This window comes from Tribolium castaneum, chromosome 2, assembly GCF_031307605.1.
Source record: "Tribolium castaneum strain GA2 chromosome 2, icTriCast1.1, whole genome shotgun sequence".
Taxonomy (NCBI): Eukaryota; Metazoa; Arthropoda; class Insecta; order Coleoptera; family Tenebrionidae; genus Tribolium; species Tribolium castaneum.
This window is the reverse complement of record NC_087395.1, coordinates 19,880,469-19,998,678: the sequence shown is the minus strand read 5'-3', so window position 1 is coordinate 19,998,678 and position 118,210 is coordinate 19,880,469. Positions and strand designations below refer to the sequence as shown.

General features: G+C 33.0%; 14 protein-coding genes and 3 long non-coding RNA genes across 24 annotated transcripts; 6 read left to right on the top strand and 11 right to left on the bottom strand.

Annotated features, from left to right (window-relative positions):
- Positions 1-11,078: 11,078 nt before the first annotated feature.
- Positions 11,079-11,384, top strand: LOC135265313 (uncharacterized protein). The gene is made up of 2 exons (XM_064354675.1): positions 11,079-11,263; positions 11,311-11,384. Exons 1-2 carry the CDS (start codon positions 11,096-11,098, stop codon positions 11,347-11,349), a joined length of 207 nt encoding a protein of 68 aa, XP_064210745.1. The 5' UTR covers positions 11,079-11,095; the 3' UTR covers positions 11,350-11,384.
- LOC660383 (uncharacterized protein) lies at positions 11,346-11,831 on the top strand. The gene is made up of 2 exons (XM_966619.4): positions 11,346-11,523; positions 11,573-11,831. The coding sequence occupies exons 1-2, from the start codon at positions 11,346-11,348 to the stop codon at positions 11,791-11,793; spliced, it is 399 nt and encodes a 132-aa protein (XP_971712.2). The 3' UTR covers positions 11,794-11,831.
- Positions 11,832-11,901: 70 nt separating this feature from the next.
- Positions 11,902-15,351, bottom strand: LOC660316 (sedoheptulokinase). Of its 3 annotated transcripts, none has more exons than XM_008199685.3 (5): positions 15,110-15,351; positions 14,621-14,853; positions 13,061-13,314; positions 12,469-13,013; positions 11,902-12,416 (listed from the first exon to the last, which is right to left on the bottom strand). In XM_008199685.3, coding segments are annotated over exons 1-5 (1,425 nt in total). In that variant the 5' UTR covers positions 15,111-15,351; the 3' UTR covers positions 11,902-12,024. The 3 variants fall into 3 exon arrangements, with proteins under 3 accessions (XP_008197907.1, XP_971652.2, XP_008197908.1); XM_966559.5 differs by having other exon boundaries at positions 15,114-15,351; XM_008199686.3 differs by lacking the exons at positions 14,621-14,853; positions 15,110-15,351 and adding an exon at positions 14,434-14,575.
- A 1,748-nt stretch (positions 15,352-17,099) lies between these two features.
- On the top strand, positions 17,100-18,339 carry Ref1 (RNA and export factor binding protein 1). Its single transcript, XM_966505.4, has 3 exons — positions 17,100-17,394; positions 17,500-17,923; positions 17,999-18,339. The coding sequence occupies exons 1-3, from the start codon at positions 17,212-17,214 to the stop codon at positions 18,094-18,096; spliced, it is 705 nt and encodes a 234-aa protein (XP_971598.1). The 5' UTR covers positions 17,100-17,211; the 3' UTR covers positions 18,097-18,339.
- Positions 18,340-19,513: 1,174 nt separating this feature from the next.
- Arl6IP1 (ADP-ribosylation factor-like 6 interacting protein 1) lies at positions 19,514-22,506 on the bottom strand. Of its 2 annotated transcripts, XM_015983743.2 has the most exons (6): positions 22,470-22,506; positions 20,507-20,600; positions 20,358-20,456; positions 20,194-20,308; positions 19,889-20,145; positions 19,514-19,842 (listed from the first exon to the last, which is right to left on the bottom strand). In XM_015983743.2, the coding sequence occupies exons 2-6, from the start codon at positions 20,516-20,518 to the stop codon at positions 19,624-19,626; spliced, it is 702 nt and encodes a 233-aa protein (XP_015839229.1). In that variant the 5' UTR covers positions 20,519-20,600; positions 22,470-22,506; the 3' UTR covers positions 19,514-19,623. The 2 variants fall into 2 exon arrangements, with proteins under 2 accessions (XP_015839229.1, XP_971543.1); XM_966450.4 differs by lacking the exon at positions 20,358-20,456.
- Positions 20,614-21,680, top strand: LOC107399016 (uncharacterized). The gene is made up of 2 exons (XR_001575703.2): positions 20,614-21,032; positions 21,082-21,680. It is a non-coding gene; the product is annotated as an uncharacterized LOC107399016 (long non-coding RNA).
- Positions 22,507-23,979: 1,473 nt separating the features above from the next.
- Positions 23,980-25,447, top strand: LOC660133 (uncharacterized protein). Its single transcript, XM_966393.4, has 5 exons — positions 23,980-24,273; positions 24,333-24,486; positions 24,536-24,723; positions 24,772-24,900; positions 24,950-25,447. The coding sequence occupies exons 2-5, from the start codon at positions 24,333-24,335 to the stop codon at positions 25,079-25,081; spliced, it is 603 nt and encodes a 200-aa protein (XP_971486.1). The 5' UTR covers positions 23,980-24,273; the 3' UTR covers positions 25,082-25,447.
- Positions 25,448-29,182: 3,735 nt separating this feature from the next.
- Positions 29,183-31,079, bottom strand: LOC660068 (cytochrome P450-like protein). 2 transcript variants are annotated; one of them, XM_064354674.1, is made up of 5 exons: positions 30,705-31,079; positions 30,393-30,660; positions 30,206-30,304; positions 29,958-30,097; positions 29,183-29,907 (listed from the first exon to the last, which is right to left on the bottom strand). In XM_064354674.1, exons 1-5 carry the CDS (start codon positions 31,077-31,079, stop codon positions 29,317-29,319), a joined length of 1,473 nt encoding a protein of 490 aa, XP_064210744.1. In that variant the 3' UTR covers positions 29,183-29,316. The 2 variants fall into 2 exon arrangements, with proteins under 2 accessions (XP_064210744.1, XP_971423.2); XM_966330.4 differs by having other exon boundaries at positions 29,958-30,304.
- A 2-nt stretch (positions 31,080-31,081) lies between these two features.
- On the bottom strand, positions 31,082-32,887 carry CYP4Q4 (cytochrome P450 monooxygenase CYP4Q4). Its single transcript, NM_001039440.1, is given in 4 exon segments — positions 31,082-31,304; positions 31,358-32,122; positions 32,299-32,685; positions 32,731-32,887. Coding segments are annotated over 4 exon segments (1,476 nt in total). The 3' UTR covers positions 31,082-31,137.
- Positions 32,888-33,058: 171 nt separating this feature from the next.
- CYP4Q7 (cytochrome P450 monooxigenase CYP4Q7) lies at positions 33,059-34,839 on the bottom strand. The gene is given in 6 exon segments (NM_001039441.1): positions 33,059-33,581; positions 33,633-34,072; positions 34,128-34,313; positions 34,365-34,455; positions 34,502-34,611; positions 34,662-34,839. Coding segments are annotated over 6 exon segments (1,518 nt in total). The 3' UTR covers positions 33,059-33,068.
- Positions 34,840-37,900: 3,061 nt separating this feature from the next.
- Cyp4q1 (cytochrome P450 monooxigenase CYP4Q1) lies at positions 37,901-39,725 on the bottom strand. The gene is made up of 4 exons (NM_001114389.1): positions 39,445-39,725; positions 39,291-39,400; positions 38,961-39,237; positions 37,901-38,904 (listed from the first exon to the last, which is right to left on the bottom strand). Exons 1-4 carry the CDS (start codon positions 39,611-39,613, stop codon positions 37,949-37,951), a joined length of 1,512 nt encoding a protein of 503 aa, NP_001107861.1. The 5' UTR covers positions 39,614-39,725; the 3' UTR covers positions 37,901-37,948.
- A 647-nt stretch (positions 39,726-40,372) lies between these two features.
- On the bottom strand, positions 40,373-42,119 carry Cyp4q2 (cytochrome P450 monooxigenase CYP4Q2). Its single transcript, NM_001114374.1, has 4 exons — positions 41,951-42,119; positions 41,796-41,905; positions 41,474-41,750; positions 40,373-41,427 (listed from the first exon to the last, which is right to left on the bottom strand). The coding sequence occupies exons 1-4, from the start codon at positions 42,117-42,119 to the stop codon at positions 40,469-40,471; spliced, it is 1,515 nt and encodes a 504-aa protein (NP_001107846.1). The 3' UTR covers positions 40,373-40,468.
- A 125-nt stretch (positions 42,120-42,244) lies between these two features.
- Cyp4q3 (cytochrome P450 monooxigenase CYP4Q3) lies at positions 42,245-43,962 on the bottom strand. The gene is made up of 5 exons (NM_001114375.1): positions 43,794-43,962; positions 43,628-43,737; positions 43,306-43,579; positions 42,812-43,254; positions 42,245-42,760 (listed from the first exon to the last, which is right to left on the bottom strand). Exons 1-5 carry the CDS (start codon positions 43,960-43,962, stop codon positions 42,245-42,247), a joined length of 1,512 nt encoding a protein of 503 aa, NP_001107847.1.
- A 1,729-nt stretch (positions 43,963-45,691) lies between these two features.
- Cyp4q9 (cytochrome P450 monooxigenase CYP4Q9) lies at positions 45,692-47,467 on the bottom strand. Its single transcript, NM_001114378.1, has 5 exons — positions 47,245-47,467; positions 47,088-47,197; positions 46,769-47,042; positions 46,283-46,722; positions 45,692-46,231 (listed from the first exon to the last, which is right to left on the bottom strand). The coding sequence occupies exons 1-5, from the start codon at positions 47,399-47,401 to the stop codon at positions 45,791-45,793; spliced, it is 1,422 nt and encodes a 473-aa protein (NP_001107850.1). The 5' UTR covers positions 47,402-47,467; the 3' UTR covers positions 45,692-45,790.
- A 279-nt stretch (positions 47,468-47,746) lies between these two features.
- Positions 47,747-71,106, bottom strand: LOC135265355 (cytochrome P450 4c3-like). The gene is made up of 4 exons (XM_064354783.1): positions 70,966-71,106; positions 66,515-66,638; positions 48,797-48,829; positions 47,747-48,748 (listed from the first exon to the last, which is right to left on the bottom strand). The coding sequence occupies exons 1-4, from the start codon at positions 71,104-71,106 to the stop codon at positions 47,808-47,810; spliced, it is 1,239 nt and encodes a 412-aa protein (XP_064210853.1). The 3' UTR covers positions 47,747-47,807.
- On the bottom strand, positions 49,619-52,186 carry LOC135265314 (uncharacterized). Of its 3 annotated transcripts, none has more exons than XR_010332922.1 (5): positions 52,172-52,186; positions 50,528-52,031; positions 50,402-50,460; positions 49,850-50,348; positions 49,619-49,797 (listed from the first exon to the last, which is right to left on the bottom strand). It is a non-coding gene; the product is annotated as an uncharacterized LOC135265314 (long non-coding RNA). The 3 variants fall into 3 exon arrangements; XR_010332923.1 differs by having other exon boundaries at positions 50,402-50,672; positions 50,739-52,031; XR_010332921.1 differs by having other exon boundaries at positions 50,402-52,031.
- LOC135265317 (uncharacterized) lies at positions 60,581-65,717 on the top strand. 2 transcript variants are annotated; one of them, XR_010332928.1, is made up of 5 exons: positions 60,581-60,595; positions 60,652-61,387; positions 61,443-61,601; positions 61,658-62,137; positions 62,190-63,086. It is a non-coding gene; the product is annotated as an uncharacterized LOC135265317 (long non-coding RNA). The 2 variants fall into 2 exon arrangements; XR_010332929.1 differs by lacking the exon at positions 60,581-60,595 and adding an exon at positions 65,539-65,717 and having other exon boundaries at positions 61,246-61,387; positions 62,190-62,405.
- Positions 71,107-118,210: the final 47,104 nt, after the last annotated feature.

Genomic DNA, 118,210 nt, shown 5'->3' with positions numbered 1-118,210 from the left:
CATTAAATTTTGAGCAAGCCACTTTCATTCATTGAAATTAAAGGCAAAATTTCGTGGCAATAAATTATTTGAGTGGTTTATTTTATTTATAGTTACTGTATTTTAAATGTGTCACTCAAAATATCACTTTTCAATACCGCATTTAAAGATTTTAATTGCAATTAAGTTTTATGAAATTATTGGTTTGTGAAATAAATAAATACGACACAGCAATAAAATACACCTACCTTCATATCGCTTCCACGTTGGCTACCGTTTGTACCATTAAAAAAAATAATAAAAATGAAACCAAAAAAAAAATAATAATAAAAATGAAACCAAAAAAAAAATGTTTATTTGCATTAAATTTTGAGCAAGCCACTTTCATTCATTGAAATTAAAGGCAAAATTTCGTGGCAATAAATTATTTGAGTGGTTTATTTTATTTATAGTTACTGTATTTAAAATGTGTCACTCAAAATATCACTTTTCAATTACGCATTTATAGATTTTAATTGCAATTAAGTTTTATGAAATTATTGGTTTGTGAAATAAATAAATACGACACAGCAATAAAATACACCTTACCTTCATATCGCTTCCACGTTGGCTACCGTTTGTAGCATTAAAAAAAATTAAAAACAACACCAATAAAAAATCTTTATTTGCATGAAAATTACAACAAGCGACATAATTTTACGGCTGTAAAAAACAATCAACAATGTAATATTTAAGGATTGCTCTAATTGGTCAAATTAGTCAATAACTAATTTGTCCGGCAAGAACCACGTGGAGGTTTAGAGCATTCTTGCCAGGAAAAATGGATATAAGGATGAGGTAAACAATGATTATTTCAAATGAAGGGAATAAAGGAATTATTGGTTTGTGAAATGAAAAAATTGTACACAAAAATCAAAGCTTTTTCACTTGGCGTTAAATAAATGCTCTTACCTTTATACTGCATCTGCTACCATTTGTAGCAAAACCTAAAAAATAAATTAAAAACACAACCAACAAAAAATTAATTTGTAGGAAAGTTACAACAAGCGACTTTAATAAATATTATACAGAATAAAGAATACACAATACGATATAATATATGGCACACAAGCTATTAAATCAACACATCACAAGATAAAACGCAAAAAAATGCACCTACCTTCATATGGCTTCTGCGTTGGCTACTGTTTGTAGCAAGACATTTAAAAAATTAAAACAACACCAATAAAAATCTTTATTTGCATGAAAGTTACAACAAGCAACGTTTGTCAATATTAAACAAAATAAAAAATACACAATACGTTTCAATTTGTGGCAATTAAAATTCAAATCAAATTCAATACCTCAGTAAATAAATGCACTTACCTTCATATCGCTTCCACGTTGGCTACCGTTTGTAGCATTAAAAAAAATAATAATAAAAATGAAACCAAAAAAAATGTTTATTTGCATTAAATTTTGAGCAAGCCACTTTCATTCATTGAAATTAAAGGCAAAACTACGTGGCAATAAATTATTTGAATTTTTATTTTATCTATAGTTACTGTATTTAAAATGTGTCACTCAAAATATCACTATTCAACACCGAATTTAAAGATTTTAATTGCATTTAAGTTTTATGAAATTATTGGTTTGTGAAATAAATAAATACGACACAGCAATAAAATACACCTACCTTCATATCGCTTCCACGTTGGCTACCGTTTGTAGCATTAAAAAAAATAATAAAAATGAAACCAAAAAAAAAATAAAAATGAAACCAAAAAAAATGTTTATTTGCATTAAATTTTGAGCAAGCCACTTTCATTCATTGAAATTAAAGGCAAAATTTCGTGGCAATAAATTATTTGAGTGGTTTATTTTATTTATAGTTACTGTATTTAAAATGTGTCACTCAAAATATCACTTTTCAATACCGCATTTAAAGATTTTAATTGCAATTAAGTTTTATGAAATTATTGGTTTGTGAAATAAATAAATACGACACAGCAATAAAATACACCTACCTTCATATCGCTTCCACGTTGGCTACCGTTTGTAGCATTAAAAAAAATAATAATAAAAATGAAACCAAAAAAAAAATAATAATAAAAATGAAAACAAAAAAAATGTTTATTTGCATTAAATTTTCAGCAAGCCACTTTCATTCATTGAAATTAAAGGCAAAATTTCGTGGCAATAAATTATTTGAGTGGTTTATTTTATTTATAGTTACTGTATTTAAAATGTGTCACTCAAAATATCACTTTTCAATACCGCATTTAAAGATTTTAATTGCAATTAAGTTTTATAAAATTATTGGTTTTTTGAAATAAATAAATACGACACAGCAATAAAATACACCTACCTTCATATCGCTTCCACGTTGGTTACCGTTTGTAGCATTAAAAAAAATAATAATAAAAATGAAACCAAAAAAAAATGTTTATTTGCATTAAATTTTGAGCAAGCCACTTTCATTCATTGAAATTAAAGGCAAAACTACGTGGCAATAAATTATTTGAGTTTTTATTTTATCTATAGTTACTGTATTTAAAATGTGTCACTCAAAATATCACTATTCAACACCGAATTTAAAGATTTTAATTGCATTTAAGTTTTATGAAATTATTGGTTTGTGAAATAAATAAATACGACACAGCAATAAAATACACCTACCTTCATATCGCTTCCACGTTGGCTACCGTTTGTAGCATTAAAAAAAATAATAAAAATGAAACCAAAAAAAAAATAAAAATGAAACCAAAAAAAATGTTTATTTGCATTAAATTTTGAGCAAGCCACTTTCATTCATTGAAATTAAAGGCAAAACTACGTGGCAATAAATTATTTGAGTTTTTATTTTATCTATAGTTACTGTATTTAAAATGTGTCACTCAAAATATCACTATTCAACACCGAATTTAAAGATTTTAATTGCAATTAAGTTTTATGAAATTATTGGTTTGTGAAATAAATAAATACGACATAGCAATAAAATACACCTACCTTCATATCGCTTCCACGTTGGCTACCGTTTGTAGCATTAAAAAAAATAATAATAAAAATGAAACCAAAAAAAAATAATAATAAAAATGAAACCAAAAAAAATGTTTATTTGCATTAAATTTTGAGCAAGCCACTTTCATTCATTGAAATTAATGGCAAAATTTCGTGGCAATAAATTATTTGAGTGGTTTATTTTATTTATAGTTACTGTATTTAAAATGTGTCACTCAAAATATCACTATTCAACACCGAATTTAAAGATTTTAATTGCAATTAAGTTTTATGAAATTATTGGTTTGTGAAATAAATAAATACGACACAGCAATAAAATACACCTTACCTTCATATCGCTTCCACGTTGGCTACCGTTTGTAGCATTAAAAAAAATTAAAAACAACACCAATAAAAAATCTTTATTTGCATGAAAATTACAACAAGCGACATAATTTTACGGCTGTAAAAAACAGTCAACAATGTTATATTTAAGGATTGCTCTAATTGGTCAAATTAGTCAATAACTAATTTGTCCGGCAAGAACCACGTGGAGGTTTAGAGCATTCTTGCCAGGAAAAATGGATATAAGGATGAGGTAAACAATGATTATTTCAAATGAAGGAAATAAAGGAATTATTGGTTTGTGAAATGAAAAAATAGTACACAAAAATCAAAGCTTTTTCACTTGGCGTTAAATAAATGCTCTTACCTTTATACTGCATCTGCTACCATTTGTAGCAAAACCTAAAAAATAAATTAAAAACACAACCAACAAAAAATTAATTTGTAGGAAAGTTACAACAAACGACTTTAATAAATATTATACAGAATAAAGAATACACAATACGGTATAATATATGGCACACAAGCTATTAAATCAACACATCACAAGATAAAACGCAAAAAAATGCACCTACCTTCATATGGCTTCTGCGTTGGCTACTGTTTGTAGCAAGACATTTAAAAAATTAAAACAACACCAATAAAAATCTTTATTTGCATGAAAGTTACAACAAGCAACGTTTGTCAATATTAAACAAAATAAAAAATACACAATACGTTTCAATTTGTGGCAATTAAAATTCAAATCAAATTCAATACCTCAGTAAATAAATGCACTTACCTTCATATCGCTTCCACGTTGGCTACCGTTTGTAGCATTAAAAAAAATAATAATAAAAATGAAACCAAAAAAAATGTTTATTTGCATTAAATTTTGAGCAAGCCACTTTCATTCATTGAAATTAAAGGCAAAATTTCGTGGCAATAAATTATTTGAGTGGTTTATTTTATTTATAGTTACTGTATTTAAAATGTGTCACTCAAAATATCACTTTTCAATACCGCATTTAAAGATTTTAATTGCAATTAAGTTTTATGAAATTATTGGTTTTTTGAAATAAATAAATACGACACAGCAATAAAATACACCTACCTTCATATCGCTTCCACGTTGGCTACCGTTTGTAGCATTAAAAAAAATAATAATAATATAAATGAAATAAAAAAAATGTTTATTTGCATTAAATTTTGAGCAAGCCACTTTCATTCATTGAAATTAAAGGCAAAATTACGTGGCAATAAATTATTTTAGTGTTTTATTTTATTTATAGTTACTGTATTTAAAATGTGTCACTCAAAATATCACTTTTCAATACCGCATTTAAAGATTTTAATTGCAATTAAGTTTTATAAAATTATTGGTTTTTTGAAATAAATAAATACGACACAGCAATAAAATACACCTACCTTCATATCGCTTCCACGTTGGCTACCGTTTGTAGCATTAAAAAAAATAATAATAATATAAATGAAATAAAAAAAATGTTTATTTGCATTAAATTTTGAGCAAGCCACTTTCATTCATTGAAATTAAAGGCAAAATTACGTGGCAATAAATTATTTTAGTGTTTTATTTTATTTATAGTTACTGTATTTAAAATGTGTCACTCAAAATATCACTTTTCAATACCGCATTTAAAGATTTTAATTGCAATTAAGTTTTATAAAATTATTGGTTTTTTGAAATAAATAAATACGACACAGCAATAAAATACACCTACCTTCATATCGCTTCCACGTTGGCTACCGTTTGTAGCATTAAAAAAAATAATAATAATATAAATGAAATAAAAAAAAATGTTTATTTGCATTAAATTTTGAGCAAGCCACTTTCATTCATTGAAATTAAAGGCAAAATTTCGTGGCAATAAATTATTTGAGTGGTTTATTTTATTTATAGTTACTGTATTTTAAATGTGTCACTCAAAATATCACTTTTCAACACCGCATTTAAAGATTTTAATTGCAATTAAGTTTTATGAAATTATTGGTTTGTGAAATAAATAAATACGACACAGCAATAAAATACACCTACCTTCATATCGCTTCCACGTTGGCTACCGTTTGTAGCATTAAAAAAAATAATAATAAAAATGAAACCAAAAAAAAATAATAATAAAAATGAAACCAAAAAAAATGTTTATTTGCATTAAATTTTGAGCAAGCCACTTTCATTCATTGAAATTAAAGGCAAAATTTCGTGGCAATAAATTATTTGAGTGGTTTATTTTATTTATAGTTACTGTATTTAAAATGTGTCACTCAAAATATCACTTTTCAATACCGCATTTAAAGATTTTAATTGCAATTAAGTTTTATGAAATTATTGGTTTGTGAAATAAATAAATACGACACAGCAATAAAATACACCTACCTTCATATCGCTTCCACGTTGGCTACCGTTTGTAGCATTAAAAAAAATTAAAAACAACACCAATAAAAAATCTTTATTTGCATGAAAATTACAACAAGCGACATAATTTTACGGCTGTAAAAAACAGTCAACAATGTTATATTTAAGGATTGCTCTAATTGGTCAAATTAGTCAATAACTAATTTGTCCGGCAAGAACCACGTGGAGGTTTAGAGCATTCTTGCCAGGAAAAATGGATATAAGGATGAGGTAAACAATGATTATTTCAAATGAAGGGAATAAAGGTATTATTGGTTTGTGAAATGAAAAAATAGTACACAAAAATCAAAGCTTTTTCACTTGGCGTTAAATAAATGCTCTTACCTTTATACTGCATCTGCTACCATTTGTAGCAAAACCTAAAAAATAAATTAAAAACACAACCAACAAAAAATTAATTTGTAGGAAAGTTACAACAAGCGACTTTAATAAATATTATACAGAATAAAGAATACACAATACGGTATAATATATGGCACACAAGCTATTAAATCAACACATCACAAGATAAAACGCAAAAAAATGCACCTACCTTCATATGGCTTCTGCGTTGGCTACTGTTTGTAGCAAGACATTTAAAAAATTAAAACAACACCAATAAAAATCTTTATTTGCATGAAAGTTACAACAAGCAACGTTTGTCAATATTAAACAAAATAAAAAATACACAATACGTTTCAATTTGTGGCAATTAAAATTCAAATCAAATTCAATACCTCAGTAAATAAATGCACTTACCTTCATATCGCTTCCACGTTGGCTACCGTTTGTAGCATTAAAAAAAATAATAATAAAAATGAAACCAAAAAAAATGTTTATTTGCATTAAATTTTGAGCAAGCCACTTTCATTCATTGAAATTAAAGGCAAAACTACGTGGCAATAAATTATTTGAGTTTTTATTTTATCTATAGTTACTGTATTTAAAATGTGTCACTCAAAATATCACTTTTCAATACCGCATTTAAAGATTTTAATTGCAATTAAGTTTTATGAAATTATTGGTTTGTGAAATAAATAAATACGACACAGAAATAAAATACACCTACCTTCATATCGCTTCCACGTTGGCTACCGTTTGTAGCTTTAAAAAAAATAATAAAAATGAAACCAAAAAAAAAAAAATGAAACCAAAAAAAATGTTTATTTGCATTAAATTTTGAGCAAGCCACTTTCATTCATTGAAATTAAAGGCAAAATTTCGTGGCAATAAATTATTTGAGTGGTTTATTTTATTTATAGTTTCTGTATTTAAAATGTGTCACTCAAAATATCACTTTTCAACACCGCATTTAAAGATTTTAATTGCATTTAAGTTTTATGAAATTATTGGTTTGTGAAATAAATAAATACGACACAGCAATAAAATACACCTACCTTCATATCGCTTCCACGTTGGCTACCGTTTGTAGCATTAAAAAAAATAATAATAAAAATGAAACCAAAAAAAAATAATAATAAAAATGAAACCAAAAAAAATGTTTATTTGCATTAAATTTTCAGCAAGCCACTTTCATTCATTGAAATTAAAGGCAAAATTTCGTGGCAATAAATTATTTGAGTGGTTTATTTTATTTATAGTTTCTGTATTTAAAATGTGTCACTCAAAATATCACTTTTCAACACCGCATTTAAAGATTTTAATTGCATTTAAGTTTTATGAAATTATTGGTTTGTGAAATAAATAAATACGACACAGCAATAAAATACACCTACCTTCATATCGCTTCCACGTTGGCTACCGTTTGTAGCATTAAAAAAAATAATAATAATATAAATGAAATAAAAAAAAATGTTTATTTGCATTAAATTTTGAGCAAGCCACTTTCATTCATTGAAATTAAAGGCAAAATTAGGTGGCAATAAATTATTTTAGTGTTTTATTTTATTTATAGTTACTGTATTTAAAATGTGTCACTCAAAATATCACTTTTCAATACCGCATTTAAAGATTTTAATTGCAATTAAGTTTTATAAAATTATTGGTTTTTTGAAATAAATAAATACGACACAGCAATAAAATACACCTACCTTCATATCGCTTCCACGTTGGCTACCGTTTGTAGCATTAAAAAAAATAATAATAATATAAATGAAATAAAAAAAAATGTTTATTTGCATTAAATTTTGAGCAAGCCACTTTCATTCATTGAAATTAAAGGCAAAATTACGTGGCAATAAATTATTTTAGTGTTTTATTTTATTTATAGTTACTGTATTTAAAATGTGTCACTCAAAATATCACTTTTCAATACCGCATTTAAAGATTTTAATTGCAATTAAGTTTTATGAAATTATTGGTTTGTGAAATAAATAAATACGACACAGCAATAAAATACACCTACCTTCATATCGCTTCCACGTTGGCTACCGTTTGTAGCATTAAAAAAAATAATAATAAAAATGAAACCAAAAAAAAATAATAATAAAAATGAAACCAAAAAAAATGTTTATTTGCATTAAATTTTGAGCAAGCCACTTTCATTCATTGAAATTAAAGGCAAAATTTCGTGGCAATAAATTATTTGAGTGGTTTATTTTATTTATAGTTACTGTATTTAAAATGTGTCACTCAAAATATCACTTTTCAATACCGCATTTAAAGATTTTAATTGCAATTAAGTTTTATGAAATTATTGGTTTTTTGAAATAAATAAATACGACACAGCAATAAAATACACCTACCTTCATATCGCTTCCACGTTGGCTACCGTTTGTAGCATTAAAAAAATAATAATAAAAATGAAACAAAAAAATGACACCAAAAAAAATGCTTATTTGCATTAAATTTTGAGCAAGCCACTTTCATTCATTGAAATTAAAGGCAAAATTTCGTGGCAATAAATTATTTGAGTGGTTTATTTTATTTATAGTTACTGTATTTAAAATGTGTCACTCAAAATATCACTATTTAACACCGCATTTAAAGATTTTAATTGCAATTAAGTTTTATGAAATTATTGGTTTGTGAAATAAATAAATACGACATAGCAATAAAATACACCTACCTTCATATCGCTTCCACGTTGGCTACCGTTTGTAGCATTAAAAAAAATAATAATAATAAAAATGAAATAAAAAAAAATGTTTATTTGCATTAAATTTTGAGCAAGCCACTTTCATTCATTGAAATTAAAGGCAAAATTACGTGGCAATAAATTATTTTAGTGTTTTATTTTATTTATAGTTACTGTATTTAAAATGTGTCACTCAAAATATCACTATTTAACACCGCATTTAAAGATTTTAATTGCAATTAAGTTTTATGAAATTATTGGTTTGTGAAATAAATAAATACGACATAGCAATAAAATACACCTACCTTCATATCGCTTCCACGTTGGCTACTGTTTGTAGCATTAAAAAAAATAATAATAAAAATGAAACCAAAAAAAATGTTTATTTACATTAAATTTTGAGCAAGCCACTTTCATTCATTGAAATTAAAGACAAAATTATTACGTGGCAATTAATTATTTGAGTGTTTGATTATAATTTTATTTACTGTATTTAAAATGTGTCACTCAAACGCGATCACTAGTCACAGAATTGAAAATTTAAACCGGAAAATTTAGATTTGCTTGAGCACACGTCCGTTCGCGACAACGGCAAGTAACAAACTGAATAAATTGAACGAAACGGCACAATACACAATAATTTAAATAAACCGCCTTACCTTGCTTCGCCTCGCCTCCCGCTCCCGCTTCCGATCTGACCCGTGCCGCTGCTCGCTGTCGACTGAAGCGCTCTCGCCGCCTGCGCCGCACACCTAACCTCGGCATACGTCACGGATGTGACGTCACTTAAGTCTAAAACAGGTCATTACCAGAAATATTCACTGGAAAAATTCGTCAAATTTAAAAACATTCATACACAGAATTATTTAAAATAGAACAGCATTGATCTAAAAAAATTAATTATGACAAATGTATTTGCCTATAAACGTCTAAAATTATAAAAGTTTCGCATGCAGTCAATGGAAAAATAAAAATGCATGTTTTTATTTAATCAGAAACTGGCAATGTGAAATTTTGGTGCGAAAATTAGTGGTATCGCAATGCGTATAGCCACATTGTTTGTTTGTTTCGTTTTGTTGAAAATTCGGTAGGTTCCAAAAGTAGGGTTATGTTGTCACCCGAAAATGACAAAATTTACACTTTTATGAATTTTGTCTCCATCTCTGCCCTTTCAGAGCGTTATGATAGGATATTTAGGGTCGAAATCTCTACCTTTATTATGTGCTATTGCCAGATAAGGACAAAAGTTCAGAAAGTAGGGTTAGGGTGTATTATGCTCTCTTCTGAAGTGTTAAATTTTAACTTTAATGTTTTTTGTGTGCTTTCCTGCTCTTCTAGAGCGCTATTAATTATTATTGAACATGTTTAAGGACAGACAATTCTACCTTGAGTCAACGACATAAATTTCAGTGAGATTTATTGAAAAATGCACTTCTCGTGTCAACCTTTTCATGAAAAAGGGTGTTTAAACGTTTATAAAGGGTATGTTAACGTGTGTTGTTAACTTTACCACGTAATAAAACATAAAGTATAACTTGGTAATTTTTTACTTTAACTACTTCTGGATTTTCAAGCTGAAACTTACACCAAACGATTCCTCTGAGTGCCCTGATGACCGTACACTATGAATTTTCTTGTGCAAATTGAAAATAACATTAGAAAAATAATTTTTATTTTCACTCACTTTTTACTTGAATCGCCATTTTTGTTGATTTTAATTTGAGTTTATTTTTTATAATATCACGTTAATTTTTATTATTATAGTGGATCAAAGTGTCGTCTTTAGGTTAGACTATTGCCTACTATCGGTTAGGAACAACATGATCTCCAAAAATATAACGTAGTAATGAGCTCCAGAAGGTTTACGTAGATAGGTGCGTTTTTCCCAAAAGTGAGTTTTTTGAGATCGAACCGCAAGTGAGTCACACTGCGAGGAGACTCCCATAGACAGAAGTTGCAAACATAAGGTGCCAGACCGGTGCCAGTTTGGCTGATTGCAAGTATGTCTTTATCATCGATTCGGTGACGACTATTAGTTTCCTAAACTTAATGGATTTAATAAATATCTTTAACATTAAATGTGATCGTGTCATGTTGGGTAAAATTCTTCCATCTGTGCTGTCTGTGCATCCACCTTTTCAAATACAATTAAGAAATTTTCATAATAATTGTATTTGATAAGGTATTGACATCATTTTGACGTGGGCAAAAATTAAAAAAATATAAAGTAATCGGAATTATTTTAAATTCGCGCCATTTTTAGTACGTGATGATGCGGCTAGATGGCTTCAGCTAGGAATTCATTGCCAACCATTATGTTCCGCTTCTATAAAAGTGTTATTCTAGGAACCTGTTTTGCCGACATGTCGCAAGTAACCAAAATCCAAATTTTAAAATTATACAAAGATTTATTAAGATACGGCCAAAATTTGAAATTTACCGACAAAGACTACTTCCACAAACGAATTCGGCGTGAGTTCCGCAAAAACCGCGACCTCACAGACGAATCAGCGATCAGTTTCAACTTTGAGGTTAGCTCACTCCTTACATTTACAAAATCACTTTTTGTGTATTTCAGAGAGGAATAGTACTTCTTGTACGACGTGCCGTCCAATGATTAACCGAACTCGTCTCATTTTTAGCATAGTTAGATTCAAACATATCGATTATTCAAGAGTGCCCCAACTTGTTGAGAGTGAATTGGAGGAGCAACATGTAAGGGGCTCTGGCCCTGGGGGACAAGCCACCAATAAGACATCGAATTGTGTCGTGCTCAAGCATGTTCCCACAGGTACTTATGATAAATATTTAGTTAGTGGGGTTATAATGGGGGGCCGTAGGGCTTGTGGTCAAATGTCACGAAACGAGGTCTTTGGATCAAAATCGGAAAAAGGCACGGCAGTATTTAGTAACGAAACTTGATAATTTGCTAAACGGGGATCAAAGTGTTGAGGCACAAATGAGGGAAATTGAGAAAAAGAACACTTTAAACAAGGAGAGAAAAAGGGAGAGGTTGAATAAATTGAAAGCCGAGTGGAAAAAACGAGAAAATATCGAGTAGTTATTGTTTTATAAGAACAGAATAAACTGAAAATGGGAGGAGCATCTACTTACTTAAGCCCCGCCCAGTTGCCCCCTCCCCAATGCACGTGGTTACTGATTATTCATATAGAGTGTAGATATATCTTTATTTGTGTTACATTCATAACAAAATAGGCCACTATTGGACGATTGTACGGGACTCGTTATTATCACTCTAAATTTAAATCAGACATAAATATTTGGACACTAGTTACTTAAAATTTACGGTATCTAAATTCATGGCCATGGCGGCCCCTTTAGCCGCATCACCCCCCGTAGTAAAGACCAAAGGCAACTTGTAAAGATTCAACACTTCGTTTTGCAAGACTTTGTTCCTGGACAGACCTGACCCATTCCCAACAATCCTTGTTATCTTCGCATTTTGGAGAATATCCCTAGGCATCATACTATGCAAATTAACAAGTAGGCCATTGCATAAAGCTCGAAAGACTTTTCCCAATTCGAGATTCCCGATATTAATGTTAGTGACAGAGGCGGTGACATTAGGGGCGTGTCTTTCACCAAGACAAGTGGGGGAAATTTTCAAGTCTGAAACACTGTTCTCCTCCAAACCCAAACTAATGACTTTCTCCCAAACCTTAGCTGAAACAAATGACAATTAACCGATTATAACCACTTTGATTAAAAGCTATACATTGTGGCACCGAGAACCCCAAAGTCATAGTCCACTGTTGGACCATTTTGACAAAAGTCGCCAAGGAGTTGCCCCCATTTAGGGACGCGGCAACAGCCAGATACTTGTTTTTGAAGTAAGGGACGTACTCTACGGTTGATACAGACGGAGGTCCTGTACTTGGTTTGTAGTCTTCGGCGACGAAGGCGATTTGTGCCGAAGTCGATATGTTTAAAACTGCATCCTTATTTGTCTCAATGGTGGATAAAACTGAACATTGCAAGTCTGCAAGGGCGATTCCAATGGGAGTTCCCTTGGGAATACTGTGCCAGTTGTCCGCCAGGTATCCCGCTATCTCTCCGCTTGTTTTGATTTCCGGAAGGAGGGATATCGGGAAACCTGCCTGTTTCAGTATTTCCTCATTCCAGCGGTGATGCACGCAATCAAAGTATCCCCAACTCGCCGCATTCTGGTCCGACATTATAGGTCGGGATAAGTTGCAAAGCATAGCAACGGCGAAATCCTGGATAGTTCCGCATCGGTTATACCGTTTTAGCTTTTCAGGTCTGGAATTTACGATCGCGTGATGTGGTTATAAAAAGTGTTTACTTACTTATTTTTGGCCATCCAGAAGATTGTGGCGTTGCCGAAACCAGTGTAGACCTTCAAGTGAGATTGGGGGACGGGTAGGGATGACAGGAAGGAAGGGTCACAACGGCTGTCCTGCCAAGTGTAGAGAGCTGACACTTGATCTTGGACAACGTCGAAGCGCACTAAGTTGTTGTCTTTCTCTACCCGTTCCCAGGATTTATCCTGGTTCCAGAACATGACTCCGTGCATTTGCCCACATATCCCGATTTTGGTTATCTAAAGAGAGGGATTATAGTGATTAAACACTTGAAAGAGCTATATCCACCGGTAGACATCAAATGAAAAAAGCTCATTTCGGACCCACCAACAACAAACACCGTTACTTTAATTATCAGAACTGGATTTTTTTGTAAACAAGAAGGGTCCGAGTACTGAGCCGCACACTGAAGCAACATAGCCCATTGTGTGCCTCCTCTCAACTATAACAACAGGCCGGTGCCTCAGATGAAGAGGAGTTTCTTTGTTTTCTGCACAATCTCTGTACAGATCATTTCATGTGCAGGCATTTTCTTAGTAGGCCTTTCTATATTAAAAGTATTATCGGTAATGGAGTGATAGGCTAATGATTTTAGCAATTGATATAATGCAATGAATAATACTACTTCTTGACAAGTATCACACAAAACAAGGAAGAAACCTTAGAAAAAGTCAAAAAGTGATTTACGAAGTGATGGTGGTAGTTTACCAAGATTCTGCATCTTTGATATGTACGATTCAAAATTGGTCAAGTGACTTAAAAAGAAATAAACATTAGTCAAGGTCTTGAAAAAGAACCCAAATCGGTTACTATAAAAAAAAAATACAAATCTTGTATAGTAAGATGTATACGGATAAAAATGTTACCACAAATGAATATATGAAGGTCAGTGAAAGAACCGGCAGTTGTATGAAATTATGGATCGAAGAAATTAACCATTTAGTCTACAGTACGTACTTAACCCCCAATTAACTCCCATGTCCTAATTTAAAAAAGATGTTCGTAGAAGTCGATCTTGTGACAATAAAAAGCTCAATACAGCAATAAGGGCAAATTTTTTAAGCAAAGAAAAAAATTGTTAAAGGGAGTTGAAATGTTAATTTCGAGAAGCAATATGTGCACTGATGTTACGGAGGATTGTACTAAACAACAAAAATATTTGAAGCTGTTATTCTTTTTCCTTCCTGCTGATATCGATAATACTTTGAACTTCCGTCGTACTTACAAGAGGCTGGAAGTTTATTCTGTTGAGAATCAACAGATTTTCGCTAGTGCTTTAATCGAGCTGTTAATAAAAGACCTCGATTGCCACATGCCTTCAAATAGGAAGTTGCTCGTTTAGTTATAGTTCTACTCACCTCGTCCGAGTAAATTTCTACTACAAATAGTCACTCAAAAAAATATATATCTATTTGAATTATCTATTGTAGTTGTGCGATTTTCGCACAAGCAAAGTTTTTTGGTCGAAACTGAAGGTGAATGCGGCCTTCCGGCTAATGATAATATTTACGTGGAATTGCCGGCGATAAGGCAAGGTCAGCTCACCTGCTGCAGCAGATTTTTCTGTAATTTGGCCACGCACGTGTTGAGGGCGGAAATGATTTTCGGGACGTCTTGTTTGTTTCCGTCGATGCCTTGGTCACTGGGGACGTTCGATTGTGTCTCCTTGCCGATTTGAGCGACGATTTCGTTGTTTTCGGGGTTGAAAACGCACACTTTGACCGAAGTGGTGCCGATGTCGACGCCTAGGACGTACCCCGGGCCGGCCATGGCGCTCACTGTATAATTAAATTTTATCAGATGCGAAATAGTAGATTAAGATAAAGTTAAGTTCGCGGTTTAATATATACCCGAGCGTATGTAAACACATACTGATTGAGTGAATTGAACTATGTTAAACATAACACGATATAATGTTTGTGTTGTACTCAAAATATTATTTTATCAGTTTATTAAATTCACGAAATAGCTACAAACGGACGATCTACAGATAGAAAACTTGACCTCTAGAGAAATTTTAATTAGGATACGTACTTACCAGTCTTCAGCCGGCGTCCCCACGACTATTATTAAAACAAACGCCCATTCATAATTGTACCATATTATTCTATTGTACTAAGTGCCAAATATTATTTTTATCGTTGGAGAAATGGTCACGAAGAGATTTTGATTCGTCGGCTGGATAAAACGGCAGTCGACTGCTATTGATTGCCGACACAACTTGCGTCATTTTCGGCGTGACCCTGTTCACGTACGAAATAGAACCACACTCAGTCATAATGTGGTCATAATAAAGTAACATTAACTTAAGTACACTAATTGATACGAGACATCTATTGTTCCTCAAACGAACTAATCCTGAAACGACTTTTCAATAAATTTCTGCCATGTAAACGTGCAGATGATAAATGAGCATAAACAAACCCACGCTCACTTGATCCGATTAATTTTCGAATTTTATGAGTGGACATTGTTTTTGACCTGTACTCTACTCGATATTTTTAGGAGCGGCGTAAAATAATATTTGTTATTAGAAAAAATTCCAAACTGCAAGATTAAACAGTTTCCAATTTTTTTTTATCTAGATTCATCTATCAGAGCGTAAATATAACAATTTTTATTAACTGGTGCATTGTGATAAACTCACCCAGTCATGACATTGACACGTATCAGTGGCCCTCGAGTATACCTACTTACAATAACGGCGATAACAGACTTCCAATTTGATAATGATGATAAATGAAGAAGACAGTTTGTGCACCTGTTTAAAATTAACACGAGTAAAATTAAAAAAACCTCTCAGGATTCAACCGATCCTTTAAATTATTATGCTGAGATCTTTAATCTCAGTGAATGTATTTTTGTATATAACCCAATAAAACTATAAAATCAAAAATATGTTAGGATCATCTGGTGCTTTACAGTTTTCTCTGTGCATGTGATTTTTTTCAGGATTATTCTACAATTCCTTACAATAAATATTAATTAATTAAAAAAATCAATATAATAATTAATTAACTAAATTTATAGTCTTAGGGACTAGTTACTGTACAAAGCCAAATAAAATTTAATTCAGGATTAAACTTCAGTGGTGGAGAACTTACGGATAAAACGAACTAGTTTTCCGTTCATAACGAACTTTTCACAGAATTTTGAGAAATATGTCGGGGTTGATAGTAAGTATTTAATATAATAGAGAAGTGTTAACTGATGAACAAATTATTAACTAACTAAAAATAAATATTTTTTGTGTTTTGACATCTAATTACTGTGTAATTAACTACTTAATCCAAACTTTTATTATTTTTTGGGATATTAGAGGTTGAAACTTTCACTTCAGCGTCTAAAAATTAATCAGAAACGCAATATCAACTAGGAAATTGGGATTGCGTCTTTTGAGTACTTTTCCCAAAGTTTATATGACTAACAGACGGTGATTTGAGCAAACGAGCGTATGCGAGTTACATAATATACACCCGAGAACTTTAAACGTTTTCGCGTGAGTGTTTGTTTTGTTGGAATTTTTAAATTAAATTAATATTTTTTTATTACATTTTTTAAATTTCTTTTAAATTTAAACGTGTTCACATTTGATTTTTTTTACTTTTAATGGATCAAATAAAGAAAGTCTAACATTACACAATATTTCAATTCTGCCAAAGATTCTTCAAACACTAAAATGTGTTAATGAGTCAATATAAATAAACATCTGTTTTGTATTGACAATATTTTAACATACATTAGGTAGAAGAACAAAATTTCATTTACAAATACCTACCTACATAAACTGGTAGAACAAAGTTTGAAAAAAATTGAATGTATAGGGAACCAATAATACAGCGGTGTTTTTACATTGGTGTAAATAGGTTACCTATTTCATAAACATAAAAATAAGTTTTTATTCTTTGTTTCTGTATTATGCTGAAAATGCAAAAAATTGCCTAATACATGCGGTCGTATTTTTTTTTGGTAAAATCCGGGCAGGTTCCTGTGTTGCCGACAGCGCAGTGACGTGGCGCATGCGCACAGCGTCTGTCGTTCATTTTGTACGCCATTTTGTCGTTGGTTGTGTGCGTTGCCGCCGGGTGTAGAAAAAGTGAATTTCTCAGTCAAATCAGCGTACAAAATCAGTAAAAATGGTCGACACAATTGAAATGAGTTTAGATGAGATAATAAAATCCAAGCCCCGGCGCGGCGGCCGTCGCGGAGGTCGCGGCGGAACCCGCGGGGGTGGCGCGCCAAGACGCGGCACGTTCCGAAGAGCCGGCGGCGTCCAAAGGGGCCGAGGACGCGGAGGAATAACGCGCCAGTACACCCGGGTAATTGTTTCTAACTATGTTTATACTTAAGCTGCCCCGCGATGGAAGCGGCTAGCGTGCATCCAGCCGGAGAGCCGGAATTTACCCCCATCCATGTTTGTTTAGGGAGATGTGAACAGTGCTTGGAAGCACGATCTGTTCGAGGGCTACGGCCCGCGTAAAGTGGCCGCGGCTCGGGCCGTTGTGCAGTCCAATGTGGGCCCCACTAAGCTCATGGTGGGCAATTTAGACTTTGCGGTCTCCGACTCGGATATTCAGGAATTGTTCGCCGAGTTTGGGCCGCTAAAGAGCGCCTCGGTGCACTATGACCGCTCGGGGCGGTCGCTCGGCACCGCTGATGTGATTTTCGAAAGGCGCACCGACGCTATTAAGGCCATGAAGCAGTACAACGGAGTGCCTCTCGACGGACGCGCCATGAACATTCAAATCATCACGTCGGAGATTCCGTCGCCGGTCAGGAGGCCCACGGGAGAGAGGAAGTTCCAAAGCAGAAGAGGGGCTGCACCTGCCAAGGGACGACCTAACAGAGGTACAATTACTTGACCAGCGGCGGCGACGCCTCCAACAGCCGGATTTTTCAACTAAACAAATGTTTGTTTGCCAGGTCGTGGAGGAGGACGAAGTTTCAGAAATCAAAAGAAACAACCGACAGCTGAAGAACTCGACGCTGAATTAGACGCCTACACCAAGGAGATGAAATAAAATAAGTGCTATTAATATCAGAGACGCTCAACGCGCCACTTTTTGTGACTTGTGTTTAGTTCTTTCGTATTTTTATTTTGTATTTTGATTGTAACATCGAGCCTTACATTTTATAAAAAATAACCACTAAAGTACGAGGATTACGTATGCGGTTCGTTTTTTCCACAACTAAATCTAGTGTTAGGCTGTTTTCTCTTGTTAATGTAAATTGTATTGATAGGAATAAATAAGAATTAAGTGTGACTTGTCGTTTCATTAGAAATTTTTTTTATTTATACATAAAACTGCATCAGCCAAATGTATCACATGACGTTAAGACCGAGTTGTATAAAAAATTAATCGCCTTCAATCTTGATTTAAAACCATAATAAATCTTGTAACAGTTGTCGCTAAAGGCACGTTGACACGGATCGATTTTAGTCGTTTATTTCAAGTTGAACAATAAAACTTCAACAAAAATCATCGTCAGAATCTTTGTTGTGTCTTAAGTGGATCAAGTTTTTTACGATGATTTCCATTAAAAATTTTCATCTTTAATTGAACAACTAAAGTGGGTCCGTGAGAACTTGCGTTTAGGGTTTATATTACTAAATATACGACAAAACAAATTACAAAAAGTACATCCAATCGAAGCGAGTGCACTCAACGTAATTTTCATCAATAAAGAATACTAAAAGAAAATAATAATTTATTAAGCAACAGTGTAAGATTAATAATTATAGTAACTGAGCTGTCTTGTGGCTGCTTGTAATGTTCACAATTTTGTATCAAAATTAAATTACATTAAGTTTTCTTAGTTCCTATAATTCAACTTTTTTAAATTCGCCTAGTATTTTGTGTGAATATCCTTGTTCCGCATAGTTACCGAATTTAATCTAGTGTAGATATTTATAAACAAAATCTACATGTTCTTAGGGCATTAATCTGATTATAATAAAATGGAAACCACGACACCACTATATATTCCAAACGTGGCCTACAATATGTCCAAAGACTTAATATTTTTGAAACCTTTATTGTTTATTCGTGTAAAATAAATGAGTTCTAACATCTTACGTGCTTGAGCACAAATTGTTTCTATATGTGGAACAAAAAACAATAATAAAATAACGTTGGTGCAAAACTCTTTTTATATTCCTGTATTTTCCGTGTCGCCGGAAGGCTTTGGCTTGAACATATCGAACCACCAATTGACGGAATAAAATAATTAAAAATGGTTTGCTAAAAGTATAAGTGTGGAACTTAAAAACAATAAAAAATAATGAAAATAGTGTTTTGCATTTAGTTGCAACAAGCATAACATTTTATAAGAAATATCACTAAAAAACGAGGATTACATACAGTTGTTTTTTTACAACTACAACTAGTGTTAGGCTTTTTCCTCTTGTATTGATGGGAATAAATAAGGCTCCAAGTGTGACTTGTCATTTCATTAGAAAATTATTTATTTATGTATAAAACTACATTTTAAATTACATCAGTCAAAAGTATCACACAACAATAAAAGAACAAATTTTATTGAGCAAATTAATCGTCCTTTTCTTGGCTACCTTTTGACTTAGTTTGTCGCATCAATTCCATCAGAAAAGTACCGACGTATTCACTCCATTTTGTAATTATCCCATTATGTTCCATTCCTGGGAAGAGGAGTAGAAAAGTTACGAAAACGTACGACAAAAACAAGTTATTAAAAGTACATCCAATCCAAGCGAGTGCACTCAACGTAATCATAGTCAATAAAAAGTACTAAAAGAAAATAATCAAACATTGCGACACGACCACAATAAAATACCATTTTTCGATTGGTGCTCTTCATTTTATAAAACCGAGCCCAAGACAACTCTAATCTAGCTTTATACAAAATAACGTTAGTGCAAAACTCCTCATACTCCTGTTCTTTCCGTGCCGTCCACATCTCCGGTTTAAACATAGAGCTACCAATTGACGGAATCAAATAATCAAAAATGGTCAAAACTAAACCAAAAACTGAAAATACTGTCAAAATACTCGGATCCAACAACCATAAAAACGTGAAAAGGATTGTGCTTCCTGAAACATCAGTTACAGCCTCTGCCACTTAATGGGGGCCCACTTTACCGCCAACAATGGCAGTGGGGTGCCATTGCTTCTCCCAAACTAACACCCTCTTAGCCCCCAGGATGATCTCCCTCCAGTTCTCTAACCCATGCCTCAACTTCCGGATTTGTGCCTCCTGTAATAACACAAAGCGTTACATAAGCCCCCAATCCCGGATTTGATACCATAATCGAGGGATAAGTGAACTTGTACTCGCGCGTTTCGTAAGGGGGCTCTGTCTCGAAGCTGTGCGTGTATTTGCTCTCGCTGGGAGAATCGCCAGCCTTTAATAGGAGGGGCATTGGGGGGCCATAATTAACCTAGATTGGGTTACCTGATCTGCCATTTCGGTTAATTTTGTCGATTCATCAAAATAATACAACGGAATTTGACTGACGTTTCAATTTCGCAACTCTTTTGTTTTTTATCAGGCCCCTGAAAGTGTATACAAATTATGTGTTCACTGGGAGGGGTGGGGCAAAGGGGGGAAACGGCTAAAATAGTTCGTGTGCTCCAGCTTAGAGGTCGCGTCAGTTGCAAAGAAATCTGTAAATTTAAAGGAATCTGTCACACATTTTGCTAAAAGTAAAGAAGGTTCACTTAAAAATAATCGACGTGCGCACACTTCTCTTTTTAATTCTTTGATTTATCAACAGCCGATTATTTTGCTGTCGTTGCGGTTTTTGGCGACATTTTGTTTTAATGTGTTTTAAAGACTTCAGAAAACGATTTAACGTGATTTTTTGGATGTTTTTGTGATCAAACATCTCTACTTTTATATGGATCTTTTATTTGAATCTAGTGTATAGTGTGAATGACAGTGTTTTAATGAAGCATGAATCAACTTAAGGCAAATTAAGGTAAACGTTATTGAAAGGTGTCTATACAACAATTAATTGCGATTTCTAGATATTAATATAATCATATTACACCAAGAAGGATCACACAAACTTCTCTAATAAAGGAATTTCTTGATGTTTAGGAGGTGAAGACTGTCCTTGGAGATGATAACGGTTCTTGGGATGTAATTGAAAATCCCATGAAGACGAGTTAAATATAATGTGCAGTAATTAATAGGTATATCATAATAATAAATAAATTTATTGTAGTTGCGAAGCTAGTATTTTGTGAAAGCAGGGGGTTTAGGACTTGCTATGGTTCAAGGTTTTCAAATTCGCCATGTCCCTCTATGTCTTAATCTTTTATGTTGTTTTACACAATGTTATAACGCCTATGCCTGTTAAAAAAACAAGGTTTGTCCTTTTTGTGATTGCCTAATTTAGAAACTAAGCGAAAAAACGTATTCTACAAGTATCATACAAGTTAATCAATATTAAAGCCTACTATTATTATAAATTTAAATGATTACATGGTAGTTTTAATCAGTTAACTTCCAGTTATAGTTATGTATATCAGATATGTGGCTTTTTATTTAAAATAATTTTAGCACACTTGTAATTCTCTTGTGTTTGAGTAATTTACTAATAACTATGATGCAATCGAGATTACTTTTAAAAAATTTCAAAACTTATCAAGAACTTTGACATCAAACTGTTAAAGTACGTGTTAGGGCCGCTTTTACAAACGTCCGTAAACCACGAATAAATTTCGAAAAATAGTTGTTTAAATTTAGCCTTAAGGGACTTAAAAATTGGACTATTGTCAAAGGTTACAAGCAAAATTTTGATATTTTTTTGCTTTTCTGAACAGTCTGTAGACAAGTAATCAAACCAACAAAACTGATGTATTTATACAGACTGATCCCGAAATACTGTGTCTGTTAGCAATCTGAATTTAAATTTTAAAGGATACCAATAGTGTACACTTTCAGGTAGCAATTCAATAATTTAATCTGATGCCAACATACTCAGTTTCTCTGGATCATTGTGTATATTTAGACAATGTATTTACACATATTATTACATCTGAGTATGTTTATGAAGAACAATTCGAGTTAAATTAATTTTGCCTATACATTCCAGCACGTTATTATTTTTTCAATAAATTTTTATTGGAAAGACTTTGTTTCATTTTATTAAGGGATGTTAAATGTTTTTGTGCTATTGCAACTGTTACAGATGCTTTTTTATTAAAATGTTTCGTAACAGTGCATGAGTACAGAAACATTTAACATTTATAATTCTTTAAATTTGGAAAATAAATAAAATGTCCTGTTTGAATTTCCCGCTATTATCGAATTAGTTCGTTCTCCCCGGGTTAGGTGGCGCTTTCGCGAAAAAACGAGGGGTAGACAGAGAGATTCGCTTCTTCCTCTCTCTTATTCTATGGTTTTTTATTGTTCTGACGCGATCACTGGATCACACAGCCACATTTGGGACCAAAATAAACCTCTGATTGGTGCGTCGGTCATGACGTCACATCATGGCCGAAATTTGTTTTGATTTTCAAAAATTTTACGAATTTAATCCACCGAAGCGAAAGCGAGGGAGTAATTAAAAAACTTTGCATTTGACGAATTAAGCAAATTGTTAAACATGACGGTGCCAAGAAATCGAAATTAATTTGGTAAATTGTACCCTCTCTCTCTTATTCTATGATTGTACCGAAAAAAGTGCGAAAACCAAGGTTAGTATAGACATGGTTGCGTTGTGACTCTGTGAGGAGTGGGAGAACCGCCATATTGCTTCGTCAGCCAGATGGCTAACGTATTATTGCATTGTTTACATGCGATTTATATCGTGTTTTGGGAAAATTTACATTGTAAAACAATGTTGGTGACTTTTATGAAGATTTCAGTTGTAAAACCATTTAAAAACATGAGCGACAAAAAAGAAAGGTGATAGGGATTCTAAAAATAATTGAAAAGTGGCCAAAAAATCGGAAAACTGCATGATAGTTTACAGTAACGAATTGTTTTTTAAAAATATTATTTTTTATTTAAACACTCACCTCCATTATATGACACCTATGGTATGTAAACTAGAAATCCGGCTGTGTGCTTTTTGAGTTTTCATATTTTTTTAAGGTTAAATGTTGTTTATTTACTTGATAATATAGACTGTAAATCTGGTTGCCCATCAGTCATCCATAAAAATCGACAATGTTATTTAGGTTACAATAAATTCATCGCTTCGTTCAAATGTTAAAAATGTTTCTGTATACTTATTCTTATCTCTCTCAGATCTTTTGATAACAGCAGTTTCATTTTCTTTGCATCCACTTCCTATAGTGTAATTCACTAGTGTAAATTGTTCTTTGAACAATTGTGCTATTTTAAACAGCGACCTAAAGTCCCTTTGAATTTGGATCAAACTGACTTCAAGGAAGAAACGGATTACTTTTGATTAGAGGTTGAGAGGCAAATAGTTTTTACCGCAATAAAAGTGTGGCCACATATCTTTGGAATGGCGTATATTAAAATTTTCATTGTCCTGCAATTATAATTTTCTCCAAGTCACACAAAGTAGCAAAAAATTACGTATGAAATTCAAAAGTGCCATCTCAGTGACGTTTTCGCGCGCCGTCTATTGATTAGTTTTAGGAGTTACGGCACAACTATGTCTTTAAACCATTGGCGAGAACCGATTTTTTAACCGTCTAGTCCGTTTGTTAACTCGCCAGAGGGCGCTTTTGAAACAAAATATGTTCTTTAAGTGCAATCTTACCTTTTGTTGGGCGTTTTTTTCACTTTTTTTACCCCCTGTAGAATGTGGTTAATGCAAAGTTTTAATTTTTTCCTAAGATTAGGCGGTTTAGTGGCTAAAATCAACTTTTAAATGTTCTAACTAAACTGTCGCCAGGTGTCGCTTCAAAAAATTTCTAACCGCTTTTTGCGCTAATTTTAACGATTTTTTGGTTCATCCGTCGCTTTTTTCGTCGCTGAATGTGTGTATGCGTGGTGCAGGGCGAAAGAAATTTTTTTTTGAGTTTCATTTGGCGTTTTTTCGGTGTGCCGTCCCCGGGTCCGAGATTAAACGCATGTGATTGGTGGCAAAATTCAAATTTCGTTGTTCATCTGTTTTCTCTAGAACGCCAAGTTTGATGTTTGTTATCACGATTGTCAGGTTGTTTTAGCGTCGTGAAATCGCCAATTTAGTCGATTTCTTGTGATATTTTTAATTAAGGGCAAGTGCCGGAGCAGTGAGTCGTCGTATTTCGTCTCGTGGAGTCGTTTTTGGTACGTTTTTTTCCGTTTTCAGATGTCAAACAATGTGGAGAATCTTTCGCCCCAGATCATCCGTCGAGTGGTCAAAGAAATGGAAGATCTAGTCTCAAATCCTCCCGAAGGGATCAAAGTTCAAATAAACGACGAAGATGTGACCGATATTCAGGCGTACATTGACGGTCCTGCAGGTTAGTGGCCCCTCTGTCCTGGAAACGTTGTGCAAGCTTCCTGTTGCAGGGACGCCGTATATGGGGGGCGTTTTCAAGGTGAAGCTCACTCTGGGCAAGGGGTTCCCTCAGGAGCCGCCCAAGGCCTTCTTTCTGACGAAGATTTTCCACCCAAATGTGGCCGCCAATGGCGAGATTTGCGTCAACACGTTAAAAAAGGATTGGAAGTCAGATCTCGGAATTAAACACATATTACTGGTAGGTGTTCCGGTTTTGAGTGTTTTTGAGGTTATTGCGCTTTTTCAGACCATTAAATGCCTCCTCATTGTGCCCAACGCCGAATCAGCCCTCAATGAAGAAGCCGGGAAACTGCTCCTCGAACAGTACGAAGACTACTCACAGCGGGCCAAAATGATGACGGAAATTCACGCTCAGGTGAATTTTAGCCAAAATCAGTGAATAGATCTATAATTTGGTTTTTTAGCCCCAAAAAATTTCAAAAGGTTGCAGCGGGGAGGGCCCTCTGGCTAAGAAGCACGCCAGTGATAAGAGTAAACTAACAGCGGAGAAAAAGAAGATACTTAAAGACAAGAAACGGACGTTGAAGCGTTTATGAAAACCGTTACTGCCATTCTTGTTTATTTCTTTGTTTTAACTATTTTTTTTTAATTATTAAATTATATTTTTTGAGTATGCAAGAATGATTTATTAATTTATATGTGTGCTACAGTTTGGTTGAGACCTTTTCATTTCGTGTTATTTTGAATGTAGTGCATGCACAAAGTGCAATTTATTCATGGTTCCAATCAAAAAATAAATGTTAGGCTCAGTTGGTTTTCCACCAGTCAATTACAAAGTGTCTGCAACAAATATTGAAACAAACCGGAACATTGTTGGCCTCAACATCAAACATAGCTGAGCCTTAGGATGTATTTGTGGTAGAGAATTGTGAATTATTTATTAATAAAAACTGAAAATCAAATTATTGTTTTAGTGAGAGACCAAATCCATTTGAAAAATAATTTTATAGACCATAATACTACATATTTGTTTACACATTTATGACTGAATGTTTAGTTACATCATATAGCATGAATGACAAAGAGAAGTAGTTTATCCTCAGACGCCAACCGTACCCACAATTATGTACATATCTTTTTTATAACAAAATAGATTAATACTTTATTTCCTGTATCTCTTTCAAACTTTAGAACTCATTTAACTTGAAAATTACTCCATAAGAACGATGTTCGATTAGAACCAACGATCGGTTATAACTGTTATAAGTTACAACAAATAAATTCTCTAGTCCCTTGGGTGCTCGTAATAACCGAGTTCCACTGTATTCCGATGATGGATATAGGCGATGTAGTATAAAAAGGAATTAATTTCGTTTCTTTCATTGTATTGGCCCCGAAATGAACGAACACTTGTGAATGCCACCAAATTATAAGTGTAAGAAAAGTTAACATACTTAACTTAAGTCAATCTTGGTTTTGCTATTTGTGTGGCAAAGCTGTCTCGAAATCCGTTTGTAGCTAAATAAAATTTGTCCATTTCCTTGGGTAAAATATCGAGATGTGGCTCGAGTGGTACTAAAACTTGTTCATTTTTAATTTTGAGAAGACAAATGTTTGATCCATCTTTGGCCATGTATCCTTTCGAAACTGTTCTTCTGGAAAATCAAATATGTAATAAATAGGTAACATTTAAATTGTTTAAAAAATTCGCAAGTGATAAAATAAGGTAGCTCTGAGGACCAAATCGAAGAAAAAAAATTCATCATCGATGTCTTCCTTTACTAAATCCAGTGCAGGACTTTTAAATAAATTATCCAAACAGGTGGAAAAATAAAATTTAAGTCCAAAATCGGAGTGAATGACTACCATCTCAATTTTTGGTTTATCCAAATAAAATTTTATTGTGTTTGATTGATATAATGTTTGCGGTGAGATTGTCCCATGGAGAAGTCCACAAAAATTAATTTTGAAGGTGAGATATTATTTGTAAGGATACTACCTGGGAAGGGTTGGTGCTTAGAAAAAGTATAGAAAGTATTAGTTTTATTTTTGTTAGAATTATCTGCGAAAAACAGTATTGAAGAAGAAATTACCTACACATTTTTCTAAAATATATTTTTTATAATGGAAGTGTTTCTGGAAGATTTCTTACATGAACACGACAAGAAATATGAAATTAAAAAAGTTTCATTCGATCTCAAAAAACGCTAACTCTTTGGTCGCCGTAAGTTTTTTTGTATTCTTTCGTCTTGTGCAGATGTAAATAGAAATAAAGAAAGTTTTCAGCTTGTTTAACGGTCCCATAAAGTGTCTTTGCTCTCAGATTTATGCTTCTTTATAACGTTTTTCACTATTCATTTGATCCAAGTATTATAAAAAATAACACATGGATATTTATTGTGGGCACAATATGCTTAAAAATTATTGAAACTCAACTTTAACAACTGTGTTTTCTAAAATTGCAAATTTTGAACATTCCCACCACTCACGTTTTTTAGTGATTTTCTAATTATAATATTGGCGCATTAAGAAAGAAATGGCCCTTCGATAAGTCATGGTGGTGGTTATACCAAAGGTTTGTTTTCGTGAAAAATGTTAAAACCGTTGGATTATAATTAGTGCCGTTGTTTTGTTAATAAAATTGTTTGGAAACAATTGAAGAAATTTGAAGAAACGTTTGATGTTTCGAAAAAGGCGGGAGGTTAGTGGCACAGGTATTAGGTGGTTCGAATAAAAATGAAGTAGATGCTAATACTAATACTACAGTATAGTGGAGTAAATACTTCAGGGGAAGTAAATGCTACTTTTTTTGAAGTAAATACTTTACTTCCGAGAACAAAAGACAGTTCAAAGTACTTTCTGTTTGTAGCAGATACTTCTCATAGTAGTACCTACTTCGAACGATGAATGAGATTTGGCTTGTCGAAGACAATAACACGTAGTTTTCGGACAAACAATTGCTTGTTAAAAAATTAAGCAAAATCGAAAAGATAAAGTCCTTTATGTGTAATTATCAATAGGTGTTTAATTTTTTCATTGCTTTTTTCTTTTTTGATTTTTTTAAATTTATTTTTAAATTTTTTGTTATACGTTACAAGATAAGATAAAAAAGTATACCATCAAAACTAGTAAACAGAAATGAGTGTTGCCATTTAAAAAAATTAAAAATTGCGTCAATACTCAAAAACTAATGTCACAAATGTTACAATAGTGTCAAAATGTAGTATTTTTAAGAATAAAATCCTCCTGTTCGAGGATTTTTTGAAAAATACTTTAAACTCACTCTGTACATGAGAAGAATAATTTGTTTAACTTTAAACAATAGAAATGCTTTGGTATAAAAATCTTAAGTATGTGTAGTAATGTAATAATTTCTAGAAAAAATACACAATTTTTATGAGTAGGTATATTAATACAATTCTTACCTAAATATTTTTTATAAGTTCTATTGTCATAATTTCTTCTATGTTTTTTCCTGCTACGCTGTGGCCTCATTTTTCGTGTAACAGCAACTTCATAAAAATGAAGAATATACTACAAATACACGCAAAATCGAAGTATTAGCTTTTTCTTTGACTAGTAGGTACTACAAACATTTTCATGGAAGATACTACGGGTTTAGCACCTTCCGGAAAATTCAAAATAAATACTTCGAGCATACGTAGGTTCTTTAGCAAGTAGAATTTAGTTGAAGAATTTACTACAATTTTGTAGTATTAACATTTACTTCATTTTTATTCATACCACCCATTGTTTAATTATTCAATGAAATCATAGAAATCAAATTTAATCAAATCTTACACAAAGTTGGTAATTTCAAGTTTATTCCTTTTTTTGAATGAAATGTTGCTTTTTAACCTTAAATCTTATTTTTTTCTGTAATTTATTTGGTTCTCATATTGTAAACAATAAAAAAAAACGTGTGTAAGTGTAGAATTTATAGCAATTTAAGGAGCTATAGTTGATTATTCCACTTATTCTTTAAACATAAGTAAGTTAAGTAATAAGTTTTCTGAAATATTGTACAAAAGTTTCAAAAAACGTTTGAATTTTTGAGTTGGTAAGCGTTGGAAAAACAAACGAACTTCCTCTCCTGAAGTTTTTTAGTGATTTTTAATTGCAACATTGCTAACAGAATCGCAAAATTTTTTAAACACTTTAGATGAGGATCGATCTATTGATATATCCAGGAATTAAAAAAAAATCTATGCTTTGCATCCATCGGTGCCAAATTTAGAGGTGACGACTCAAATGTAGCTTTAGTTATAAAATTATTGGCAGATATCTTGTCCGGGAGTCGATTAAAAATTATAAATCAGAAAATTTGAAATTTTTAAAGTTGGATAAAATGACATTGTTCACACTTATAACCAATATTAATTTTTTTGTTTCAGGTAATTCGAATGACCGTATGTGTGTGTGAATTTTTTCGTGTTCTTTTAAGATATTTAGTAGTGCGCTTTTTTTAAATTTCGAGTGATAAAAGTGCCACGTTCGTTATCACCATTGGAAAGTATGGCCGACGTTTTTGAATCACCTTGTATATAATTATTCCCCTAATTTAAAGAAGCAAAGTATGTCCTTTCTTCCCATGGGAGGTAAAATAGACAAAAATTCTATAGAAAGGTAAAGATATAGTTTGCATCTTCAAATTTGGAGCAAAATATGATTTTCTATAAAGCGCGGCAAAAAATATGTTTTAGTTCAATAATGTTACACATTTTTAATACAGCTGTATGGAATTATTACAACTACAATTTATTGCTTATGACATCCTATTATATCAATATCTTTAGGGCAGGACTGCGTATTTTACTGGCCAATCAAAAATTCAATTTATTTTATATCTTGGTACAAACTTAACCCTGATTGGTCCCTTACATCTAAGTACCAAGTCTGTAATCATGGTCACATCTTTTGGCTTATCCACAGCTTCCAAAACAAAATTACCCAAAATTCCACTTAACACTACTTTTAGCTCCAACATTGCGAATTTTTGGCCAATACAATTTCTCGGACCTGCACTAAAAGGCAAATAGGCGAAAGGATGTCTCTTTTGACAGTTTTCAGGAAGAAAACGGTCAGGATCAAATTTCTTAGGATCAGGATAAATCTCTGGATTATTATGCAAATCGTAAATATGTATATGAGCCATTGAGCCTCTTGGAATGACATAACCAGAAGCTGTAGTTAAATCTTCAGTTAATAAGCGCGAAATAAAAGGAACACTGGGAAAAATCCGAAGCGACTCTTTGATACAACGTTCCATTAAATTGAGTTGTTTGAGGTCACTGTAAGAGGGAGTCTGAGTTGGGTCACTGAGGACTGATTTGAGTTCAGAATATAGCTCGTCTTGAATATCTGGATGGTTGGCCAAAAGGAGGAGCGTATAGCAGATTGCAATTGAAGTCGTATCGTGACCCTTCAAACCCAAAATTATTTGAAATAAACTTAAAAAAATCGAGCAAAAACCTCAAACATGAAAGTATCAACCTCTTCGGCTATGCCTTCGTCATCAATATCCGCCCCTTGGTGTTTAGCCAAAAGCAACAAATCCAACATTGCCAACCTTTTACCCCGCTTTTCCCCTTCAAACGTCCTTTTCTTTTGTTCTATAACATTTCGCGAAAAGTCATGCAAAATCTTGATACTTTTCTTAGTCAGGTGACCAAGTCTTGTCAAATTGAAGAAGACAAACGGGTTGTGTAGCCAAGGCCTACCTAATCTGTAAGTCAAAGCGTAGCCAAAAACGTGGATTGCATTCTTGTAGTCATCACAGCTTTTTGGCGATGCGTCCAATTTAACTCCCATTGAAGTTTCTTAAATGATTTTTTATTAGGTTAGTTGTATGAGTTGTGGGCGTGGTTTCCTGACCACGCCCACATATTCTTCTCAGAATTTAGTAACCTGCGATTGACAGAAGGGTAAATTGTGTGACAGGTGGGATAACGTCGATTGGTTGGTCATTTTTGATGTTTTTAATAAGTTTTACTGTCTCCTCGTTGAAAATGGGAAGGAATTGTTGCAAAATATTGAAATGGAAAGCCGGTGTTAATACTTTACGACGCGTTTGCCATTTGGTACCACTGCTGGTTAGTAAACCGGTACCCAGCCAACAATGCAAAAAATCGTAGATGGCACTCTTATCATTATATTTGCTGTTTGATAACACCAGCTGAAAAATAAGATGAGTTTGCATTTTGTTTTTTAATTTTTTACCTCGATATCGTCTGGATGCAAAAGATTGACAGCACCATAAGTCAGAGTCCATTCTTTATATATCGGATAAAACCGTCGACCTAATTCTCGATCAATCTTGAATAGTTCTTCAGGCGTGGCAAGAAACTGGATAATGTTGCCTATAATTGGGTATCCAGGAGGTCCTGGTACTTTATTTAGAAGAGAAAAGAAACGAGAAAAGTTCTGGTACCACCATATATAAATAATAACAGAAAGTATCACAATAAATATTAAGAGGAGCGTTGATTGTATCATTATTGTGACTGGAATGAGGTTGCATGATTCAAAATCAAGGTTAATTCTCTTGCATAATTTATTATTAGAGATAATTTTTAAATCATTAAAAATTTCCATTTAGAAGAGATCACAACACAAATAAATTACTCATTGATAAAAAAATGACTGTCATGGCTTAATTTGCACATCTGGGGACAAACTTGACCTTGATGCTGCCTTTAGGACGCAGCACTAAATCTGAAACGAACGCCATATCTTTGCGAGTATCGACAGCTTCGAGGATAAACTTCTTCAAAATCCCACAAAGGACAGTTTTTATCTCTAACATTGCAAACTTTTGTCCTAAAACAATTGTTTAAGTTACCAAAAATTAGGTTTTAACCTTTACATCATACCGATACAATTCCTGGATCCTGCGCTGAACGGAATATAGGCGAAAGGATGCCTCTTCTGAATGTTCTCCGGAAGGAACCGATCAGGATCAAACTTCTCAGGATCAGGAAACACATTGGGATTATGATGCATGTCATAAATCTGTAAATTGACCATACAGTCCTTCGGGATCGTGTACCCCGTCTTCGTCTGGATCTCACTCCCTGAGACTCGAGAAATAAAAGGCACGCTGGGGTACAACCTCAAACTCTCTTTAATCACTCTGTCCATGAACTTCAGTTCCTGGAGTTTGGCATAAGTTGGAGGTTCCTCATCAAGGACCGCCTCCATTTCCTTTAGGATCTCCTCCTGGACTTCACGATGATTCGCCAAAAGCATCAAAGTGTAACAGATAGACACAGAAGTCGTGTCGTGACCTTCAAACATGAAAGTATCAACTTCTTCCCGAATTCCCTCGTCGTCGATGTTTGCCCCTTCAGATTTGTATTTGAGGAGAAGGTCCAGCATTGCGAGACGTTTTCGGGAGGAGTAAGAGGAGGAGGAGAAATGTTTTTTGCGTTCGGCGATCACGTTATTGGAGAAAGAGTGAAGGGATTTTAGGACTTTTTGCTCTTTGCGACCTTGTGGGGTGAGGGAGTAGATGGTTTCATTGTAAATCCAGGGCCGAGGGGCACGGTAGGTGAGGAGTTGGCCAATTTTGTAAACGGCTCTTTTGTAGCCGTCTTTATCGTTGTCGGAGGCGTTCAATTTGATTCCCATCGCAGTTTCTGAAATTTAAATGAGGATTTGGGGTTATTTGTTCGTCAAGGTTGTCAATATCATTCAATCAGGAAGGGATTGCTAGACGATCTTAATCTTATCTTTGAGCAAATTCGGAAGCTTTTTAAACCAATTTTGGATAAAATTTTTCATCAAGAAAGTCAAAAACTGCATTTTGTCGTACCTCCAATTGATAATAGAGTAAATTGGGTGATTGGAACCACTACATCAATGTATGGCTTGTGGCATTCTGCTTCCAAGTCTTCAACCAATCTTTTGGTCTCTTCATTGAAGATTTGGATAAACTCTTGCAAAATGTTAAAATGGAAAGCCGGTGTAAGGATTTTTCTCCGATTTTGCCATTTAGGACCGGCACTGGTCAAAAGCCCGGTGCCCAACCAGGAGTGCAAGAAGTGATAAATAAAACTTTTGGTATTTTGCTTTGTATCAGTTAAAACCAATTCAACGTCTTCGGGATTGAGAAGATTAACGCCCCCGTTACCACAGACGTCGAGCTTATAAATGGGGTAATACTTGAGACCACGTTCGCGTTCAGCCAGAAACAGTTGTTCTAAAAAGTTAATTATTTCTGGTCAAAAAATTGTGAAAAAAGTACCTGGGGTTCGCATGATATCGAACAAATTCCCAATGATGGGATATGCCGGTGGTTGGGGAATCGGCGCCAGACATTCCCAAAATCGTCCTCTTTTTCTCAAAGAACTGACAAGCAGTGCCAGCAGAACCAAACACAAAATAATCGGTGCGAGGAACATTGTGATTGAGTGTAGGCTAGGCACTCTTTCACGGGATTATATACAAACTTATCAGATTGATAACGCAATTCAATACAACAAATAAGCGTGACTAGCTAAAATATTGAATCGAGTCATTATAATTAGGGTTAAAAATAGAAACACAACCGGTTTTGCTTAAAAAACTTTATTGTAACAACGCTCATACTCGGGGAATAAACCTAACCTTGATCCCTTCTTTGGTTCTCAGTACTATATCAACGACTAGTACAATAGTCTCAGGGATATCGATCGGTTCGAGAGTGAAGTTCGCCAAAATGCCACAAATGGCCGCTTTGAGTTCCAACATGGCGAATTTTTTCCCGATACAGTTTCTGGGACCGGCACTAAAGGGCAAGTAGGCGAAAGGATGCCTTTTCTGGCAGTTCTCAGGCAAAAACCGATCAGGATCAAACTTCTCAGGATCAGGATAAATGGCAGGATTGTGGTGCAAATCGTAGATGTGCAAATTGACAATGGAGCCTTTGGCCAACTTGTGACCACTGTGAGTGACCAAATCCTCGCCCAGTTTCCTCGAAATGAAGTGAACACTGGGGTACAACCTCAGTACTTCCTTCACACATCGTTCCAGGTATTTCATCTCTTGTAGATCCTGATAAGTGGGTTTTTTCTTAATGTCGCCCAAGACTTCGTTCATTTCTTCCACAATTTTGTCCTAATTTTTTAAGTTAGAAGAAAAACTAACATGTAGGAGAGCTGGACTTACCTGGACCTCCTTGTGCCCTGCTAGGACCATTAGGGCAAAACCTAGAGCTGCTGCAGTGGTGTCGTGGCCTTCAAACATGAAAGTATCGACCTCTTCACGAATTCCTTCATCATCAATCAGGCCCTCTTTGTTCTTTGCTGTTAACAGAAGATCCAACATGGCGAGTCGCCTTTTTCCTGTGTAGACCTCATCTGTTTCCGGTACTACAATTTCTTTGAAATTCTCCTGTCGTTCGGCGATTACACTTTTCGTAAATCGGTGCAAACGTCTTGTAACTTTTTTCTCAAGATAATAACGCGGATTGAAGACGTAAATACATTTAGATATTAGCCAACATCTCAAAAGACGATACAAGAGGAACTCCCCCATGTCGACGATCGACTGCTTGTAAATAGTCTCTTTTCGTGTGGTAAACCTGAGTTTGGTCCCCATTGCTGTCTCTACAAGTCATAACATTGCATTACAAGTGTTCCCTAATTATTGCGATCTTAGCACCTGCGATAGTTTTCAAGGTAAATTGGGCTACATGCGCATTGACATTGATGAAAGGTTTGTAACACTCCTCTTTCAAAACTTCGACAAGCTTATCGGTTTCTTCGTTAAAAATAGCAACAAACTGTTGCAAAATACTGAAATGGAAAGCTGGGGTTAAGATTTTTCGACGTGTTTGCCATTTAAGTCCTGAAAAGTGATAAGGAAGTTCAAGGTTATCAAGTGAGTCATTTGTCATACCAGTGCTTGTCAAAAGCCCGGTCCCTAACCAGTCATGGAGGAGATTATAGATTGCCGACTTTTCCATATGAGTTGGGTTGGATAAAACCAGCTAGAATTGAAAATTTGGTCTTTGGTTTTAAAGGATTTTCGTTTACCTCGCAGTCTTCCGGACTGAGAATGTTGGCGGCGGCCAAATGGGCGGCATTTAGCTTGTAGATGGGGTAGTAGAGTCGGCCCCATTCCCGCAACTGTTTGAAGATGTTTTCTGGAGGAAATAATTTTTTGGGCGATTTTTAGAAGTTTGGTGATTCTTACCTGCGCTAGTGTACAGTGGGAGGATATTTCCTGAAATGATGTCGTTCACTGGGGGTCCTGGTAGGTAGCTGAGCGAGATGAGGCTGTAGATGTGCTGTTTTATTGTTTTGTAGCAATAAAACAGGTAGAAGAGGAGAAAAACAGCAGCTGCTGTTAAGACTGTTGTCAAAACGAGCATTTTTGTTTGACTGATCTTAATTAAGAATCGAGCTGATATTTATTTATCAATTATTCATTACTCAACTACGTAAAAATAATTTGTTTTGTCGTCTTTGACAAGGAAAAATGCCGATTGCAAGAGTTGTTGTTGGAATGCTATTTTGGTTTGATTGGGAAATGTTCAGGAATTTCTTGAACGTGTCTGGGTGCGAGATAAAAAGGAAGAAATGCAGTTTTTTAAAAAAGTCTGATGTAAAACACGGATCTATCAGTTTTTTGTAAACGAACGACAGGTCAAGATAGGTCAATTACTTGGAAGATAGACCGACCATATCAATGAAGATAGATGATTAATTAGAAAAAAATAGTTTTTCCATTTTTGCTATGTACTCTCACAACTTTGTGTTCATGGCGAGTTAAAAACTCATCTCTCTTGAAGCAATTTGTATCACAAACCTCAGTAAATTTAATTTTGTTTAAAAACTTAACAACATAATTAAAAAATATATCAAAATTATAGAAATTTCGATATTCAACTAATATCTCTTATTCGCAGAATAAGTCTTATTTTCTTAATACTAAGAAGTGTAATTTAAAACTATTGTTCTTTAAAATTTATCAAATATTAATTTGTTATTGCCGTTATTAAAATTCTCGGTTTTAGTTTTTAACTTAAAAAACTCTCTTTCAACAATAAGACTCCTTTTGTCACTAGCTTTTCGTCAGGAATGAGAGAAATTTTGTGTTAAAACTTTCGTCTCCAATTGTCACCCTTGTGAAGCAGTTCAAAACTTTATCATGATTTTTAATTCAGAAAGATTTAGATCTCTCTAATACTTATCCAAAAATTGTAAATCTAGCTGGATCTTTGGCTGAATCAAACGAAATAACATAATAGTAAATTAAGTATCAAGGTAAGGAGAGTTTACCGATCAAAGACAATTGTTTATTGACTGAGATCGGCAATCCTTAACGTTCGTGATGCTTATGGCGTTTTTTGCACGATTCCTATTTTTTTTAAAAGATTTATTAAATAATGTCAAAATAATTATCAAGGCATCGACAAAATTACATACCAACGCCTAATTTACTTACTGACGCCTTTGGACGTAGCAACTGATAAACACCACGTACTGTCTTGGAAACAGGCGTAGCAAATAATCAAATTGAGCTCAATCGTGCAAAAAAGTTCTTTTTGTTTGTAAATACACAACATCAATTTGTTTATCACTTTCAACAATTTGTAACCAACTTTACCAAACTGGAACTTTTAAATAAGGAACCAGCCTTTATTTTTTTTTTTATTTTATTCATCCTACGTTTGGTGAATCATCCATGTGAAATATATTTACATTCTGCACTAAATTGATATCTAAACTTGCAAAAAAAGTTTTATCGTATTAATTTATTTGGTTCATAAAACATAAAAAAACCTTTAGACGGAATAATTACATTAGCCGTTTTCTACAGCAATGGGTCGAAAATGCGTAATATAAAATGAAAATGTTAGAAAATTAATTAAATTTTAGTTTTACATTATTTATGGGGAATTTTCGTCAAAATTGAGACTGTTAATTTGTTTCAGAAATAAATCTGCAACACAAAAGGAAAACTGTTTATTAGCTTCAACCAACTTGTAACCAACTTTAACAAATTGTAAAAGTTGTTGTTTATCGTTTGTTTAATGATTATTAATAACTGCAGACACATTTAATTTTAGTAGATTATTATTTGTCTACGTATAACTTACTACGAATAACTTTTTAATTTACGACGGAATTAGGAAAAATTAAGTACGTAATACATTATGAAAAACCTATTATTGTTTAACTTCCACTTGTTTTGGCAAAGATAATGTTCGTTAAACAAAATCGACCTTTTCATAAGTGCCTTATAAATAGCTAATTCATTGAAACAATTGATTAATGAGTTTAGAAAAGTAAAGTTTTAATACACAAGTTTTGTTTGAGTCCGAGCGATCGTAAGCAAGCAAGTAACTTTATTTTCTTCTGATAGTGATTGTCATAATTGACAATGAGGTATAAAAAGTCACTAATACTATATTATATTATAAGTGATAGAAATGCATCATTATATGCAAGTGAGAATTTTGACCCACGAGTGCGCTTGCGCTCGAGTGGGACACTTGTAACGAGCTTTATAATGGCATTTCGATCACGTGTGATATATATACGACGTTTTATGTTACAGGTGCATTGTAAAAAAATCCAAGAAATTCAAGTAAATATTCGCCTGTAACATTAGCATAGTTCTATATATATATATATCAGTTTACGTAGTGACCTGTGTTGTTGTTATGAAATAAACAGTCTCATTGTTTTCTCCAATTTTCCTTAGATTTACTCACTTGTGAGAGAATTTGATTTCTCTCAATAAAAACAATGGTATAGTGTACCTAAAAAAGCACCTGTAAGATAAAATAATACTAATAATATTAATAAATAATTATATAGAATACTAATAATACTAACAAATAATTATATTAATTAATAATAAAATAATAAATAATTGTTACTATGTCTTCTCGTAAGTTCCACTTTACTAAACAATTTTCAGGAAAGTTGTTGATTTTTGCAACTTGATATGTCTTCACATAGAGAGTTTTTCATAGAGAGTCAATCATTCAGTTGTAAATTTGTATCTACTAATTTACATAAATTTTTTTGATAAAATTGTATAAGTACCTACTTTTACTCAGTCATTAACAACTATTATCACTTCCGGTAAAAGAAAATGGGATTATCCTTTGACATAAAATAGAACGACATGTTTTGTGTTTAGAAGTACGGGTATTTTTACTTACTGAAACACAATTATTCATAAATTATTCATAAATTTATTTCATTATTACAAACAAATTTTAATAATCAAACAATTAAAATTTCTTGCTAAATATAAATTTTATAATAATACACGTGGGTTATCTCTGAAACGATTACTCATTAAATATTGATAAAGCAGTTCATTAGGTATAATGGAAATTGTAAGACGGAACAAGATAAAAGAAATTTTTGTCAATATCCAGACATTTGACCTTTTTGCGACTCTTGTATAACGAATAAAATATTTACAACGTTTTTATTTACAAAAAGCATTTTACATAATAATTACGAGCGTGGAACAAATTTGATTTTGATTGGTTCCTTCGTTCTAAGAATAATATCAACGACCAATATGATAGTCTCAGGAGTATCAATTGGTTGGAGGGTGAAATTGGCTAAAATAGCACAAATTGCCGTTTTTAGTTCCAACATGGCAAACCTTTGGCCGATGCAGTTCCTCGGACCGGCGCTAAAAGGCAAATAGGCATACGGGTGTCTTTTTTGCACGTTCTCAGGAAGAAAGCGATCAGGGTCGAATTTCTCAGGATCAGGATAAATGTCGGCATTGTGATGTACATCATAGATGTGTATAATGGCATTGCTTTCTTTGGGCAAAGTGTATCCCCCAGTAGTGATCAAATCCTGCCCCAGAGTCCTGCTAATAAAGTGCACACTGGGGTACAACCTGAGCGTCTCTTTGATGCACCTCTCCAAATATTTCAAGTTTTGCAAGTCGTTGTAAGAGGGTTTTTTACTCAAATCGCCCAAAACCTCCCTCATTTCAGCCACAATCGATTCTTGAACTTCGCTGTGACTCGCTATCAACATCAGCGCGAAACAAAGGGCCGCAGAAGTGGTGTCATGCCCTTTAAACATGAAAGTATCAACTTCCTCCTGAATCCCATCATTCTCCACAATCCCTTCCTTGTGTTTGGCCGAGAGGAGCAAGTCGAGCATTGCTAGTCGTTTCTTCCCTTTGTAAACTTCGTGTTCTTCGGTTGGTAGTTCAATATCTTTGAAATTTTCTTCACGGTGTTTGATCACTTCTCGGGTGAAGTTGTGGAGGGTTTTGGTTACTTTGACTTCTTGGAGATACCAAGGACTGAAGAAGTTGACGTAGTGGAAGATGAACCAGGGATGGGTGAGGCGGTACAGGAGGATTTTGCCCACGTCGTAGACGGCTTGGTAGTAGTCGATCTCTTTCTGCGTCTCGAATTTCAATTTGCTCCCCATTGCTGTTTCTGGAATGGGTTTTGGATAGAAGGGGGTCGAAGGTTGAGCCTTGCGGGACACCTACCGGCTATAGTTTTGAGGGTGAATTTGGTAATATGGGACGAGATGCTGATGTACGACTTGGAGCAATCTTTTTTGAGGTCTTCAACCAAAATTTCCGCCTCTTCGTTGAAGATTTGGACAAATTGCTGCAAAATGCTGAAATGGAAAGCTGGCGTCAAAATTTTGCGTCTGGTCTGCCATTTGGCGCCAAAACTCGTCAATAATCCGTCTTTCAGCCAATTGCGGAGTAAATCATAGATTTGGCCTTTCTGATTGTGGGCTGAATTCGACATTATTAGCTAAAAATAGATTGTTTAGGTACTGATAAAGACTTGTTTTTTTTTCTACCAACCTCGCAATCCTCCGGATTTAAAATATTTGCCGCGCATTTATGTAAAGCATTGAGTTTGTAAATGGGGTAAAAATTTTTTGTAGCCTCTCGCAATCTCAGGAAAATCTTTTCTGGAAGAAAATTTAAAGAATTGAGTGGTTTCACAATTTCCTACCCGGAGTTGTTTGAAGATAAGTCATGTTTCCGATAAGAATCCCTTTTTGGGGTGGTCCTGGGATCACACACATTTTCATATAATTCGAAGCGTGAAACTTGATCCATGCTAAGAGGTGAAAGACCCCAAGCAAGCCAATAGCACACACTAGTGTTGTCGACAAGAGCATGTTTGATAATAAACTAATCACTTCTTTTTCCGAGATATTTTACCAAGAAACGCATAAACAATTAATATTTATGTCTTTCCTTATCGCTCTTATTTCAGAAAGATTTTGGCACACTTATTAGATTGCCATCGCTTTTGATAAATCAGTTTCGTTTCTCTTGCAACAATATTTATAGTAATTGCCAAAACATTTCATATCAGTAAAATTTTCTTAACTTCTTATCGTTAGGTGTTATTTATACATTTTAGGAGTCGCCACGTCTCATAAAATGTTTAAAAAGCAACGCAAAATTCAAGTTATTAACCTTTTTGATAAACGCTATCTCAGTGACTAATTAGCAGATGGATGTTTATGCGGGAATAAAAATACAAGAGGCACTTGATAAAAATAGAGTACATTTCAAGTATTTATTCTACAACACCTGTAACAAAAAAAAACTATTATGTGGTGACAAGATAAGATTGAGAGAGATTTAGATAACATTTGTGAAAATAGTTGATAGTTTTTTTTTGTTCACAAAAAGTTATCTTAAAAATATCAACAACAAAACTCTCAATACTGTATATTTGGTATATTCTATAACATATCGTCTACCGAACTATGTAATGAATTTTATTTCAAAACGTTAAAAATAAGTAACTAAACTGTTGATAATATTTTTTCAAATTGTAATATATCAAATCGTCTCAGAAAGTAATAACTTTGTATTTTTTCAATCTATAACGTAGTTAATTGTCAAATAGAAAGAAAACAACCTCACTCCTCAAAAAACATTTATTGTTTTGTCTAGTATAAAAAATATCAGTTATTTATCAAATGTTTAAATTTACATCACAAGAAGCGGTTAATGGATCTTTACTGCTCTCTTGGTACAAATCTAATCTTAATCCCTTCTTTGGTCCTGAGCACAATGTCGACAACCACCACAATAGTCTCAGGAGTATCAATCGGTTCGAGTACAAAGTTGGCCAAAATGGCACAAATGGCAGCTTTGAGTTCCAACATCGCAAATCTCTGTCCAATACAATTGCGTGGTCCGGCACTGAATGGCAAATAAGCAAACGGATGTCTGTTTTGGCAGTTCTCAGGGAGGAATCGATCAGGATCGAATTTCTCAGGGTCGGGATAAATATCAGGATTGTGATGCAAGTCATAAATGTGGATAATGGTAATCGTATCTTTTGGTATGAGATAACCTTTTTGCGTTCGGACATCCTCTCCGAGGGCTCTACTAATAAGATGGACGCTAGGGTACAGCCTAAGACTCTCCTTAATGCACCGTTCCAGATATTTCAAATTTTGCAAATCGCTGTAAGTTGGTTTGGCGTGAATGTCACCTAAAACATCCCGCATTTCCTGCAAGATTGTCTCCTGCACGTCCTTATGACAGGCGATGAGCATCAGAGCGAAATTTAACGCCACGGCTGTGGTGTCATGACCTTCAAACATGAACGTATCAACTTCTTCTTGGATCCCTTTATTGTCAATAATCCCGTCCTTCTTTTTGGCGGAAAGCAGCAAATCCAGCATTGCCAGTCGTTTCTTCCCTTTGTAGACGTCATGTTCCTCCGTTGGTAGCTCGAAATCCTTGAAATTCTTCTCCCGGTCTTCGATCACTTCCTTGGTGAACTTGTGCAAAGTGCTGGTGACTCGCCGTTCCTGGATGAAGCAAGGGCTGAAAATGTTGAGCAAAGGTTCGATAAACCAAGGATGGGTAATGCGATAGGTCAAAATTTTGCCGATTTTGTAGACAGCTTCTTTGTAGCGAATCTCTTTTTTCGTGGTAAAGTCGAGTTTGGTGCCCATTGCGGTTTCTAAAACTTGGGCTAAAGTGGGAGATAACGCATTGCGATAGCGTACCAGTGATTGATTTGAGGGTAAATTGCGATATGTGGGGGGTGATGTTGATGTAGGGCTTATGACACTCTTTCCTCAACCCTTCGACTAGTTTTTCGGCCTCTTCGTTCAAAATCATGATAAACTGTTGCAAAATGTTGAAGTGGAAAGCTGGGGTTAAAATTTTGCGACGCAGTTGCCATTTTTCACCCTTACTGGTCAAAAGACCCTCTTTGAGCCAGTGGTGGAGCAACTTATAAATGTAGCCTTTTTCGTTGTGGATCGGATTCGATAAAACTATCTGGAATCGAGCCGTAGATTCGAGTAAAAACACGAATTTATTTACCTCGCTGTCTTCGGGGCTAAGGATATTGGCACCCATCCGGTGGACGGCGAAAAGTTTGTAAATCGGGTAAAACTTCTTATTGGCTTCTCTCAACCGGTTGAAAATGTCCTCTAAAATCCCTCTTGTTTTACCGCTTTTTGATCAAAATATTTTACCTGGAGTTGTTTGCAAGTAGGGCATGTTCCCGACAAAAAGCCCATCAGGCGGAGGCCCTGGAAGCTTATTCAGCAAAATGTAATTTTTCACATGATATTTGATTCGTTTGAAAGCAAGCACGGAGACAATAGCAAAAATTGTCGTGAGTATTAACGTTGACGCAAACATTGTGATTAAATGATTTAACTGTAGTAGCGAAAAGTCGCAGTTTAATGAATCTCTCAAATCTACAATAACAAAAACAAAGGTCAAGATTTGGTAATAATTGAAATGCAACAGTTCTTTGTAAATATTTATTTAACTCTGGGAATAAAACCGATTTTTATCCCGTTTTTAGTGCGGAGCACAAGATCAACAACTAAGACGATACTTTCGGGGGTATCAACCGGTTCAAGTATAAAATTGGCCAAAATGCCACAAATGGCCGCTTTCAGCTCCAACATCGCAAATTTCTGGCCTATACAGTTCCTAGGCCCGGCGCTAAATGGCAAATAGGCGAAAGGATGCCTTTTTTGGGAGTTCTCAGGACGAAAACGCTCAGGATCAAACTTCTCAGGATCAGGATAAATGTCAGGATTGTGGTGCAGATCGTAGATGTGCAAATGCGTGATTGTACTTTTAGGCAATTTGAGGCCGTTACAAGTCACAAAGTCCTCTCCTAATTTCCTTGAAATAAAATGCACGCTTGGGTACAATCTCAAACTCTCTTTTATCGCTCGTTCCAGATACTTCATTTCTTGCAAATTGTTGTAAGTCGGTTTTTGGTGCAGGTCGCCCAAAACTGTGACCATTTCGTCCACAATCTGGTCCTGAAACAATACTTGAAGTTTTTGAGCAATTTTTTGAACTAAATCACCCACTTGGACGTTTTTGTGATTGGCCAAAAGCATCAAAGCGAAACTTAGGGCAGCAGAAGTCGTGTCGTGGCCTTCGAACATGAAAGTGTCTACTTCCTCACGAATTCCATCTTCATCGATGGTTCTTTCTTCGTTTTTGGCTGTGAGGAGGAGGTCTAGCATTGCGAGTCGTTTTTTGCCAATGTAAACGTCATGTTCTTCCGTTGGTAGTTGGAATTTTTCGAATGTTTTTTCACGTTCGGTGATCACGTCTCGAGTGAAAGTGTGGAGGGTTTTGACGAGGCGTTTCTCCCTCAAACGGTGAGGACTGAAGAAATTGAGGTAGTCGGAAATGAGCCACGAGTTGAGGAGGCGGTAGAGGAGGATTTCGCCGATTTCCAGGATTGCTTGTTTATATTCGATTTGTTTTCGGGTTGTGAATTCGAATTTTGTTCCCATTGCAGTTTCTTCAACTCAAAGGTGAAGAAGAAAAGGTCATTTAGCCATAAATGACTTACCACCGATCGTTTTCAACGTGAATTGTGTAATATGAGAGGTGATCTCGATCGGTTGGTCGCATTGTTGTTTGAAAGTGTCGACAAGTTTGTCGGTTTCTTCATTGAAGATTGTGATGAATTGTTGGAGGATACTGAAGTGGAAAGCTGGTGTTAGGATTTTTCGTCTTGTTGCCCATTTTTGTCCACCACTTGTTAGAAGACCTGTTCCTAACCAGTCGTGTAAAAGCAAATAAACCATGCTTTTTTCGATATGTCTCGGATTGGATAAAATGGCCTAAAAGTTGCAATTATTTTTTTTTGATTATTCGGTTCAAAAACTTGCTTCAAAGTCTTCCGGTGCCAAAATACATGCTGCAGGGATATGAATTGCTCTCAGTTGGTAGACTGGATAGTAGTCACGTGCCCATTGTCGCAATTTTTTAAAAATTACTTCTAAAAAAATTTGTATTTTTTTGTGGTTTTATCTAACTTATCTATTATTTTACTACCTGGAGCCGCATGAAGCCGTAACACATTTCCAATAATTATGTTATGGTTTGAAGGTCCGTCGAGTTTACCGAGGTTGTATAATTTTGCTGATACGCATTTTAGTTTTTTGAAAAAATACAAAACTAGGAAGAAACTGATCACAAAGAGCACTGATGATGATAGCAACATTTTGACATTAACAGTTAATTTTTTCGGTGAGAGATAAGCCGGTTCTTATCATCTTCAGCTGTGTAATTTATTATCTCACGTCAAAGTACAGAAATTGAGAAATAAAGAAGGAAAAATATTGGAAAATTTGAGGTCAAAAATGTTAAATAATCTGCTGAATTTGTGGCTTTTTCCACTAGGAAATGCCATTTTGATATTTTTATAAATAATGAAGTGAACTTTATACAGGATGTTCCGTCTAAACCCCACATTATAAGTATTGGTGGTTCTAATAATGATAGTCATCAGAAAATTTCTATATAACCATAATCTCTCTCTTCCCGCTTATACCGGAAGTCGCTATCAACTCTTATTTTAAATGGAAAGCTATATTTTACTGTTATTTTAAGTTATTTTAGGATAGTTTTCTTAAGCTCTCCCTATACCTAAATTTAATCATTTACGAAATATTTGGGTTGTTAAAGTTTTTTTTTTAATTTGCACCTTCCAGTTCAAAAATCGATAATTTTGCAATTTTTAAAAATTTGGAAATATTTTTTAGCTCATTTTAAAGAGGAAACCTAGATCTTTCCTTTGGTGTTTTTAAATTTCTAAAAAAGAATAACAAACCTCAAATGTTTAAAGTTAAGTTTTCAGAACTTTAAGCACTCATAACTCAATTTTTTCAAATGAAATGCCACAGTTTTATTTCATTAAATTATTAAAGTTATAATAATTTTTTGTTGAGTTTAAATAATTAGCCATAGGCCCTATCTCATAGGTTGCCATTGAAACGAGAGAAAAAATGTGACACATTTTTAAACCAACATTCAATAAATTTATTTTGTTTTCACAGGACAGATAACACAATTTTGAACAAGGTTTGTCGTTTGTTTAATCAGAAATATTTTTATGGCAAACTATGCAAAAATAGCTGTGGTTAGTAAGAAATTTACTACAATATCAAAAAACTTAACATAACTTGAAAGTTATCACAGATAGGTATAGAGAATGCTAATACAGATCGATGCAGAAAAAAATTCTTCTCCATCTAGTAAAATAAAAATTGTGACATCCCATTTGAAAAAATTAAGTTATGGGTACTTGATATTGTCAATACTTAACCTTAAAATTTTAGGGTTTATTAACTTCTTTTTCAATATTGAACACATTGGAGTACAGACCTAGGCTTTGTCTTTCAATTCTCCAAATATGATTTTAAAATCTCTAAATCTAAGAGAGTTACCGATTTTTTAAGTGATAGGTGCAAATCTAAAAATTTTTCAAAAATTGTTAAATATCTCGAAAGCGGTTAAACTTAAAATATCAAGTGGCATTCTCTAATTTTTTAAATAGTTTTGAAAAGATGGGAAAAGTTTATGTAACCTTGAAAAAAAAGTTACATATTTGTTGTTGAGATAGAGATGGTTTTTTATTTTTGAAATTTTTGCCCTATTCTAAGTTTGTCACAAAACTTAAGTTTCTTTATTTTTATGTACATGTTAGCTGTTTCAAAAGTATAAAAATGTCAACGTTGCTTTTTAGCGAATTATATCTTTAAATAAGATTGATAAAATAGTACCTCAAATAGTTAATGGTTAAATCTCTCATTGAAATTATAAATTACATTAACTATTATTTTTTTGAAATGCATGACTAATTTTGAGAGAAAATGCGACGTTGGTGCTTTTATAGTTTTGAAACAGCTAGTAATTACATTTCACACTTGACTGAGGTTAAGAATTGAAAGTAATTGAGAATTTTTTATTTAGCACATATTCTTGGGACAAATTTCACCCTAACTCCATTCATGGCTCTCAAAACTAGATCAGTTTTCATGACTAAAGTCTCAGGTGTATCTACAGTCTACAGGTTCTAAAGTAAACTCCTTCAAAATTCCAACAAGGACAGCTTTCATTTCCAAAATTGCAAACTTCTGGCCTATACAATTTCTTGGTCCTGCACTAAACGGAACATAGGCGAAGTTATGTCTCTTGAGACAGTTCTCTGGAAGGAACCGATCAGGATCAAATTTCTCTGGATCAGGGTAAACCTGAGGGTTGTGGTGCATATCATAGATGTGCAAATGCACCATTGAACCAGCTTTCAATTTATGACCACTGTAAGTCACAATATCCTCGCCCAGAGATCGCGCGATGAAAGGTACACTGGGGTACAATCTGAGTACTTCTTTAATACATCTTTCCATGTACTTTAACTCTTGGAGTGATTTATAATCCGGTTTGGTGTCATCAGAAAACGTTTCTTCAATTTCTTCGAAAATGCGTTCCTAGAATTGCAAAAATTGTTACCTATTGTCTTTTATTGATTATACTGGTACCTGAATATCAGGATGGCAGGCAATACACATTAACGCAAAACAAATAGCAACAGCGGTCGTGTCGTGGCCTTCAAACATAAAAGTATCGACTTCCTCCCTAATACCTTCATCATCAATCAAATTATCCTCATTTTTTGCAGTTAGTAACAAATCAAGCATTGCCATACGCTTTCTTCTGGAGTAGGAAAACTCATCTGATTTTTGCTCAACCGGTTTAAAATTACTTTGGCGATTTGCAATCACGTTATTAGTGAAATTGTGCAAAATTTTGACTAGTTTTATCTCCTTCCAGTAATTGGGATCACAGACATAGACAAACTTGCTCAAAAGCCAAGGCCGGAGTAACTTATACTTCAATATTTCACCAATTTCTTGGATTGACTTTTTATATTCGCGTCCAGTAGAAGTTTCGGTACCAAAACTGGTACCCATTGCAGTTTCTACAAAAAATAACCACATTTCTGGCACGACACCACTTGGTACTACCTCCGATAGTATTTAGGGTAAACGCTGAGATGTATTCAGTCACATCAACGCTTGAATTTGAATGTTTTTTTAATTGTTGGACCAGTGTTTCCGTTTCTTCGTTGAATATTTTTATAAATTCTTGCAAAATGTTAAAATGAAAGGCCGGTGTTAGAATTTTTCGCCTTGTTTGCCATTTGATTCCATCACTGGTCAATAAACCGGTACCCAACCAACAGTGCAACATGTCATAGATCATGCTTTTGCTGGTATGTTTCATATTTGACAAAATCGTCTTGAATCAAATAAGTTAATTCAAATTACCAAAAATGGTACCAACCTCAAAATCGTACGGATTCATCACATTGGCAACGGCGACGTGAGCGATCCAGTTCTGGTAAATTGGGTAATATTCCAAGCCCCATTTACGCACAGTTTTAAACATTTTTTCTATTTTTTTTTGGGTATTTGTACATTTAAATTTATGTTTAACATACCTGGGGGTCCATATAGGTGAGTGATATTACCATGGAGGAAATTTTCGCACGGGGGACCGGGCAGTTGTTGTACATATTTTATTATGGAGATGTAGTGCCCCAAAGGTTTTAAAAACAGGGCCAAAACAAGGGCCACAATTATGAGTAAAATTATCATTGTAGATAGAGGTTACAGTTATTATAAAGACATTAAATACTTAATGACCGTTATTGTGCTAATGTTTGCATCAAACTGATATAAAACCAGCTACTTATTTATTATATTACACGCTATTACACTATTACGATGGCGGTTTGAAAAAATAAGTGATTCATGAATTTTTAGTGGTGAAAGTTAAGAAATTTTTACCACAACTCATGCATGCCCTTCGCCGTGGTGTGTACATGACCTTGGTTTAATTTTTATGTACATAATAGTTGGGATTTATTGAAACACTTTTGCCAAAGTCAGAAAGGTCAAAGCTTGATCAAGGTTAATGATGATTTAATCAAAATGAATTGCTTATATTTAGACTAAAATTTTATTTTAAAAACAAAAACAAGAAACAGATGACAGACAGATTTTACATTTCTCTTGGTACAAATTTGACTTTGATATTTTCCTTGGTCCTTAAAACTATGTCTTCGACCATGACAATACTTTCGGGAGTATCCACAGGTTGAAGTGTAAAGTTTGATAAAATACCACAGAGAACTGCCTTCAATTCCAACATCGCAAACCTTTGACCGATACAATTCCTAGGACCTGCACTGAAAGGAATGTAAGCGTAAGGATGTCTTTTGTCACAATTTTCTGGTAGAAAGCGATCCGGGTCAAATTTTTCTGGTTCGGGATAAATGACGGGATTGTAATGAAGATCGTAGATGTGCAATTGCAAAATGGTTCCTTTCCTTAATTTATAGCCGGTGGTAGTGACCATATCTTCACCCAACTCTCGAGAAATGTAATGAACACTTGGGTAAAGTCTTAGGACTTCTTTGATGACTCGTTCCATGTATTTTAGCTCTTGTAAATCATTGTAAACTGGTTTCTTCTTTGTGTCTCCTAAAACATCCTTCATTTCTTGCACAATTTCTTCTTGAACTGTTGGATGATTTGCTAGCACCATCAGAGCGAAATTTATGGCTGATGAAACAGTATCATGACCTTCAAACATAAAAGTGTCCACTTCTTCCCGAATTCCTTCATCATCGATGATTCCCTCTTCTTTTTGGACTGTTAGAAGTAGATCCAACATTGCTAAACGTTTCTTTTTTTGACTCGCGACAATTCCTTGATGAAAATCCTTTCTTCGCTTGGCGATAATATCATTGGTAAAGTTGTGCAAAAGTTTGATTAACTTCCTTTCTTCATAAAATTTGGGACTGAAGACGTAGAAAATATCGTAAACCAAATAAGGCCGAAAAATTCGGTGCAACATAATGGCCATGAGTTTGTGGAAGGCTTCTTTATATTCTTTTGCTTGTTTGGTGCTAAAGTCAAATTTAACACCCATTGCAGTTTCTGAAAATTGATTTTGTTTCTTTTTAATAAAATTGATAATTTGGTTACCTCCGATAACTTTTAAAGTGAACTGGGTTATCAGTAGATAGAGATAGCCGGTTCAAAAACCACCTCCACCTCCCTCTACTGCGCATGTGTGAAAATTGTGTCAGTCAGCCGCAGACGCAAGCGCGTAATCGCAGCTCGCTGGCCTGCGACCAGCTGGTCAGCCGGCCTGCGGCCGACTGACGCCATTTGTGATGATGCAAATATATTTATGTAGTATAATAATAATAATAATAATAATAATCGTCGCCATCTTGGAAGTTTGAAAGTCGGCGGCGGTCATTTTTGTTTAATGGTAAATTGGCGCCAAATTTAAATTATTTCAAAATTAATATTTGAAATTAGTCGGCCATGTTTGTTTGTTAAAAAAAATGGCGCCAAAATTTTAATTTATTTAAAAATTAATATTGGGTGTAATGTTGGTAGCGCCGATGTCGTCACAAATTCCGCCTAAATTCTCACGTTAGATGGCGCCACGGTCTGCAAACTTTTCGCTAGATGGCGCTGCCGTCAGCGCAGCCGTCAATCAAAGATGGCGCTGGCCTCCATTTTTTTTTTTTAAACACACCCCCCGCCCGTTTGCGAATATGCAACCAAGAAAACAAGTAGTAGTAGTAGTAGTAGCTTTTTGGGGTTGTGAAATTTTTGGTTTTTGGGGTTGTGAAATTTTGAATATATGATTTTTGAAATGTGCAATTTTGAATACATGAAGTATATATACAATACATGCTGTATTGAGTTAAGCAAAATATCAGAAAATCATCGCGCTTGTCACTAATAACTAATAAAGGAAAGTCATTATTTTATCGATAAGGAAAAAAAACCTAGTATATGTAGTTTTTTATTTTTGTAATGTTGTTTGCCTAACTTGTCTGTTGCGCACCAAGTTTATTTTGTTATTTGTTTAAAATATAATGCAAAAAAAGTTGTTGTTGTTGTTGTTCCTTCCATGGGGAGTCGAACCTCAGGTAGGTAGAGTGGATAGTGCTGTCTATTTTGGAAACCTGAAAAAAATCATAAATTAGTTTTTTAAATAGAGGTGAACATGACACTTACCAAAAAATTTTACATTAATCTTCGTGAACAATACGTTCGAAATTAAAAATGTGGGCATCATGTTCCTGATTTCCATTAGCTTGCTTACGTCCCATATAAATCAAATAAGATCCGAGTCCTTCCATTAGTGTCGTAATTATGGTATCATTCATAACTGCTGTTAGTCGTTTAGGTAAAAAAACTTTACCGACGTTGTCCAGATATGCTACCATCATAACCCCATGTTGTGTGTTTGCCTTGGTTAAATTGATGATTTTATATTTCTTGTTCACTTCCAAATCGTTGGCACTGACATATGTATCAGTATATTCACAGGCAGCAATTTTATTCAGATTTAATAGTTGATCAGCCATTACAGAATCCTTTGAAATTTAAATGCAAAAATACACAGCGGAGCACATACAACTTCTCACAAAGATAGTTTTAATAAAACTGGTGAAATGTGTAAAAAACGGAACTTTTATAATCAATTTTTGCGGTTAACAGATAACACGCTTTCCTAAAAAATAAAAATGAAATAAAATATGATTTAATACTAATTTTGTGGTTTACCTTATCGTAGGAATTTTGTGACGCACTTTTTGTTTGATAAAAATTTGATAAAAATTTTCCTAAAAAATTAAACACATTTTTAGCAATCAAATGTGGTAAACAAATTTAAAAAATTAAAGAATTTACCAAAAAAAGATTATTTATGTTGGTTTTAGAGAAGAATTCAGTAGTCTGAATCGGAAGAATTTGTGGATGAAGAACTTGTGCCGAAGTCAATATTTTCGATAAACTTACGATGCGTCTTTTTGGCACAACTTTTGTAGGTCTGAAGCTGAAATTAGATGTTTAAATTAGATGTTTAGAAAGAACGTTTTATTAAGTTGTAATATAAACTTACTGTAAACAAACACTGATGAATACACCAACTACACCAACTATCTTCTTCACGAGTATAATCTGTTAAATTTTCAACCAGGACTGCATTGTGTGTAATAATCTTTTTAAAAGATAATTTTTTCAATTGAATTAAGATGGGTTCTCGCGGACAATTAATGTTAAATATAGATAAAGTTTTAGGTCCCGCTTGTATGACACTCTTAGTAAACTCATCATATTCAAAGTAATTATTTTCATTAAAAAAGTACAGCTTTCCGTTTAAATATCTAAATGTCCTTGTTATTTTATTAGGAACACCTTCAAATAATTCGTTTGTTAAACCAGGAACATTATATCCAGAGATGCAACTAGATAATGTAATATATGTATTATCTCTGAGAAAAAGATAAATACCACCTGAGTAAGTTGTTATCGCTGCCGAAATTGGACTTGATATTTTAAATTCTTCGCTTATAGATTTCGGATAATTAGTTTTAAATCTAAAAGTAGATAATGAAAAAAATATAAACTTCAGCTTTTACAATAATTACTATATCATCTGTTGAGGGTTTATGATAAATTGTTGTAAATTCTTCAAAATCTTTTGGTAAAAAATGTTAACCGCCCAGTAATTAAGGTTTTGGATATGAATTTTTACCTATTTCAATTAAACAAATCCACTTTTTTTATAAAAGATGTATAAATGTGTTTTAACTATTAGAAATGTATATATTGTTTGTAAACTATTGGATATAAATTTTTTGGGGAAAATGATTGTAACGATAAATTAATAATCAAATACAACTGGATATTTATAAAATTTTTGATTCATAAATTTACAAGAAAAAAACGTTAGACAGGAAATAAGATCAGAAAAATAATCAGAATGAATATTATTTTTTATTATACATAAAACAAACTACATACTTAAACTAAAAAAGTCATACACCTAAATAAATTTTTAATTGCAGTTTTTAAGCCAAACCTAACGCTATGAACATCATAAAAAACGCTATGAACATCATAAAACGATCCAACATGTATGAGGTTTAATGTACCCATACCCAAATGTCAATTATACCCCGCTCCTCATCGGTGTCTATCGCGGCGGTCAAGCGCCCCACGGTAAAAATATCAAAATAACCTCCAAGGGATGGGGGCGGTTCCAGTCGCAGATAGATGTTAATAAGGGAAACCCACTCGAAGGTGCCCGCGGGAATTTGGGTGAGGAGGTGGTCCACCTCCTCTTCGGTTAACCCAGCGTGGTTAACAACCAAATCTGGGTTATAGTCCCCATAGTAACCTGCGGGATGTTCTGTAACAAAAGAAAGAGAAATTTAATAAATAGATTACATTAATTTATTAAGACTGATGATGAAGTGTTGTAATTAAATTTCAAACAATTGATTCGGAAAAAATTTAAAATAAAATAATGTAAAAATTATTTCTACTTACTAGACATGATGGTTGTGTTGACTGTTGATATTTCAATAAAAATTATTTCACACACTAAAAGTTGATCCCTTTATACTTTTTGTAATCTTAACTAGAGTGGAGAGGGCAGGTTAATGAAGTAGGAGAAGGAAACGAGATTAAAACTTTAAACGTTTATTTCGGTAAATTCTGAATTACATAATTATAAATAAACCGTACATTATTAAGACTACAGATACATATTTTAGTTTTTAAGTAATGATGCATACATAACGGAAGTTGTGGTTGCAATTTTGGACAAGAGTTTGCTTCCTCCAAATTGATGATCCTAGGGTAAAAGTCCTTTGAATCGAAAAATTGTCTTAAAAAATCCTCTTTAACGCTTCCTTTTACGTAAATAATATCGATAACATCATCGATAATATTTTCTTCTAGTATGTTATAAATATTTTCATAGTCGATATTTCCACTGTTGTAACGTAATAGATGATGATTTAATTCTAAATATTTCACTTGTTTTTTTACATCTGCACTTAGTTGACGAAACGGCACCGGTGATTTAAACAAATAGTGACCAGTTCGATGTCCATCAAATATTGTTAATTCTTTAACGATGAATTCAGGTATATAAAATCCTTGAACATCAATCACTACTACCTTCATGTTGAACACTTAAATCTAGACTGAAAAATTTGTTCACGATGAGCAGAATTTAAGATCTCCTTTAAAATATTTTTCATTTGATTAATTCTAAACTTAAACCTTTCTCTGTCTGCAGCGCATTGTATCCAATAGTTTCCTTTTCTAGCATCTTGATAAGCATATGACCAAACTATTAGATTATGTACTTCCGGAGCACTATCACTTATAGTAACACTTTTTTTCATCCTTATATCAGTTGTCTAATTATTCCTGTTAACGGATAGTACTGCATTATTCTATCATGAATGATAATACAATAAGCTCTTGTATCGGCTGGGAAATTATTATCGCTTTCAAATTCTAAGCTGATATCAATGGTGGAACTTCGAATTGCTTCGTTTTGCTTGGAACAGTCTAATACAAATATCGGTCTTTTTGTATAATCTGTATAGCTTAATATAGGTTCAGCACGATCTTTTCCATTAAATTCCTTATAAAAATCAACGTAAGCTTGATATGCTTCTAAATATTTATTTTTAGCAAATTGTAGTTTCCATGTTTCATATGGATAAACATTTGAATTCAACCATAAACGTACGCTTCTTACATCACAATGATCAAATAGAGTAACATCAGACTTTGGATTATTTTTTCGGTTTGTTTGAAAGCAAACGATAATAAATCTTGGTCTTTCTAATTGAGTAGATGTTTTAACTCTCCAGATGTCGTTATTAGTTTGTCGAACTGATGGAAGTTCATGAATTTCCCATTTTCTGAACGGTAACGATATAACACGATCTTTGTTGATCCCTTCTAATATAGTTAATTTAATTTCATCATTTGGGTAAACATGTTTTGCTTTTAATTCAATATTGTTAATCTTAAGTGTCGCTTTTCTCGTTCCGGTAGAAATGAAACAATTAGCATCGTTACGACTTCGTATTAATCGAAGTTTTTGATGACCGCTAACTATCCGATGATAATCAAATGGTAAATTTAACAGATAAGATAAAGGGATTCTAAATGAAAACGTATTATCAGTTTCATTAAATGTCTTCAGTTGTTGACTTTCTTGATCATTCCATCCAGCGAGAGTTAATGCTCTTACTTCATCTTTGCCATAACATAGAAAAGTTTTGATTGTAGATACTGTTCCGACTTCACGTACACTATCTAACTCAACATTATTCAATTCATAGCTTACATTCTCAAATAAATATGCTGCTGCATTATTAGTCAAGGTTACATTTCCACCGCCAGTTTCCGGTACCGGATCTGGTATGAACTCACCGTCCACTTGTATAAATGATTCAAAGAGAGAAATCCAAATATCTCTCTGATTAATTATAATTTCGATTTCATCATTGTTATCGAAAGATCTTACTTGCGGACTATATGTATGTTCTTCCTCTTTACTTATGCTGTCGTCTATTTCCGGTGAACTGTAAACCTGAAGTTTGCTGGCGGACATTATATCCTAACGATTTAAGAATCTGCACGCTCTGATGTGATAATGTCGACTGATGACAAGATACTGACTGATAATTTGATGGATTGTATGATTTTTTATATTGATTTTGAAACACTAAACCCATGTTTATGCTTCTTTTTTCAGAGCAAGACGAATATTGATTGTTTGACCGTTAAAATCTATAGGACAATGGTCTTGATCAACAATATCAATAGTTAGGTTAGGTATATTGGATCTATTAATGATAGGTAAATAAATAGGATTTAATGGTTCCACAAAAATCTGTTCGGCTGGACTAACACTTAAAGCAGTTTCATAAAGAGTATGAGATTCTTTGTTTTTGTAGAAAGAACCTCTTACAATATTACACTCGATACGTATTGTATTAACCTTAATTATGTTAACAGGTAAATCACTTTCATGTAATTGTCTTGCTTTAAGTTTCCTTTTAGAAAAACCTAACAATTTACCAATACTATCTTCGTGAGCGAAATTAATGTCGTAAATACTAAATATCTCACACTTTAATGTGTTTTCGTTAGCCTTCAATGAAAATGTATTCTGTTTTTGAGCATCAGTTGCAGATCGTCCACTAAGAATAATTTGTATATATTTTTCTATAGCAGCTATTTCATAAGCACCTTTCGGAAATGTTATCACTTTTTCTTCAGTAGTGTTCGGAGCAAAATAATAAAATTTATTTGTACCCTCTTCTATATTTGGTATATTATTGTTAGTATAAAAACCGATTAAAGCTATAGAATAATTCGAATTTTCTTCAAGGTCAATGGGTGGCTCATAGTGTTCAGACAGCGTACTTTCAACACCTGTTAGGGAGAATGTCTTATACATGACTGAATAAAATACATGATTATCTCATCTTTTATTATGTAAAAACATCAAACATAAATGTCCGCAATTATATGATAAAAATTGATAACGATCATGATTAAAGTAAATATTACAATTTCCTAAGTATCGTACTAATTCTAGAGGTGGCTTTAGATTTCCATAACTATCAAAATAATCAACCTGTTTATTTGTTTTTCTATAACAAACCCAATGAGTTCCGGATCCTTTTTTAGAGTCCAAATTAATGATAGCACATTCTGTCTTATCAGGTTTCATATGAATTAATTCATCTCTCATAAAAACGCCTTTAAATTTGGGTAGTTTTAATAATTTAGCATATCTTCTTAAATCATTATCAGTTAGTGCCCTATTAGGCAGTTTTATTGGTAGTTTTTTGGAAATTTACGTAAATACAATCCATAACCTCGTGGTTGCTTTCGAAGATATAAACCACTTCCCGCCTTCCCGATAGCGATATCTTCCAGTACTTTATTATGACGTTTATTCTCATCTAATTTCTGTTTCGCTGCTTTAGCATCATTTACAGCTTTAGTTATAGCAGCAGCACCTCCGCCCATAGCCCCTAAGGCACTAAGTCCTCCAAAAATTAATGGTAACAATGGTAAAAATCCTCCTGTTTTTATAGGTATAATACGAGGAATTTTTATACGCTTACGACCTCCAGATTTTCTAACTGCTATACGAGCAGCTGATAATGCAGATTTTATATTATCATATCCCTTATTTTCTAAATTTGATAAAAGAGCTTTATGAAAAGGTTGTTGTTTTTTCTGTGTCCTCTTTCTAGATTTCTTTGTCTTCCTTTTCGATTTTTTCCTTTGGATTCCCATACCTAATTTCCTTTTGACTTTCATTGCGTTAGTTACAAACCAGGCACTTGCTTTTTCACCAAATGAAGCGTCTTTAGACTTAACACGTGACCATGCACTATCTTCTAAAATTCGATCCGCTTGATGTCTATCTTTTAAATCGTTGGAATTAGCGTAAGCTATATCGTGCGTTTTACAAAAGCTGTCAAGCTTGTTTATTCCAGGATCACCTCGTTCTAACCGTTTCTTAAGTTTTGTACCAGGTCCGCAATATTGATATCCTGGTAAATGTAATTCAAAAGGTAATTTATTGATTGCAGTATTTAATAGTCCTTCCCCTTTGAAAGACAACATTTAACTGAACTTTTTTCCCTATATAAACCTTCTTATAAATGTTTTTAATTTAGTATGAAAATGAAAGTGTTAAAGCAAAAATTACAATTACCTATCATAAATCATGATTATAATAATGTTGATAATAAACATAAAATGTCTCATCGACATGGTACACTTTTACCCGAATCAATACGTTGTATAATTTGTGGACCTTCTGGTGGAGGAAAAACTAACATATTATTGTCTTTATTGTTTGATCCCAACGGATTGAAATTTGAAAACATATATATTTATTGTAAATCATTATATCAACCGAAGTATAAACTGCTTAGTGATGTGCTACAAAAAATTAAAGGAATGGAATATAACCAGTATGAACATAATGAAGACGTGCTAGATCCAAAAGATGCAAAAAATAACTCTATTTTTATATTTGATGATGTCATAATGTGTAATCAAGCTAAGATAAGGGATTACTTTTGCATGGGCCGGCATAAAAATATTGATAGTTTCTATCTCTGTCAAACATATACAAAAATACCGAAACATTTAATTCGAGATAATGCAAATTTATTGGTAATATTAAAACAAGATCTGTTAAATTTAAAACATGTATATGAAGATCATGTTGGTGCTGATATGAAATTCGAACAATTCTGTGAAATATGTCAGGAATGTTGGAAAAACCAATATGGTTTTTTGGTTATATGTAAAGATAATGAATTAAATAAGGGTCGATATAGAAAAGGGTTTGATCATTTTATTCAAGTGTAGAGTGATATCTATTTGAGAACGTTTCCAGACCGGTTAATATCAGTTTCACAGCGGTTAGTATCGGTGCGATATCGGTTAATACCGGTTCCAAAGCGGTTAGTATCGGTTAGATACCGGTTAGAGACCGGTTAATATCGGTCTCAGACCGGTTAGTATCGGTGTGATATTGGTTAATACCGGTTCCAGAGCGGTTATTATCGGATAGAGACCGGTTAATATCGGTTTCAGACCGGTTAATGTCTGTTAAAAAGCAGTTCCTGATCGGTTTGAGATCGGTTAATATCAGTTTGAGACCCGTTATAATAGCAGTCGAATAAGAAGTTATATAAACAATAATTCTGATTTGTTCGGTTAGTTTATAACATTAAGCGGTAATGATGGGTACCAAACCAGATCAAAACCTTAAAAGACATATATTAAAAGCAGCTGATTCAATTCGAAAGAAGTATAAAGCCATAAAGTTAAACAGCAGTGAAGCGGATGAGTCAATTAAAAAGCTTTTTCAGCCTGTTATAAATCCTTTAGAAGAAATTTCAATAAAATTGGAGAAGCAATCTCCACCACCACAGCAACAACAACAAAAACAACACAAAAGACCAAAACATCATATTCAAAAGCAAAGGAAACAATTTCTTAAACTACCAAAAAAAGAAAAGATTAAACAAGAACTTGAACTACCAGTTGAAGAAACATATGAACCTAGTACATCACTGCGACAACCAGAAGAAATATATGAGTCATTACCAGAAATAAAAGAAGAAGATGAAGAAACCAAATCTGACACTATGGATGATTTAATTAATAGCAGACATATTTTAGATGAATTTTTAGAACAATATCCTCCAGTTGCGAGAAATGCAATAGAAGCAGTTTTAGAGAAAACCAGTGATCAGACATTTGGTCCTAGATATAATTCAAAAGAGAATAAACTATTTATGGGTAAACATGAATTAATAATCAGTCAAAATGGTGATTTAATTTTAGATAATGAATCATTTCCTGGTACTCCTGGTTTATACAGACTAATATTTTTTAAAAACCCTGAAGATAAATACACTCAAATTACAAAAGAGGATCGGTCAGCATACAAAAAAATACTTGAAATTTCTAATACACATAGAAAAAATAATGATCCCACAAAACAACTAAAAGGTCATAGAGGTGTAAAATATACTCAAATTGTGCAACCAATGTTTACTTCATTTCCTAAATCTCCGTTTATTGGTGAAGGATTATTCACTAATAAACGTGTAGAATATGTTTACTGGGATGACATAAATGAATTAGTGTCACGTCTAGCATTATTACATGCAGCGACAAAAGCGGGTAACAATTCCCATCTGAATGAAATTTTATCAATAGAAGAAGAATTAAAGGAATGTGGTGTAATATATTAGGCTTAAGTTTTTTTCTGGTTAATCCTCAGTGTTGAAATGCCCATTGATCTATTCGGACGTAAAGTGTTATCAGCATCAAGTGCATTTTTTAAATCTACACCATCACCTTTTGTTTTCACTGCTGATGGTGACCTTGATTTAAAACATCATAGAATCTGTAACATTAATGATCCAACAGAAGACAAAGATTGTGCGAATAAGGTATATATTGATTTAGTAAGTAAACAAATATACCAAAAGATGGAAGGAGTAATAGCTGCTTTAACGGATTTAAATAATAATGTTCATAAAGCAGATGCTATATGGATGGATAAATTTAATCAGTTAAACTTAACCATGAATGTTAAGTACAAAATACTTGATGAAAAAATTGATAATATAATTGCTACAATTCCTCACACGATTGAATCAGAATTGCATAACAAACATTTAAGTATAAATTATGAAATCGATAACAAGTGGAAAAAATTTATGAATAATTCAAATGAGATAACCAGACGAATAAAAAAACTTGAAGAACGCTTTGAAGGAATCGATAGTATTAAGATAAAACCAGAAACCATTTCCAAACGTTCTAAAGCAGGTGATACAGATCAACTTGAAAATGTACCTATATCAAAGAAAAGGAAAGTAACAGATTCATATGAAAATAGTGAAAGATAGAACCCATGCCTCATAATAAAAACAAGTGTCCTCCAGGTCAAATGTCAGATCGTCATGGAAATTGTAGAGAAGTGTACCGTAAATAAGCAATGGTTCGACTAAAGCAAGTTAGTGATGTAAAGCAAAAATTGGTAAACGAGATATTTAAACCTGCACGCAGGAATTTTAAACGAAGACGTACTATAATTAAAGGATTGGATGATTTATGGCAAGTAGATTTAGCAGAAATGCAAAATTTATCTTATCATAATAATGGATTTAAATATATTTTAGTCGTAATCGACTGTTTTTCTAAATTTTTATGGACCAGACCACTGAAATCGAAATCAGCTAATGAGGTTAGCAGAGCTATGGAATCAATACTGAAGAATGAAAAAGAACGAATACCAAAGAATTTACAGTCAGATCAAGGAAAGGAATTTTATAATACCACTTTTCAGGATTTGATGAGACGTTATAATATTAATCACTATAGTACGTACAGCGTTAAAAAAGCAGCAATTGCTGAACGAGTTATACGTACTTTAAAATCCAAAATTTATCGATATTTTACGTTATTTGCGACACATAAATGGATAAATAAATTGCAAGAGATAACCAAAAATTATAATACTACAATACATCGAACAACAGGAAGGAAACCCACAGAGATAAACGCTTCGAATCAAGGAGACATAACAGCATATGATCATCTAAAGATTGTTGATAAAAACAGAAAAAAATTTAAAGTCGGAGATTTCGTAAGAATTAGCAAAGAAAAGATGTTATTTGAAAAAGGATATACACCCAATTGGTCAACGGAAATTTTTAAAATCAGTAAGATTAATCTAACCAATCCTGTAACATTTCTGCTAGAAGATAAAGAAGGTCAACCAATCAAAGGAGCTTTTTATATTTGGGAATTATCAAAAACTCAATATCCTGACGTCTATTTAGTTGAGAAAGTGATTCGACGTAAAGGAACTAAATTATTTGTGAAATGGTTAGGTTTACCAGATAATCAGAATAGTTGGATTGAAATGAAAGATATTACCTAATAAATAAGAAATATATATACGATATAATTATTTAACGTCTAATTTAGTTCCATTTAAGATGGCAACGAGTGTAGAACCTGTTATAAAAAAAGTGCTGCATTTTGAAAAAACCATAAGCGATATTCGATTACTAATGAAACTGGAACTACTGAAATTAGGACCGTGCCAGTTGATGGATATATTTCATAAATTACCGGAAACATATCAACAAGATCATGATATAAAGCTGAATCTACCATGTTTACAACATTATTATAACAGTTTTGACGAAGATCAGTTTGATGGTCCTCCTTCATCAATAAATAATTGTGTTTCGTGTATTTTAGATGATACAGGAAGCCAACAACAACAACAACAACAACAACAACAACAACAACAACAACAACAACAACAACCCACTGCGTTTCAAGTGTAATGCCTCTTTTGAACTCATCACTCATCTTGTTTGTTACTCTTATACAAAATGTGTTGTACGTGCAAAAACCGTTAGATGTTGTAGATATGTACATCGTCTTCACTAGTGAAAGTCCTAACAACACAAGATGGTCTCCTCTCTGGAAAAGTTTATTTTTCAACGATGTTGATTACCAATGGAAGAAGATGAATCTGGGTTATTTGAGCAATACTGCAATAGAAATATTTAAATATGAAAATGTTTCTATAGCAAACTCTGTAATATATTTTAAATTAAGACTAGTTTTTACCAATAGTAATTATATTGATACTGACTGGAAGAGACTTATACTTAATGATCATGATGTAGTTTCAATAAAAAATTGTTTTAATCATGTTCCTACCTTTTTAGCAATGTTTGGAATTGTTTGTACATGTTGGATCGTTTTTATGATGTTCATAGCGTTAGGTTTGGCTTAAAAACTGCAATTAAAAATTTATTTAGGTGTATGACTTTGTTAGTTTAAGTATGTAGTTTGTTTTATGTCTAATAAAAAATAATATTCATTCTGATTATTTTTGTTATCATATTTCCTGTCTAACGTTTTTTTCCTTAAAAACGTTAAATTTTTATCAGTTATATTTTGAATTTTTTGAATTTTTACGTAAGGAACCACAATATCCGGTTGCAAAGTTTATGGAATATAAAATCATATCGCATCAATGATTAATTCATTTCTACTTCGACTGTCCGTGTATGAAAGTAATCATGTTCAAGTGCTCTCAATGCGATAACAAGTTTACTCGCAAAGATGCTTTAACACGTCATGTAAAAAAACATAGTAAGTAAATACATTTTACGTTATAGAAATTGTTTTAATTAAGAGCATTTTTAAGGTGATAAATTATCTAAACTCACTTGCACCGGATGTAAAACGTCATTTACGAGATTTGATAACTATAGGCGTCATATTACAAATTCATCATTGTGTTCAATGGATTCGGATGATATGACTCCTAAAAAAGCCCGCCTGACAACTAGAACACCTTTACAAGGTATTTTTGTAAATATTCTTTATATTATTATTATTATAACTTGTTTTTGTTTTTAGAAGTTACTACTAACGCTCCATCATGTTCATTTCATCAATTTTGTGAAATATGCAATAGTCACTACAGAGGATCCAGATTAAACCATTTACGTTCTTTAAAACATAAAAGTGTCATCTCCGCCAAAATTAATGATGATGATGATTTCGTTGAAGAATATCAAGTTGCCTTCAAATCAAGAATTACCTCATACCGATTGAAAAATTCACAACTAGATGACTTGGAAGTGTGCAATTTTTTTGAAAGAAATCAAGATAAACTTATCACTTTAATAACTAGAAAACTGAGAGAATTTAACCAACTTAAAATTAATTTCGAACTTTTTGCTAAATATATTTTACCTTCTAAAGACATTATCGAAATCAAATCATTCAACACTAAAAATATCATCATTTCAATATCGACAAATATTAAGGTAGAACTGGAAGAAATATGTGGCGTCATAAAAAACAAAATGAGTGAATTCTTGGAAAAAGATAGTGGTAAGTAATATCAATTTTATTTATAAACATATTATTGTATTAAATTTTTTAGGTTGGATTTTAATGGAAATTTTGTTTTTGGAACTTAATATCAACAAATTCAATCCACTACGTGCATCAACATATATACCATTACCGAAGGACATAGCGAAGCGGAGAGCGGTTATCAATATTCATAATGATGATAATGAATGTTTCAAATGGTCTGTTTTGGCACACCTTCATTCAACTGAAGTAAATGTTAATCGACATCGAGTTGATGCTTATCGTGAGTTTGAAGAGGAATTAGATTTTACAGATATTTCATTTCCGGTTAAATTAACTGATATTTTTAAATTTGAAGCACTTAATAATATTAGTGTAAATGTCTATGGAACAGAGCAGCGTTTTGATCATGAAAAAGGTAAATGGGTATCAGATATTATAGGTCCCTTTTATTTAACTTCTAAGAAACGAGACATTCATGTAAATTTATTACTTATCGTAGACGATGAAAGAATGATCAAACATTACTGTCTGATAAGCAACATTTCTCGATTAATAAGTTCACAACTTTCCAAACATAATCATGCTAAATTTATATGTAACGGTTGTCTATTATTTTTTTCGAGTGAACAAAAATTAGTTAAACATCGTAAGTATGCTTGTAATGAAGTTGTCACTACATTACCAACTTCTGATCTGATTATAAATAAATTTGGTAAAGAAGTGCCTGGTAATGAATTAACATTTCAAAATTTTGATAAATCTCTTAAAGTTCCTTTTGTATTTTATTTCGATTTTGAATCTATTTTAAAACCTTTACGCAATGATAATTCAGCCGATAATATCCGTACAATTGTTACACATTTACATGAACCATATAGTTTCGGATATTACATAAAATGTGCATATAATGATAATTTATCAATTTATCGGACTTATCGAGGAAAAGATGCTCCTAAAATTTTGAAATGGTTGCAAGATGATGTAAATAGACTTTATCACGATCACCTCAAACATATCGTACCACTTGAAATGACTCCGTTAGATGAATTGGTTTTTCAAATATCTACCCATTGTCATTTATGTAAAGAACCTTTCAAAACAGATTACGGAAGTCTAAATTGTGATAGAGTTCGTAATCATTGTCACTTAACAGGTGAATTTTTAGGACCTGCACATTCTATTTGTAATTTAAATTATAAGATTCCAAAATATATCCCTGTTTTTTGTCATAATTTAACTAATTATGATAGTCATTTATTTATTAAAGCTTTAGCAACAGAAAAGACCATCATTAATTGCATTGCTCAAACTAAAGAAAAGTATATTACATTTTCAAAAAAAATTTTAGTTGATAAGGTCATGAACACGACTACAAATACAGTTGACAATATTTTTATAACGCTTAGATTCGTAGATTCGTTCCGTTTCCTTTCTTTTTCATTAGATAAATTATCTCAGACTTTAACTTCTAATGAATGTCTAACCATTCGGAAACACTTTCCGGACGATAACCAATTTAATTTGATAAGACAAAAAGGTGTTTTTCCATATTCATATTTGGATTGTTTTAATAAGTTAGATGATACCAGTTTACCATTGATTCAACAATTTTATGATAATCTTAATAAAACTGATATCAGTGAACATGATTATGAGCGAGCACAGGAAGTCTGGAATCTATTTGATTGCAAAACGTTAGGTGATTATTCCGACATTTATTTAAAGTCTGATGTTTTGTTACTAACAGACATTTTTGAAAATTTCAGAAAGGTTTGTCTCAAAATTTATGAACTAGATCCAGCTCATTACTTAACAGCACCTTCATTAGGCTGGGATGCTATGTTAAAAATGACTGGAATTAAATTCGAATTGTTAACTGATATAGACATGGTACATTTCTTTCGAAAATCTATTAGAGGAGGACTTTGTCAATGTTCAAAACGTAAAGCAGTAGCAAATAATAAGTTTTTATCAAATCATGATCCTTCTAAACCAACTTCTTTTATAATGTACCTTGATGCAACCAACTTGTATGGAGCAGCAATGTCTGAATATTTACCTTATAGCGGTTTTCGATGGGAAGATCCTAATGAATTCAATGATAACCTAATTCTCAATTTGACAGATAACGCTGATGTAGGTTATATATTCGAAGTTGATTTAGAATATCCTTCTGAATTACATAATCTTCACAACGATTTACCATTTTGTCCTGAAAAATTTATTCCTCCCTCTAGTAAAACTGAGAAACTTTGCGCAACCTTGAACAATAAAGTACACTATGTTTTACATTATCGAAATTTAAGACAAGCTATACAAGGTGGTTTAAAATTAATTAATATTCACCGTGTTTTAAGTTTTAATCAATCACCATGGTTGAAAACATATATTGATTTAAATACAGAAATGCGTAACAAATCAAAAAACGCGTTAGAAAAAGATGTATTTAAATTAATGAATAATTCAGTTTTTGGTAAAACCATGGAATCAATTGATAAAAGAGTAAACGTGAAATTGGTAACATCATGGAATAATATAGGTAGAAAACCAGGTGCTGAAAGTTTAATTGCACGACCAAATTTTAAAAATTCATCTATCTTTACACCAAATTTTGTAGCTATTCAATTAGAGAACGAAAAAGTTTTCTACAATAAACCTCTGTATGTAGGTTTTACTATTCTAGATATCAGTAAAACTATTATGTATGATTTTTATTATAATTTCATAAAACTTAAATACGGTAACAATGCAACGCTTTTGTATACCGATACTGATAGTTTAGTAATTGAAATTTTTTGTGAAAATATTTATGATGATATTAAATCTAATATAGAGCGTTTTGATACTTCAAATTATAAAGCAGAAAATATTCATGGAATACCTGTATCGTCTTCTGTCATCGGGAAGATGAAAGATGAATATAAAGGACGTGTAATATCAGAATTTTTAGGAACAGGTGCTAAAGCATATTGTGTGGATGTTGAAGGTGAATTATCTAAAAAAGCTAAGGGTATTAAACACAATGTAATTACAAGTGAATTACATAAAATTGACTACCAAAACGCAGTTACTGTTCCAAACACTGAAATTATTAAAGAAATGAATATCTTTCGTTCGAAGCTTCATAACATTTACACAGAATTAAAGAAAAAAATTGCTTTATCTTTCAAAGATGATAAACGTTACATCTTAAACAATTCTGAAGGTAGAACATTATCTTGGGGTCATAAAAATATTCTTCCTCAAACTCAGGAATAATATTTAATTTGTATTGTAGTTATTGTATTATAATGTTTATGTATTATAATATGTATGTATGTATGTACTTATATTTAGATGTAATAAACAATTAAAGTAATTTATTGTTTTTATTATTATCCATTAACCAAATAGCTTATGTGAATTTGTTTCAGGTTTCCAAAATAGACAGCACTATCCACTCTACCTACCTGAGGTTCGACTCCCCATGGAAGGAACAACAACAACAACAACTTTTTTTGCATTATATTTTAAACAAATAACAAAATAAACTTGGTGCGCAACAGACAAGTTAGGCAAACAACATTACAAAAATAAAAAACTACATATACTAGGTTTTTTTTCCTTATCGATAAAATAATGACTTTCCTTTATTAGTTATTAGTGACAAGCGCGATGATTTTCTGATATTTTGCTTAACTCAATACAGCATGTATTGTATATATACTTCATGTATTCAAAATTGCACATTTCAAAAATCATATATTCAAAATTTCACAACCCCAAAAACCAAAAATTTCACAACCCCAAAAAGCTACTACTACTACTACTACTTGTTTTCTTGGTTGCATATTCGCAAACGGGCGGGGGGTGTGTTTAAAAAAAAAAAATGGAGGCCAGCGCCATCTTTGATTGACGGCTGCGCTGACGGCAGCGCCATCTAGCGAAAAGTTTGCAGACCGTGGCGCCATCTAACGTGAGAATTTAGGCGGAATTTGTGACGACATCGGCGCTACCAACATTACACCCAATATTAATTTTTAAATAAATTAAAATTTTGGCGCCATTTTTTTTAACAAACAAACATGGCCGACTAATTTCAAATATTAATTTTGAAATAATTTAAATTTGGCGCCAATTTACCATTAAACAAAAATGACCGCCGCCGACTTTCAAACTTCCAAGATGGCGACGATTATTATTATTATTATTATTATTATACTACATAAATATATTTGCATCATCACAAATGGCGTCAGTCGGCCGCAGGCCGGCTGACCAGCTGGTCGCAGGCCAGCGAGCTGCGATTACGCGCTTGCGTCTGCGGCTGACTGACACAATTTTCACACATGCGCAGTAGAGGGAGGTGGAGGTGGTTTTTGAACCGGCTATCTCTATCTACTGTTATCAATGGAGTTATTTCAACAAACGGTTTTTCAACTTCTTTTTTCAAAAGTTCGACCAACTCTTCCGTACTTTCGTTAAAAGTCAAAATAAAGTCTTGTAAAATACTGAAGTGGAAAGCTGGAGTTAGAATTTAATCTATCATTCTTCCGATCCAATATTTACTATCGTCTTTCTCAATAATACAATATTTTAAATCTGTAGAGGTGTACACTATAAAATAACAAGTTTGGCGATTAGTAATGTGGAGCTGACCTTGTACTTGATACATGTAATTATCTTTTTCTTTTAAAACTATTTTACTATCATCTTGAGAATCTATTTCTAAGTATTTAATCAATTTTTGTTCTATGGCAGTTTTAATATTTGTGTTTCTTGCGCTAAATGGACATTTAATTTCAACAATAGCATTTGAACCCACTAACCCATCTGGTGTTGAAAAAACTGCAAGAATAAATGTCATGTTTTATGTTTTTTAACTCCGAAAATAAATGACCTATGTCAACAATCCTTCTACCGCTTGGAATATAAATTTGTTCATGACTAGTATCTTTCTCAATAACAAATACTTCATCATCATCGGAACTTGATTCAATTGACTGAAAGCTACACTCCGCGAGACTTGATTTACTTGGAAATTCCGTTTTAGAACCCTTTCGTTGTTTTTTCCAAAAATTACGCATTATTTGTTTTCGACTTTTTCTTTTTTTTGAAAAACTTAGTTTACTATTATTACCCATAATTTTAAATATACAAAGATTTCAACTATTTACAAGTGATATAATAAGAAATTAGGAAATACACTTACCAACCAGCAGTCGCAACAAATAATTAAATAAAAAGAAATAGATAAAATTGATATTCTGCAAAGTAACAAATTAAAAACTACAAATACCACTGTTTAAAAATTGCCACTTATTACAAAACACTGTGGGGCAAGAAAGTGACCAGCACTCTGCAAAGACTCAAAGAGTAAAGAAGTTGTAGAACTATATGTTTTGATTATGTATAAGTACCAACCACCACCCTAAACCCTCCACTAAATACAAGTCTTATGACTCATGAGCCTTATGAAAAACTTTCTAAACTTTCTAATAAACATTTATTTTACTAGGCGTAACGTAAACAAATTATATCCCTAAGACTGGATCTTACAATCTCTCGATACGTTATTTGTACTATAATTATTACTGGGTATAGTTACAATAAATTTTTACAACAATGTATTTTTCAGAATTTATTACCTGGATAAAATTATCAGACGAAAAAGCGGGTTTAAAGAAGTTTTCATCATTTTAATGAGATATTCCTAGTAACTTTTTTAAAGTTAAACTGTTTTCTAAAAGAACAATAATGTTTCACCAATTAATTTTTTTATTTTATATTTTTTCAATGCAAGTGATCCAATTAGAAATGCACATGACACATAATATAGCGAACAGAATTCGGTTAATTAAAACATAAAACCCAATAAATAAATGGTGTAATGGTGTATTATTTTTTACAAAACTATGCTAGTATTTTATTATTCTTTAGTATCAAATTTTTTTAACAAAATAAAAAACGTATTTTTCACTGTATGTTGCTTGAATCTCTGAAATAATAGAAACTATCGTGGGCGATAGTGGAAATTCAGTATGTTTACATTATTTGCATTTTATGAGAAGGGACAAGACACCCCGAGGCGAAGGTCGGATGCCTATCCGATGATTGACAGCTGTCACTGAAAACAGGTCTAAAAAAAGTATGCAACTTGTAGTACACCAATTCTCAACAATCGCTTCGGTACCCTGGAGCCTTAATAACTCATCTAAACTATTGACTAAATACTGATTGGGAATCTCTATTAGGTCGTCCGGCACACCATAATGCACTTCCGGTATGGTGGCTTTTGTTACTTTGCCTTCTCCTATCCTTAGTAAGAAATCGGGAAATGTTCTGTCGACATTTATATCTTCAATGCTGCATTCACATAGCGCATATTTTGTTAGTTTTAATTTTACGACGTTATCCCAAAAGGGCACTGCTTGTACATATTCATTTAGTATTTCTCCTGCATGTGCTCTTGGCACAACGGGCAATAATTGTCTGAAATCTCCTCCAAAAACAACAATTTTACCACCAAACTCTCTGTCGACATTCATTAAAAGTCTAAGGTATCGGTCTATTGCCAGCACAGCTTTCCGGGGGGCCATTAATGCTTCATCCCTAATTATTAATGCAGTATTTTTCACAAAGTTTGAGTCTGTTGTTCCTTCAGCAAATCCTCCTACCGTAGTCTCCGTTAGCAGTAATGGCAACCGAAACGATTTGTGGACAGTTTTACCTTCTTTCAGTAATGTGGCATCCATCCCCGTCCAAGCCATCGCTATATACGTTTGGTGAAGTCGTTCCCTCACTACTCGTTGAATGACATTATATAGATACGTTTTCCCAGTACCACCTGGTCCGTCCACGTAAAAGACATTCCTTTCCGCTCGTCCTGTTTGCAAATTATCTTATAATGCAGCAATAATTGCATTGTATGCCACAAGTTGATCATGATTTAGACGGGCAACGGCTTCATTGATGTCGTCATTCTCATTGGCTCCAGTTCTGTGTGGTGGAACAGTTTGCATTAAATCATAAAATGTTAATGGTACTCTTCTAAGCAGGTCGTCGTCTTGAAGTACTTCTGGTAACTCCAAATCTTGCATAGATGGAATATTTGGCAAATTGGTGCGTTCTAAAAATTTCTGAATGTGGTACAGGGCCTTTTGTTCTGCGACGTCCTCACTATCTGTATGATGTCGTTGAAAATCTTGTAGCATATAATTTCTGTACTTTCGATACATGTTTGGCACAAAAGTCATATCGCCACTTTCATTAATCATACTAAAAATTGTCATCAAGTAGTCTTAGTTCTCTACATGCCGCTTCAAACGAGTCCATTCTTTGACCATTAACTGTTTTCAATTCGTCAAACGACGTAGCCCCTGGTGAAACACGTAGAAGTAGTCTTAGATAATACCGTTCACCTTCTTGAACACTCACATCTGCTATAGTACCAATAGTTTTGCTTTTTTGTCTTCTTTTCGCCCAGATTGACGTTTTCCCGAAATTATTGCGAAATTATTCCGGAATGTCTGTATATTTATATATTCTAGCTTCTGGATTATCATGGTTTAATTGAAACCACGCCATTAATTTGGAAGGTTTTGCCGACAGTTCTTCTATCCTTTGAATATCTTCACCCTCTTCAAACATAATTTCTTGCTGATGTGGTAAATGAACAGGCAAAACAATTACAGAATGTGATCTGTCACTTAGTGGAAATTGTAGCAATCGCCATGCGGATTATGTAGAACTCACATATCGATAATCTTGATATACGATAACCTCGTCCCAGTTTATAACGCCATCTTCATTTGGTTGCTGGTGTTGCGCTTTTACAGTAATATAGTCCGCACTTTTCTCTACATACTTATGTAAATACTTAATGGTATATATCGACCCGCAACATTCAACGATTATATCGCAGTCGTAATACCCTGAAAGGTATTTATTATAAGGTACAATTCGCCTATTGTCAATGGCTGTACCCTCGTAGTCTATGGTTCTTCCATTGTTAGGCCTTTTATAATCTGTTGTCGTAAAAGATTATCTCCTAACAATAATGTTCTGTCAGAAAATTGTTTCGGGTAATGCTTGGTACATTCGCCATTCTGCATGCATAATGCGTCAGGATGACTATTAGTGCCACAGGGTCTATGTATGTAATGTTTTTTTACTAACATATACATGCGCGGTTCTGTATCTTCGTCTGGTATTACAGCTGATACAGCAGCGTCCACTAACTCTTCTGTATTCAGCTTATCTTCTGGTCTTAACGTAACTAAAATATGCGCATGGGGTAATCCTCGTTTTTGGAACTCGACGCTGTACATATAATTCAATATAACCCCAAAAATCTGACTATTTGCAGTTTGGTCGATAAGATTTATCAGTTTTGTGTGAAAAACTCTGCAAACGAGATCTGGCCTGTGTTCATATTTCTGTTTATATTGTAGATTTTCTTGAATTTCCGGCCACTTGGGGTTGCAAGTCATGGTTATAAATAGGTCGGGTTGGTCATGCCTTGAAACTATTGTCATTGCGTCTAAATAGCGTCTTCGTTTTTCTTGTGGGCTATTAATTGTTGCCGCTGGCAAAATGGTTATTTTTCCAATCCTTGCATGTTCCCTGGCTGCTCTATTTTCAAGATACCGTCTTATTGCAGTGTATTCGGCTACAGGTAATTGTCTTTGATTTTGTTTAACCCACCACAAATAGTCGGATTTGGTTCTAACCCACGCATCAACAATATATTGTTGAAACAGCTTTCCACTATTATGAAGAATTGAAAAATGATCACGGACTTGCAAACGATATCTGTAATATTCTCTTATCGTGACTTTGCTTCTTTTGTTTCTTCTCACTTGGTTTTCGTTATCACCTTGCCCTTCTATGTCTTCATCATTTGGATGTTGTTCGTCTAGTTGTGGAGGTGTTCCAGTTGCGACGTCTACTCTTCTTCTGTTGCCTTCGTACGTGTGAGGAATATTGAAGTCGTATCCCATTTCTCCGTATGGGAACAGCAGTGGATATACCATGGGATCAGCAAGGCGATTTAAGTTTTTTAATTCGTGTTGTCGATTTGGTTGTTCTTTTGGGTAAAGAATTAAATCTACTTGAAAAGGTGGCTCCTCTCCCACGAATACCGCTGCAATATCGCTCCGACTTCTTGGAAGATTATGATTGCGCAGATTGTCGTTTGTTCTATCTTTAAAGGCAACGATAACGTTTCTCACTTCATTTTCGTCTTCGTTTGCTCCTAGGAGGCGCCTCTCTTCTAATACTTCTTTCATTGTACTATATGACTGGATCCATGGGTTGTCTCGTCTAAGTATATGTTCTAATAATGCAATTGTGTCCGCTTCTAAGCGTTCTCCAAGAAATGTGGTACGTCTTTCTATCGCATCATGTGCATCCAAAAAATAGTAATTGTTATTTTTTGGTTGCCTATTAGTTTGCAAAGGTAATGGTTCAATGTAGTGGTAAATTTGGCCGCAAACGTTAAAACACCAAGCACCTTGATTTTGGTTTCGGTCTTCCGGTATCGTCGCTTTGAAGGATGCCATTGCAAAAAGGCTATTTGCAGAGCGAATGTGTTCCCGAAAATTGTTAGCGGCTTGAGTGTTTTCTGTTAAAAGTCTTTTAAGTTCTCGAGGACATTGCACTAAATCTGGTAATCTGACTTTGCCAAAGTTGCAACAAAAAAAACGACCCCGTGTTGTTATTGGCAGTCTTTCGTTTTCAAAAAAGAGAGCATTACAATGGTCGCATATCGATGTCATTTGTCCCATGTATTGAGCTTCTACCGCTTCAATGTTCTGCGTTCGTAAAGCCAATCGATACGTTCTTCTAATTGGCACTTCTGCATGTCGTCTTCGTGGAGGCACAACTACTCTAACCGGTCTTATTATTTCTTCTTCGACTTCAGCTCTTTTGTCATTATCTTCTTCGTCTCCGTCGTTTTGCATCATTTCTTGAATTCTTGTTTCATCAATTGGATCTCGTATGATATTCACGGATAATTCGTTTGTTACGCTGTTTGAATTTGCAATTGGTACTTGCGAGCCAATTCTTCTATGTGTTCGTCGCGTTGCACACAAACAATTAATCTTAAATCGTCATGCTCTTCATTAGCTATTTGTAATTGTGTATCACTGTTCTGCTGATGCTCCTCTTGTTTTCGCATACGTTTCGCACGTATATCGTGGTATCTTGACATTTGCGACATTTTGTCTTGTCGTCTGTAAACATTAAAACGTATGTAGTATGTATATATAGTGTTTTTTATTTTACATAGTGTCGTAATTATTTATTGAATTGTTGTTTGTTGTTAATGTACTTTTGTGATTGTATGTACACAACCATACACACAAAACAAATGCCACAATCACACAAGCACACACGCAAAACACCCACATCGCGCTCACCTTAGTGTGATTGTTAGTTTTAAGTTAGCTTAAGTTAAGTTTTAGGTTATTTTTCACGTGTTTTACAAGCAAGTCTTTTGCACGCCTCCGTCACCCTAAAATGATGTAAAATTTCTCAAACTTTTCCTACACTGGACTTTTCTTGCCACATTCAATTCAACATGTCTTTCTTTCCGCAACTTCAAAACTGAAAAGCAAGGTTTAGGAAAATTTTGATAAATTATCCTTTTCCTTTTGTCAATCTGAATTTAGTAGACGGAAAATATTGACGTTAGATAATCTGGTACTGCTATATCACTTAAATTAATATCTGATTAAGATCAAATTCGGTTATACTATGAAAATTTTGTAACGACTTCCTGCCCAATTTGGCGGCTGTTCTGAATAAACATACCTTCGGGCACCTTTTTTTTTGATTCCATCAGTCAATCACTGTTCATCGCTCGACCTGGTCGGATCGTTCACTCCGCTCTGACCGTCGTGCATCAAAAAGTGAAAGTGAAAATTGTGTTGTTTTGTGGCAAGCAATTTTCAAAGGCAAAGGAGAACAAACGTAATTTGATGAGTCGCTTTAAAAATATTTTGCCCATCGAGGCTTTTTCTTAAAATGACGACGTCACGTCGAAACTCGACGGAGGCGACAGATGCGACAGAAATGGAAAATGGAGGAGATAATATTGCGGATATAATTGAAAACTGTTCTAAAAATTTACAAATTTTGGATTTATTCATTTTGAAATCGAAAGAAAGTATTCGAGAGCGCCAAACATATCAGACGGCAATTCAAAATATTCAAACTGGACTCAGAAATATCTTATTAAACTTTAGAAAACCAACTCTTGAGACCGACATTGAGAGCAAAATTGCTAATATTGTTGAGAAAGCCATCAAAAATAAGTTAAATAATGCAAATCTAAATTCATCGCTTGTTGAGCCGAGATACAGTCAAATTTTGAAATCAAATTTAGCAAATAAAAACCCAGAGATTGCCACAGCCCCTCGGAGCAGTTTTAAAGTCATAATTAAACCAAACGACAACTTGAAAAACGTGCAATCCTCGGAAGATACCCGCAAAATATTAATGTCCAAGTCTTCTAAGGATTTTGGAATAAAAGTTAATAAAATCGTGCCCATCAGAAATAATGCAATTCTCGTTGAATCCAATTGCTCCTCAATTTTGAATTTAACGGAGAACTCAGTTCTGAAATATTTAAACTTGTGTGCAGAAAGAATCAATAAAGTCTGGCCCAAAATTCAAATTTTCGATGTCCCAAAAGAACTAGAAACTGAAGAACTAGTGAATGAAATTTTGAAACAAGAGGGTTTGCCTAATACCATTCCGAAAAAATTTGTAAAATCTGCATTTAAAGTAGGTAACAAAGAGGGGAAAACAAACCACTGGGTAGTTGAAGTGCACCCGGCTGCACGCAATTATTTCATCAAAGCAGGCAGTAGATTGTATATTAGTTGGAAGTCTTTACACATTAGAGACTATCTCAGAATCACGCGCTGTTTCAAATGCCAAAAGTTCGGGCACGTTTCGACGTGTTGCAATTCCGAAAAGCAATGTGGTTACTGTGCTAGTAATGACCACGAATCAGTGACATGTATATTTAAAAATGAGGAAACAAAATATAAATGTAGTAATTGTAAAAGAGCCGGCCAACAAAATTTAAATCACTCGGCAGGATCAACCGTCTGCCCAATTTACAATCATCGGTTGCAAGAGGCCATTAAGAATATTGACTTTGATGGATAATACAATCAGTATTATTCAATTGCAACGGCGCGAAATTGGCAACGGTAGAGTTAGTAAAATTTGCACTTGATAACAAAGTTCAATTAGCTTTATTACAAGAACCGCATAGAGTTAAATGTGGGCAAAATTACAAGTTGTCAGGAATCTCGACCGCAATTAGCTGCTTTGCAACTAACGATCCGAAATTTCAAACGGCAATTCTGTGTTTTGACCCTAGTTTAAATCCATTATTTTACCCTCAGCTTTCTAATAAATTCCTAACATTGCTTTCCATTTCGGTGAAAAATGTACAAATTTATTATTTGAGCGTCTACCTGCCTCCGAGTGAAAGCCCGTTGCCAATTTTTGAACACCTGCACAAGATAATGGAATTTGTAGCAGGTAATAGAATCATTATTTGTGGAGATTTTAACTCAAGGTCGCAGCTTTGGTTTGACCGGTTTAACGACAGAAAGTCACATATTATTGAGGAATTCGTTGCAAATTATAATTTAAATTTAGCCAACCAACCAAATAATTTACCGACTTTTCAAACCGTCAATGGCGAATCAAATATTGATCTAACACTTTTTTCAAACGATCCATTTATTGAAATTTCAAACTCGAAAGTTGAAAATGCTACGTCATCGGATCACAATTTAATTAGCTTAAGAATCAATAAAAATCTTGTTTATGCAGACCATGCTACACCTTGTGTTAATTACAGATTGGACTTGACCTCGATTAAAGATGAAGTTCTTCAACCGCATGTCGATGACCTGATGAGCCTTTTGAATGAAAGATTTTCAACGATCGACTCCATCCCGGAAATCGAAAATGCGACAAAGGAACTATACAGCGGACTTGCGGAGATTTTTCTCAAACACGGGAAAAAACGCAAAAATTTTGTGGGAAGGCCCGATTGGAGGAACGAATAATTGGAGAGATTTCGAAAAGTCTTTCTTGCGGAAAAGAGTCTCTTTTATTGCAACAGATTTCGAGAATATTCCGACCATCTTTTCGCGGAAATGACCAGGGACAAGCAAACTTTCAAAGAGAAAGTGGAGAAGCGGAGACAGAAATGCTGGTTGGAATTCGCCGAGAATGACCTGGCAAAGAACCCCTGGGGAGTTGTCTACAAATTGGCCTCTGAAAAATTCAAAACTCGTGGAATTTTGCAATCTTTTCAAACCGACGAGGACGACAACATAACCAGGGATTTCCAATCAACCATGGAATTTCTCATTACGAATTTACTTCCGGACGACGACCCTGACGCCAACACCGAGGAGCAACGTGTCACTCAAAGCGATTTTCGATCAACCACTGCGGAAGTGGGGAGTGACGTTGTGATCACCGAGGAGGAGGTCGACAATTTTGTCTCGCAAATCCAGAACAAAAAAGCCCCGGGCCTTGACAATTTAAAAGGAAGAATTCTGAAAAAATTGCACCCCAAAATTACCCCGCTGATAACCAGAATCTACAACGCGTGTTGGACCCTAAATTATTTTCCGACTACTTGGAAAAAGGGCAACCTTGTAGTTCTGCTGAAAGACCCCAAAGCAAGCCACGCAAATATTAAGAATTATCGCCCGATCAGGCTGCTTCCCGAACATGGAAAAATCTTCGAGAAAACCATCAGCGCCAATTTGGATTTGTCAAAGGTCGTAGGACAAGTGATGCGTTGCACTCACTTGTCTCAACAATTTGAGACTCCCAGGCCAAGTATGTGGCGACAATCTTTTTCGACATCAAGGGCGCGTTCGATAATTTGTGGTGGCCGTCTCTCATAAAAGCTTTGAGAAGACGAGGTGCGACCCCAAAATTGGCAGCTATGATCAAAAGTTACTTGACCGATCGAGTAGTGCAATTTACTTAAGGAGACTTCACCGTTCGGAAAACCTGCACAAAAGGCTGTCCTCAAGGATCCGTTTTGGGCCCCACTTTATGGAACTTGATCATGGACGTTCTTTTGAACTCAGATTGGCCGGACTTTACAACTCCAATTGCATATGCTGACGATCTTGTTGTCATCGTAGAGTCGGATCTTCGTTCCCAATTAAAAATTCGACTAACTCAAGTAATTAACAAAATTACAGATTGGGCTACTCGTAACAAATTGAGTGTTTCAGAGACGAAGACAAAACTCATGATTAATAAATCTCCCCCGAGAACTTACCATCGTGACCTCGACATCAGGATTTACGGCAGCAGAATTGCACTTGTGAAGACACAAAAGTATCTTGGCATACTTCTTGACTCTAAACGGCATTTATTCTTCGATGAATTGATCACCCCCAGACATTCGATTCCATAAGGCACTGCAGAGAATATGTTAATCTTCATGCACTCGACCGTTGGCAACACAGATGGGAAACATCAACGAAAGGACGGATTTCGTTTGAATTTTTTCCGGACGTTTTTCGCCGACTTGAAGGCCCCCCAATCACGTTTTCGCATCACAAGTCTCAGGTTCTCACGGGACATGGGAACTTTGGTATCCACCAATTACGACTTGGAAAAAGCGAAAACTCATTGTGTCCAAATTGCCCCGACTTTGATGATGACCCGGTTCACCGCATTTTGGAATGCCCCCTTTTCAGGGAAGTTCAGGAACGGATCCGGGAATCACCGGAACCTGGCCACCTGACCTCACTCAGGTACCCTACATTGACAATGACGAAGTGTTTAGTGCACTTTCCCTGGACTTGACCCCCCCGAATGTGACTTTAGAATAAGTTAGTTAGATAAGAATGTAATGTTAGGTTAGGATGACTCAATCCACCAGGTTTTGGAGCACCACCTGTTCGCAAACGCACAAAACGGATTGGGAAATCATCCGGATTTGACCACCCGACTATGACTACCCGGATTTAGCACGGTGAAGATAGCAAGTAGCTCCTTGCTAGCAAGTATAAAATTACAGCGGACCAGTTCAATGCTGTTTATTCTTATTGTAATTGGAACAATAAAGGAAATTAACGCAAAACAACCGCAAAATGTTAAAAAACAAGCTTTTTGCAGTTACTAAAATTACTAATGCAAAAAATTAACTAAAAAAAACAAAGAAAAACACCAAACTCTAGGAAAAAAATGCATGTAGGTACCCCTTCATGCTATCAACCCTTTCCCAGAGCTCGATTTTTTTTAAACTTTTTTATAACGTAGAGTTTTAAATGCGCTTTCCACCTGCCGTAACAAGAAAGTGGCACATTGTCGATAACACATAGAAAAAAATGAAAACCATCAAAAATTATAAACAATACAACTTTCCAACCCCTTCCCAGGGCTAGATTTTTTTTAAACTTTTTTATAATGTAGAGTATTAAATGCTCTTTCGACCTGCCGTAACAAGAAAGTGGCACATTGTCGATAACACATAGAAAAAAATGAAAACCATCAAAAATTATAAACAATACAACTTTCCAACCCCTTCCCAGGGCTCGATTTTTTTAAACTTTTTTTCAATGTAGAGTATTAAATGCTCTTTCGACCTGCCGTAACAAGAAAGTGGCACATTGTCGATAACACATAGAAAAAAATGAAAACCATCAAAAATTATAAACAATACAACTTTCCAACCCCTTCCCAGGGCTCGATTTTTTTCAAACTTTTTTATAATGTAAAGTATTAAATGCTTTTTCGACCTGCCGTAACAAGAAAGTGGCACATTGTCGATAACACATAGAAAAAAATGAAAACCATCAAAAATTATAAACAATACAACTTTCCAACCCCTTCCCAGGGCTCGATTTTTTTAAACTTTTTTTCAATGTAGAGTATTAAATGCTCTTTCGACCTGCCGTAACAAGAAAGTGGCACATTGTCGATAACACATAGAAAAAAAATAAAAACCATCAAAAATTATAGACAATACAACTTTCCAACCCCTTCCCAGGGCTCGATTTTTTTGAAACTTTTTTATAATGTAGAGTATTAAATGCTCTTTCGACCTGCCGTAACAAGAAAGTGGCACATTGTCGATAACACATAGAAAAAAAAACCATCAAAAATTATAGACAATACAACTTTCCAACCCCTTCCCAGGGCTCGATTTTTTTTAAACTTTTTTATAATATAAAGTTTTAAATGCTCTTTCGACCTGCCTTAACAAGAAAGTGGCACATTGTCGATAACACATAGAAAAAAAATAAAAACCATCAAAAATTATAGACAATACAACTTTCCAACCCCTTCCCAGGGCTCGATTTTTTTTAAACTTTGTTATAATGTAGAGTAATAAATGCTCTTTCGACCTGCCTTAACAAGAAGGCGGCATATTGTCGATAACACATAGAAAAAAAATAAAAACCATCAAAAATTATAGACAATACAACTTTCAAACCCCTTCCCAGGGCTCGATTTTTTTTTAACTTTTTTAAGACATAAAGTTTTAAATGCTCTTTCGACCTGCCTTAACAAGAAAGTGGCACATTGTCGATAACACATAGAAAAAAAATAAAAACCATCAAAAATTATAGACAATACAACTTTCCAACCCCTTCCCAGGGCTCGATTTTTTTTAAACTTTGTTATAATGTAGAGTAATAAATGCTCTTTCGACCTGCCTTAACAAGAAAGCGGCATATTGTCGATAACACATAGAAAAAAAATAAAAACCATCAAAAATTATAGACAATACAACTTTCCAACCCCTTCCCAGGGCTCGATTTTTTTTTAACTTTTTTAAAACATAAAGTTTTAAATGCTCTTTCGACCTGCCTTAACAAGAAAGCGGCACATTGTCGATAACACATAGAAAAAAAATAAAAACCATCAAAAATTATAAACAATACAACTTTCCAACCCCTTCCCAGGGCTCGATTTTTTTTTAACTTTTTTAAAACATAAAGTTTTAAATGCTCTTTCGACCTGCCTTAACAAGAAAGCGGCATATTGTCGATAACACATAGAAAAAAAATAAAAACCATCAAAAATTATAGACAATACAACTTTCCAACCCCTTCCCAGGGCTCGATTTTTTTTTAACTTTTTTAAAACATAAAGTTTTAAATGCTCTTTCGACCTGCCTTAACAAGAAAGCGGCACATTGTCGATAACACATAGAAAAAAAATAAAAACCATCAAAAATTATAAACAATACAACTTTCCAACCCCTTCCCAGGGCTCGATTTTTTTTTAACTTTTTTAAAACATAAAGTTTTAAATGCTCTTTCGACCTGCCTTAACAAGAAAGTGGCACATTGTCGATAACACATAGAAAAAAAAATAAAAACCATCAAAAATTATAGACAATACAACTTTCCAACCCCTTCCCAGGGCTCGATTTTTTTTAAACTTTGTTATAATGTAGAGTAATAAATGCTCTTTCGACCTGCCTTAACAAGAAGGCGGCATATTGTCGATAACACATAGAAAAAAAATAAAAACCATCAAAAATTATAGACAATACAACTTTCAAACCCCTTCCCAGGGCTCGATTTTTTTTTAACTTTTTTAAAACATAAAGCTTTAAATGCTCTTTCGACCTGCCTTAACAAGAAAGTGGCACATTGTCGATAACACATAGAAAAAAAATAAAAACCATCAAAAATTATAGACAATACAACTTTCCAACCCCTTCCCAGGGCTCGATTTTTTTTAAACTTTGTTATAATGTAGAGTAATAAATGCTCTTTCGACCTGCCTTAACAAGAAGGCGGCATATTGTCGATAACACATAGAAAAAAAATAAAAACCATCAAAAATTATAGACAATACAACTTTCAAACCCCTTCCCAGGGCTCGATTTTTTTTTAACTTTTTTAAGACATAAAGTTTTAAATGCTCTTTCGACCTGCCTTAACAAGAAAGTGGCACATTGTCGATAACACATAGAAAAAAAATAAAAACCATCAAAAATTATAGACAATACAACTTTCCAACCCCTTCCCAGGGCTCGATTTTTTTTAAACTTTGTTATAATGTAGAGTAATAAATGCTCTTTCGACCTGCCTTAACAAGAAAGCGGCATATTGTCGATAACACATAGAAAAAAAATAAAAACCATCAAAAATTATAGACAATACAACTTTCCAACCCCTTCCCAGGGCTCGATTTTTTTTTAACTTTTTTAAAACATAAAGTTTTAAATGCTCTTTCGACCTGCCTTAACAAGAAAGCGGCACATTGTCGATAACACATAGAAAAAAAATAAAAACCATCAAAAATTATAAACAATACAACTTTCCAACCCCTTCCCAGGGCTCGATTTTTTTTAAACTTTGTTATAATGTAGAGTAATAAATGCTCTTTCGACCTGCCTTAACAAGAAGGCGGCATATTGTCGATAACACATAGAAAAAAAATAAAAACCATCAAAAATTATAGACAATACAACTTTCAAACCCCTTCCCAGGGCTCGATTTTTTTTAAACTTTGTTATAATGTAGAGTAATAAATGCTCTTTCGACCTGCCTTAACAAGAAAGCGGCATATTGTCGATAACACATAGAAAAAAAATAAAAACCATCAAAAATTATAGACAATACAACTTTCCAACCCCTTCCCAGGGCTCGATTTTTTTTTAACTTTTTTAAAACATAAAGTTTTAAATGCTCTTTCGACCTGCCTTAACAAGAAAGCGGCACATTGTCGATAACACATAGAAAAAAAATAAAAACCATCAAAAATTATAAACAATACAACTTTCCAACCCCTTCCCAGGGCTCGATTTTTTTTAAACTTTGTTATAATGTAGAGTAATAAATGCTCTTTCGACCTGCCTTAACAAGAAGGCGGCATATTGTCGATAACACATAGAAAAAAAATAAAAACCATCAAAAATTATAGACAATACAACTTTCCAACCCCTTCCCAGGGCTCGATTTTTTTTTAACTTTTTTAAAACATAAAGTTTTAAATGCTCTTTCGACCTGCCTTAACAAGAAAGTGGCACATTGTCGATAACACATAGAAAAAAAATAAAAACCATCAAAAATTATAAACAATACAACTTTCCAACCCCTTCCCAGGGCTCGATTTTTTTTAAACTTTGTTATAATGTAGAGTAATAAATGCTCTTTCGACCTGCCTTAACAAGAAGGCGGCATATTGTCGATAACACATAGAAAAAAAATAAAAACCATCAAAAATTATAGACAATACAACTTTCAAACCCCTTCCCAGGGCTCGATTTTTTTTAAACTTTGTTATAATGTAGAGTAATAAATGCTCTTTCGACCTGCCTTAACAAGAAGGCGGCATATTGTCGATAACACATAGAAAAAAAATAAAAACCATCAAAAATTATAGACAATACAACTTTCCAACCCCTTCCCAGGGCTCGATTGTTTTTTAACTTTTTTAAAACATAAAGTTTTAAATGCTCTTTCGACCTGCCTTAACAAGAAAGTGGCACATTGTCGATAACACATAGAAAAAAAATAAAAACCATCAAAAATTATAGACAATACAACTTTCAAACCCCTTCCCAGGGCTCGATTTTTTTTTAACTTTTTTAAAACATAAAGCTTTAAATGCTCTTTCGACCTGCCTTAACAAGAAAGCGGCACATTGTCGATAACACATAGAAAAAAAATAAAAACCATCAAAAATTATAAACAATACAACTTTCCAACCCCTTCCCAGGGCTCGATTTTTTTTAAACTTTGTTATAATGTAGAGTAATAAATGCTCTTTCGACCTGCCTTAACAAGAAGGCGGCATATTGTCGATAACACATAGAAAAAAAATAAAAACCATCAAAAATTATAGACAATACAACTTTCCAACCCCTTCCCAGGGCTCGATTTTTTTTTAACTTTTTTAAAACATAAAGTTTTAAATGCTCTTTCGACCTGCCTTAACAAGAAGGCGGCATATTGTCGATAACACATAGAAAAAAAATAAAAACCATCAAAAATTATAGACAATACAACTTTCAAACCCCTTCCCAGGGCTCGATTTTTTTTAAACTTTGTTATAATGTAGAGTAATAAATGCTCTTTCGACCTGCCTTAACAAGAAAGCGGCATATTGTCGATAACACATAGAAAAAAAATAAAAACCATCAAAAATTATAGACAATACAACTTTCCAACCCCTTCCCAGGGCTCGATTTTTTTTTAACTTTTTTAAAACATAAAGTTTTAAATGCTCTTTCGACCTGCCTTAACAAGAAAGCGGCACATTGTCGATAACACATAGAAAAAAAATAAAAACCATCAAAAATTATAAACAATACAACTTTCCAACCCCTTCCCAGGGCTCGATTTTTTTTAAACTTTGTTATAATGTAGAGTAATAAATGCTCTTTCGACCTGCCTTAACAAGAAGGCGGCATATTGTCGATAACACATAGAAAAAAAATAAAAACCATCAAAAATTATAGACAATACAACTTTCCAACCCCTTCCCAGGGCTCGATTTTTTTTTAACTTTTTTAAAACATAAAGCTTTAAATGCTCTTTCGACCTGCCTTAACAAGAAAGTGGCACATTGTCGATAACACATAGAAAAAAAATAAAAACCATCAAAAATTATAGACAATACAACTTTCCAACCCCTTCCCAGGGCTCGATTTTTTTTAACTTTTTTAAAACATAAAGTTTTAAATGCTCTTTCGACCTGCCTTAACAAGAAAGTGGCACATTGTCGATAACACATAGAAAAAAAATAAAAACCATCAAAAATTATAGACAATACAACTTTCCAACCCCTTCCCAGGGCTCGATTTTTTTTTAACTTTTTTAAAACATAAAGTTTTAAATGCTCTTTCGACCTGCCTTAACAAGAAAGTGGCACATTGTCGATAACACATAGAAAAAAAATAAAAACCATCAAAAATTATAGACAATACAACTTTCCAACCCCTTCCCAGGGCTCGATTTTTTTTTAACTTTTTTAAAACATAAAGTTTTAAATGCTCTTTCGACCTGCCTTAACAAGAAAGTGGCACATTGTCGATAACACATAGAAAAAAAATAAAAACCATCAAAAATTATAGACAATACAACTTTCCAACCCCTTCCCAGGGCTCGATTTTTTTTTAACTTTTTTAAAACATAAAGTTTTAAATGCTCTTTCGACCTGCCTTAACAAGAAAGTGGCACATTGTCGATAACACATAGAAAAAAAATAAAAACCATCAAAAATTATAGACAATACAACTTTCCAACCCCTTCCCAGGGCTCGATTTTTTTTTAACTTTTTTAAAACATAAAGTTTTAAATGCTCTTTCGACCTGCCTTAACAAGAAAGTAGCACATTGTCGATAACACATAGAAAAAAAATAAAAACCATCAAAAATTATAGACAATACAACTTTCCAACCCCTTCCCAGGGCTCGATTTTTTTTAAACTTTGTTATAATGTAGAGTAATAAATGCTCTTTCGACCTGCCTTAACAAGAAGGCGGCATATTGTCGATAACACATAGAAAAAAAATAAAAACCATCAAAAATTATAGACAATACAACTTTCAAACCCCTTCCCAGGGCTCGATTTTTTTTTAACTTTTTTAAAACATAAAGTTTTAAATGCTCTTTCGACCTGCCTTAACAAGAAAGCGGCATATTGTCGATAACACATAGAAAAAAAATAAAAACCATCAAAAATTATAGACAATACAACTTTCCAACCCCTTCCCAGGGCTCGATTTTTTTTTAACTTTTTTAAAACATAAAGCTTTAAATGCTCTTTCGACCTGCCTTAACAAGAAAGTGGCACATTGTCGATAACACATAGAAAAAAAATAAAAACCATCAAAAATTATAGACAATACAACTTTCCAACCCCTTCCCAGGGCTCGATTTTTTTTTAACTTTTTTAAAACATAAAGTTTTAAATGCTCTTTCGACCTGCCTTAACAAGAAAGTAGCACATTGTCGATAACACATAGAAAAAAAATAAAAACCATCAAAAATTATAGACAATACAACTTTCCAACCCCTTCCCAGGGCTCGATTTTTTTTAAACTTTGTTATAATGTAGAGTAATAAATGCTCTTTCGACCTGCCTTAACAAGAAGGCGGCATATTGTCGATAACACATAGAAAAAAAATAAAAACCATCAAAAATTATAGACAATACAACTTTCCAACCCCTTCCCAGGGCTCGATTATTTTTAAACTTTTTTATAATATAAAGTTTTAAATGCTCTTTCGACCTGCCGTAACAAGAAAGTGGCACATTGTCGATAACACATAGAAAAAAAATAAAAACCATCAAAAATTATAGACAATACAACTTTCCAACCCCTTCCCAGGGCTCGATTATTTTTAAACTTTTTTATAATATAAAGTTTTAAATGCTCTTTCGACCTGCCGTAACAAGAAAGTGGCACAATGTCGATAACACATAGAAAAAAAATAAAAACCATCAAAAATTATAAACAATACAACTTTCCAACCCCTTCCCAGGGCTCGATCTTTTTCAAACTTTTTTATAATGTAGAGTATTAAATGCTCTTTCGACCTGCCGTAACAAGAAAGAGGCACATTGTCGATAACACATAGAAAAAAAACAAAAACCATCAAAAATTATAGACAATACAACTTTCCAACCCCTTCCCAGGGCTCGATTATTTTTAAACTTTTTTATAATATAAAGTTTTAAATGCTCTTTCGACCTGCCGTAACAAGAAAGTGGCACATTGTCGATAACACATAGAAAAAAAATAAAAACCATCAAAAATTATAGACAATACAACTTTCCAACCCCTTCCCAGGGCTCGATTTTTTTCAAACTTTTTTATAATGTAGAGTATTAAATGCTCTTTTGACCTGCCGTAACAAGAAAGTGGCACATTGTCGATAACACATAGAAAAAAAACAAAAACCATCAAAAATTATAGACAATACAACTTTCCAACCCCTTCCCAGGGCTCGATTATTTTTAAACTTTTTTATAATATAAAGTTTTAAATGCTCTTTCGACCTGCCGTAACAAGAAAGTGGCACATTGTCGATAACACATAGAAAAAAAATAAAAACCATCAAAAATTATAGACAATACAACTTTCCAACCCCTTCCCAGGGCTCGATTTTTTTCAAACTTTTTTATAATGTAGAGTATTAAATGCTCTTTTGACCTGCCGTAACAAGAAAGTGGCACATTGTCGATAACACATAGAAAAAAAATAAAAACCATCAAAAATTATAGACAATACAACTTTCCAACCCCTTCCCAGGGCTCGATTTTTTTAAAACTTTTTTATAATATAAAGTTTTAAATGCTCTTTCGACCTGCCGTAACAAGAAAGTGGCACATTGTCGATAACACATAGAAAAAAAATAAAAACCATCAAAAATTATAGACAATACAACTTTCCAACCCCTTCCCAGGGCTCGATTTTTTTCAAACTTTTTTATAATGTAGAGTATTAAGTGCTCTTTCGACCTGCCGTAACAAGAAAGTGGCACATTGTCGATAACACATAGAAAAAAAATAAAAACCATCAAAAATTATAGACAATACAACTTTCCAACCCCTTCCCAGGGCTCGATTTTTTTTAAACTTTATTATAATATAAAGTTTTAAATGCTCTTTCCACCTGACTTAACAAGAAAGCGGCACATTGTCGATAACACATAGAAAAAAAATAAAAACCATCAAAAATTATAAACAATACAACTTTCCAACTCCTTCCCAGAGCTAGATTTTTTTTTAAACTTTGTTATAATGTAGAGTAATAAATGCTCTTTCGACTTGCCTTAACAAGAAAGCGGCATATTGTCGATAACACATAGAAAAAAAAATAAAAACCATCAAAAATTATAAACAATACAACTTTCCAACCCCTTCCCAGGGCTCGATTTTTTTTAAACTTTGTTATAATGTAGAGTAATAAATGCTCTTTCGACTTGCCTTAACAAGAAAGCGGCATATTGTCGATAACACATAGAAAAAAAATAAAAACCATCAAAAATTATAGACAATACAACTTTCAAACCCCTTCCCAGGGCTCGATTTTTTTTAAACTTTGTTATAATGTAGAGTAATAAATGCTCTATCGACCTGCCGTAACAAGAAAGTGGCACATTGTCGATAACACATAGAAAAAAAATAAAAACCATTAAACATTATAAACAATACAACTTTCCAACCCCTTCCCAGGGCTCGATTTTTTTTAAACTTTATTATAATATAAAGTTTTAAATGCTCTTTCGACCTGACTTAACAAGAAAGCGGCACATTGTCGATAACACATAGAAAAAAAATAAAAACCATCAAAAATTATAAACAATACAACTTTCCGACCCCTTCCCAGGGCTCGATTTTTTTTAAACTTTGTTATAATGTAGAGTAATAAATGCTCTTTCGACCTGCCGTAAAAAGAAAGTGGCACATTGTCGATAACACATAGAAAAAAAATAAAAACCATCAAAAATTATAGACAATACAACTTTCCAACCCCTTCCCAGGGCTCGATTTTTTTCAAACTTTTTTATAATGTAGAGTATTAAGTGCTCTTTCGACCTGCCGTAACAAGAAAGTGGCACATTGTCGATAACACATAGAAAAAAAATAAAAACCATTAAACATTATAAACAATACAACTTTCCAACCCCTTCCCAGGGCTCGATTTTTTTTAAACTTTATTATAATATAAAGTTTTAAATGCTCTTTCGACCTGACTTAACAAGAAAGCGGCACATTGTCGATAACACATAGAAAAAAAAATAAAAACCATCAAAAATTATAGACAATACAACTTTCAAACCCCTTCCCAGGGCTCGATTTTTTTTAAACTTTGTTATAATGTAGAGTAATAAATGCTCTTTCGACCTGCCGTAACAAGAAAGTGGCACATTGTCGATAACACATAGAAAAAAAATAAAAACCATCAAAAATTATAGACAATACAACTTTCCAACCCCTTCCCAGGGCTCGATTTTTTTTTAACTTTTTTATAATATAAAGTTTTAAATGCTCTTTCGACCTGCCGTAACAAGAAAGTGGCACATTGTCGATAACACATAGAAAAAAAATAAAAACCATCAAAAATTATAGACAATACAACTTTCCAACCCCTTCCCAGGGCTCGATTTTTTTTAAACTTTATTATAATATAAAGTTTTAAATGCTCTTTCCACCTGACTTAACAAGAAAGCGGCACATTGTCGATAACACATAGAAAAAAAATAAAAACCATCAAAAATTATAAACAATACAACTTTCCAACCTCTTCCCAGGGCTCGATTTTTTTTAAACTTTGTTATAATGTAGAGTAATAAATGCTCTTTCGACCTGCCTTAACAAGAAAGCGGCATATTGTCGATAACACATAGAAAAAAAATAAAAACCATTAAACATTATAAACAATACAACTTTCCAACCCCTTCCCAGGGCTCGATTTTTTTTAAACTTTATTATAATATAAAGTTTTAAATGCTCTTTCGACCTGACTTAACAAGAAAGCGGCACATTGTCGATAACACATAGAAAAAAAATAAAAACCATCAAAAATTATAAACAATACAACTTTCCGACCCCTTCCCAGGGCTCGATTTTTTTTAAACTTTGTTATAATGTAGAGTAATAAATGCTCTTTCGACCTGCCGTAAAAGGAAAGTGGCACATTGTCGATAACACATAGAAAAAAAATAAAAACCATCAAAAATTATAAACAATACAACTTTCCAACTCCTTCCCAGAGCTAGATTTTTTTTTAAACTTTGTTATAATGTAGAGTAATAAATGCTCTTTCGACTTGCCTTAACAAGAAAGCGGCATATTGTCGATAACACATAGAAAAAAAATAAAAACCATCAAAAATTATAAACAATACAACTTTCCAACCCCTTCCCAGGGCTCGATTTTTTTTAAACTTTGTTATAATGTAGAGTAATAAATGCTCTTTCGACTTGCCTTAACAAGAAAGCGGCATATTGTCGATAACACATAGAAAAAAAATAAAAACCATCAAAAATTATAGACAATACAACTTTCAAACCCCTTCCCAGGGCTCGATTTTTTTTAAACTTTGTTATAATGTAGAGTAATAAATGCTCTATCGACCTGCCGTAACAAGAAAGTGGCACATTGTCGATAACACATAGAAAAAAAATAAAAACCATTAAACATTATAAACAATACAACTTTCCAACCCCTTCCCAGGGCTCGATTTTTTTTTAACTTTTTTATAATATAAAGTTTTAAATGCTCTTTCGACCTGCCGTAACAAGAAAGTGGCACATTGTCGATAACACATAGAAAAAAAATAAAAACCATCAAAAATTATAGACAATACAACTTTCCAACCCCTTCCCAGGGCTCGATTTTTTTTAAACTTTATTATAATATAAAGTTTTAAATGCTCTTTCCACCTGACTTAACAAGAAAGCGGCACATTGTCGATAACACATAGAAAAAAAATAAAAACCATCAAAAATTATAAACAATACAAATTTCCAACCCCTTCCCAGGGCTCGATTTTTTTTAAACTTTATTATAATATAAAGTTTTAAATGCTCTTTCGATCTGACTTAACAAGAAAGCGGCACATTGTCGATAACACATAGAAAAAAAATAAAAACCATCAAAAATTATAAACAATACAACTTTCCAACCTCTTCCCAGGGCTCGATTTTTTTTAAACTTTGTTATAATGTAGAGTAATAAATGCTCTTTCGACCTGCCTTAACAAGAAAGCGGCATATTGTCGATAACACATAGAAAAAAAATAAAAACCATTAAACATTATAAACAATACAACTTTCCAACCCCTTCCCAGGGCTCGATTTTTTTTAAACTTTATTATAATATAAAGTTTTAAATGCTCTTTCGACCTGACTTAACAAGAAAGCGGCACATTGTCGATAACACATAGAAAAAAAATAAAAACCATCAAAAATTATAAACAATACAACTTTCCGACCCCTTCCCAGGGCTCGATTTTTTTTAAACTTTGTTATAATGTAGAGTAATAAATGCTCTTTCGACCTGCCGTAAAAGGAAAGTGGCACATTGTCGATAACACATAGAAAAAAAATAAAAACCATCAAAAATTATAGACAATACAACTTTCCAACCCCTTCCCAGGGCTCGATTTTTTTCAAACTTTTTTATAATGTAGAGTATTAAGTGCTCTTTCGACCTGCCGTAACAAGAAAGTGGCACATTGTCGATTACACATAGAAAAAAAATAAAAACCATCAAAAATTATAGACAATACAACATTCCAACCCCTTCCCAGGGCTCGATTTTTTTTTAACTTTTTTATAATATAAAGTTTTAAATGCTCTTTCGACCTGCCGTAACAAGAAAGTGGCACATTGTCGATAACACATAGAAAAAAAATAAAAACCATCAAAAATTATAGACAATACAACTTTCCAACCCCTTCCCAGGGCTCGATTTTTTTCAAACTTTTTTATAATGTAGAGTATTAAGTGCTCTTTCGACCTGCCGTAACAAGAAAGTGGCACATTGTCGATAACACATAGAAAAAAAATAAAAACCATCAAAAATTATAGACAATACAACTTTCCAACCCCTTCCCAGGGCTCGATTTTTTTCAAACTTTTTTATAATGTAGAGTATTAAGTGCTCTTTCGACCTGCCGTAACAAGAAAGTGGCACATTGTCGATAACACATAGAAAAAAAATAAAAACCATCAAAAATTATAGACAATACAACTTTCCAACCCCTTCCCAGGGCTCGATTTTTTTTTAACTTTTTTATAATATAAAGTTTTAAATGCTCTTTCGACCTGCCGTAACAAGAAAGTGGCACATTGTCGATAACACATAGAAAAAAAATAAAAACCATCAAAAATTATAGACAATACAACTTTCCAACCCCTTCCCAGGGCTCGATTTTTTTCAAACTTTTTTATAATGTAGAGTATTAAGTGCTCTTTCGACCTGCCGTAACAAGAAAGTGGCACATTGTCGATAACACATAGAAAAAAAATAAAAACCATCAAAAATTATAGACAATACAACTTTCCAACCCCTTCCCAGGGCTCGATTTTTTTTAAACTTTATTATAATATAAAGTTTTAAATGCTCTTTCGACCTGACTTAACAAGAAAGCGGCACATTGTCGATAACACATAGAAAAAAAATAAAAACCATCAAAAATTATAAACAATACAACTTTCCAACCCCTTCCCAGGGCTCGATTTTTTTTAAACTTTGTTATAATGTAGAGTAATAAATGCTCTTTCGACTTGCCTTAACAAGAAAGCGGCATATTGTCGATAACACATAGAAAAAAAATAAAAACCATCAAAAATTATAGACAATACAACTTTCAAACCCCTTCCCAGGGCTCTATTTTTTTTTAACTTTTTTATAATATAAAGTTTTAAATGCTCTTTCGACCTGCCTTAACAAGAAAGCGGCACATTGTCGATAACACATAGAAAAAAAATAAAAACCATCAAAAATTATAAACAATACAACTTTCCAACCCCTTCCCAGGGCTCGATTTTTTTTAAACTTTATTATAATATAAAGTTTTAAATGCTCTTTCGACCTGACTTAACAAGAAAGCGGCACATTGTCGATAACACATAGAAAAAAAATAAAAACCATCAAAAATTATAAACAATACAACTTTCCAACCTCTTCCCAGGGCTCGATTTTTTTTAAACTTTGTTATAATATAAAGTTTTAAATGCTCTTTCGACCTGCCGTAACAAGAAAGTGGCACATTGTCGATAACACATAGAAAAAAAATAAAAACCATCATAAATTATAGACAATACAACTTTCCAACTCCTTCCCAGGGCTCGATTTTTTTTAAACTTTATTATAATATAAAGTTTTAAATGCTCTTTCGACCTGACTTAACAAGAAAGCGGCACATTGTCGATAACACACAGAAAAAAAATAAAAACCATCAAAAATTATAAACAATACAACTTTCCAACCCCTTCCCAGGGCTCGATTTTTTTTAAACTTTGTTATAATGTAGAGTAATAAATGCTCTTTCGACCTGCCGTAACAAGAAAGTGGCACATTGTCGATAACACATAGAAAAAAAATAAAAACCATCAAAAATTATAAACAATACAACTTTCCAACCTCTTCCCAGGGCTAGATTTTTTTTTAAACTTTGTTATAATGTAGAGTAATAAATGCTCTTTCGACTTGCCTTAACAAGAAAGCGGCATATTGTCGATAACACATAGAAAAAAAATAAAAACCATCAAAAATTATAAACAATACAACTTTCCAACCCCTTCCCAGGGCTCGATTTTTTTTAAACTTTGTTATAATGTAGAGTAATAAATGCTCTTTCGACTTGCCTTAACAAGAAAGCGGCATATTGTCGATAACACATAGAAAAAAAATAAAAACCATCAAAAATTATAGACAATACAACTTTCAAACCCCTTCCCAGGGCTCGATTTTTTTTAAACTTTGTTATAATGTAGAGTAATAAATGCTCTTTCAACTTGCCTTAACAAGAAAGCGGCATATTGTCGATAACACATAGAAAAAAAATAAAAACCATCAAAAATTATAAACAATACAACTTTCCAACCTCTTCCCAGGGCTAGATTTTTTTTTAAACTTTGTTATAATGTAGAGTAATAAATGCTCTTTCGACTTGCCTTAACAAGAAAGCGGCATATTGTCGATAACACATAGAAAAAAAATAAAAACCATCAAAAATTATAAACAATACAACTTTCCAACCCCTTCCCAGGGCTCGATTTTTTTTAAACTTTGTTATAATGTAGAGTAATAAATGCTCTTTTGACTTGCCTTAACAAGAAAGCGGCATATTGTCGATAACACATAGAAAAAAAATAAAAACCATCAAAAATTATAGACAATACAACTTTCCAACCCCTTCCCAGGGCTCGATTTTTTTTAAACTTTTTTATAATATATAGTTTTAAATGCTCTTTCGACCTGCCGTAACAAGAAAGTGGCACATTGTCGATAACACATAGAAAAAAAATAAAAACCATCAAAAATTATAGACAATACAACTTTCCAACCCCTTCCCAGGGCTCGATTTTTTTTTAACTTTTTTATAATATAAAGTTTTAAATGCTCTTTCGACCTGCCGTAACAAGAAAGTGGCACATTGTCGATAACACATAGAAAAAAAAATAAAAACCATCAAAAATTATAGACAATACAACATTCCAACCCCTTCCCAGGGCTCGATTTTTTTCAAACTTTTTTATAATGTAGAGTATTAAGTGCTCTTTCGACCTGCCGTAACAAGAAAGTGGCACATTGTCGATAACACATAGAAAAAAAATAAAAACCATCAAAAATTATAGACAATACAACTTTCCAACCCCTTCCCAGGGCTCGATTTTTTTCAAACTTTTTTATAATGTAGAGTATTAAGTGCTCTTTCGACCTGCCGTAACAAGAAAGTGGCACATTGTCGATAACACATAGAAAAAAAAATAAAAACCATCAAAAATTATAGACAATACAACATTCCAACCCCTTCCCAGGGCTCGATTTTTTTCAAACTTTTTTATAATGTAGAGTATTAAGTGCTCTTTCGACCTGCCGTAACAAGAAAGTGGCACATTGTCGATAACACATAGAAAAAAAATAAAAACCATCAAAAATTATAGACAATACAACTTTCCAACCCCTTCCCAGGGCTCGATTTTTTTCAAACTTTTTTATAATGTAGAGTATTAAGTGCTCTTTCGACCTGCCGTAACAAGAAAGTGGCACATTGTCGATAACACATAGAAAAAAAACAAAAACCATCAAAAATTATAGACAATACAACTTTCCAACCCCTTCCCAGGGCTCGATTATTTTTAAACTTTTTTATAATATAAAGTTTTAAATGCTCTTTCGACCTGCCGTAACAAGAAAGTGGCACATTGTCGATAACACATAGAAAAAAAATAAAAACCATCAAAAATTATAGACAATACAACTTTCCAACCCCTTCCCAGGGCTCGATTTTTTTCAAACTTTTTTATAATGTAGAGTATTAAATGCTCTTTTGACCTGCCGTAACAAGAAAGTGGCACATTGTCGATAACACATAGAATAAAAATAAAAACCATCAAAAATTATAGACAATACAACTTTCCAACCCCTTCCCAGGGCTCGATTTTTTTAAAACTTTTTTATAATATAAAGTTTTAAATGCTCTTTCGACCTGCCGTAACAAGAAAGTGGCACATTGTCGATAACACATAGAAAAAAAATAAAAACCATCAAAAATTATAGACAATACAACTTTCCAACCCCTTCCCAGGGCTCGATTTTTTTCAAACTTTTTTATAATGTAGAGTATTAAGTGCTCTTTCGACCTGCCGTAACAAGAAAGTGGCACATTGTCGATAACACATAGAAAAAAAATAAAAACCATCAAAAATTATAGACAATACAACTTTCCAACCCCTTCCCAGGGCTCGATTTTTTTTAAACTTTATTATAATATAAAGTTTTAAATGCTCTTTCGACCTGACTTAACAAGAAAGCGGCACATTGACGATAACACATAGAAAAAAAATAAAAACCATCAAAAATTATAAACAATACAACTTTCCAACTCCTTCCCAGAGCTAGATTTTTTTTTAAACTTTGTTATAATGTAGAGTAATAAATGCTCTTTCGACTTGCCTTAACAAGAAAGCGGCATATTGTCGATAACACATAGAAAAAAAATAAAAACCATCAAAAATTATAAACAATACAACTTTCCAACCCCTTCCCAGGGCTCGATTTTTTTTAAACTTTGTTATAATGTAGAGTAATAAATGCTCTTTCGACTTGCCTTAACAAGAAAGCGGCATATTGTCGATAACACATAGAAAAAAAATAAAAACCATCAAAAATTATAGACAATACAACTTTCAAACCCCTTCCCAGGGCTCGATTTTTTTTAAACTTTGTTATAATGTAGAGTAATAAATGCTCTATCGACCTGCCGTAACAAGAAAGTGGCACATTGTCGATAACACATAGAAAAAAAATAAAAACCATTAAACATTATAAACAATACAACTTTCCAACCCCTTCCCAGGGCTCGATTTTTTTTAAACTTTGTTGTAATGTAGAGTAATAAATGCTCTTTCGACCTGCCGTAACAAGAAAGTGGCACATTGTCGATAACACATAGAAAAAAAATAAAAACCATTAAACATTATAAACAATACAACTTTCCAACCCCTTCCCAGGGCTCGATTTTTTTTAAACTTTGTTGTAATGTAGAGTAATAAATGCTCTTTCGACCTGCCGTAACAAGAAAGTGGCACATTGTCGATAACACATAGAAAAAAAATAAAAACCATTAAACATTATAAACAATACAACTTTCCAACCCCTTCCCAGGGCTCGATTTTTTTTAAACTTTATTATAATATAAAGTTTTAAATGCTCTTTCGACCTGACTTAACAAGAAAGCGGCACATTGTCGATAACACATAGAAAAAAAATAAAAACCATCAAAAATTATAAACAATACAACTTTCCGACCCCTTCCCAGGGCTCGATTTTTTTTAAACTTTGTTATAATGTAGAGTAATAAATGCTCTTTCGACCTGCCGTAAAAAGAAAGTGGCACATTGTCGATAACACATAGAAAAAAAATAAAAACCATCAAAAATTATAGACAATACAACTTTCCAACCCCTTCCCAGGGCTCGATTTTTTTCAAACTTTTTTATAATGTAGAGTATTAAGTGCTCTTTCGACCTGCCGTAACAAGAAAGTGGCACATTGTCGATAACACATAGAAAAAAAATAAAAACCATTAAACATTATAAACAATACAACTTTCCAACCCCTTCCCAGGGCTCGATTTTTTTTAAACTTTATTATAATATAAAGTTTTAAATGCTCTTTCGACCTGACTTAACAAGAAAGCGGCACATTGTCGATAACACATAGAAAAAAAAATAAAAACCATCAAAAATTATAGACAATACAACTTTCAAACCCCTTCCCAGGGCTCGATTTTTTTTAAACTTTGTTATAATGTAGAGTAATAAATGCTCTTTCGACCTGCCGTAACAAGAAAGTGGCACATTGTCGATAACACATAGAAAAAAAATAAAAACCATCAAAAATTATAGACAATACAACTTTCCAACCCCTTCCCAGGGCTCGATTTTTTTTTAACTTTTTTATAATATAAAGTTTTAAATGCTCTTTCGACCTGCCGTAACAAGAAAGTGGCACATTGTCGATAACACATAGAAAAAAAATAAAAACCATCAAAAATTATAGACAATACAACTTTCCAACCCCTTCCCAGGGCTCGATTTTTTTCAAACTTTTTTATAATGTAGAGTATTAAGTGCTCTTTCGACCTGCCGTAACAAGAAAGTGGCACATTGTCGATAACACATAGAAAAAAAATAAAAACCATCAAAAATTATAGACAATACAACTTTCCAACCCCTTCCCAGGGCTCGATTTTTTTTAAACTTTATTATAATATAAAGTTTTAAATGCTCTTTCCACCTGACTTAACAAGAAAGCGGCACATTGTCGATAACACATAGAAAAAAAATAAAAACCATCAAAAATTATAAACAATACAAATTTCCAACCCCTTCCCAGGGCTCGATTTTTTTTAAACTTTATTATAATATAAAGTTTTAAATGCTCTTTCGATCTGACTTAACAAGAAAGCGGCACATTGTCGATAACACATAGAAAAAAAATAAAAACCATCAAAAATTATAAACAATACAACTTTCCAACCTCTTCCCAGGGCTCGATTTTTTTTAAACTTTGTTATAATGTAGAGTAATAAATGCTCTTTCGACCTGCCTTAACAAGAAAGCGGCATATTGTCGATAACACATAGAAAAAAAATAAAAACCATTAAACATTATAAACAATACAACTTTCCAACCCCTTCCCAGGGCTCGATTTTTTTTAAACTTTGTTGTAATGTAGAGTAATAAATGCTCTTTCAACTTGCCTTAACAAGAAAGCGGCATATTGTCGATAACACATAGAAAAAAAATAAAAACCATCAAAAATTATAGACAATACAACTTTCAAACCCCTTCCCAGGGCTCGATTTTTTTTAAACTTTGTTATAATGTAGAGTAATAAATGCTCTATCGACCTGCCGTAACAAGAAAGTGGCACATTGTCGATAACACATAGAAAAAAAATAAAAACCATCAAAAATTATAGACAATACAACTTTCCAACCCCTTCCCAGGGCTCGATTTTTTTTTAACTTTTTTATAATATAAAGTTTTAAATGCTCTTTCGACCTGCCGTAACAAGAAAGTGGCACATTGTCGATAACACATAGAAAAAAAATAAAAACCATCAAAAATTATAGACAATACAACTTTCCAACCCCTTCCCAGGGCTCGATTTTTTTTTAACTTTTTTATAATATAAAGTTTTAAATGCTCTTTCGACCTGCCGTAACAAGAAAGTGGCACATTGTCGATAACACATAGAAAAAAAATAAAAACCATCAAAAATTATAAACAATACAAATTTCCAACCCCTTCCCAGGGCTCGATTTTTTTTAAACTTTATTATAATATAAAGTTTTAAATGCTCTTTCGATCTGACTTAACAAGAAAGCGGCACATTGTCGATAACACATAGAAAAAAAATAAAAACCATCAAAAATTATAAACAATACAACTTTCCAACCTCTTCCCAGGGCTCGATTTTTTTTAAACTTTGTTATAATGTAGAGTAATAAATGCTCTTTCGACCTGCCTTAACAAGAAAGCGGCATATTGTCGATAACACATAGAAAAAAAATAAAAACCATTAAACATTATAAACAATACAACTTTCCAACCCCTTCCCAGGGCTCGATTTTTTTTAAACTTTGTTGTAATGTAGAGTAATAAATGCTCTTTCAACTTGCCTTAACAAGAAAGCGGCATATTGTCGATAACACATAGAAAAAAAATAAAAACCATTAAACATTATAAACAATACAACTTTCCAACCCCTTCCCAGGGCTCGATTTTTTTTAAACTTTGTTGTAATGTAGAGTAATAAATGCTCTTTCGACCTGCCGTAACAAGAAAGTGGCACATTGTCGATAACACATAGAAAAAAAATAAAAACCATTAAACATTATAAACAATACAACTTTCCAACCCCTTCCCAGGGCTCGATTTTTTTTAAACTTTATTATAATATAAAGTTTTAAATGCTCTTTCGACCTGACTTAACAAGAAAGCGGCACATTGTCGATAACACATAGAAAAAAAATAAAAACCATCAAAAATTATAAACAATACAACTTTCCGACCCCTTCCCAGGGCTCGATTTTTTTTAAACTTTGTTATAATGTAGAGTAATAAATGCTCTTTCGACCTGCCGTAAAAGGAAAGTGGCACATTGTCGATAACACATAGAAAAAAAATAAAAACCATCAAAAATTATAGACAATACAACTTTCCAACCCCTTCCCAGGGCTCGATTTTTTTCAAACTTTTTTATAATGTAGAGTATTAAGTGCTCTTTCGACCTGCCGTAACAAGAAAGTGGCACATTGTCGATAACACATAGAAAAAAAATAAAAACCATCAAAAATTATAGACAATACAACTTTCCAACCCCTTCCCAGGGCTCGATTTTTTTTTAACTTTTTTATAATATAAAGTTTTAAATGCTCTTTCGACCTGCCGTAACAAGAAAGTGGCACATTGTCGATAACACATAGAAAAAAAATAAAAACCATCAAAAATTATAGACAATACAACTTTCCAACCCCTTCCCAGGGCTCGATTTTTTTCAAACTTTTTTATAATGTAGAGTATTAAGTGCTCTTTCGACCTGCCGTAACAAGAAAGTGGCACATTGTCGATAACACATAGAAAAAAAATAAAAACCATCAAAAATTATAGACAATACAACTTTCCAACCCCTTCCCAGGGCTCGATTTTTTTTAAACTTTATTATAATATAAAGTTTTAAATGCTCTTTCGACCTGACTTAACAAGAAAGCGGCACATTGTCGATAACACATAGAAAAAAAATAAAAACCATCAAAAATTATAAACAATACAACTTTCCAACCCCTTCCCAGGGCTAGATTTTTTTTGAACTTTGTTATAATGTAGAGTAATAAATGCTCTATCGACCTGCTTTAACAAGAAAGCGGCACATTGTCGATAACACATAGAAAAAAAATAAAAACCATCAAAAATTATAAACAATACAACTTTCCAACCCCTTCCCAGGGCTCGATTTTTTTTAAACTTTGTTATAATGTAGAGTAATAAATGCTCTTTCGACTTGCCTTAACAAGAAAGCGGCATATTGTCGATAACACATAGAAAAAAAATAAAAACCATCAAAAATTATAGACAATACAACTTTCAAACCCCTTCCCAGGGCTCTATTTTTTTTTAACTTTTTTATAATATAAAGTTTTAAATGCTCTTTCGACCTGCCTTAACAAGAAAGCGGCACATTGTCGATAACACATAGAAAAAAAATAAAAACCATCAAAAATTATAAACAATACAACTTTCCAACCCCTTCCCAGGGCTCGATTTTTTTTAAACTTTATTATAATATAAAGTTTTAAATGCTCTTTCGACCTGACTTAACAAGAAAGCGGCACATTGTCGATAACACATAGAAAAAAAATAAAAACCATCAAAAATTATAAACAATACAACTTTCCAACCTCTTCCCAGGGCTCGATTTTTTTTAAACTTTGTTATAATATAAAGTTTTAAATGCTCTTTCGACCTGCCGTAACAAGAAAGTGGCACATTGTCGATAACACATAGAAAAAAAATAAAAACCATCATAAATTATAGACAATACAACTTTCCAACTCCTTCCCAGGGCTCGATTTTTTTTAAACTTTATTATAATATAAAGTTTTAAATGCTCTTTCGACCTGACTTAACAAGAAAGCGGCACATTGTCGATAACACACAGAAAAAAAATAAAAACCATCAAAAATTATAAACAATACAACTTTCCAACCCCTTCCCAGGGCTCGATTTTTTTAAACTTTGTTATAATGTAGAGTAATAAATGCTCTTTCGACTTGCCTTAACAAGAAAGCGGCATATTGTCGATAACACATAGAAAAAAAATAAAAACCATCAAAAATTATAAACAATACAACTTTCCAACCTCTTCCCAGGGCTAGATTTTTTTTTAAACTTTGTTATAATGTAGAGTAATAAATGCTCTTTCGACTTGCCTTAACAAGAAAGCGGCATATTGTCGATAACACATAGAAAAAAAATAAAAACCATCAAAAATTATAAACAATACAACTTTCCAACCCCTTCCCAGGGCTCGATTTTTTTTAAACTTTGTTATAATGTAGAGTAATAAATGCTCTTTCGACTTGCCTTAACAAGAAAGCGGCATATTGTCGATAACACATAGAAAAAAAATAAAAACCATCAAAAATTATAGACAATACAACTTTCAAACCCCTTCCCAGGGCTCGATTTTTTTTAAACTTTGTTATAATGTAGAGTAATAAATGCTCTTTCAACTTGCCTTAACAAGAAAGCGGCATATTGTCGATAACACATAGAAAAAAAATAAAAACCATCAAAAATTATAAACAATTCAACTTTCCAACCTCTTCCCAGGGCTAGATTTTTTTTTAAACTTTGTTATAATGTAGAGTAATAAATGCTCTTTCGACTTGCCTTAACAAGAAAGCGGCATATTGTCGATAACACATAGAAAAAAAATAAAAACCATCAAAAATTATAAACAATACAACTTTCCAACCCCTTCCCAGGGCTCGATTTTTTTTAAACTTTGTTATAATGTAGAGTAATAAATGCTCTTTTGACTTGCCTTAACAAGAAAGCGGCATATTGTCGATAACACATAGAAAAAAAATAAAAACCATCAAAAATTATAGACAATACAACTTTCAAACCCCTTCCCAGGGCTCGATTTTTTTTAAACTTTGTTATAATGTAGAGTAATAAATGCTCTTTCAACTTGCCTTAACAAGAAAGCGGCATATTGTCGATAACACATAGAAAAAAAATAAAAACCATCAAAAATTATAGACAATACAACTTTCAAACCCCTTCCCAGGGCTCGATTTTTTTTAAACTTTGTTATAATGTAGAGTAATAAATGCTCTTTCGACCTGCCGTAACAAGAAAGTGGCACATTGTCGATAACACATAGAAAAAAAATAAAAACCATTAAACATTATAAACAATACAACTTTCCAACCCCTTCCCAGGGCTCGATTTTTTTTAAACTTTATTATAATATAAAGTTTTAAATGCTCTTTCGACCTGACTTAACAAGAAAGCGGCACATTGTCGATAACACATAGAAAAAAAATAAAAACCATCAAAAATTATAGACAATACAACTTTCCAACCCCTTCCCAGGGCTCGATTTTTTTAAACTTTATTATAATATAAAGTTTTAAATGCTCTTTCGACCTGACTTAACAAGAAAGTGGCACATTGTCGATAACACATAGAAAAAAAATAAAAACCATCAAAAATTATAGACAATACAACTTTCCAATCCCTTCCCAGGGCTCGATTTTTTTTAAACTTTGTTATAATGTAGAGTAATAAATGCTCTTTCGACCTGCCGTAACAAGAAAGTGGCACATTGTCGATAACACATAAAAAAAAAATAAAAACCATCAAAAATTATAAACAATATAACTTTCCATCCCCTTCCCAGGGCTCGATTTTTTTTAAATTTTGTTTTAATGTAGAGTAATAAATGCTCTTTCGACCTGCCGTAACAAGAAAGTGGCACATTGTCGATAACACATAGAAAAAAAATAAAAACCATTAAACATTATAAACAATACAACTTTCCAACCCCTTCCCAGGGCTCGATTTTTTTTAAACTTTATTATAATATAAAGTTTTAAATGCTCTTTCGACCTGACTTAACAAGAAAGCGGCACATTGTCGATAACACATAGAAAAAAAATAAAAACCATCAAAAATTATAGACAATACAAGTTTCCAACCCCTTCCCAGGGCTCGATTTTTTTTAAACTTTGTTATAATGTAGAGTAATAAATGCTCTTTCGACCTGCCGTAACAAGAAAGTGGCACATTGTCGATAACACATAGAAAAAAAATAAAAACCATTAAAAATTATAGACAATACAACTTTCCAACCCCTTCCCAGGACTCATTTTTTTTCAAACTTTTTTATAATATAAAGTTTTAAATGCTCTTTCGACCTGCCGTAACAAGAAAGTGGCACATTGTCGATAACACATAGAAAAAAAATAAAAACCATTAAAAATTATAGACAATACACCTTTCCAACCCCTTCCCAGGACTCATTTTTTTTCAAACTTTTTTATAATGTAGAGTATTAAGTGCTCTTTTGACCTGCCGTAACAAGAAAGTGGCACATTGTCGATAACACATAGAAAAAAAATAAAAACCATCAAAAATTATAGACAATACAACTTTCCAACCCCTTCCCAGGGCTCGATTTTTTTTAAACTTTATTATAATATAAAGTTTTAAATGCTCTTTCCACCTGACTTAACAAGAAAGCGGCACATTGTCGATAACACATAGAAAAAAAATAAAAACCATCAAAAATTATAAACAATACAACTTTCCAACCCCTTCCCAGGGCTCGATTTTTTTTAAACTTTGTTATAATGTAGAGTAATAAATGCTCTTTCGACTTGCCTTAACAAGAAAGCGGCATATTGTCGATAACACATAGAAAAAAAATAAAAACCATCAAAAATTATAAACAATACAACTTTCCAACCTCTTCCCAGGGCTAGATTTTTTTTTAAACTTTGTTATAATGTAGAGTAATAAATGCTCTTTCGACTTGCCTTAACAAGAAAGCGGCATATTGTCGATAACACATAGAAAAAAAATAAAAACCATCAAAAATTATAAACAATACAACTTTCCAACCTCTTCCCAGGGCTCGATTTTTTTTTAAACTTTGTTATAATGTAGAGTAATAAATGCTCTTTCGACTTGCCTTAACAAGAAAGCGGCATATTGTCGATAACACATAGAAAAAAAATAAAAACCATCAAAAATTATAAACAATACAACTTTCCAACCTCTTCCCAGGGCTAGATTTTTTTTTAAACTTTGTTATAATGTAGAGTAATAAATGCTCTTTCGACTTGCCTTAACAAGAAAGCGGCATATTGTCGATAACACATAGAAAAAAAATAAAAACCATCAAAAATTATAAACAATACAACTTTCCAACCCCTTCCCAGGGCTCGATTTTTTTCAAACTTTTTTATAATGTAGAGTATTAAGTGCTCTTTTGACCTGCCGTAACAAGAAAGTGGCACATTGTCGATAACACATAGAAAAAAAATAAAAACCATCAAAAATTATAAACAATACAACTTTCCAACCCCTTCCCAGGGCTCGATTTTTTTTAAACTTTATTATAATATAAAGTTTTAAATGCTCTTTCGACCTGACTTAACAAGAAAGCGGCACATTGTCGATAACACATAGAAAAAAAATAAAAACCATCAAAAATTATAAACAATACAACTTTCCAACCTCTTCCCAGGGCTCGATTTTTTTTAAACTTTGTTATAATGTAGAGTAATAAATGCTCTTTCGACCTGCTTTAACAAGAAAGCGGCACATTGTCGATAACACATAGAAAAAAAATAAAAACCATCAAAAATTATAAACAATACAACTTTCCAACCCCTTCCCAGGGCTCGATTTTTTTTAAACTTTGTTATAATGTAGAGTAATAAATGCTCTTTCGACTTGCCTTAACAAGAAAGCGGCATATTGTCGATAACACATAGAAAAAAAATAAAAACCATCAAAAATTATAGACAATACAACTTTCCAACCCCTTCCCAGGGCTCGATTTTTTTTTAACTTTTTTATAATATAAAGTTTTAAATGCTCTTTCGACCTGCCTTAACAAGAAAGCGGCATATTGTCGATAACACATAGAAAAAAAATAAAAACCATCAAAAATTATAGACAATACAACTTTCAAACCCCTTCCCAGGGCTCTATTTTTTTTTAACTTTTTTATAATATAAAGTTTTAAATGCTCTTTCGACCTGCCTTAACAAGAAAGCGGCACCTTGTCGATAACACATAGAAAAAAAATAAAAACCATCAAAAATTATAAACAATACAACTTTCAAACCCCTTCCCAGGGCTCTATTTTTTTTTAACTTTTTTATAATATAAAGTTTTAAATGCTCTTTCGACCTGCCTTAACAAGAAAGCGGCATATTGTCGATAACACATAGAAAAAAAATAAAAACCATCAAAAATTATAGACAATACAACTTTCAAACCCCTTCCCAGGGCTCTATTTTTTTTTAACTTTTTTATAATATAAAGTTTTAAATGCTCTTTCGACCTGCCTTAACAAGAAAGCGGCACCTTGTCGATAACACATAGAAAAAAAATAAAAACCATCAAAAATTATAAACAATACAACTTTCCAACCCCTTCCCAGGGCTCGATTTTTTTTAAACTTTGTTATAATGTAGAGTAATAAATGCTCTTTCGACCTGCCTTAACAAGAAAGCGGCATATTGTCGATAACACATAGAAAAAAAATAAAAACCATCAAAAATTATAAACAATACAACTTTCCAACCCCTTCCCAGGGCTCGATTTTTTTTTAACTTTTTTATAATATAAAGTTTTAAATGCTCTTTCGACCTGCCTTAACAAAAAAGCGGCACATTGTCGATAACACATAGAAAAAAAATAAAAACCATCAAAAATTATAAACAATACAACTTTCCAACCCCTTCCCAGGGCTCGATTTTTTTTAAACTTTGTTATAATGTAGAGTAATAAATGCTCTTTCGACCTGCCGTAACAAGAAAGCGGCATATTGTCGATAACACATAGAAAAAAAATAAAAACCATCAAAAATTATAGACAATACAACTTTCCAACCCCTTCCCAGGGCTCGATTTTTTTTAAACTTTATTATAATATAAAGTTTTAAATGCTCTTTCGACCTGACTTAACAAGAAAGCGGCACATTGTCGATAACACATAGAAAAAAAATAAAAACCATCAAAAATTATAAACAATACAACTTTCCAACCTCTTCCCAGGGCTCGATTTTTTTTAAACTTTGTTATAATATAAAGTTTTAAATGCTCTTTCGACCTGACTTAACAAGAAAGCGGCACATTGTCGATAACACATAGAAAAAAAATAAAAACCATCAAAAATTATAAACAATACAACTTTCCAACCTCTTCCCAGGGCTAGATTTTTTTTTAAACTTTGTTATAATGTAGAGTAATAAATGCTCTTTCGACTTGCCTTAACAAGAAAGCGGCATATTGTCGATAACACATAGAAAAAAAATAAAAACCATCAAAAATTATAAACAATACAACTTTCCAACCTCTTCCCAGGGCTAGATTTTTTTTTAAACTTTGTTATAATGTAGAGTAATAAATGCTCTTTCGACCTGCCTTAACAAGAAAGCGGCATATTGTCGATAACACATAGAAAAAAAATAAAAACCATCAAAAATTATAGACAATACAACTTTCCAACCCCTTCCCAGGGCTCGATTTTTTTTTAACTTTTTTATAATATAAAGTTTTAAATGCTCTTTCGACCTGCCTTAACAAAAAAGCGGCACATTGTCGATAACACATAGAAAAAAAATAAAAACCATCAAAAATTATAAACAATACAACTTTCCAACCCCTTCCCAGGGCTCGATTTTTTTTAAACTTTGTTATAATGTAGAGTAATAAATGCTCTTTCGACCTGCCGTAACAAGAAAGTGGCACATTGTCGATAACACATAGAAAAAAAATAAAAACCATCAAAAATTATAGACAATACAACTTTCCAACCCCTTCCCAGGGCTCGATTTTTTTCAAACTTTTTTATAATGTAGAGTATTAAGTGCTCTTTCGACCTGCCGTAACAAGAAAGTGGCACATTGTCGATAACACATAGAAAAAAAATAAAAACCATCAAAAATTATAGACAATACAACTTTCCAACCTCTTCCCAGGGCTCGATTTTTTTTTAAACTTTGTTATAATGTAGAGTAATAAATGCTCTTTCGACTTGCCTTAACAAGAAAGCGGCATATTGTCGATAACACATAGAAAAAAAATAAAAACCATCAAAAATTATAAACAATACAACTTTCCAACCTCTTCCCAGGGCTAGATTTTTTTTTAAACTTTGTTATAATGTAGAGTAATAAATGCTCTTTCGACTTGCCTTAACAAGAAAGCGGCATATTGTCGATAACACATAGAAAAAAAATAAAAACCATCAAAAATTATAAACAATACAACTTTCCAACCCCTTCCCAGGGCTCGATTTTTTTCAAACTTTTTTATAATGTAGAGTATTAAGTGCTCTTTTGACCTGCCGTAACAAGAAAGTGGCACATTGTCGATAACACATAGAAAAAAAATAAAAACCATCAAAAATTATAAACAATACAACTTTCCAACCCCTTCCCAGGGCTCGATTTTTTTTAAACTTTATTATAATATAAAGTTTTAAATGCTCTTTCGACCTGACTTAACAAGAAAGCGGCACATTGTCGATAACACATAGAAAAAAAATAAAAACCATCAAAAATTATAAACAATACAACTTTCCAACCTCTTCCCAGGGCTCGATTTTTTTTAAACTTTGTTATAATGTAGAGTAATAAATGCTCTTTCGACCTGCTTTAACAAGAAAGCGGCACATTGTCGATAACACATAGAAAAAAAATAAAAACCATCAAAAATTATAAACAATACAACTTTCCAACCCCTTCCCAGGGCTCGATTTTTTTTAAACTTTGTTATAATGTAGAGTAATAAATGCTCTTTCGACTTGCCTTAACAAGAAAGCGGCATATTGTCGATAACACATAGAAAAAAAATAAAAACCATCAAAAATTATAGACAATACAACTTTCCAACCCCTTCCCAGGGCTCGATTTTTTTTTAACTTTTTTATAATATAAAGTTTTAAATGCTCTTTCGACCTGCCTTAACAAGAAAGCGGCATATTGTCGATAACACATAGAAAAAAAATAAAAACCATCAAAAATTATAGACAATACAACTTTCAAACCCCTTCCCAGGGCTCTATTTTTTTTAACTTTTTTATAATATAAAGTTTTAAATGCTCTTTCGACCTGCCTTAACAAGAAAGCGGCACCTTGTCGATAACACATAGAAAAAAAATAAAAACCATCAAAAATTATAAACAATACAACTTTCAAACCCCTTCCCAGGGCTCTATTTTTTTTTAACTTTTTTATAATATAAAGTTTTAAATGCTCTTTCGACCTGCCTTAACAAGAAAGCGGCATATTGTCGATAACACATAGAAAAAAAATAAAAACCATCAAAAATTATAGACAATACAACTTTCAAACCCCTTCCCAGGGCTCTATTTTTTTTTAACTTTTTTATAATATAAAGTTTTAAATGCTCTTTCGACCTGCCTTAACAAGAAAGCGGCACCTTGTCGATAACACATAGAAAAAAAATAAAAACCATCAAAAATTATAAACAATACAACTTTCCAACCCCTTCCCAGGGCTCGATTTTTTTTAAACTTTGTTATAATGTAGAGTAATAAATGCTCTTTCGACCTGCCTTAACAAGAAAGCGGCATATTGTCGATAACACATAGAAAAAAAATAAAAACCATCAAAAATTATAAACAATACAACTTTCCAACCCCTTCCCAGGGCTCGATTTTTTTTTAACTTTTTTATAATATAAAGTTTTAAATGCTCTTTCGACCTGCCTTAACAAAAAAGCGGCACATTGTCGATAACACATAGAAAAAAAATAAAAACCATCAAAAATTATAAACAATACAACTTTCCAACCCCTTCCCAGGGCTCGATTTTTTTTAAACTTTGTTATAATGTAGAGTAATAAATGCTCTTTCGACCTGCCGTAACAAGAAAGCGGCATATTGTCGATAACACATAGAAAAAAAATAAAAACCATCAAAAATTATAGACAATACAACTTTCCAACCCCTTCCCAGGGCTCGATTTTTTTTAAACTTTATTATAATATAAAGTTTTAAATGCTCTTTCGACCTGACTTAACAAGAAAGCGGCACATTGTCGATAACACATAGAAAAAAAATAAAAACCATCAAAAATTATAAACAATACAACTTTCCAACCTCTTCCCAGGGCTCGATTTTTTTTAAACTTTGTTATAATATAAAGTTTTAAATGCTCTTTCGACCTGACTTAACAAGAAAGCGGCACATTGTCGATAACACATAGAAAAAAAATAAAAACCATCAAAAATTATAAACAATACAACTTTCCAACCTCTTCCCAGGGCTAGATTTTTTTTTAAACTTTGTTATAATGTAGAGTAATAAATGCTCTTTCGACTTGCCTTAACAAGAAAGCGGCATATTGTCGATAACACATAGAAAAAAAATAAAAACCATCAAAAATTATAAACAATACAACTTTCCAACCTCTTCCCAGGGCTAGATTTTTTTTTAAACTTTGTTATAATGTAGAGTAATAAATGCTCTTTCGACCTGCCTTAACAAGAAAGCGGCATATTGTCGATAACACATAGAAAAAAAATAAAAACCATCAAAAATTATAGACAATACAACTTTCCAACCCCTTCCCAGGGCTCGATTTTTTTTTAACTTTTTTATAATATAAAGTTTTAAATGCTCTTTCGACCTGCCTTAACAAAAAAGCGGCACATTGTCGATAACACATAGAAAAAAAATAAAAACCATCAAAAATTATAAACAATACAACTTTCCAACCCCTTCCCAGGGCTCGATTTTTTTTAAACTTTGTTATAATGTAGAGTAATAAATGCTCTTTCGACCTGCCGTAACAAGAAAGTGGCACATTGTCGATAACACATAGAAAAAAAATAAAAACCATCAAAAATTATAGACAATACAACTTTCCAACCCCTTCCCAGGGCTCGATTTTTTTCAAACTTTTTTATAATGTAGAGTATTAAGTGCTCTTTCGACCTGCCGTAACAAGAAAGTGGCACATTGTCGATAACACATAGAAAAAAAATAAAAACCATCAAAAATTATAGACAATACAACTTTCCAACCCCTTCCCAGGGCTCTATTTTTTTTAACTTTTTTATAATATAAAGTTTTAAATGCTCTTTCGACCTGCCGTAACAAGAAAGTGGCACATTGTCGATAACACATAGAAAAAAAATAAAAACCATCAAAAATTATAGACAATACAACTTTCCAACCCCTTCCCAGGGCTCGATTTTTTTCAAACTTTTTTATAATGTAGAGTATTAAGTGCTCTTTCGACCTGCCGTAACAAGAAAGTGGCACATTGTCGATAACACATAGAAAAAAAATAAAAACCATCAAAAATTATAGACAATACAACTTTCCAACCCCTTCCCAGGGCTCGATTTTTTTTAAACTTTATTATAATATAAAGTTTTAAATGCTCTTTCGACCTGACTTAACAAGAAAGCGGCACATTGTCGATAACACATAGAAAAAAAATAAAAACCATCAAAAATTATAAACAATACAACTTTCCAACTCCTTCCCAGAGCTAGATTTTTTTTTAAACTTTGTTATAATGTAGAGTAATAAATGCTCTTTCGACTTGCCTTAACAAGAAAGCGGCATATTGTCGATAACACATAGAAAAAAAATAAAAACCATCAAAAATTATAAACAATACAACTTTCCAACCCCTTCCCAGGGCTCGATTGTTTTTAAACTTTGTTATAATGTAGAGTAATAAATGCTCTTTCGACTTGCCTTAACAAGAAAGCGGCATATTGTCGATAACACATAGAAAAAAAATAAAAACCATCAAAAATTATAGACAATACAACTTTCCAACCCCTTCCCAGGGCTCGATTTTTTTCAAACTTTTTTATAATGTAGAGTATTAAGTGCTCTTTTGACCTGCCGTAACAAGAAAGTGGCACATTGTCGATAACACATAGAAAAAAAATAAAAACCATCAAAAATTATAAACAATACAACTTTCCAACCCCTTCCCAGGGCTCGATTTTTTTTAAACTTTATTATAATATAAAGTTTTAAATGCTCTTTCGACCTGACTTAACAAGAAAGCGGCACATTGTCGATAACACATAGAAAAAAAATAAAAACCATCAAAAATTATAAACAATACAACTTTCCAACCTCTTCCCAGGGCTCGATTTTTTTTAAACTTTGTTATAATGTAGAGTAATAAATGCTCTTTCGACTTGCCTTAACAAGAAAGCGGCATATTGTCGATAACACATAGAAAAAAAATAAAAACCATCAAAAATTATAGACAATACAACTTTCCAACCTCTTCCCAGGGCTCGATTTTTTTTAAACTTTGTTATAATATAAAGTTTTAAATGCTCTTTCGACCTGACTTAACAAGAAAGCGGCACATTGTCGATAACACATAGAAAAAAAATAAAAACCATCAAAAATTATAAACAATACAACTTTCCAACCTCTTCCCAGGGCTAGATTTTTTTTTAAACTTTGTTATAATGTAGAGTAATAAATGCTCTTTCGACTTGCCTTAACAAGAAAGCGGCATATTGTCGATAACACATAGAAAAAAAATAAAAACCATCAAAAATTATAGACAATACAACTTTCCAACCCCTTCCCAGGGCTCGATTTTTTTTTAACTTTTTTATAATATAAAGTTTTAAATGCTCTTTCGACCTGCCTTAACAAAAAAGCGGCACATTGTCGATAACACATAGAAAAAAAATAAAAACCATCAAAAATTATAAACAATACAACTTTCCAACCTCTTCCCAGGGCTAGATTTTTTTTTAAACTTTGTTATAATGTAGAGTAATAAATGCTCTTTCGACTTGCCTTAACAAGAAAGCGGCATATTGTCGATAACACATAGAAAAAAAATAAAAACCATCAAAAATTATAGACAATACAACTTTCCAACCCCTTCCCAGGGCTCGATTTTTTTTTAAACTTTGTTATAATGTAGAGTAATAAATGCTCTTTCGACTTGCCTTAACAAGAAAGCGGCATATTGTCGATAACACATAGAAAAAAAATAAAAACCATCAAAAATTATAGACAATACAACTTTCCAACCCCTTCCCAGGGCTCGATTTTTTTTTAACTTTTTTATAATATAAAGTTTTAAATGCTCTTTCGACCTGCCTTAACAAAAAAGCGGCACATTGTCGATAACACATAGAAAAAAAATAAAAACCATCAAAAATTATAAACAATACAACTTTCCAACCCCTTCCCAGGGCTCGATTTTTTTTAAACTTTGTTATAATGTAGAGTAATAAATGCTCTTTCGACCTGCCGTAACAAGAAAGTGGCACATTGTCGATAACACATAGAAAAAAAATAAAAACCATCAAAAATTATAGACAATACAACTTTCCAACCCCTTCCCAGGGCTCGATTTTTTTCAAACTTTTTTATAATGTAGAGTATTAAGTGCTCTTTCGACCTGCCGTAACAAGAAAGTGGCACATTGTCGATAACACATAGAAAAAAAATAAAAACCATCAAAAATTATAGACAATACAACTTTCCAACCCCTTCCCAGGGCTCTATTTTTTTTAACTTTTTTATAATATAAAGTTTTAAATGCTCTTTCGACCTGCCGTAACAAGAAAGTGGCACATTGTCGATAACACATAGAAAAAAAATAAAAACCATCAAAAATTATAGACAATACAACTTTCCAACCCCTTCCCAGGGCTCGATTTTTTTCAAACTTTTTTATAATGTAGAGTATTAAGTGCTCTTTCGACCTGCCGTAACAAGAAAGTGGCACATTGTCGATAACACATAGAAAAAAAATAAAAACCATCAAAAATTATAGACAATACAACTTTCCAACCCCTTCCCAGGGCTCGATTTTTTTTAAACTTTATTATAATATAAAGTTTTAAATGCTCTTTCGACCTGACTTAACAAGAAAGCGGCACATTGTCGATAACACATAGAAAAAAAATAAAAACCATCAAAAATTATAAACAATACAACTTTCCAACTCCTTCCCAGAGCTAGATTTTTTTTTAAACTTTGTTATAATGTAGAGTAATAAATGCTCTTTCGACTTGCCTTAACAAGAAAGCGGCATATTGTCGATAACACATAGAAAAAAAATAAAAACCATCAAAAATTATAAACAATACAACTTTCCAACCCCTTCCCAGGGCTCGATTGTTTTTAAACTTTGTTATAATGTAGAGTAATAAATGCTCTTTCGACTTGCCTTAACAAGAAAGCGGCATATTGTCGATAACACATAGAAAAAAAATAAAAACCATCAAAAATTATAGACAATACAACTTTCCAACCCCTTCCCAGGGCTCGATTTTTTTCAAACTTTTTTATAATGTAGAGTATTAAGTGCTCTTTTGACCTGCCGTAACAAGAAAGTGGCACATTGTCGATAACACATAGAAAAAAAATAAAAACCATCAAAAATTATAAACAATACAACTTTCCAACCCCTTCCCAGGGCTCGATTTTTTTTAAACTTTATTATAATATAAAGTTTTAAATGCTCTTTCGACCTGACTTAACAAGAAAGCGGCACATTGTCGATAACACATAGAAAAAAAATAAAAACCATCAAAAATTATAAACAATACAACTTTCCAACCCCTTCCCAGGGCTCGATTTTTTTTAAACTTTATTATAATATAAAGTTTTAAATGCTCTTTCGACCTGACTTAACAAGAAAGCGGCATATTGTCGATAACACATAGAAAAAAAATAAAGACCATCATAAATTATAGACAATACAAGTTTCCAACCCCTTCCCAGGGCTCGATTTTTTTTAAACTTTATTATAATATAAAGTTTTAAATGCTCTTTCGACCTGACTTAACAAGAAAGCGGCACATTGTCGATAACACATAGAAAAAAAATAAAAACCATCAAAAATTATAAACAATACAACTTTCCAACCCCTTCCCAGGGCTAGATTTTTTTTGAACTTTGTTATAATGTAGAGTAATAAATGTTCTTTCGACCTGCTTTAACAAGAAAGCGGCACATTGTCGATAACACATAGAAAAAAAATAAAAACCATCAAAAATTATAAACAATACAACTTTCCAACCCCTTCCCAGGGCTCGATTTTTTTTAAACTTTGTTATAATGTAGAGTAATAAATGCTCTTTCGACTTGCCTTAACAAGAAAGCGGCATATTGTCGATAACACATAGAAAAAAAATAAAAACCATCAAAAATTATAGACAATACAACTTTCCAACCCCTTCCCAGGGCTCGATTTTTTTTTAACTTTTTTATAATATAAAGTTTTAAATGTTCTTTCGACCTGCCTTAACAAGAAAGCGGCATATTGTCGATAACACATAGAAAAAAAATAAAAACCATCAAAAATTATAGACAATACAACTTTCAAACCCCTTCCCAGGGCTCTATTTTTTTTTAACTTTTTTATAATATAAAGTTTTAAATGCTCTTTCGACCTGCCTTAACAAGAAAGCGGCACCTTGTCGATAACACATAGAAAAAAAATAAAAACCATCAAAAATTATAAACAATACAACTTTCAAACCCCTTCCCAGGGCTCTATTTTTTTTTAACTTTTTTATAATATAAAGTTTTAAATGCTCTTTCGACCTGCCTTAACAAGAAAGCGGCATATTGTCGATAACACATAGAAAAAAAATAAAAACCATCAAAAATTATAGACAATACAACTTTCAAACCCCTTCCCAGGGCTCTATTTTTTTTTAACTTTTTTATAATATAAAGTTTTAAATGCTCTTTCGACCTGCCTTAACAAGAAAGCGGCACCTTGTCGATAACACATAGAAAAAAAATAAAAACCATCAAAAATTATAAACAATACAACTTTCCAACCCCTTCCCAGGGCTCGATTTTTTTTAAACTTTGTTATAATGTAGAGTAATAAATGCTCTTTCGACCTGCCTTAACAAGAAAGCGGCATATTGTCGATAACACATAGAAAAAAAATAAAAACCATCAAAAATTATAAACAATACAACTTTCCAACCCCTTCCCAGGGCTCGATTTTTTTTTAACTTTTTTATAATATAAAGTTTTAAATGCTCTTTCGACCTGCCTTAACAAAAAAGCGGCACATTGTCGATAACACATAGAAAAAAAATAAAAACCATCAAAAATTATAAACAATACAACTTTCCAACCCCTTCCCAGGGCTCGATTTTTTTTAAACTTTGTTATAATGTAGAGTAATAAATGCTCTTTCGACCTGCCGTAACAAGAAAGCGGCATATTGTCGATAACACATAGAAAAAAAATAAAAACCATCAAAAATTATAGACAATACAACTTTCCAACCCCTTCCCAGGGCTCGATTTTTTTTAAACTTTATTATAATATAAAGTTTTAAATGCTCTTTCGACCTGACTTAACAAGAAAGCGGCACATTGTCGATAACACATAGAAAAAAAATAAAAACCATCAAAAATTATAAACAATACAACTTTCCAACCTCTTCCCAGGGCTCGATTTTTTTTAAACTTTGTTATAATATAAAGTTTTAAATGCTCTTTCGACCTGACTTAACAAGAAAGCGGCACATTGTCGATAACACATAGAAAAAAAATAAAAACCATCAAAAATTATAAACAATACAACTTTCCAACCTCTTCCCAGGGCTAGATTTTTTTTTAAACTTTGTTATAATGTAGAGTAATAAATGCTCTTTCGACTTGCCTTAACAAGAAAGCGGCATATTGTCGATAACACATAGAAAAAAAATAAAAACCATCAAAAATTATAAACAATACAACTTTCCAACCTCTTCCCAGGGCTAGATTTTTTTTTAAACTTTGTTATAATGTAGAGTAATAAATGCTCTTTCGACCTGCCTTAACAAGAAAGCGGCATATTGTCGATAACACATAGAAAAAAAATAAAAACCATCAAAAATTATAAACAATACAACTTTCCAACCCCTTCCCAGGGCTCGATTTTTTTTAAACTTTGTTATAATGTAGAGTAATAAATGCTCTTTCGACCTGCCGTAACAAGAAAGTGGCACATTGTCGATAACACATAGAAAAAAAATAAAAACCATCAAAAATTATAGACAATACAACTTTCCAACCCCTTCCCAGGGCTCGATTTTTTTCAAACTTTTTTATAATGTAGAGTATTAAGTGCTCTTTCGACCTGCCGTAACAAGAAAGTGGCACATTGTCGATAACACATAGAAAAAAAATAAAAACCATCAAAAATTATAGACAATACAACTTTCCAACCCCTTCCCAGGGCTCTATTTTTTTTAACTTTTTTATAATATAAAGTTTTAAATGCTCTTTCGACCTGCCGTAACAAGAAAGTGGCACATTGTCGATAACACATAGAAAAAAAATAAAAACCATCAAAAATTATAGACAATACAACTTTCCAACCCCTTCCCAAGGCTCGATTTTTTTCAAACTTTTTTATAATGTAGAGTATTAAGTGCTCTTTCGACCTGCCGTAACAAGAAAGTGGCACATTGTCGATAACACATAGAAAAAAAATAAAAACCATCAAAAATTATAGACAATACAACTTTCCAACCCCTTCCCAGGGCTCGATTTTTTTTAAACTTTATTATAATATAAAGTTTTAAATGCTCTTTCGACCTGACTTAACAAGAAAGCGGCACATTGTCGATAACACATAGAAAAAAAATAAAAACCATCAAAAATTATAAACAATACAACTTTCCAACTCCTTCCCAGAGCTAGATTTTTTTTTAAACTTTGTTATAATGTAGAGTAATAAATGCTCTTTCGACTTGCCTTAACAAGAAAGCGGCATATTGTCGATAACACATAGAAAAAAAATAAAAACCATCAAAAATTATAAACAATACAACTTTCCAACCCCTTCCCAGGGCTCGATTGTTTTTAAACTTTGTTATAATGTAGAGTAATAAATGCTCTTTCGACTTGCCTTAACAAGAAAGCGGCATATTGTCGATAACACATAGAAAAAAAATAAAAACCATCAAAAATTATAGACAATACAACTTTCCAACCCCTTCCCAGGGCTCGATTTTTTTCAAACTTTTTTATAATGTGGAGTATTAAGTGCTCTTTCGACCTGCCGTAACAAGAAAGTGGCACATTGTCGATAACACATAGAAAAAAAATAAAAACCATCAAAAATTATAGACAATACAACTTTCCAACCCCTTCCCAGGGCTCGATTTTTTTTAAACTTTATTATAATATAAAGTTTTAAATGCTCTTTCGACCTGACTTAACAAGAAAGCGGCACATTGTCGATAACACATAGAAAAAAAATAAAAACCATCAAAAATTATAAACAATACAACTTTCCAACTCCTTCCCAGAGCTAGATTTTTTTTTAAACTTTGTTATAATGTAGAGTAATAAATGCTCTTTCGACTTGCCTTAACAAGAAAGCGGCATATTGTCGATAACACATAGAAAAAAAATAAAAACCATCAAAAATTATAAACAATACAACTTTCCAACCCCTTCCCAGGGCTCGATTGTTTTTAAACTTTGTTATAATGTAGAGTAATAAATGCTCTTTCGACTTGCCTTAACAAGAAAGCGGCATATTGTCGATAACACATAGAAAAAAAATAAAAACCATCAAAAATTATAGACAATACAACTTTCCAACCCCTTCCCAGGGCTCTATTTTTTTTAACTTTTTTATAATATAAAGTTTTAAATGCTCTTTCGACCTGCCGTAACAAGAAAGTGGCACATTGTCGATAACACATAGAAAAAAAATAAAAACCATCAAAAATTATAGACAATACAACTTTCCAACCCCTTCCCAGGGCTCGATTTTTTTCAAACTTTTTTATAATGTAGAGTATTAAGTGCTCTTTCGACCTGCCGTAACAAGAAAGTGGCACATTGTCGATAACACATAGAAAAAAAATAAAAACCATCAAAAATTATAGACAATACAACTTTCCAACCCCTTCCCAGGGCTCGATTTTTTTTAAACTTTATTATAATATAAAGTTTTAAATGCTCTTTCGACCTGACTTAACAAGAAAGCGGCACATTGTCGATAACACATAGAAAAAAAATAAAAACCATCAAAAATTATAAACAATACAACTTTCCAACTCCTTCCCAGAGCTAGATTTTTTTTTAAACTTTGTTATAATGTAGAGTAATAAATGTTCTTTCGACTTGCCGTAACAAGAAAGTGGCACATTGTCGATAACACATAGAAAAAAAATAAAAACCATCAAAAATTATAGACAATACAACTTTCCAACCCCTTCCCAGGGCTCGATTTTTTTTAAACTTTATTATAATATAAAGTTTTAAATGCTCTTTCCACCTGACTTAACAAGAAAGCGGCACATTGTCGATAACACATAGAAAAAAAATAAAAACCATCAAAAATTATAAACAATACAACTTTCCAACCCCTTCCCAGGGCTCGATTTTTTTTAAACTTTGTTATAATGTAGAGTAATAAATGCTCTTTCGACTTGCCTTAACAAGAAAGCGGCATATTGTCGATAACACATAGAAAAAAAATAAAAACCATCAAAAATTATAAACAATACAACTTTCCAACCTCTTCCCAGGGCTCGATTTTTTTTTAAACTTTGTTATAATGTAGAGTAATAAATGCTCTTTCGACTTGCCTTAACAAGAAAGCGGCATATTGTCGATAACACATAGAAAAAAAATAAAAACCATCAAAAATTATAAACAATACAACTTTCCAACCTCTTCCCAGGGCTAGATTTTTTTTTAAACTTTGTTATAATGTAGAGTAATAAATGCTCTTTCGACTTGCCTTAACAAGAAAGCGGCATATTGTCGATAACACATAGAAAAAAAATAAAAACCATCAAAAATTATAAACAATACAACTTTCCAACCCCTTCCCAGGGCTCGATTTTTTTCAAACTTTTTTATAATGTAGAGTATTAAGTGCTCTTTTGACCTGCCGTAACAAGAAAGTGGCACATTGTCGATAACACATAGAAAAAAAATAAAAACCATCAAAAATTATAAACAATACAACTTTCCAACCCCTTCCCAGGGCTCGATTTTTTTTAAACTTTATTATAATATAAAGTTTTAAATGCTCTTTCGACCTGACTTAACAAGAAAGCGGCACATTGTCGATAACACATAGAAAAAAAATAAAAACCATCAAAAATTATAGACAATACAACTTTCCAACCCCTTCCCAGGGCTCGATTTTTTTCAAACTTTTTTATAATGTAGAGTATTAAGTGCTCTTTCGACCTGCCGTAACAAGAAAGTGGCACATTGTCGATAACACATAGAAAAAAAATAAAAACCATCAAAAATTATAGACAATACAACTTTCCAACCCCTTCCCAGGGCTCGATTTTTTTTAAACTTTATTATAATATAAAGTTTTAAATGCTCTTTCGACCTGACTTAACAAGAAAGCGGCACATTGTCGATAACACATAGAAAAAAAATAAAAACCATCAAAAATTATAAACAATACAACTTTCCAACTCCTTCCCAGAGCTAGATTTTTTTTTAAACTTTGTTATAATGTAGAGTAATAAATGCTCTTTCGACTTGCCTTAACAAGAAAGCGGCATATTGTCGATAACACATAGAAAAAAAATAAAAACCATCAAAAATTATAAACAATACAACTTTCCAACCCCTTCCCAGGGCTCGATTGTTTTTAAACTTTGTTATAATGTAGAGTAATAAATGCTCTTTCGACTTGCCTTAACAAGAAAGCGGCATATTGTCGATAACACATAGAAAAAAAATAAAAACCATCAAAAATTATAGACAATACAACTTTCCAACCCCTTCCCAGGGCTCGATTTTTTTTAAACTTTGTTATAATGTAGAGTAATAAATGCTCTTTCGACTTGCCTTAACAAGAAAGCGGCATATTGTCGATAACACATAGAAAAAAAATAAAAACCATCAAAAATTATAAACAATACAACTTTCCAACCTCTTCCCAGGGCTAGATTTTTTTTTAAACTTTGTTATAATGTAGAGTAATAAATGCTCTTTCGACTTGCCTTAACAAGAAAGCGGCATATTGTCGATAACACATAGAAAAAAAATAAAAACCATCAAAAATTATAAACAATACAACT

Excerpts from the sequence above, each read along its gene's own strand:
- LOC660383 (XM_966619.4), top strand. The coding sequence starts at position 11,346 with ATGATTAACCGAACTCGTCTCATTTTTAGCATAGTTAGATTCAAACAT. Across the intron at positions 11,524-11,572 it reads GCTCAAGCATGTTCCCACAG|GGCTTGTGGTCAAATGTCAC; the intron begins GTACTTATGATA and ends GGGGGGCCGTAG.
- LOC135265355 (XM_064354783.1), bottom strand. The coding sequence starts at position 71,106 with ATGGGATACGACTTCAATATTCCTCACACGTACGAAGGCAACAGAAGA. Across the intron at positions 66,639-70,965 it reads AAGGTGATAACGAAAACCAA|CTAACTCCAGCTTTCCACTT; the intron begins GTGAGAAGAAAC and ends ATAGATTAAATT. Across the intron at positions 48,749-48,796 it reads CACTTTAAAAGTTATCGGAG|AAACTGCAATGGGTGTTAAA; the intron begins GTAACCAAATTA and ends ATCAATTTTCAG.
- Cyp4q2 (NM_001114374.1), bottom strand. The coding sequence starts at position 42,119 with ATGTTTGCGTCAACGTTAATACTCACGACAATTTTTGCTATTGTCTCC. Across the intron at positions 41,751-41,795 it reads TTAGCCCCGAAGACAGCGAG|ATAGTTTTATCGAATCCGAT; the intron begins GTAAATAAATTC and ends GCTCGATTCCAG. Across the intron at positions 41,428-41,473 it reads TACCCTCAAATCAATCACTG|AAACCGCAATGGGCACCAAA; the intron begins GTACGCTATCGC and ends CCCAAGTTTTAG.
- LOC660133 (XM_966393.4), top strand. The coding sequence starts at position 24,333 with ATGTCAAACAATGTGGAGAATCTTTCGCCCCAGATCATCCGTCGAGTG. Across the intron at positions 24,487-24,535 it reads GTACATTGACGGTCCTGCAG|GGACGCCGTATATGGGGGGC; the intron begins GTTAGTGGCCCC and ends TTCCTGTTGCAG. Across the intron at positions 24,724-24,771 it reads GAATTAAACACATATTACTG|ACCATTAAATGCCTCCTCAT; the intron begins GTAGGTGTTCCG and ends GCGCTTTTTCAG.
- Cyp4q1 (NM_001114389.1), bottom strand. The coding sequence starts at position 39,613 with ATGCTCTTGTCGACAACACTAGTGTGTGCTATTGGCTTGCTTGGGGTC. Across the intron at positions 39,401-39,444 it reads TTATCTTCAAACAACTCCGG|AAAAGATTTTCCTGAGATTG; the intron begins GTAGGAAATTGT and ends ATTTTCTTCCAG. Across the intron at positions 39,238-39,290 it reads TAAATCCGGAGGATTGCGAG|CTAATAATGTCGAATTCAGC; the intron begins GTTGGTAGAAAA and ends ATCTATTTTTAG.
- LOC660316 (XM_008199685.3), bottom strand. Across the intron at positions 13,315-14,620 it reads AGAAAAATCTGCTGCAGCAG|ATAACCAAAATCGGGATATG; the intron begins GTGAGCTGACCT and ends CCCTCTCTTTAG. Across the intron at positions 13,014-13,060 it reads TTCTGGATGGCCAAAAATAA|ACCTGAAAAGCTAAAACGGT; the intron begins GTAAGTAAACAC and ends CGTAAATTCCAG.
- Cyp4q3 (NM_001114375.1), bottom strand. The coding sequence starts at position 43,962 with ATGTTGCTATCATCATCAGTGCTCTTTGTGATCAGTTTCTTCCTAGTT. Across the intron at positions 43,738-43,793 it reads ACGGCTTCATGCGGCTCCAG|AAGTAATTTTTAAAAAATTG; the intron begins GTAGTAAAATAA and ends AAATTTTTTTAG. Across the intron at positions 42,761-42,811 it reads CCAATCACAAAAACGTCCAA|GACCAGATTGTGGACGAAAT; the intron begins GTGGGTGATTTA and ends GTATTGTTTCAG.
- Cyp4q9 (NM_001114378.1), bottom strand. The coding sequence starts at position 47,401 with ATGATAATTTTACTCATAATTGTGGCCCTTGTTTTGGCCCTGTTTTTA. Across the intron at positions 47,198-47,244 it reads TCACCTATATGGACCCCCAG|AAAAAATGTTTAAAACTGTG; the intron begins GTATGTTAAACA and ends AAAAAAAAATAG. Across the intron at positions 46,232-46,282 it reads CCTGCCATCCTGATATTCAG|GAACGCATTTTCGAAGAAAT; the intron begins GTACCAGTATAA and ends TTGCAATTCTAG.
- LOC660068 (XM_966330.4), bottom strand. The coding sequence starts at position 31,079 with ATGGAAATTTTTAATGATTTAAAAATTATCTCTAATAATAAATTATGC. Across the intron at positions 30,661-30,704 it reads TGCATCCAGACGATATCGAG|CTGGTGTTATCAAACAGCAA; the intron begins GTAAAAAATTAA and ends CTTATTTTTCAG. Across the intron at positions 30,305-30,392 it reads TACCCTTCTGTCAATCGCAG|AAACTTCAATGGGAGTTAAA; the intron begins GTTACTAAATTC and ends AAATCATTTAAG.
- Ref1 (XM_966505.4), top strand. The coding sequence starts at position 17,212 with ATGGTCGACACAATTGAAATGAGTTTAGATGAGATAATAAAATCCAAG. Across the intron at positions 17,395-17,499 it reads TAACGCGCCAGTACACCCGG|GGAGATGTGAACAGTGCTTG; the intron begins GTAATTGTTTCT and ends ATGTTTGTTTAG. Across the intron at positions 17,924-17,998 it reads CAAGGGACGACCTAACAGAG|GTCGTGGAGGAGGACGAAGT; the intron begins GTACAATTACTT and ends TTTGTTTGCCAG.
- Arl6IP1 (XM_015983743.2), bottom strand. Across the intron at positions 20,309-20,357 it reads TCACTTATCCCTCGATTATG|GAGGCACAAATCCGGAAGTT; the intron begins GTATCAAATCCG and ends GTGTTATTACAG. Across the intron at positions 20,146-20,193 it reads CCCCACTGCCATTGTTGGCG|GAAGCACAATCCTTTTCACG; the intron begins GTAAAGTGGGCC and ends CTGATGTTTCAG.
- LOC135265313 (XM_064354675.1), top strand. The coding sequence starts at position 11,096 with ATGTCGCAAGTAACCAAAATCCAAATTTTAAAATTATACAAAGATTTA. Across the intron at positions 11,264-11,310 it reads CGATCAGTTTCAACTTTGAG|AGAGGAATAGTACTTCTTGT; the intron begins GTTAGCTCACTC and ends TGTGTATTTCAG.